At 45.9% G+C, this 144179-nt stretch overlaps 4 protein-coding genes and 1 pseudogene across 4 annotated transcripts in view; 1 reads left to right on the plus strand and 4 right to left on the minus strand.

Moving 5' to 3' along the window:
• Positions 1-19454: 19454 nt before the first annotated feature.
• Positions 19455-63930, minus strand: ap1g1 (adaptor related protein complex 1 subunit gamma 1). Its single transcript, XM_056278093.1, has 23 exons — positions 63773-63930; positions 45794-45997; positions 44620-44744; positions 44183-44324; positions 43491-43587; positions 40938-41014; positions 38608-38703; positions 38432-38512; positions 38240-38338; positions 37411-37466; positions 37192-37305; positions 34381-34521; positions 31737-31791; positions 31370-31492; positions 31139-31228; positions 30358-30482; positions 30088-30192; positions 29816-29957; positions 28444-28567; positions 27995-28099; positions 27230-27390; positions 21446-21544; positions 19455-21310 (listed from the first exon to the last, which is right to left on the minus strand). Exons 2-23 carry the CDS (start codon positions 45992-45994, stop codon positions 21209-21211), a joined length of 2460 nt encoding a protein of 819 aa, XP_056134068.1. The 5' UTR covers positions 45995-45997; positions 63773-63930; the 3' UTR covers positions 19455-21208.
• A 22-nt stretch (positions 63931-63952) lies between these two features.
• On the plus strand, positions 63953-105560 carry znf821 (zinc finger protein 821). The gene is made up of 7 exons (XM_056278095.1): positions 63953-64062; positions 94935-95066; positions 95211-95329; positions 97870-97968; positions 98906-99072; positions 103826-103854; positions 104143-105560. The coding sequence occupies exons 1-7, from the start codon at positions 64059-64061 to the stop codon at positions 104760-104762; spliced, it is 1170 nt and encodes a 389-aa protein (XP_056134070.1). The 5' UTR covers positions 63953-64058; the 3' UTR covers positions 104763-105560.
• Positions 105561-121694: 16134 nt separating this feature from the next.
• Positions 121695-126284, minus strand: atxn1l (ataxin 1-like). Its single transcript, XM_056278092.1, has 2 exons — positions 125163-126284; positions 121695-123116 (listed from the first exon to the last, which is right to left on the minus strand). The coding sequence occupies exons 1-2, from the start codon at positions 126219-126221 to the stop codon at positions 121695-121697; spliced, it is 2481 nt and encodes an 826-aa protein (XP_056134067.1). The 5' UTR covers positions 126222-126284.
• Positions 126285-133577: 7293 nt separating this feature from the next.
• Positions 133578-134319, minus strand: LOC130111559 (thyroid transcription factor 1-associated protein 26 homolog; annotated as a pseudogene).
• A 1587-nt stretch (positions 134320-135906) lies between these two features.
• mtmr10 (myotubularin related protein 10) overlaps positions 135907-144179 on the minus strand; it is a 51341-nt gene continuing 43068 nt past the window's right edge. Inside the window, exons 14-16 of the mRNA XM_056278094.1 lie at positions 144069-144179; positions 141952-142134; positions 135907-140553 (exon numbers count right to left, since the gene is read on the minus strand). The exon at positions 144069-144179 is cut by the window's right edge and continues 60 nt beyond it. Of these exons, the coding sequence (XP_056134069.1) occupies positions 139933-140553; positions 141952-142134; positions 144069-144179 (915 nt within the window). The 3' untranslated portion in view covers positions 135907-139932. The remainder of the gene's footprint in view (positions 140554-141951; positions 142135-144068) is intronic.

Genomic DNA, 144179 nt, shown 5'->3' on the forward strand with positions numbered 1-144179 from the left:
AGGGCATTCAGCTTCCCTCGACCAGCGAATGCACTGACAGTGTCGCAGCCTGTGAAGGCATATAAGCCAATTAGGCTGTCACAGATGCTGTCTCCAAGTGAACTTGCCGGTTTGGTGATGTCGACAAACCATGTGCGGTTCTGAGTCCCACACTTCTGGTAGATGGGACAGGTGATGTCCTTCTGGAAGCCAAGACAAAGCACCATGACATCAGTGTCCTCAGCTGTGATGATAACTGACTTTGAGCCCGCATTTGCTGCATGCAATGCATGCAGGAGCAGACGGGTGTCAGGTTCTTCATGTGTGGAGTGCAGTTCTGCTGCTTCCTCACACCCATCTTCTGTCAACTTGTAGCAGGTTTCCTCACAGGTCATGTACAACACTTTGCCATGCAGCATAGCTCTGTATCGTGGGAGTTTCCACTCTTCCACCAGAAACTTGATGAGACTGGTCTTGTTGGAGGAACTGCACAGAAATTTTCTCCACTGCTGGACGTGGTGTCCCCCTGCAAGATTCTTGTACTGGAGAGTGATGTCTCCACCCCGGTTCAGTCGTTCAGCATCTTTGATCGAAGTCTGGTGATAGACATCAAAAACAACATCAATCCTCCCCCTCTGTGCTCCCTCATGGAGGACCTGGGTCAAGGCTGACTCTGCCACCTGTGCAAAGGTTTTGTTGTTGCCATTCATTTTTTGGACCAGGCTCATCCCATCAATGATGGAAGTAGATGGGATTGGGATGTCTTCTGCAGGAGATACATTCTTTTCAAGCTCTCTGGCAAGTGCAGCCTTGTTTGTTTTTCGTAAGGACCCATCAGCATTTGCCAGTGCCCATGGTAGTGGGCCCAATGGGTAGGCAAGGACATCCTTCAGATTCACCTTTCTGCTTTCAGCCACCAGGATCATGTGACTGAAAAGGTTTCTATCTGCCTTCAGAACCACATCCTGTGCTTTCTTTCCATGAGCTTGTTTTGTACTGACATTGGAGAATGTTTTCAGACTTTGCTTGGTCATCTTGTCGTGGAATTTCACAGGTGGTGGGTCTGCATCTAACCTTGTTTGCTGGAATGCTTGGTAGGCCTCTTCTCCTTTCTCAAGAGCTCTCAAGAGATCTATGGTCACATCAGGTGGAGCCATGTTGCCAGTGGAGAGGCTAACCAAATCAATCTCATCAGGGGACATAGGATTGAGCCAGTTATTCTCCATAAGGTCCATGAGAGACTGGACATCTGCTTCATCTCTCTTGATCCTTGGACTCTGTAGATCTGGATGAGACCATTTGCACCTGCCTTGACCTGTCAGGTCTCTCAGCTGTCTGAGGTACATGCTTCTATACTCAGCTGTGAGATAATATTTGGTCACAGCTCCTGGCTTCAAGCTGAATCCCGTTGTCCCTCCAGCTGTTTGGGTGTCTTTGTTCACCGTTTCTTCTATAGCTTGGTCAACAGGGATTCGGCCAAAGGGATTGGTGGAGCCCAGTTGGACTGAGAAGCCTCCTTCCATGAATTCTGTGTACACATCTGGGTGTGTGATGGGCAGCTCAGACATCTGGGCGTAGTAGTAGGGGAGGTAGCGTGCATAATTCATCCTGTCATAAGCAAAGCACCATGGGATCATTGCTCGAATGCTAGCCAAGTGTAGCATCCAGTCTCCCTCTCTGGATGCTCGGATGAGCCCCAACAAGATTTCAACCATGTCCAAATAGGACATCCAGAAGTTCGAGAGGCTGCCGTTTCCACCTCTAAGGAACTCACGGTAGACTTCAAATAGATCCATGATGCGTGTACAAGAGCTGTTCTCGAGGACCTCCTTCAAAGCATGTTGTGAGACTTCTTTCCCAAGGCTGTCAATGGTCTTCAGTGTCTCATTCAGGTGAACCATGTCATTCCTGTGAGTTTCTTCCAACCAGGACAGGAAACCATTCAAGGTCAGTCGCATGAGAGCCTCATACAGGAGCTTGTGTAGTCGCACTGCCCTGTTGTACTTGCGGCCATCCATAACACCAGCAATTGAGCCTTCTGCAATCATGCCAGACTCAATGCAGAGGTCTTTGAGTCCAGCATCTTGGAAACGCTTTCCTATTATTGCCAGCAGTGTGCAGATGGTATGGAATACCCCAAGCCTAACGATGATATCATGGAACTTGTCATGGTGTTTCCATGTGATCTCGACAGCCTTCGCATACAGGGCTTGGTGAAAGACACAGAAAATCTTCCTCAGGCCTAAGCACTGCATGATGCTCAGTGACTGGTTAAGCACCTCGTTGACAGTAGACATTTGTGTCGCTGGAGCATTGATGGTAGGCAGATAGCCTATATTGTCGGGGATGACCGTCATCTCTCCTCGAGTCAGGATGTTGAAGCCTGTCCAGCTGCTGACTGACTGTTCTTCTTGTTGTGACACGCGTGCTAGGACCCAAAGAAGGTTTTTCTCTCTGGCAAGCTTAGTATTGGCTGCAGTATCGGCATCTGACTTTTTGCTTTGTGGTGGCCCTACCCGTTGTCCAGCATTGTAAGTTGCTAACATTGGTGGGGGTCCATCAATGCTTCTCTTCTTTGTTTTGGGAACAGTGGGCATGGGTTGGACAGGAAGTGGGTTGACTGGCTTTGCTTGCACAGCAATCCCATTGACTCTGTGAGATGTTCCCTCACCACTGACAGTTTCTTCAAGACGGTCGATATTGTCCCAGGCTAAAGTTGTGAATATGCCAGGATGGATGTTAGCTGGAAGGGCAATGCCACTCCCTGATGATGAGAGTTTCTGGAGACACAGGGCAGTGTTGATCTCTTCCATCTGTGAATAGGACACACTGTGACCAAGTCGGTTGAGGATGTTTATCAACTCTACATTTCCTGTCAACGTTTTGACACTGAATGGCAGAACAATGTGCTTGGAAGGCTTGGTATTTCCACATGTCACTGCATATACTATGTCATGGCCAAATGACTGCAGAAGGCACTGCACTCTCTGGGATGCATGATCAGGATCATTTGAGCCTGTGAGTAGAGAGTACAGGAAGATAATGAGCGACTCTGGAATGGTAGGACATTCTGCTTCTGGTTTGACTTCAGGCGGCCAGGTTTGAGGAACATCTTGACTTTTAATGTCTGCTCTCAATTTGATGGCTGCTTTGGCTATAACATCTTGTGCACTGACACTTTTCAGGGTCTGCAGCTCCCTTTTGAGAGACTGATTTTCTTTGGCAAGTTCCCTCATGGACAAGTTATCGGGATAGAGGAGGAATTTTCCTTTCTCATCAGGGAATATCTGCAAGGCTCCAGCAAACTCACTCTCCAGGTTTCGCCTTATGTGCTTCTTGGTTGATTCCTTGCCTTGGGCAATGCCTTGGGAGTTCATTGAAGCTACCAGTCTAGCAGAGAGATCAGTCATTGTCATCACTTGAGGATTGCCAAAAAGCTCCATCCTGATGAAGAGGAACAGCTCATTGTATGCCTTATTCACAGCAGCTTCATACTGGGCTGCAGCATCATCATCTTCATTGCTGGCAACCTCTCCTTTGGAAACCTCTTCTTTGGTGTAAAGTCTATAGCATGACCTGTGGTAGTGCCCTTCAGCTGCTACAAGGTCTCTACTCACAATGGCAAGGATTCTGCTGTCCCTTTTCTTTGTGGCTGCACTCCTGATCTTTGCATCAGCTCGCAGTTCTCGACACTGCACCAGTACTTCTCTCGTATTCTGTCTCTTGGAATATTTGCTGTTTTTCTGACAAAATATGCACTCTGCATCATAAGTCCTAGATGTACTTGGAGCATGTCGAGCTACTCTCTTAGATTGTTTCTCTTCAGCAGAGACACAACTTTTGTTTTCTTTTGCAAGGAGGCCATCAAGAATTTGCTTCATAGTGAAGATACTGCGACACTTTCTGTGGTAGTAGATTGCTGGAATCTGTCCCTCAGGAATGTCTTTTGCCAGTTTCAAAACTGGTGCATGATTTCGTATCTGAGCTGCCCTGAGCAGAGTTCTCCATGAGTCGACACTTTGTAGTGAAACCAGCTTATCTGTATCATCAGAACAGTGGATAATGCACTCCACCCGTGGGCGCTTTGGTATTGGGTAAAAACTTGCTTGTTCACCAGTGGCCATATTCAGTCAGTTTTCACCTGCCACATACAAACAAATACATGTAACTTAGGTGTATGAACACTACTAAAACAAAGTTTATTTTGCTTCACCAGCGTCATATTACCATTATTTATCTTACATAGCCACAAATAGAGACATTACCTAGTTGCTATGCAACAGCTGTATTTTGTCCACATGAGGCCGCTAAAATCAACACAAGATGAAAGTTCCTCGTAGCCACTTTAACTAATCATATTAACATATACATTAAAAGAACATGCTAACATTATGGGAAATTAGCTTACAATCTTCTCCAGAGTGAGACAAGAAGATAGATACCAGTTTCCTCTATATGTGTTTAGTAGAAAGCTATCTGGCTGCACGTTAGCCTAGCTTAGCACAATGAATGGAAGTACACAGTACTGGTTATCCTTGGTTGTTGGCCAACTAAGAACTGTCCCAGAGTTTAAGCTAGGCTAATCAGTACCAGGGGTGTTGAAATGCTATATTTGTAAAAATCTGGGCAAATACACAATCGTGAGAGGCACAGAAACAGGTTTCCTGAAAGAAAAATGAAATAGCTGCTCATTTGGAAAGGTTATCATGTATTATTTTACTTCTGTTAGTGTACCAAATAAAATGGCACCAGTGAAGTTGTGTCACCTTGGGTGATATCGATATCTGGTCTGACCCATGGACTAACTGGCTTTGGTCTAGTTAGTTTCTTAGTAATAATGCCCTTCTAATCTAAGGTTCACAATCACCTCACACAATGAAATAGTATGGGTATATTGTACATTTCCTGAATCTTTACAGTCCTGTGAGTATTCCAGTTTTTGTGTTTTGTGTCCCTGATATTCCTAGATGCCACAGGGCTAAAAGAAAGTATATAGTTTAGGCGAACATTGCAGAAAGATGTGTGTTATTGACGGGTTGAAGAGCTCAAGTGACCTCTATATTTGTGAGAAATATCCCCAACAGGGCTTGAATGAAAGCTAAGAAGGTCCCCTTTAAAATGATACCAAAGACAATATTATAGAACATTGAAAAATGTCCTGACCATGAGGCTAAACCAGGATATGCACCAGCGTCTAAAATGCAATTTAGTTTAGCGGGTGGTTAACTTCATGAGCTGATAACTGTGATACAGCTGCCACTCAGGAATGGTTATCATACCAAAATATCATCTACAGACATGGATCCTTTCAAAAATTATAAGTAAGTTTTGCCACCTTGAGTGTACCGAAATAGGAAATTTTGGGCTCTGGCCCATGGACTATAAGACGAAGTTCGGGCAGACTCGTTGCTGTAAGGCCGCTGGTGTGACCCCACTGAGGCGTGTGGGATAAAGCAGCAACGCTGTGGACGAAACCCCACATTTATGGGCGGGTCTTCAGTTAAGGGAGTTTTCCTGTCGCCAGGGAGGATTTCCCGGGAAACTTTAAAAACAATTAGTGTATTTGTTAGTTAGGTTGTGTTCGCTGTGAGAAAGGATGACGTCATAATACTTTTTCAGTTTGTTGAAAATTCAAATGAGCCAGAATGTCCCTGTTGTGGGCTTGTCCCCAACCCAGACTGTTTAACTTCCCTCTATAATAACGTCATGAAAATGGTTAAATTCATTAAAGCTTTACTTTGCATTTTCTCATAATAATTTAAAGACATATTTCACATCCATATGGTTTATATGTGTGCAGTTTACACATTTTTATAATTAAATATGGCTGTCCCTCATACATCTGTCATTACATCACCCCCAACACTTTACAGCCACGTTTTTTCACACAACAACAACGTGGTTGCCATGGAAACGAGACGAGTCAGAGGCGCGTGAGAAGTCATGGCAGAAGCGTGACTTTTTCATGTCACAAATGTGATATGAAGGTTTATACGTCATGATCTGACAAGATGGTTATTACACATGTAAGTCATGTGAAGGTTTATATGCCCTGATCTGACAGGATGGTTATAACACATGTAAGTCATGTGAAGATTTATATGTCCTGATCTGACAGGATGGTTATTACACATGTAATTCATGTGAAGGTTTATATGCCCTGATCTGACAGGATGGTTACATGTAAGTCATCTGAAGGTTTACAGGATGGTTATTACACATGTAAGTCATGTGAAGGTTTATATGTCCTGATCTGACAGGATGGTTATTACACATGTAAGTCATGTGAAGGTTTATATGCCCTGATCTGACAGGATGGTTATAACACATGTAAGTCATCTGAAGGTTTACAGGATGGTTATTACACATGTAAGTCATGTGAAGGTTTATATGTCCTGATCTGACAGGATGGTTATAACACATGTAACTCATGTGAAGGTTTATATGTCCTGATCTGACAGGATGGTTATAACACATGTAAGTCATGTGAAGGTTTATATGTCCTGATCTGACAGGATGGTTATAACACATGTAAGTCATGTGAAGGTTTATACGTCCTGATCTGACAGGATGGTTATAACACATGTAAGTCATCTGAAGGTATATATGTCCTGATCTGACAGGATGGTTATTACACATGTAAGTCATGTGAAGGTTTATATGCCCTGATCTGACAGGATGGTTATAACACATGTAAGTCATCTGAAGGTTTACAGGATGGTTATTACACATGTAAGTCATGTGAAGGTTTATATGTCCTGATCTGACAGGATGGTTATAACACATGTAAGTCATGTGAAGGTTTATATGTCCTGATCTGACAGGATGGTTATTACACATGTAAGTCATGTGAAGGTTTATATGCCCTGATCTGACAGGATGGTTATAACACATGTAAGTCATCTGAAGGTTTACAGGATGGTTATTACACATGTAAGTCATGTAAAGGTTTATATGTCCTGATCTGACAGGATGGTTATAACACATGTAAGTCATGTGAAGGTTTATATGTCCTGACCTGACAGGATGGTTATTACACATGTAAGTCATGTGAAGGTTTATATGTCCTGATCTGGCAGGATGGTTATAACGTATGTAAGTCATCTGAAGGTTTACAGGATGGTTATTACACATGTAAGTCATGTGAAGGTTTATATGTCCTGATCTGACAGGATGGTTATAACGTATGTAAGTCATCTGAAGGTTTACAGGATGGTTATTACACATGTAAGTCATGTGAAGGTTTATATGTCCTGATCTGACAGGATGGCTATTACACATGTAAGTCATGTGAAGGTTTATATGTCCTGACCTGACAGGATGGTTATAACACATGTAAGTCATGTGAAGGTTTATATGTCCTGATCTGACAGGATGGTTATAACACATGTAACTCATGTGAAGGTTTATATGTCCTGATCTGACAGGATGGTTATTACACATGTAACTCATGTGAAGGTTTATATGTCCTGATCTGACAGGATGGTTATTACACATGTAAGTCATGTGAAGGTTTATATGTCCTGATCTGACAGGATGGTTATTACACATGTAAGTCATGTGAAGGTTTATATGTCCTGACCTGACAGGATGGTTATAACACATGTAAGTCATGTGAAGGTTTATATGTCCTGATCTGACAGGATGGTTATAACACATGTAAGTCATCTGAAGGTTTACAGGATGGTTATTACACATGTAAGTCATGTGAAGGTTTATATGTCCTGATCTGACAGGATGGTTATTACACATGTAAGTCATGTGAAGGTTTATATGTCCTGATCTGACAGGATGGTTATTACACATGTAAGTCATGTGAAGGTTTATATGCCCTGATCTGACAGGATGGTTATAACACATGTAAGTCATCTGAAGGTTTACAGGATGGTTATTACACATGTAAGTCATGTGAAGGTTTATATGTCCTGATCTGACAGGATGGTTATTACACATGTAAGTCATGTGAAGGTTTATATGTCCTGATCTGACAGGATGGTTATAACACATGTAAGTCATGTGAAGGTTTATATGTCCTGACCTGACAGGATGGTTATTACACATGTAAGTCATGTGAAGGTTTATATGTCCTGATCTGACAGGATGGTTATTACACATGTAATTCATGTGAAGGTTTATATGTCCTGAACTGACAGGATGGTTATAACACATGTAAGTCATGTGAAGGTTTATATGTCCTGATCTGACAGGATGGTTATAACACATGTAACTCATGTGAAGGTTTACAGGATGGTTATTACACATGTAAGTCATGTGAAGGTTTATATGTCCTGATCTGACAGGATGGTTATAACACATGTAACTCATGTGAAGGTTTATATGTCCTGATCTGACAGGATGGTTATTACACCTGTAAGTCATGTGAAGGTTTATATGTCCTGATCTGACAGGATGGTTATTACACATGTAAGTCATGTGAAGGTTTATATGCCCTGATCTGACAGGATGGTTATAACACATGTAAGTCATCTGAAGGTTTATATGTCCTGATCTGACAGGATGGTTATTACACATGTAAGTCATCTGAAGGTTTACAGGATGGTTATTACACATGTAAGTCATGTGAAGGTTTATATGTCCTGATCTGACAGGATGGTTATAACACATGTAAGTCATGTGAAGGTTTACAGGATGGTTATTACACATGTAAGTCATGTGAAGGTTTATATGTCCTGATCTGACAGGATGGTTATTACACATGTAAGTCATGTGAAGGTTTATACGCCCTGATCTGACAGGATGGTTATTACACATGTAAGTCATGTGAAGGTTTATATGTCCTGATCTGACAGGATGGTTATTACACATGTAAGTCATGTGAAGGTTTATATGTCCTGATCTGACAGGAAGGTTATAACACATGTAAGTCATGTGAAGGTTTATATGTCCTGGTCTGACAGGATGGTTATTACACATGTAAGTCGTGTGAAGGTTTATATGTCCTGATCTGACAGGATGGTTATTACACATGTAAGTCGTGTGAAGGTTTATATGTCCTGACCTGACAGGATGGTTATAACACATGTAAGTCATGTGAAGGTTTACAGGATGGTTATTACACATGTAAGTCATGTGAAGGTTCATATGTCCTGATCTGACTTGATGGTTATTACAAGTCATCACCAAACACGTTACTAGCTGAGTATTTTAGTTCAGAAATAAGAAACTTCACTTTATTCACGTGTATTCATTCTACATTGTATGCTAGCTAACAAGTTAGCTTAGCAAGTCTAAGACTTGGCCAACTTTTTCTCCAAAAAGTGAAAATGGTCATGACCGTCTCGTGTCATCACATCACATTTCGCTGTTGCAACTCTGAAAACAGCATCATAACATCAGACTTGTTTCGTAGGACGATCAGAGCTGTGCTGAGATATCTGGTCCACACCACTTAACAGAGCTCTTGAAAAAAAAAAAGGGGGGGGGGAGAAACAGATTTTAAAGAAATTCATTTTTTCAAAATGTCAAAAGCCGAAAGTGCCCCAGAATTGGAGAATCACCGGTATGTTGTCAGTGTGAAAAGAAAGAGCTGCACAGGAATAGAAGACCCACAGTAGACTGCAGTACAGACTGCAGTACATACTACAGTACAGACTACAGTACACACTACAGTACACACTACAGAACAGACTGCGGTACAGACTGCGGTACAGACTGCAGTACAGACTGCAGTACAGACTGCAGTACAGACTGCAGTACACACTACAGTACAGACTGCGGTACAGACTGCGGTACAGACTGCAGTACAGACTGCAGTACAGACTACAGTACAGACTGCGGTACACACTACAGTACAGACTGCAGTACACACTACAGTACAGACTGCAGTACAGACTACAGTACAGACTGCATTACAGACTACAATACAGACTGCGGTACAGACTGTAGTACAGACTGCAGTACACACTACAGTACAGACTGCGGTACAGACTGCAGTACAGACTGCGGTACAGACTGCGGTACAGACTACAGTACAGACTGCGGTACACACTACAGTACAGACTGCAGTACACACTACAGTACAGACTGCAGTACAGACTGCGGTACAGACTGCGGTACAGACTGCAGTACAGACTGAGGTACACACTACAGTACAGACTGCGGTACAGACTGCAGTACAGACTGAGGTACACACTACAGTACACACTACAGTACACACTACAGTACAGACTGAGGTACACACTACAGTACAGACTGAGGTATAGACTGCGGTAGAGACTGCAGTACAGACTGCGGTACACACTACAGTACAGACTGCAGTACAGACTGCAGTACCGAATACAGTACAGACTACGGTAAAAATTGCAGTACAGACTGCAGTACACACTAGAGTACAGACTGCAGTACAGACTACAGTACACACTACAGTACAGACTGCAGTACAGACCGCAGTACCGACTACAGTACAGACTACGGTACAGACTGCAGTACAGACTGCAGTACACACTACAGTACAGACTGCAGTATAGACTACAATACAGACTGCGGTACAGACTGTAGTACAGACTGCAGTACACACTACAGTACAGACTGCAGTACAGACTACAGTACACACTACAGTACAGACTGCAGTACAGACTGCAGTACACACTACAGTACAGACTGCGGTACAGACTGCAGTACAGACTGCAGTACACACTACAGTACAGACTGCGGTACACACTACAGTACACACTACAGTACAGACTGCGGTACAGACTGCAGTACAGACTGCAGTACACACTACAGTACAGACTGCAGTACACACTACAATACAGACTACAGTACAGACTGCAGTACAGACTGAGGTACACACTACAGTACAGACTGCGGTACAGACTGCAGTACAGACTGAGGTACACACTACAGTACACACTACAGTACAGACTGCGGTACAGACTGCAGTACAGACTGCAGTACAGACTGCGGTACAGACTGCGGTACAGACTACAGTACAGACTGCAGTACACACTACAGTACAGACTGCAGTACAGACTGCGGTACACACTACAGTACAGACTGCAGTACAGACTACAGTACACACTACAGTACAGACTGCAGTACAGACTGCAGTACACACTACAGTACAGACTGCGGTACACACTACAGTACAGACTGCAGTACACACTACAGTACAGACTGCGGTACAGACTACAGTACAGACTGCGGTACAGACTACAGTACACACTACAGTACAGACTGCAGTACACACTACAATACAGACTACAGTACAGACTGCAGTAAAGACTGAGGTACACACTACAGTACAGACTGCGGTACAGACTGCAGTACAGACTGAGGTACACACTACAGTACACACTACAGTACAGACTGCGGTACAGACTGCAGTACAGACTGCAGTACAGACTGCAGTACACACTACAGTACAGACTGCGGTACACACTACAGTACAGACTGCAGTACAGACTGCGGTACACACTACAGTACAGACTGCGGTACAGACTGCGGTACAGACTACAGTACAGACTGCAGTACACACTACAGTACAGACTGCGGTACACACTACAGTACAGACTGCAGTACAGACTGCGGTACACACTACAGTACAGACTGCAGTACACACTACAGTACACACTACAGTACAGACTGCGGTACAGACTACAGTACAGACTGCGGTACAGACTACAGTACACACTACAGTACAGACTGCAGTACAGACTGCGGTACACACTACAGTACAGACTGCGGTACACACTACAGTACAGACTGCAGTACACACTACAGTACAGACTGCAGTACAGACTGCGGTACAGACTGCGGTACAGACTGCAGTACAGACTGAGGTACACACTACAGTACAGACTGCGGTACAGACTGCAGTACAGACTGAGGTACACACTACAGTACACACTACAGTACACACTACAGTACAGACTGAGGTACACACTACAGTACAGACTGAGGTATAGACTGCGGTAGAGACTGCAGTACAGACTGCGGTACACACTACAGTACAGACTGCAGTACCGAATACAGTACAGACTACGGTAAAAATTGCAGTACAGACTGCAGTACACACTAGAGTACAGACTGCAGTACAGACTACAGTACACACTACAGTACAGACTGCAGTACAGACCGCAGTACCGACTACAGTACAGACTACGGTACAGACTGCAGTACAGACTGCAGTACACACTACAGTACAGACTGCAGTATAGACTACAATACAGACTGCGGTACAGACTGCGGTACAGACTGCAGTACAGACTGAGGTACACACTACAGTACAGACTACGGTACAGACTGCAGTACAGACTGCAGTACACACTACAGTACAGACTGCAGTATAGACTACAATACAGACTGCGGTACAGACTGTAGTACAGACTGCAGTACACACTACAGTACAGACTGCAGTACAGACTACAGTACACACTACAGTACAGACTGCAGTACAGACTGCAGTACACACTACAGTACAGACTGCGGTACAGACTGCAGTACAGACTGCAGTACACACTACAGTACAGACTGCAGTACACACTACAATACAGACTACAGTACAGACTGCAGTACAGACTGAGGTACACACTACAGTACAGACTGCGGTACAGACTGCAGTACAGACTGAGGTACACACTACAGTACACACTACAGTACAGACTGCGGTACAGACTGCAGTACAGACTGCGGTACAGACTGCGGTACAGACTGCAGTACAGACTGCAGTACACACTACAGTACAGACTGAGGTACACACTACAGTACAGACTGCAGTACAGACTGCAGTACACACTACAGTACAGACTGAGGTACACACTACAGTACAGACTGCGGTACAGACTACGGTACAGACTGCAGTACAGACTACAGTACACACTACAGTACAGACTGCAGTACAGACCGCAGTACCGACTACAGTACAGACTGCAGTACAGACTGCAGTACACACTACAGTACAGACTGCAGTATAGACTACAATACAGACTGCGGTACAGACTGCAGTACAGACTGAGGTACACACTACAGTACAGACTACGGTACAGACTGCAGTACAGACTGCAGTACACACTACAGTACAGACTGCAGTATAGACTACAGTACAGACTGCGGTACAGACTGTAGTACAGACTGCAGTACACACTACAGTACAGACTGCAGTACAGACTACAGTACACACTACAGTACAGACTGCGGTACACACTACAGTACACACTACAGTACAGACTGCAGTACAGACTGCGGTACACACTACAGTACACACTACAGTACAGACTGCGGTACACACTACAGTACACACTACAGTACAGACTGCGGTACACACTACAGTACACACTACAGTACAGACTGCAGTACACACTACAGTACACACTACAGTACAGACTGCAGTACACACTACAGTACAGACTGCAGTACAGACTGCGGTACACACTACAGTACAGACTGCGGTACACACTACAGTACACACTACAGTACAGACTGCAGTACACACTACAGTACACACTACAGTACACACTACAGTACAGACTGCGGTACACACTGCGGTACACACTACAGTACAGACTGCAGTACACACTACAGTACACACTACAGTACAGACTGCAGTACAGACTGCAGTACACACTACAGTACAGACTGCAGTACAGACTGCAGTAACGTTGTCCATGTTCAGTAATGATGACAGCGGTGACGAGGAACGTTACCTCCTCACCTCCACCCGTTCTGGAAAAACCCAGCCACTTGATGTTATTTGGAACTTCAGGTGACGGGGATCTGCAGCCCGGGTCAGCCCTCGTAGACGTGGAGGTCAGCAGGGACTTCCTGTGGAGACCGTGAGGGTCTTCCCTCCCCGTCCCGTTCCTGTGGGCCGAACCGCCTCGTACCAACTTCGTTATTTCTAAGAATAATAATGTTAATCTATTAAATGATGTTTTAAGCCATGCTAGGTCTGCTGTCAAGCTAAGCAGGAGTCTAGCCCGTTAGGGAGAGAGGAGAGCGGAGGTGTGGAACATCTCCAGAGTCTAACGGAGAGAGACGTGAACGTGTTGTGTGGTTGTGTTGGAGAAGAAGAGTTTGTGGGGGGATTTGTAGAGGGGAGCACTTTTGTTGTGATTGGGTTAAACAGTATAGTGTGTTTCAGGCGGCAAGCTGGTGCAGTGGTTAGCCTGGGCCCTCACAGCAAGAAGGTGCTGGGTTCGAGCCCCGGGGTAGTCCAACCTTTGGGGGTCGACCCGGGTCGTCCTCTGTGTGGAGTTTGCATGTTCTCCCCGTGTCTGTGTGGGTTTCCTCCGGGGGCTCCGGTTTCCTCCCACAGTCCAGAGACATGGAGGTCAGGTGACTCGGCCGTACTACATTGAATGAATGTGTGTGTGTGTGTGTGTCTGTGTGTGTGTGTGTCGGCCCTACTTGACGGCCTGGTGGCCTGCCCAGGGTGTCTCCCCGCCTGCCGCCCAATGACTGCTGGGATAGGCTGCAGCATCCCCGCCACCCTGAGAGCAGGATAAGCGGTTTGGATGATGGATGGATGATGGATGGATGGATGGATGATGGATGATGGATGGCTGGTTGTCCTGTGTTGTTGTTTGTGTAATATGGATCTACCCAGTATGCGTCTGAATAAAGTAAGATTTGAACAATATCTGGAAAAGGGGTTTTAACTTGCTTTGGTTCCCTCCAGCAGTCATGGGGCGACACCCTGTCCAGGCCACCAGGCCACCAGGCCCGCCTACACACAGAAAAATAAAGGTAGCAAGAGGTTCTTTTATTTTTATGTTTTGTAGACCAAACAATGAAACAGATTCATCTAGAAAATAATCTGCAGATTAAAAGAAAATACGGGGGGGGGGGTGTAGCTGCAGCCGTAATGTCACGCTGTTACTGCGACCACGTACCTTCAGTAAAACTGAAGAACCTTTCGTACTTCCAAGAACCACATAAAATATGTGAAGAACCATCCCCCAACCAGAGAGGTTCTTCAGTTGGCGATGGTTCTTTGTAGAACCATAGAGGCTTTTGAAGAACCGTTTAAGAACCATTATTTTTCTGAGTGTGCCGCCCAAATGACTGCTGGGATATGATCCAGTACCCCCGCGACTCAGAGCAGGATGAGCGGTTTGGATAATGGCTGGATGGATGGATGGATGGGTGGATGGGTGGGTGGATAGATAGATGGATGTATGGATGGATGGGTGGGTGGATAGATGGATGGATGGATGGTTGGGTGGATGGTCGGATGGATGGATGGGTGGATGGATGGATGGATGGGTGGATGGATGGATGGGTGGATGGATGGGTAGGTGGCTAGATGGTTGGGTGGGTGGATGGATGGGTGGCTAGATGGATGGATGGGTAGGTGGCTAGATGGTTGGGTGGGTGGATGGATGGATGGTTGGATGGATGGGTGGCTAGATGGCTGGGTGGGTGGATGGATGGGTGGGTGGATGGATGGCTGGATGGTTGGATGGGTGGGTGGCTAGATGGATGGGTAGGTGGCTAGATGGTTGGGTGGGTGGATGGATGGATGGTTGGATGGATGGATGGATGGGTGGATGGATGGATGGATGGGTAGGTGGCTAGATGGTTGGGTGGGTGGATGGATGGATGGTTGGATGGGTGGATGGATGGATGGATGGGTGGATGGTTCCATCCATGCAGGGTTACTATAAAACACATTTATTTCCACAACAGAACTTCTGTTTCCCGGTTTTGCACCCAACCCCTTATGTGATCCAACACTACAGGAAGTCCTCCGTGAGCCGCGGCTCCCCCTTTACGATGAGCAGTTTGGGGGTCACAGCCGCCACGCGAAGGGGTTCCACCCGGCGAACCCGAGAAATCACCACAGCTGACCAGGGAAAGGTTTGGTTTTGACTTTTTATTTTATTCTCTTGATCATTTCCTCCAACCCAAAGACAAGAATACACAGCATAAGTCGAAAACACCCCCGTCAACTGTTTACAAGCGCTCGTGTCCGATCACGGGCACGAGTCGCGTGTTCGGCCTGACCCTCGCCCACGGCTCTGGTTCAGCTCCACGCGTCACACTTTACCGGACAAAACAAAAGAAGAAGAAGAAGAAAAAAAAAGGGGGGGGGTGAATTTCCTCCTCCCACCCCACGGGTCATGTTTTACAGTCAGCGTCTGAGGGGCACACACGCCTTCCACTTCCAGGTACAACAGATGCTTCTTTTTTATTCAATAGGAAAGATGAACGGTAGTGGCGAGTCAAATGCTCCTCCGAGCCCCTAACGCACCGGGCCCACCGGGCCCCACCGGGCCACACACACGGAACAAGAAAGAAAACATGAAGCTACACCACTGTTGTGCACTTTCATCCTTTCACCTTCCTGGAAGAGTAAAATAAAACAAAACAGCATTTCTTCCCACGAACCGACCAACTCCTAATTGTACATGTGGCGCGTCTCGAGTCTCGTCGTGGGTTCGCTGAGTTAAATTAACCTTTCTCGCATTAAAAAAAAGAAAAGAAAAGAAAAAAGAGAAGAGTATTAAGAGTAGAAATGACATTATTTACAGAGATTTCCACATGCAGCCCAGAAGCTGGGTTGAGATTGCAGCCAAAAACCAGGTCCAACCAGTTCAGAGGTCATGTCAACACACACACACCCACACACACACACGCACACACACACACGCACACGCACACACAGCTGGATATTTGTGTATTTGTATTTTTCTCCTTTTAAAGTTAGTGTCAAAATCACGTAGGTTCATTTTGTTATAAATCTAAAAAAAAAAAGCAACCGATCAACTGAAATGTGATTAATAAGGGTACACACTGGTATAATAAGGACAACACTAACAACTATCCATCGCCCCTCCCCATCCTGATAACCTTCCGTTTTCAACAGCGCCCCCCTGTGGATGTGCTCTGGCTGGACAGGCTGCATGCAGCTTGATCTCGTTTCAAGGACGGGAGCAGCAGTGCAGGGACAGAAGAGGGACGAGCCCCTCACAAGTCAATTACAGTCATGTAAGTGGCAGCGCAGAGAAGTGACGGTGGGGGCAAAGTCCTGGCTGACTTGACAAGTGGACCGGGGGGGGGGGGTAAATGGGTGGGGCGGGGGGGGGGCTGGGGGGGCTGGATAACTGATGAGTCTTAGCAGCTTACAGGTGGCGTTACATCAAACCAACCAGAGATCTGCACACCGGCCACACACACGATGGCGGCGAATTGGATCGGTTGTGCAGAGGTATCGGATCAGACCAAAGGGACGGCGGGACATGCAGATCGTCACATCCACCATGACGGCTCTCCGCCCGTCACTGCGCCGGTCCGACCCGACTCCCAACGACCGCAACGAAGCAGACGTTTCATCAACTCCTTCGCTGTGGCACGGGTAGTCGCCTCGTCTTTTCCCATTTCCAGTATCATAACCAGAAGAGGTGCTTTAGGGGTCAGGGTTATGACGCCGGGGGCATCCGGGTGGCGTGGTGGTCTACTCCGTTGCCTAGCAACACGGGGATGGCTGGTTCAAATCCCCGTGTTGCCTCCGGCTTGGTCGGGCGTCCCTACAGACACAACTGGCCGTGCATGCGGGTGGGAAGCCGGATGTGGGTGTGTGTCCTGGTTGCTGCACTAGCGCCTCCTCTGGTCAGTAGGAGCGCCTGTTTGGGGGGAGGGGGAACTGGGGGGAACAGCGTGATCTCCCCAGGTGCTACGTTCCCCTGGTGAAACTCCTCACCGTCGGGTGAAAAGAAGCGGCTCCACATGTATGGGAGGAGGCATGTGGTAGTCTGCAGCCCTCCCTGGACCGGCAGAGGGGGTGGAGCAGCGACCGGGACGGCTCGGAAGACTGGGGTAACTGGCCAAGTACAACTGGGGAGAAAAATGGGGGGGGGGGGGGTTATGATGCCAACATGAGCCAACACACACGGGACAGTAAACGACCCCCAGACGCAACACCGACGGGCTGTGAGCGATTCCCCTCCTGAGACACGATGTGTCCTGCAGGCAGGTCACCGCCATAAACCGGTCTACAGGTCAGACGGCATGAACCGGTTCAACGAGGACTCCGGCGAAGAGCGGCGGACTGCCAGAACCAGGCTCCATTAACAGCAGGGTCGAGACAAGTCGGCCCCAGAGCCGAAGGCCGGTTCCACCGTTTTAAGAACAGACTCCCAGCTCAGCCCACCACCTCGTGAAAAGGGAAATGGTCGACACACCAGCACCCATCACAAAGAATAGTAATAGTAAACGAAACGCAGCTCATTTGCATCCTTTCAGATTTCTTTTTTTAAATATATGTATACAATTATAGTCCCTAGCTAATCTGTAAGTCTTCACACGTTTGTTTCTTTTATTTCATTTGATCAGCTTTCGTTTGTTTTACAATTATATACAATGTACAGGCAGCAGATCATATATCCTTTACAATGAATGAGCGATGATACAGGGGAGTCATCTTCCAGAATATGATCTCGACTAGATCTATTTAGACAATATACATTGTGGATAATTGGAAGTTTTAGAAAATGGTTGGTATCTAAAAAAAGGATGAAAGATAGTACAAGAGACTAAATTGTAAAAGCCCTCAATATGTACAGAAAGAAAAGCCAATATAGCATTTTGTCAACAACAGAAAAAGTTAAACCGAACAAAATCATTTTTCTCCATATACACATACTGTAGCTCAAAAATATTTCCAAAGCTAAATAGTATCTCTGATTTGGTCACAAAAGTTAGATAGTGAAGCATAGTGAATATAAGTAGATAGCCTGATCGAACATCTGAAGATCTAAACACACAGACAGCACTGCTGGGCTGTTAAGCTCGGTTAAGCAATGAGATGCTGAACTCTACCGTACGTCTCCCGTACAGGCGCTCCCCTTGGTTGCGGTCCATGTCTCGACACAGCTGCTCGTCTCGCTGTGCCGCGGAGTCAACAGAAAGAGAAGGAACATCGTGAGGTATTGAGGTTAATGTCCCCGACGGCGTGGTCGGAATTCTGATTTGGAGAAAAGCGAGAGCCAGGAAGTGACACCACCACAGAACGAGCTACCCCCGCACCTCACTCAACTGATCCAGACTAACGAATGAACACAAACAAAGGAAACAAACAAGAAGCCCGTTTTTAAGCGAAGATTCGCCTCAGCGGACACGTTGGCATGCACGCCTTGATAAGGGTGACCCATCCAGGTCACGTCCAGCAGGAACCGCCCCGACTTTACTCTCGTCAGCTTGTCTGGGTTGCGTTTTTGATCAACTGGAAACAGACAAACTTACTTTTCAGAAGAGAGGAAAGTAAACCACATCACTGTGGTGTTTTGTAAGGACTCGTTTTTTTGACAGTGCTGTGGACACTCGGGGAAGTCGGGCGTGGTGGTGACCTGGTTCAGGAACTCCTATCGGGCTGTACATGCTCTAGAGCAGGGGTGGCTAACCATGTGCCATGGCGAGCCACGTGTATGCAGGATTTCATTCCAGCCCGACTCCACACCAGGTGGTTTCACTGATCAGCAACCCTTCAACCGGAGAGGAAGAATGTGTCAGTGAACCCACCTGGTGTGGAGTCGGGCTGGAATGAAAACCTGCACACATGGCTCTCCATGACACATGGTTAGCCACCGCTGCTCTAGAGTCGATATCTTCTGAGGCGAAAACTCGCTTTAAATCCATCTGACCCCTCTCCTTCAGATTCTCCCCGAAACCCAGGTCAACACACAATCAGACTCTTATAAACCCAGCTCATGAAGAACTGATTAATTCAGGGGCTGCTTATCTAGTCCTGTCAGAAAGGCACATCACTTTTGATATCAGGCATAAATATTTAAGTCAGAGAACTGCAGAAAAACAAAACATACTATTGCAAAAATAGTGCCAACAAGACGACTGTCTCCCTCAAAGACGGCCATGAAAAAGAAGACTCAAGGGAACGAAAGCATTCAGTGCATGTAACTACATTCATAACAGACTTCATTTAAATGTACGTGCATGGTGACTAAGTACAACTAAGTTAATTAAATAAACAGATTTAGTTCTCTAGATTGCAAGCTATACTGTGTGGATATCCTATGCTTGTTCGAATGTATCTGGATGCAGGAAAATACAGAGAGATCTCCGCGCCACCAGTAAGTCTATAAATACATCTGCCTATGAACCTGCAAAATTATTTCTGACCACAACTCGTGATCACCAGACAATGAGAAGCAATCAACCGTTGAATGGACATACAGGAGGTAAAAATAAAGCATGGTCTCAGAAAGCTTTGCGCTAAAATTGGAGCACATCCTCCTCAAGGTGGCCCCAGGTGGTCAGACTAGGCAATGCGGATGTGGATATTTTCCTATGACAAAACATGGACATCTTTCCTCCAATACAGTCAGAGTACAGACCGCTCCTGTCAGAACCAGGGAGGGCTGAGGCATGATCACACCAATGCTGACATGAGCGTCAGTACAAACCGATGTGATTCAAACCAACACCAAGGTCTGATGACTTAAACCACTCATGAGATGAAGGATCGAAAGAGGTTTCCTGCCAACTTCGTGACTTTGCAGCTGCTGCATCAAATGATTACAGAATCATCCATTAGGGTGAAGTATCTCAACATGAAACTAATCATAATAAAAGTATTGGAGCTAATTGCTAAAATACACACACAGAACCCATTTTTAAATTCATGTGCTGGCCACAAGCTGCAAATCTGAAATCTTGATTGGAAAGTATACATTTGACAGTTGCAGACGGACGCAGGGCGTTAAGTTTTTAGTTAGATGTCAGACTTGAAAAGAAAAAAACTTGAACAATAATTCAACAAAGAAACCTGAAAGAATAAAACCATGACTCCAAAGAAAACGACGTATTACACAAATGCTCATACAGTTCCTCTAAGATGTCTTCGGACGTGGAGCACAGCATGTTCAACCTGCGGTGTGTGTATGCGTGCATGTGTAGGTCATATGTGCTTTTTGTGGGTGTGGGTGTTGGTAGCAGGGGTGGGGAAGTTGTGGGACAAAGCAAACAGACCAAGGGTAAAATCAAGGAAGAAGAAAAAGGAGGGGAAAAAATGCCAAGTGGTTAAGCTGATGGATATGTGTTCAGATTTTTCTGGTGACGTCGATAGTCATTAGGGTCTTCTTAACATCTGATTGTTCTCCCCTGTGATTGGCCTTTTGCTGCTTTCCCATGCAACGCTAGGGCAGCGCTCTGCAGTGACGCCACGGGGGAGGGAGTCCGTTTGAAGAAAGAAGGGGGTGAGAGGTGAATCTTTTTCATAGTTCCCTTGGCAGGGCTTTTAATGAGAAGCCTGTCACTGCCACGACTGAGGGGGAAAGTTATTAACCTCAGCCAGGTCTTGCACAGGTGAGCCTTTGTGGGTGTAGGTCAGCTTGATCCTCATTCGTAGTTGTTGCTGAAATATCATGAGGGTGATCATGTTTATATGACAGTCAAGCAACAGAGAGTGTAAATGAAGCTACCTGCCCCGTGAGGCTAACTGCCTCTGAAAATAGACTTGCACGGTCAATCTGTAAATGATAAACGTTACCTTCTGCGGGTTGAGAACTCTGATGACCTGTGTGACGTTTCCCTGGTTGAGTGCTGGTACAATGTTACTGCTTGGGGAGAGGAGCTGCAGCTGGAACGTCTGAGAGAGAGAGAGAGAGAGAGAGAGAGAGAGAGAGAGTGGAGAGAGAGAGAGTGAGAGAGAGAGAGAGAGAGAGAGAGAGAGAGAGCAAGCAAGAGAGAAACAAACAGAGAGAGAGAGAGAGAGAGAGAGGCATATTAGATTAGTTGACATTTTAATGTTCTACATCGTGGAAGACCAGGTCATTGTAAAAGCAAAAACAGAAAAGGCAGTGGGTACTGAAGATAACTATAATGAATACAGAATACAGTGGGCTTCATATAAAACAACCATATTAATACAGAATTTCTATTTGCCTGGCAGAACTCCTGTTCATCTTTTATTCCCAGGTAGGCTTTGTACTCCACAAATCCTGATTAAGCCATTACCCAGAATGCTATGTGCAAGCGTCTTCTCTTTCCTCAGTGAATCAAGGCGGTGGGCTTCACTTGTGACATTTGTGGTGGCTATCAAGCAGGTTGTGCTTTGAACATACTGTAGTCCATCCATCCATTATCCCAACTGCTTATCCTGCTCTCAGGGTGGCAGGGATGCTGGAGCCTGTCCCAGCAGTCATTGGGCAGCAGGCGGGGAAACACCCTGGACAGGCTGCCAGGCCATCACAGGGCCCACACACACACATTCACACCTAGAGATAATTTAGTATGGTGATTCACCTGACCTACATGTCTTTGGACCAGTGTTTCTCAACCCAGTCCTCAAGGACCTCCTATCCTGCAGATTTTCATTGTAACCCTGCATAGGTAGCCCTGCTTGTACTTACTCGACCAATCATCTTGCAGCACTTAATTACGCACGGTGTGCAACATCTGACAAAATTCATTGCTCATTGGTTGAATAACTACAAACAGGTACCTATTCAGGGTTGCAAAGAAAATATGCAGGATAGGGGGTCCTTGAGGACTGGGTTGAGAAACACTGCTTTGGACTGTGGGAGGAAACCGGAGCCCCTGGAGGAAACCCACGCAGACATGGGGAGAACATGCAAACTCTTCACAGAGGACGAACCAGGACGACCCTCAAGGTTGGACTACGCCGGGGCTCGAATTCAGGTCCTTCTTCCTGTGAAGTGACCGCACTAACCACTGCGCCACCGTGCCACTGAAAATACTGTAGTGCTCTTTATAAATACTTCACCTATAAGCACAAGACTACAGGCACATTAACAGCGTAACTAAAACATCTGCTGCTTTTCCTCAAGACAACACACTCCAGCAGGCGTTTGGATGGGCGCCCCCAACACACGGCAACGCCAGAGGCCGGAGATATACTTGAGTTCGCGTACCTTGCGTCTGTTTGGAGCGTTGGTTGTGCACGCCCTGAGAAATTAACACTACACAAGATACAAGTGCAAGACACAACATGCACATGAACAGTAGGGGCAGTAGAGGGACAGTAGGCACGTCAGCAGAGAGAACAATGGTGAAAAGTGTTGAAGACAATTTTGAAGACAACAGACTCGCAATTACCGCCTAATCATATGACGTGCCATGGCCGCTGCAAGGTGACAAATACGCTTGTGAGCTCACTGGCGTGAGCTCAGTACCATTTTAGAAGTTAACGTGGAAACCTGCAAAACTAAATAGAAGCAGGTCTATTTTTATGTGTTTTTCTTATGGATCTAAATACTATATTTTTTTGTCCGTTCTGATTCTTTGTGTGTAATTACACTGGATTGAAGATTCGTTCCCTGAGAAACTTGTGTTGTGTTTGCAAAATGTATTGTTTGAAAAAATGTTTCTCAATAAAGTCAAAAAAAGAAAAGAAAAGAAAAAAAGTCAGACTGTAACGTCCATGCTTGGCAAAAAAAAGTGTAGGGACGTTGCAGTGCCGATGGTGTTTTGTAATTAATTTGAAATTTTTAATTAGTCATGTTGGGCTATACAAATAAAATTGACTTGACTTTTGTCTATTTTATAGCCTTAGTTCTCTGGTGTGCCCTCTAGCGGAATCATTCAGTAATACGCAAAGTACATACGCAAGTATGAGAAGAATTCTGTTCATGATGCAGCCGGCTGAGCACACGGACACCTGGTTAAGAATCGGGTATTTGTCCAGCCTTACTCAAAACTTGGAAATTACCCGAGTGATTTCAAATGTGCAATTTTATCACATGTCAAACCGCTCGATCTACAGACAGACAACGCTCTAAAAAAGTCTCTTTAACCGCTATTTAATACACCAGCACTGGAGCAAACTGATCTGAGGTGTAAAACCAGGTGACTCCCCTTTATAAGACTTAGAAAGCAGCAGCCAGCTGCACCAGCACAGCCTGAGTTTTATTTTTAGGGAGTTTTTCCTTATCTGATGTGAGGGTCTAAGGACAGGATGTTGTGTTGCTGTAAAGCCCCCCTGAGGCACATTTGTAATTTGTGATATTGGGCTATACAAATAAAACTGACTTGACATTTGCAGAAGCTAGTTTCAAACTAGCGCCACACAGAATTTCGGTTGCGCCACGATCACTTAAGAACTCGTGGTGTGTGACGCAATCCTTAAATCACAATATTGTTGAATTTAATGGTGTTTCTGTCAATTCAAGCCCATCAGCGCAACCACACAATTTAACAGGAGACAGCACTTCTGACATCTGCTGTACACAATGACACGTGCCTTCCGAGTCTGTCAAGTGTGTAATAATTACAGTATCATAGTATTTCCTCTTTTAACCGTTCACACCAGCCTGCTGACGGCTGCCCAACATGTTGACATGACTGTATGTCACTAGAGGAGTGTGTCTTACATGGCGACATGACTGTATGTCACTAGAGGAGTGTGTTTTATATGGTGACATGACTATGTCACTAGAGGAGTGTGTCTTACATGACATGACTGTATGTCACTAGAGGAGTGTGTCTTACATGATATGACTGTATGTCACTAGAGGAGTGTGTCTTACATGGTGACATGACTATGTCACTAGAGGAGTGTGTCTTACATGGTGACATGACTATGTCACTAGAGGAGTGTGTCTTACATGATATGACTGTATGTCACTAGAGGAGTGTGTCTTACATGATATGACTGTATGTCACTAGAGGAGTGTGTCTTACATGGTGACATGACTATGTCACTAGAGGAGTGTGTCTTACATGACATGACTGTATGTCACTAGAGGAGTGTGTCTTACATGGTGACATGACTATGTCACTAGAGGAGTGTGTCTTACATGACATGACTATATGTCACTAGAGGAGTGTGTCTTACATGACGACATGACTGTATGTCACTACAGGAGTGTGTCTTACATGACGACATGACTGTATGTCACTAGAGGAGTGTGTCTTACATGGTGACATGACTGTATGTCACTAGAGGAGCGTGTCTTACATGACATGACTATGTCACTAGAGGAGTGTGTCTTACATGACGACATGACTGTATGTCACTAGAGGAGTGTGTCTTACATGACATGACTGTATGTCACTAGAGGAGCGTGTCTTACATGGTGACATGACTGTATGTCACTAGAGGAGTGTGTCTTACACGACATGACTGTATGTCACTAGAGGAGTGTGCCTTACACGACATGACTGTATGTCACTAGAGGAGTGTGTCTTACATGACGACATGACTGTATGTCACTACAGGAGTGTGTCTTACATGGCGACATGACTGTATTTCATTAGAGTGTGTCTTACATGACATGACTGTATGTCACTAGAGGAGCGTGTCTTACATGGTGACATGACTGTATGTCACTAGAGGAGTGTGTCTTACATGGCGACATGACTGTATGTCACTAGAGGAGTGTGTCTTACATGGTGACATGACTATATGTCACTAGAGGAGCATGTCTTACATGGTGACATGACTGTATGTCACTAGAGGAGTGTGTCTTACATGGTGACATGACTATGTCACTAGAGGAGTGTGTCTTACATGGTGACATGACTATATGTCACTAGAGGAGCATGTCTTACATGGTGACATGACTGTATGTCACTAGAGGAGTGTGTCTTACACGACATGACTGTATGTCACTAGAGGAGTGTGTCTTACATGGTGACATGACTGTATGTCACTACAGGAGTGTGTCTTACATGGCGACATGACTGTATTTCATTAGAGTGTGTCTTACATGACATGACTGTATGTCACTAGAGGAGTGTGTCTTACATGGTGACATGACTGTATGTCACTGGAGGAGTATGTCTTACACGACATGACTGTATGTCACTAGAGGAGTGTGTCTTACACGACATGACTGTATGTCACTAGAGGAGTGTGTCTTACACGACATGACTGTATGTCACTAGAGGAGTGTGTCTTACACGACATGACTGTATGTCACTAGAGTGTGTCTTACATGACGACATGACTGTATGTCACTACAGGAGTGTGTCTTACATGGCGACATGACTGTATTTCATTAGAGTGTGTCTTACATGACATGACTGTATGTCACTAGAGGAGCGTGTCTTACATGGTGACATGACTGTATGTCACTGGAGGAGTATGTCTTACACGACATGACTGTATGTCACTAGAGGAGTGTGTCTTACATGGCGACATGACTGTATGTCACTAGAGGAGTGTGTCTTACATGGTGACATGACTATATGTCACTAGAGGAGCATGTCTTATATGATGACATGAATGTATGTCACTAGAGGAGTGTGTCTTACATGGTGACATGACTATATGTCACTAGAGGAGTGTCTTACATGACATGACTGTATGTCACTAGAGGAGTGTGTCTTACATGGTGACATGACTGTATGTCACTAGAGGAGTTTGTCTTACATGATATGACTGTATATCACTAGAGGAGTGTGTCTTACATGGTGACATGACTGTATATCATTAGAGTGTGTCTTACATGACATGACTGTATGTCACTAGAGGAGCGTGTCTTACATGGCGACATGACTGTATGTCACTAGAGGAGTGTGTCTTACATGGTGACATGACTATATGTCACTAGAGGAGCATGTCTTATATGATGACATGAATGTATGTCATTAGAGGAGTGTGTCTTACATGGTGACATGACTATATGTCACTAGAGGAGTGTCTTACATGACATGACTGTATGTCACTAGAGGAGTGTGTCTTACATGGTGACATGACTGTATGTCACTAGAGGAGTTTGTCTTACATGACATGACTGTATATCACTAGAGGAGTGTGTCTTACATGACATGACTGTATGTCACTAGAGGAGTGTGTCTTACATGGTGACATGACTGTATGTCACTAGAGGATTTGTCTTACATGACATGACTGTATATCACTAGAGGAGTGTCTGTGAATGTTCTCATTCATCCAGGTCATGGTTATCCAAAGGAATTGAATCAAGTGCAACTGGACTTGGTATATATCCGTGAAGACGTTTCGCCTCTCATCTAAGAGGCTTCCTCAGTTCGTCCCTTTCTGACTAGACGAAGCTAGTCTGACTGGCTGGTGATGAGACTCAGAATTTATCCTCTTGGAATCGCTGTCAAGAGCTATAGATGTCCATGGCTCTTTGTGTCCCGATGTTTACCAACGCCCGTCGCTAACAGAGCCATAGAAATGAGTGGCTCTTTTGTGTACCGATGTTTGGCTGCGCCCGTCGTTATCGGAGCTATTGATATACGTGGCTCTCCTGTGCTCCGATGTCCAGCTCGGAGCACTGAACAATATTTTACATGTGAATGTCTGACATTTTCAAATAGAAAAAACAAGATTGCTGCTGCTTACCTTTGGTACTGCAGCCTGGAAAACAAAGTCAGTCATGTCTGCCTCAGTGGAGTTGGAGGCGTGGATGGTGATGACTGCGATGTTTGGATTGGGGTTGGCTCTCTCAAACGTAAACTCTATCTTCAGGCCATTCTTGTTGTACGCAGTCATTGGTGGAATACCTACAGAAAACGAGATGAGTCCACAGGTGAAAATCCCTCACAAAGTCTCTACACAATACAAAATACTACCTACACGAGAAACATTCACTTCAGAAGATGCAGAGCAGTAATCCCAGAATGCACAGCATTAAGACCAAGACTGCTACTAATAATTATTTTCATTTCAATTAATCCATCATTTTCCATTCATCAATGAAATCATTTAGTCCATAAAATGTAAAAGATAATGACAAACGTCCATTACAAGTTCCCAAAAGCCAAATTGACGTCTTAAAACTGATCAGTCTGACCAGCAGCAAAACAAAAACAAAAAACAAAACCTTATGTATTCATCTTATATTGATATGAATCAGAAAGACCAGAAAATCTTAGCATTTGTGAAGCTGTAACCAGAAAATGTTTGGTATTCTTTCTTGATAAATGATTGAAAGAGTTGATTACCAAAATTATAATTACTTAATTTTCTGTCAACCAACATCGTATTTCAGCAATAGTTAAGACCACTAAGACCGTGCATGTGGAGTGATAACGCTGAAGGAACGGCTGGCCAGGGGAACTTCAGGGCATCTGTAGGAGCTCCACAAATACAGAATGTGAGCCTCACCTGCAGCTGAAATGTCATTAAACAGGGGCGGTGAGGAAAGGCCATCCAGGAGGAACGGGGGCTGGGAGGTGGGCACAGAGGGGGCAGGGGCAGGGGCAGGGCCACCTGAGGAAGGAAGAGCAACACACCGGGGTTCAAAAGAGCACAAGGAGACACTCCTACACACAGCTACAAACTACCATTATGACAAGTGATGCTTTGTGATGTATGACTGACACTAGGGGTAAAAGGAGTAAATGAGGCTGTTCAACACAAAAGAATAGAGAATTTATGTGGAAGCTAAGTCACATTCAGTGATTAAAGGACAATGGTTTAGTCACTGATGGAGAACATCAGTTTATCCAGATGTTTTCTGCTTGGTGTGTCTGAGAGACAGAAGTGTAAAGAGATGGAAGGAAAGAGTCTTATCTGCTCAGAAGAGAAGGACTAAGAGAGAGCTAAGTGCCTACCACTCAGAGAAAGGTCCCCCAAGAGGTCTAGCAGCTCTCCACCAGCTGAGGCTGGCTTGGTAGGCAGGGTGGTCTGGATAACTGGCACATCATTACCGCCCAGCAGGTCTAACAAATCATTAGCCTGGAAAACAAAGTCATACCACACAACAGTTACAGACATCACAATGAAGTAATTAAGCCGCAATGACCCAGGAATCTTAAAACATTGTCATTCTTTTTTTCCCCCTCCGATACATGTGGAGTTGCAAGTCGCTTCTTTTCACCTGACAGTGAGGAGTTTCGCCAGGGGGACGTAGCACGTGAGAGGATCACGCTAATCCCCCCAGTCTCCCCCCCCCCCCCCGGAACAGGCGCTCCAACTGACCAGAGGAGATCCTAGTGCAGCAACCAGCACACATACCCACATCTAGCTTCCCACCCGCAGACACGGCCAATTGTGTCTGTAGGGACGCCCTACAGAACCGGAGGTAACACGGGGATTTGAACTGTGGATCCTCGTGTTGGTAGGCAACGGAATAGACCACCACGCCGGCCATCATTCTTGTCTTTTTAACAAAATGTTTGTACATATACCATATGGTTAGAAAGTAAGTGGTACTATTGTTATATTAAAAAACTCAATCCTCACTGAATCCCAGTTTACAGAGCAAATGTTTTCCCAGGCCGGCTAATATATGTATATATATGTATGTGTGTATATATATGTATGTGTGTGTGTGTATATATATATATATATATATACATATACATATATATACACACATACACACACATACCCCCCCCCTTTTCTCCCCAATTGTACCTGTCCAATTACCTCACTCTTCCGAGCTGTCCCAGTTGCTGCTCCACCCCCTCTGCTGACCCAGGGAGGGGTGGAGACTACCACATGCCGCCTCCGATACACGTGGAGTCACCAGGCGCTTCTTTTCACCTGACAGTGAGGAGTTTCGCCAGGGGGACGTAGCACGTGAGAGGATCATGCTATTCCCCCCAGTTCCCTCTCCCCTCAAACAGGCGCCCCGACCCACCAGAGGAGTTGCTAGTGCTGCGACCAGGACACGTACCCATATCCGGCTTCCCACCCCCAGACACAGCCAATTGTGTCTGTAGAGACGCCCGACCAAGCGGGAGGTAACACGGGGATTCAAACCGGGATCCCTGCGTTGGTAAGCAACGGAATAGACTGCTACGCTACCCAGATGCCCCCGGCTAATATTTTTGATGGACAAACATCAAAAACATGACTTTGATTATCATCATTTGAAAATGAACCAATTATCAGAATACATCTTGATGCTGATTAAACTACTCCTCATTAGAACTTAAAGTACATTCATATTGTTTTAAGGTAGTCTAGAACAGCAATCACCTGATTGGCTGGCTGAGTGACTGAGGGTGGATGTTTTGTATCCAGAACCGAGGGCTCTGTCTCCCCATTGGTCTGGACAATCTCTGTAGGGCCATTGGAAGCAGTCTTCTCCATGATGGGCATTCGCTCTAGTAAAGCTGGCCTACAGGAGGTGAAAGAGAGATGAGGCCAGAGACAAAAAGGAAAACATCACCTTTTTCTTTTCAGTCTAGACAAATGTGGCTGTGATGGTTTGTGATTGGAATCTCTGACAGAGAACAATGCTCCTTCACCTCATGTGGTCATATTTCTTGAAAAGTGCGTTGTATTCCACAGCTCTCTGCTGTAGCTCCACATCGATGCTGCTTCCATATATTGACACCACCTTCTTGATCCGGCTGAACACGAATAAATAAACGTTAATGTAAACAGTTTTCCTGCTGTTTATCTCTGTAAAGTTATGATGGACAGAGCTTGATGACTTGTGATTCTATCCAGAGGCTAAAGCACCTTCACAGGTGTATTTCTAAAGTGAAAGACAGTTCTAAAACCCGATTACTAACTTGACACTGCTGAAGCGAGTGGATAGCTTCATGATGGCAGTGAGGGTGTATCCCCGGGTTACAGGGGTGGACAGGTTGGACACCAGAAGTCCTTCCAACACATCTAGGACCTCATCCTCTGTAACCTGGAGTAATGTGGTAAAACAAAAACTTAATCAATCGCTGATGACCTGGGGATATTACCAGCAGAGTTGGGTTCAAGAAGTGGCTGAGAAAATATGTAATACAGAAAAAGGTTGTTTTAGATTGGGTTTATTTTTATTTTTTTATCTCTGTTTACTGTATTCTGTCATGAGTTATGCCAGCTTTATTTTAATTAAAAAATTTTCCTCATTCACAGGAATTGTTTTTGTCTAATCAGGTATGATGGATGTAGAGAATTTCATGTAGTGCTCAAAGCTGTTTGATAAGTTTAGTTTTGTGTGATGTTTCTGGTTATTGCTGTTATATTGATATATGTTATGTTTTTGCTTGTTGACTTTTAAATTAACTATTGCACTGTTAGACCCCAGGAAGAATAGTCGCTGCTGAGGCGGTGATTAATGGGGATCTGAACTAAAGAATAAAAGAATATGAGTGAGTGTGTGTGCAATGATTCCAGGACACTTAAAGGATATCAATGGTGGTTAGGGGCAGGCCATACAGTTTGTGAACTTTATGCCCCATAAGCAGTACGGATTTTTTTTTTTTTTTTGGTTCGGAAAATCTGTTGACGGTAAGCAACTACAAGTAAGTATGGGAAGTATTATCATGGGTGTTTGAGGCGCGCCGGGCTGGGTACCTGGATGGGCTCCTCCTCTTCACACTGCCCAGATACCAACAGGTCTCCATACTCTCCTATACACCAAGAGGCCACCTGCACCAGCGGTTGCTGAAGAAGACAAAAATAAAAAAAGCCCACTTTTGATGTATTGCTCAACTTGGAGAGACACACAACCCAATCCATGAAGGTATATATACATCCCATTTCATTCATACAGGGGGCACAGAGCTGAAGTCTAACTGCACTAACCTGGGAGATGTCATCAAGCAGGGCTTTGTAAAGTCTCTGAACTGTATAAGCGTGCATTTCCACACTGTTGGTGATGAGCTGGATGAGGTTAGGAACAGAGTCATCTCGCACGTAGCTCCCAGCCTGTATGAATGAGTAGAAATTTCACTGAGACAGTGTAAAGTAAAATGTATCCTTAAATTTTTATGAGTAGTTTTGCATTAGAGCTAACACAGAGCTCAGTGAGGGAGATGGTTGTCAGAGCAGATGACATCATCTGCCACTTTGCAAAAGCTCTCAACTCAGATATCACTGTCTGGGAACAAAATCTAACTGACAATCAAACACAGCAGAGGTAATGAATGTGTTGTCGTAGTTGTATACATACTGTTGTGAGGACTCTCATAATGGTGTCTATATGCCATCTTTTTGAAGGGGCATACCTGGAACACAAGAGTACATTTTGCGTAAGCACTGGGTCACTTAAGAATGACAGTTGCATATAAGGCATATAAACCCTATAATGTGTCTGCATTGATAGCACATTTTTATCATCATACAGCACTTCAACATTTGCCATCTAGCTGCTGTGAGGTAGCATAAACTACTACTACTTTCAGCTCCTCCTATTAGGGGTCGCCACAGCAGATCATCCGTTTCCATTTCTTCCTGTCCTCTGCATCTTCCTCTGTCACACCAGCCACCTGCATGTCCTCTCTCACCACACCCATAAACCTCCTCTTTGGCCTTCCTCTTCTCCTCTTCCCTGGCAGCTCCATATTCAGCATCCTTCTCCCAATTTACCCAGCATCTCTCCTCCACACATGTCCAAACCATCTCAATCTTGCCTCTCTTGCTTTGTCTCCAAACCGTCCAACCTGAGCTGTCCCTCTAATATACTCGTTTCTTTTATAAATTTATTTCTGATTTTTCCCTTTTTCTCCCAATTTAGTGGCCAATCGATCCCTATTTTAATTCAAACACCCACCCTCGTACTGCGTGCATTCGCCAACTGCATCTCTCCGGCCGGCAGTCTCGAAGGAGACGCCTCGCCACTTTCGTGACAAGGCGACTCCAGGCCGAACCACTGTTTTTTCCGACACACCCAGAGACGCATTCATGTGACGAACATAAGCCGACTCCGCCCTCCTCCCGAAGACAGCGTTACCAATATTGCTGCTTCATCGAGTCCGGCCATAGTCGGATCTGACGAGACCAGGGCGCGAACCCCGGTCCCCAGTGGGCAACTGCATCGACACAAAGCCGATGCTTAGACCGCTACACCACCACGGACTTAATATACTCGTTCCTAATCCTGTCCTTCTTGGTCACTCCCAATGAAAATCTTATTATCTTCAACTCTGCCACCTCCAGCTCTGCCTTCTGTCTTTTCGTCAGTGCCACTGTCTCCAAACCATATAACATAGCTGGTCTCACAACCATCTTGTAAACCTTCCCTTTAACTCTTGCTGGTACCCTTCTGTCACAAATCACTCCTGACTCTCTTCTCCACCCACTCCACCCTGCCTGCACTCTCTTCTGCACTCCCTGTTACTTTCGACAGTTGACCCGAAGTATTTAAACTCATACGCCTTTGTCACCTCTACTCCTTACATCCTCACCATTCCACTGTCCTCCCTCTCATTCACACATAGGTATTCTGTCTTGCTCCTACTGACTTTCATTCCTCTTCTCTCCAGTGCATACCTCCACCTCTCCAGGCTCTCCTCAACCTGCACCCTACTTTCGCTACAGACCACAATGTCATCCGCAAACATCATAGTCCATGGAGACTCCTGCCTGATCTTGTCCGTCAACCTGTCCATCACCATTGCAAACAAGAAAGGGCTCAGAGCCGATCCTTGATGTAATCCCACCTCCACCTTGAACCCATCTGTCATTCCAACCGCACATCTCACATTCTCACACTTCCCTCATACATATCCCGCACCACTCCTATATATGTCTGTGAATGTTCTCATTCATCCAGGTCATAGTTAGCCAAAGGAATTGAATCAAGTGCAACTGGACTTAGTTATATACCCGTGAAGACGTTTCGTCTCTCATCCAAGAGGCTTCATCAGTTCGTGCCTTTCTGACTAGACCAAGCTAGTCTGACTGGCTGGTGATGAAACTCAAGATATTTAGCCTCTTTGGAGTCGTTATCAGAGCTATTGATGTCAATGGTTCTTTTGTGTTCTGATGTTTAGCCACGACAGTCGTTATCAGAGCTATTGATGTCAATGGCTCTTTTGTGTTCCGATGTTTAGCAACGACAGTCGTTGGAGGTGTTAGTTTCGACTTCGTTAGTGCTCCATTCAGTGGTCATGAGTCGTTGGAGCCATTAGTGACTGACTGTTGTTCTTGGAGGCTAAGCTTTTGAGTCTCCTGGGTAGAGATGAAAGGACGGCATTGTAAGTGGGAGATAGGTGGTGTCGCAGACCTCCCCCTCTGTTGAGGGATGGTTTTTCCAGTTTCGCATAGATGGCTTCCTTCACCCCTCTTTCAAACCATCTATCTTCCCTGTCCAAAATGTGTACGTTGCTGTCCTCGGAAGGAGTGTGTCTTCTCCTTTAGGTGTAGATAGACTGCTGAGTCTTGTCCTGAGGAGTTTGGCCTTCGGTGTTGGGCCATTCGTTTGTGTAGTGGTTGTTTGGTTTCTCCTATGTATAGGTCATCTCCTATGTATAGCTCATTGCATTGTACAACATATGCTGTACAATGCAATGAGGATTGCACTGACCTATAGCCCTGGTGGTGTCTGCTGTGACCACACATTAGGTCTCCAACTTCACATAAACCCATGCATGCTGAAAAGGTTTACTGTTGCTTAACAGCTTCCATAATGCATTAGCCCTATCATAACTAACATTAAAGACAAAAAGTCGACAGTTTTTCTTCTACTGATCTTGCACATGCAATCTAGTTCCAACCAGTTAAATGAATTGTGGTGGATGTGATATGGAACCAGTGCAGTGCCACCTAACACCAGCATCCAAATGAGTAGCGAACACAATGTAATTGCTGCTCACTTCTCTGCAGCTAGGAAGACTCCTGACGCACAGTCTGCTTTGAATTCTGGGTCACAGGAATCCAAGAAGTAGAGCAATTCCTTCATCATGCCTCGGATGTTGTTGCCATTCACCAGGGCGAAACTCAGCTCCATTGCACGCCTGCACACCAGATACACAGGGAGAGAATAGTATGAGGCTGGTTAGACCTGGTATTAACGTACGTCTTGAGTGATCTGATCACAAGTGGACAGTTCTAAGTACGTCAGTTCACACCGGGCATTAGAATACGTCTCCACATGCGTTTCAAGTGACCACTTGTGATCGGATCTCACTTCCCCGCTCTGTATCCAAACAAACACATACATCACTGTGGTAGGGGTGTTTGGTTTAGCCTTGGATGCAAGCAGACAGAGGGAGTGTGGCTCGTGGGAGAGCAGCGCACTGTCCCGTACAAGTGAATGAATGAAAGACAGTATCAAATATTCACATTATAAATATTAACATTATCACAATGGCATGGACACAGCAAATGCATATCACATCACATAGAGACAAATAATCCGATGAGGAAAATTAACTGAGTGAATTAGGAGCGTCAGGCTCCAATTATTTTCCTTCTTTCCTTTTGTGCTCAAAATACACAGCAAAAGTTTAAACTCATTCTTAAAACTTGTTATGGAGGAAAATGTAAATGTCCGAATACTCGAGTTTGCAATTCTCAACCTGAACCCTGTCAGGCTCGACCCAATCACGTTAGTACAGGCTCAGATTATTTAATTATTCCAGCAGGTTTGAGAGGGTCGGGTACTGTGCTGCGGTGGAGAAATGAACTAGAACCTCAAGTTGAACTTGAATGTACAAGTGGGCAGGGCTCTTCCACAGTTGTGGGTCTGATGTGTGTTACAGACAAGGATAAAATGTAAAAAAAAAACTAAACCTAGAGGGTCTTGATGCATACTCAATAATCCAGGTAAGAAAATCAAAGAAGGTTGAATCAGTTCATCTGGACACAACGTTTATTGACAGATACAGTTCATCACTCAACTAAATGACCTCTTCAGTCCAAACTGACTGCAGGTATCCCCACCCCCTATAAACAATACAGTTGCGCAAGTTCTCAGTTGCTTTCAAACCCCAAAACACGCTGCGCTAGAAGTTGGTCCACCCCAAGGATCGGGTCCCCCAGCACAAACAGAGCAATATAGTGTATGCTGTTAAGTGCCAAGAGAATTGCCGTGACTTATACATTGGGGAAACTAAACAGACGCTGGCCAAGAGGATGGCACAACACAGGAGAGCTAACACGTCAGGCCAGGACTCCACAGTCTACACCATCTACAGGCCAGTGGCCACTCTTTCAAGGATGAGGATGTGCACATCCTTGATAGGGAGGAACACTGGTTTGAACAGGGAGTCAAAAAGGCCATCTATGTGAAGGGCCCAGACACACCAAACCGACTAGCAGTGACGATGGCCGACTGTTGCGTCGCCTCACCTCGCCTGCTGTCTAGGCCAAAAAGTAGCACTTGAACACACCACAAAGACTACAGCCAACAGTAGTCCGCGGTGGTGTAGCGGTCTAAGCATCGGCTTTGTGTCGATGCAGTTGCTCACTGGGGATCGGGATTCGCGCCCCGCTCTCGTCAGATCCGACTATGGCCGGACTCGATGAAGCAGCAATAATTGGCAACGCTGTCTTCGGGAGGGGGGCAGAGTTGGCTTGTGTTCGTCACATGAATGCGTCTCTGTGTGTGTCGGATAAAGCAGTGGTTTGGCCTGGATTCGCCTTGTCATGAAAGTGGCGAGGCGTCTCCTTCGAGACTGCCGGCCGGAGAGATGCAGTTGGCGAACGCATGCAGTACGAGGGTGGGTGTTTGAATTAAAATAGGGATCGATTGGTCACTAAATTGGGAGAAAAAGGGAAAATCAGAAATAACAATAATAATAGAAAAAAAAAAGACGACAGCCAACTAGCATGTACGTTCTGCACTGATTCGCTAAGATGAACAGCCAATCAGAGTGATTTCTCTCACCGATGGGCTCTGCCGATTCAACATGCTGAATCAGCCGAAAAGCTGCCAACAGGGGTCAGACAAGTGCCAACGGTGCGGGACACACCGCAAAAACAAGGGTCACAGACGCTCACCGATGGCCCGACATTAGCCGACGGCTGACTGTTGGCCTGGTGTGTCAGGGCCCTAAGAGGGAACGACCATCCCTGAACTGGGGGGACCCTAAGAGTACATCTGTCGCCATCTTACAATGTTGTGATTGCAAACATTCCCAAATCCTCGGTGAATTGTACACATGGCCATTGAAACTCTAGTTAATGGTCACACCCATATTTGCATATGAAACTGGTTGTTGGTTTCAGTCATTATGCAACTGTATTGTTTATAAGGGTGGGGACACCTGCAGTCAGTGTAGACTGAAGTGGTCACTAAGTTGAGTGATGAAACGTATCCGTCAATAAACGTTGTCCAGATGAACGGATTCAACCTTCTTTGATAAACCCAGAGGGGGCTTTGGTGAATGCGCAGAGGACATCAGTTGACTAGGTGGTCCTTCAATGTGGCCTGGGACACATCTACATTTATACTTCAAATACGATGTGGACAAATGAGTCACCTCCGAATGTGGCCTGAGCAATCGGATCTCAAGATGCATTGAGTCCATTCACACTTGTACTTAAGAGCTGTCGACCTGTGATTGGATCACCCAAGACGCATGTTAATGCCAGGTATGAACAACCTCTAAGAGACAACAAGCCTAACCAAGCAGGGCTGTTAAAACACATCAGTGCAGCAGAAAGTCGATTCAGTTGTTCACCTTTTGATGGACACATCCAGATCTTTTAAACAATCCACAATGGTGCTGCGATGCCTCTGCACTGCATTGTGATCTGTCTGTACAGTCTTTAGTAGAGATGTCAGTGCCACATATCTGAAACCAGGGAGACACAAAATGTAACAATGATTAAATGAGGTTGATCTTCAGCGTTCTGAGGGGATCATAATGCGTGGAGGACCAAATAAATGAGTCACCTACCTAATATTTTTGTCGTTGTTTAGAAGGAAACGACCTAGTATGTTAATAGCCAACACCTAAAGGAGAGAAGCAGCATTTTATGAATAGGGAGGGTAACCTAAATTGATAAAATGAAACAGTCTGTCATTAGCCGTGTTTCCATTAATTGTCAAGCGAATTTTAAGCAAACTACTGAAATGCTGCAAGAAAGAAAATGCGAATTAGGCGCGTTTCCATCAACTGGTTTAGAGCAAATAAACTAGGCTATGTAAAGCGTAGTTTCGTCAGAAGTTGGCGGTAAAGGCTATGTTACGCATGGCTGTAATAAACAGAGTAGAAGAATTAGAGATTGCGAACCGGGAACAAAACCAGTCGCCGTGGCCATCTACAAGAGAAAATGGAACGAGGTCTTCAGGAAATTGCTTCAATTGGGCAAGCTGCAATTGTTCTTTCGTATCAGCTAGTTTTGACAATGTTTCATGCTCGGAGATGAAGACAAAGAAATGTAATGATTCTAATGCATGCAGCAAGAGCCATACAACAATACTGACAGTGGAAGCAGCTGATCAGTCGTGTTAGTTAAATGATCGCTATGTCAGAACTTATTTGGCAAAGGTGTTTTTATCACCCATTTAGTGCGGTAGCTCTTTTTCAAAGACAAAACCCACATCAAATGAGTGTATTAACTTTTTTTGCAAAACTGAGGAAGTTTTTCTTCTCTCCAAATTTTGCCATTTCCATAAACTTTTTCTAATGAGATATCTCAAAATGCACATAAAATACATTATGGAAACACTGCTATTGAGCTAAGCTTAACCTAAAAACAGAAAACTAATTGAGAGTCGCTCACCCTCAATCCACTTTCGGATTTGATGTCCATTATGGTAAGTACAGTTTCATAAAGAATTGCATTGCCTACGTTTTTACTTGTTTCTGTGTTGGTTGCAACCTAAAAAAGAAAACAGGAAAACAACTGTTTAGTCTAATGTGTCAAATGGAAACACCCCTCAGACCATTACAGTGTCATCCTTTTAATAATCACCTGTGCAAGAATGTCATTCATGGCTTCACTCGAGTCATCGTCACTCCTGCCCAGAATTCTCAGTAGTCTCAATATCCGCACCTGACAGGTTGAGGATGAAATGACAGCTTGTCATTCTAGAGCTCTGGAAGTCATTTGGATGGATTGTCTTGGTAGTGAATAGTCTTCAGTCTCACCTGCAGGAAGGGATCACTAATGCCAGACACATCATGCTCGGGAGAGTATCCAGACATGATTAAGTTCTTCAGGATTCTCACCAACTGGGGAACAAGCTAAAAAAAAAGACCAACAACAGAAGAGAAGACGAGAGGTGTGAAAAAATCAATTATGTGTCTCAACCTCTGAGGAGTTCTTCTGGTTCTTTTTCAACCTTTACTGAACGCTGAAACTAATTTGAAACTCTTGTTTTCAATGACAACCAGGCAAATGCATCTTATGAACAAGAAGGTGGGGATTTAGGTTACGGTCGTTGGTAAATGGCAAAATATAGCTAGAGATCACTACCTTAACACTTTATAATAACTACACACTACAAAGCGTTACTTAAGTATTAGTAACTACTGAATTCATGATTTGTAAAGCAAGTCATGCACCGATGGTTAGTGAGCGTGTTAACAGATGTTTACAAAGACTTATTAATACTGCAATTCGTGATTAATTCAGGTAGTTACTAGTAGTTAAGTAATTTGTAAGAGCTACTCTAAAGTGAGGACTATCTATGCCTTGCAAAGCATTTACACATGAGACTGAAAGGCCAGCAGTACCTTGAGACTCACAAAAGTCTAAAGGATCAAAAGATCCTTTAGAAAGTGTAAGTACGTGATTAACAAACTATTTACATGTACATTTGTGCATGAATTAATCATGAATTGCAGTGTTAATAAGTAAGTATTTATAAAACATCTATTAAAACACTCACTAATCATTGGTGCATGTCTTGTTTTACAAATGATGAATTCTGTGGTTACTAATACTTACTAGTGCTTCATAGTGTGTAGTTATTATAGAGTGTTACCCCTTAATAATATGCAAAAAAGATGGCTGATGATTAAGCATTGTACACATTGTATATTTCACTTTCAGTGTATGTAATCTAGACTTTAACTGTATCAGAACATTAGATTAGTATGTTTGATCTTGGCATACATGTCAAACTGCTTTCTGTTATGTCAATACCTCTGTAAAAGACTTTAAAAAGAAACAGATTATCTATCTATCCATCTATCTATCTATCTATCTATATATATATATATATATATATATGGGTTTGGCGTTTGGTCAACTTGTCATTAACTATGGATATAATATCCAGACTGGAGTTTTCCTGGCCTTTTCTTTTCTCTTGCTCTCAAAACAGTCAAATCTAGGATTGCCTCTCTTTATAATGAGGGATCTTTAACCTAATGTCATTTTAATCTCTAAATATATTTTAGAAAAGTTAACACTTTGTTCGATATTCTTTTTATTTCTTTCCCTTTAGTTTCAACAATCCACTAGCTAGGTTTGCTGGATGCGTGTGAGTATAGGGTCCGGATAGATCGCTGCTTTCTAACAGTTTAACGGTCATTAACATAACACACAGGATAGTGACAGTGACAGATACAGCCTACATTATTTGTGCCTGGTGACAACACCTGGGTTGATCAACTGAAAACAGACCCACCACATTGTTTTAACACAACAGTGATCGAATGAGTAACATATTAGACTAACATGACACCTTTACAATAGTGAGAAATGCATCTGACAAACAAACCAAAAGAATCGTAATCATAAAGAACACTGACAGAGTAATGATCACTGTACAAGTCAAAATAAGAATAAAAAAGTCAAAAGAAAAATAAAGCAACACAGGAGGTGACGTTACTGAACACAAGTTTGGTTACAGCGAAGGTGACTGTGAGAGGTGATACTAGTTACAACATGCACCAGCTATGGAATCAGAATGTGCTCTTACCTTCTCATTCTAACACAATGCAGGAATTGTAACAAAGACAAATGACAGAAAAAATATGAGGTAGATGTTAAGGAGGGGAAACTGGAATTCATTCACTTTCAGAGAGCTTTAAAAAAATGTTGAGATCATGACCATGAAAGGGTGGGGTTCCTGGAACTGTACTGTCACAGCTAGGAGAGAAGGGCTACGGTAACTTTGATACAGGAGAGAGACAGCGGAGGGAGATACAGACTCAGACACAGCTTGACTGTACAGCAATCCTTATGACACCGCAGTGCAAGCTTTAAGAGGTAGAGAACACGTCGGTCTATCTTAGCTGTACCCTGTATAGGAATTATAAACACACACAGAGCGCGCGAGCCAGCGAGCAAGCGAGTGAGAGAGAGAGACAGAGAGAGAGACAAAAAGAGAGAGCAAGCGTGAGACAGGATGAAATAAAGCAAGAGAGAAAACAAGTAAGAGACCAACAGAGACAGTCTGTGAAGTGACCTTAAGACAGGTTTAAATCAACTACCTGTATTCTTACAAAAATATCATATTTATTGTTACCTTTCTGAAGTGGGACAGCATGTCAGGACTTCTTTCGCACATTTCAGTGAGGAGGACAACCGATGTGTGGAGAACACCTGTGGGGGTGGGGGGTGGGATCCAGTTAATCTGCCATCATTTCTAGTGAGAAACATACTCATAAGGTGACTTGTCTGTTAAGACTTCACAAAAAGACAAACTGGGGACACTGCCTTGGTTTACAGGACAGCATGGTTACCACCCCTGTGGGCAGAATGTGTGCATCTGAAGTCGCCTCCCGCTGTGCGGTCTTATTTGCCTTCTCTCACTTTCCACTCAGTCTTAACTCTACTGAATGAAAAAGCTGATAAAATATTCAAAATGGTTCAGCACTTCATTGCTCTTCAGGCACAAAGGAACATATTTTGCAGTCTAAGGTGGTTCGATCAAATCACTTAAAAAAAAAAGAATCAAAAGCGTCATTATAAAAGATCCAATATTAGCCTGACAGGTGCAGACTAACAGTGGGTGGATGTCACCACACTTCTGACAACAAACCAGACGTTTATGTTTGAACATAAAAAAAAAAAAAAACAGTACAATTGGCGTCTGGGTAGTGTAGCGGTCTATTCTGTTGCCTACCAACATGGGGATCGCTGGTTTGAATCCCCGTGTTATCTCTGGCTTGGTCGGGTGTCCCTACAGACACGATTGGCCGTGTCTGCGGGTGGGAAGCCGGATGTGGGTATGTGTCCTGGTCACTGCACTAGCGCCTCCTCTGGTGGGTTGGGGCGCCTGTTTGGGGGGGAGGGGCACCTGGGGAGATTAGCGTGATCCTCCCACGCGCTACGTCCCCCTGGCGAAACGCCTCACTGTCAGGTGTAAAGAAGCGGCTGGTGACTCCACATGTATCGGAGGAAACGTGGTAGTCTGCAGCCCTCCCCGGATCAGGAGAGGGAGTGGAGCAGCGACGGGACGGCTCGGAAGAGAGGGGTAATTGGCCAAGTACAATTGATAATTGGGGAGAATGGGGGGGGGGGATAAAAAAAATAAACAAACCAACAAACAAAAAAACAGTAAACTCTGGTGAAACGTAGGGGCTACTGGGGTACTGTCTAAAGAAAGGTGAGGCAGCTTACATTTACTGAGTGACAAGCAGAAACTTTAAATCTGGTTTCTTTACAAATTGAGCAGGAACTGTGATGCAGAGAGATCATAAGAATGATGCATGCATTGGCTATGACCATTGACACACCCATCCATCCATCCATCCATTATCCAAGCCGCTTATCCCAACCGGGTCGCGGGATGCTGGAGCCTATCCCAGCAGTCATTGGGCAGCAGGTGGGGCGACACTCTGGACAGGCTGCCAGACCATCACCACTGATACAATGACTACTAATGTTCATGAACTCTCCAGAGTCCTCTCTCTCTCTCTCTTTCTCTCTCTCTCTCTCTCACACACACACACACACACACACACACACACACACACACAATCACACACGCACAAACTAAAACTTGTTGTGTGAACTTGTGGTTTTGGAGGAAATGCTAAAATCATTTGACATGAAGCCCTTGGTGATGTGAAAAGCTATTGACTGGGAGAGGATCAGCTGACCCAGCTACTTACTGGAGCACTTCTGGCATCTGGACACTGCTTGGCATCCTGCTCATCATATTCTTCATACATTTTATAATTCCTCTATAAGTCTGTTATCCTCTTTCAATGTTGTATTGTGTAAACACAACATCCATTGCACGTTGTCTGTCTTGAGAGAGAGATCCCTCTTCTGTTGCACTCCCTGAGCTTTCTTCCCTGTTTTTTCTCCCTGTTAAAGGGGTTTTTCCGGAGTTGTTCCTTATCCGATGCGAGGGTCTAAGGACAATTTGTAATTCGTGATATTGGGCTGTACAAATAAAATTGACTTGACTTCTGGGGAACTAAAATATCATATTTCTACATTATTTTCACCTCAGGAATCCCAACAGCTGGGTGTAACAAAACAGGACAACCATTCCGCCGTTTAAAAATCAGACGTGTTTTCATGCCAGTGTTACTCTGCCAACTAATCAAATCTCTTTGGAAATCAGCAAGAAGACTAAATACCTTGTTAATTTACAATGAAACAGATGGTGTTGGTATCTGCTAGTGTATGTTTTACAGAAAAAGATGCATTTAGCTTCATACATATACAAAAACCACAGATGCTCATTTCAACAACAGCTGTATAATGATGTAGAGAAAAATGCATGTTCGACATGCAGCTTTTTCATTCCAAACTACTTTAAAATTGATATGAGCCCTGTCCTATCTGAAGCAGTGTAACTATTCATTTTGACTGGGGGGCAGTTTATTTCCACAGTGTCAAAGTACTCCTGTAACCTGTCACATAGCCACCCATTGTAGGGAACACAGAATTCCCAAATATTACGACAGGCCCATTAATTCCAGTCTCCTCAGTAAAGGACGTCTAAAAAACAGACTGAAGACTAACTGGCCCGCTGTTTGGCACAAGAGCCGGGGGCTGAGGTGACAAGGATGCAGTTGTCAAAAACCAACAACTCCCATCCTGATGGATCACTTCGACTTACCGTGGTTCTTCTCGCTCAGCAGGTTTTTTGTGGCTGGGAGGAACATTTCCATAAGTTCTGGAACCTTCCTGATAACATGTACTGCACACAACGCCGCCTGTCAACAAACATTCAAATTTAATCTAAACAATCAATGAACGTTGTGGCCCTGTAGCATTTTTCCACTCTGGAACATCAGTGTCATTCTATTTAGCACACACATCTACAGGTCTTCATGAATAGTCAACCAGACAATGGCTGCACCAGGTATGACCCAAAGATATATTTGGATATGAGAAGAATTTGCTCCCATTTTCAAATACTTTGTTGGAAAGTCAAAAGTTCATTACTTGGAGCAAAATGAATCATCATCTATTGAGATAAAGGCTGCAGAATTCCTGTGTGTTCTGGTTTAGCTCAATAAATACAGCATGAAGTACCACAGCCAGGGTCCGTCCGTCCATCCAGCTATCCATTATCCAAACCGCTTATCCTGCTCTCAGGTTGAGTTTTTAAACAAGTGTATTAACAATTTCCTAATTCAAGAATGGACTATGTAAAGATCATACAGGCAACATGTTACATACATATGCACTACAAATTTCAAGGGAACTCTTTTTCAGAACTAAACTTGACCAGTTTTATCAGTGAAAGGAAAACAAAACCTCTTATCTTTGATAACTTAGCTAGGATATAGAAAGGGGGAGGCTTACCTTTTTCCTCAGATAGGAGTTAGATGTTTTAAGTAGCTTCTCCACCTCTCCAGCCAGGTCGCGACACATCTCTGAAGAACCCATGCACCCCAAAGTGCACAACGCCAGGCCCTGGACGTATTGTGTACTGTGATTCAGATCACTGTGGGACAAGAAGGAGACATCAGTGAGCCAGAGAGATTCAGGGATGCGTGTGAAGAAATTTTTTAAAAAGGGATTTGCAGAGTATGTAGAAAAGACAGCCACTTTGAAAGATTATGACAAAAAAATGTAGCCGATACAGATTTTGAGGTTGTGTCCACATCACCATCATCTCTCACATTTCTCTCATCTTTACAATCCCAATCAACTCTTCCAGCTCCTGCGTGGTAAACAAGCAGCCGTCTCCGACAGCAGAATGTGCAGTAAGTTTCAACGTGGTTCTGGCTTTTACTTACTTCTTGATGCAATTTGTCATGAGTAGATGGACATCCTGCCTTTCGTCCAACAGCAGCATGGCTCCTAAGTAACCTATCCGCTTGTCAGTGAACTTCTGGGACGCAATCAACTTCAGGCACTCCAGCTAAAAAATTTAAAAAAGTTAATGGTTTGTAATACTGGCAACTTCAAAACCAGGGAACCTTAAAAGGTATAACGAGTAGGATTTGTTGGTTGCGGTTTGTAAACACAACATTCAAAGTTCGCCCCTCGTTCCCGGCTTAAAGACACCAGAAACATATGCTCCTTGACTGCAGTTGCCAGAACACATCTCAGTGTACAGGCCAACTCCACGTCGCTCATCATTCCCATCCTCTCCTTCAGTGCTCGCCAGTGAGCGAAAGCCAACCCCAGATTCACTCTTGTTTTGGAATGAGCAGTGTCCCCTTTGCATTTTGCCTCGCTATATTTGCATCTTTTCGGCACTGTGACCGCCACTGTCATAGCTTCCTCTTGGATGCGTTCTTACAATCTCAATCTGGTCGCTACATTTTTTTTAAACCCCCCCCCCCTTTTCTCCCCAGTTGTATCCGGCTAATTATCTCACTCTTCCAAGCCTCCCCGGTCGCTGCTCCACCCCCTCTGCCGATCTGGGGAGGGCTGCAGACTACCACATGCCTCCTCCGATATTTTTCACCTGACGATGAGGAGTTTCGCCAGGGGGACGTAGCGCGTGGGAGGATGTTGCTATTTCAGGCGCCCCGACCGACCAGAGGAGGTGCTAGTGCAGCGACGACACATACCCACATCCGGCTTTCCACCCACAGACATCGCCAATTGTGTCTGTAGGGACGCCCGACCAAGCCAGAGGCAACACGGCGATTCGAACCAGGATCCCCGTGTTGGTAGGCAACGGAATAGCCTGGTATGCTACCTGGACGCCCCTGGTCGCTACATTTTTATAGCACCCCGCTGCCCAAAAGGTTAATGACCAGAAACGTCCCGTACACAGCAAAATAAGAAAAAGAAGAAAACGCAGGCAGAGAACAGGGTCTCTACAGATACAGACACTACCACACACGTCTAGTGGGTCATAAGTGATGACTGAGAGGGGTTAATTTTGTATGAGTCCATATACCGATTTAGGAAAATCCTACTCATTCTACCTGTAAAAATAGAGCAAGAAAGACCAACCTGGCCAAAGTGTGCTGGGTAGCCCAACATGTGCATGTAGAGCAGCTTTGCCACATTTCTACAGCGGTATGTGTTGTCTTCCTCTCTGAAGGATGAACGTATGGCAGCACACTCTTTCTGGATCATCTCACGCTCCTCTGCCTGGGTCCGAGCTGTCCGGATGGTCCGGATCAGCTCCCGAAGTCTGATCGGAGCTGGCATTCTCTGCAAAACATGGAAGAGAGCGATGAAACATTTACAAAGGAAGGACGCTGTTTAGGAGCCACAACCTTTCTTGTGGTCCTGAACAACAGCTTGCAGGAGAGTTGTCAAAATACAATTCCTACACTAAAAAAGAAAAGTAATCAATAAATAATTCCTAAATATATTTGAAGTTTTTTTATATAACAGCAAAAAGTAAGAAGAGAAATATGATAACAGCAACATGAACAGACCCTGCTATATGTGGCAGAAATGTAGTCAGACTGCAAATGAAACTGTTCACATTAAACACAAACATTAGCTTAAATGCAGGTGTAAATTCCAGGAGTAAACCTTGAACCTGTAAATACTAACATTTAACAAGACGCTTTTTGAAAACACTATAAACCAATGTCAGGCTTAAGGAGGTTAATAACGCCCAGGATGGAAATATTTGAATCAATTACAGCTGTAGTAAATAAATGCACGAGAGTGAGGGGATACCAGGATGTGAAATTCCATTCCCTTGCAGCGAAGCGGTAAGGCTTCGAACCAGTGGAGGATTATTAAATATTCATGCAGAGTAGAGGAATGGTGGTGAGAATAAGTTCGTTGGTGTTTACATGAAGCAAGAGAAGGTAAATAAATAATCATATAAGTTTACCGTTTCCAACAACAGAGACAAATTCAATGAGTCACATACTGCTCTTTTGAACAGGTTTGCCAGCAGAGATAGCAGTATAGGTAGAAATGAATTTTTATGATCAAATACACTGGAGGCTCATGATCCGTTGTAATTTCCATTCTAGTGTGACAACTGTGGACATTACTATACATATTAAACTACAAAAAACAGACAGTGTTGATTGTTTTGGATCTCCTTATAGACTGGTCAGGAGTTATTATTATACGGTCTTCTTTGGGTTAATAGACTGCATTCAAATACATTCTAAACTCAAAAGATAATACCCACCATCACCTCACTTTCCATCCATCGCTGCTGTTATTTTCAATACATTTTATGATTAAACGTATAAAAAAAAAAGTATTACGATGTTACAATTTCATTTTGCAGATGCTTTTATCCAAAGCGACATCTGAGAGTTAATACAACACAAGCAAGGATCTAGTCAGGAGGCAACAACGCCAGCAAGTGCCAAAAAACTAGGCTCAAGTCCGATAAGACATGGGTGTCAAACAGGCAGTGCACAAAGGCAACGCATAGAAGCGACCCCCCCCCGCCCCCAAATGTTTATTATTTTTATTAAAGAAATAAAGAAACAGGCGAATTAAAAATTGTTTCTCCATCTTACTCAAAATGCTTTGAATCAGGGGCGTCCAGGTAGCGTAGCAGTCTATTCTGTTGCCTACCAACATGGGGATTGCTGGTTCAAATCCCAGTGTTACCTCCGGCTTGGTCGGGCGTCCCCACAGACACAATTGGTTGTGTCTGCAGGTGGGAAGCCGGATGTGGGTATGTGTCCTGGTCGCTGCACTAGCACCTCCTCTGGTGGGTCGGGGCGCCTGTTCGGGAGGAGAGGGGGAACTGGGGGGAATAGTATGATCCTCCCACGTGCTAGGTCCCCCCGGCGAAACTCCTCACTGTCAGGTCAAAAGAAGCGGCGGTGACTCCACATGTATCGAAGGAGGCATGTGGTAGTCTGCAGCCCTCCCTGGATCGGCAGAGGGGGTGGAGCAGCAACTGGCAAGGTTCGGAAAAGTGGGGTAATTGGCCAAGTACATTGGGGAGAAAAAGGGGGAGGGGGGAAATGCTTTGAATCAACAAGAGGATACTACTGGTGAGTCCTAATCGGAGATGCTTTATGCCTGTTACCTGAAAACATGCAGCATATTATCAAACTTCATGCTATTACTTGCTGAGTAAGGGTACAGTCATACATACACGAAATCCACATTGGCGAATATTAGCCTCCCGCCCACTTCCACTCGATTCAAGCAAAGAAGCAAATAAAACATTCGCTACTGGCGGTGAAAGAAATGTGCATCTTCACTTCGCATGGAGTTCAACTATAGTGAACTTTGACCGGCAAATCCGCAGCCTCAACCAATAGCAAAGAAGTGTGTGTGGTTGACCACACTTGGCTGTAATTGGCTGTAGTTTTCTTAGTGAGCCAGGATAGAGGACACTTTGATTGTTGCCATGTCGAACCAGCCGTTATTTTATGAAATTGCCCATGAAAACTACATACTGCCCCACAAGACTCACTGCCTTGCTGGCAGTGAGTCAGAATATAGAGGCACTGAACATAAATAAATGGAAAATTTAATAATCTCAACAAGTCATATTTCGCGGTACACAAATATAACTTACACCAATGTTCTTCCTCCATACTTGTCCATAAAACTATGATAACATGTACAAGTGAGACAATTAAGTGAAAACATTTGTCTTTCTCTGGACTTCAGCGTACATTTTCCTGTCGCAAAACCAACAACTGTCATGTGTGACTGACAACCACAACCACTCAAACGGACTACAAACCAGCAAACTGATTTCCGTGTGCGTCTCATCCCACATTCAGCATGACAAGACACGAATCTCGCCTCGGCAGGTGATGGTCATTCGCCTGCATTCGCACATGTGTTGCCGTAGCCTAAAGTTGTGTCATACATCTATCTGCCACAAGGCTAAGGTGGCCACGAGTAAAGAGAAAGGGAAACAGACTTGGCTGGAACAGAGACCCTCCTAGACAGAAGTTGCCTTTCTTTAATTTGGAACAGGCAAGAAATGACAAGTCTCAGGATGCAACCAACTCATGGAAGACACTGATCTGTCCAAACATATGCTTTGAAGAAATGCTACATTAAAAATGCCAGGCAGCACGGTGGCCCAGTGGTTAGCACTGTTGCCTCACAAAAAGAAGGTCCTGGGTTCGAACCCCAGGCTGTCCCTGGTCCTTTCTGTGTGGAGTTTGCATGTTTTTCCCGTGTTTGCGTGGGCTTCCTCCAGGTGTGCTGGTTTCTTTCCACCATTAAAAAGACACGTGTTGATTTTATTTGTATAGCCCAATATCACAAATAACAAATTTGCCTCAGGGGGCTTTAAAGCAACTCAACATCCTGTCCTTAGACCCTCGCATCGGATAAGGAACAACTCCCTAAAAGACCCTTTAACAGGGAGAAAAAATAGGAAGAAACCTCAGAGCAACAGAGGAGGGATCTCTCTCCCAAGACGGACAACGTGCAATGATGTTGTGTTTACTAGTCACAAACACATGACTTACACTTGTCCATCTTGGGAGCTTGAGCAAGATTCTGAATTCATCATTAAATGCCACCTGAAGCTTCTTCATGTTTGCTTTACTACTATACTAACTGCACCACAAGTGGAACGTATGGAGTAGGTTTTACAGTAGGCTCTAAAAAGGGCTGTTTTAACATCATCTGTACACAAAGGATATTTGCGTGCCAGTATATTGGCTTGTGTATACAGTTTACAACACAGCTGCTGGAGGAATCAGGAACACTTTTTCATTTCATTTCATGCACTAGCGTACATGAAACTAAACAGAATACCATTTCGCCCAGCCTACAACAGTGCAACACACAGACAAAAACACATAACCAAAAACTACAACACATATATCCAAACTACAACAAAAATCCCTACAAAAAACTGCACATCATCGTCGTCACATAGATCATTCCCGATGATGTGACTAGAGTTGAGACCAAGCCGATCCAATATCGGTATCGGGGGCCGATACTAATTCACTCATCGGATATCAGACTGACATTATCGATCCACCACTGATCCAGATTCCATAGTCTGATGTTTTTATGAATTATAAATATGTAATAATGCAATTGTAAGCCCATAGCCAAAATGGTATATGCAAGTTCAGGTAGTATGAAGTGTTTTAAGTGCGGGGACATGGGACATATGTATGTGCTTTGCTTGCCCGCACTGAGAGCGGGAATTGGAGAACGAGGGTGGGTGAAACGCCACAAAACGTAAACCTGGAGTCTCCTAAGCTCTCTCTTTTCCCAGGGCCTTCTTGCTACTGTAAGGCGACCGTGCTAACCACGCCGCCACCGTGCTGCCCATTTAAAATCTTCCATCTCTTTATACAGGTTATTGTCACAATTTGAGCTGATGCTTGGAGACTAAAAAATTCGAACACCAGACAGTACACATGGGTAAAGGTTTCAGGGTACAGGGTCAGTGCTGCCAGGCTAGACAGGCTGTATATCACCAGACACCATAACACCAGGTTAGTCAACAGCAACATATTTCCAGTTGGTTTTACAGAGCACCACTTACTCAATGTTGTTTTATGTCTTTCACCAACAAATAATATAAATCTTTCTGGCATTTTAACATGAAATTAACACAGAATAGATCTTTTAGTAAATACACACATATTTTGGGCAATTTGGAGAGGAAAAAAATGATAGTTTGACTCTTTAAGTCAATTAACACATTAAAGGAGTTGCCATAGCAATTTGCACTCCTAGACCTGTGAAGGCGTAGGAGTGCAATTTGCACTCTCACACCTGCATGTGAGGCCTACTCCAACTACAGTTCAAATAAATTGCTTTGGAATACATTTAAATTTAATGCATTTTTGTATATTTTTTGCTCTTTTAATAAGAAGTTCTGTGTGGTTTAATACAGCCTCATGTAACCTTACACAATACAACGACGATGACGACAACAATGACAATGATAATAATAATATTCAAGAAAGCTCTGGTATCGGTATCGGATTTGAAAAAAAGTGGATCAGTGCATCTCTAAATGTGACCCAATGTCTTACTTTACCACATTTAGCATTTGATCTGCTATTAAGGATAAAGAAAATTTTTGCTTCTGATCCTCCTTGGTTTTAGCAATCATAACACTCTTTTTAGAGTTAAATTTAATGTCACACTGCACACCATAACTTGAGCAGACTCTGAGAAGTTGCTGTAAGCCAGCACTATAAGGAGACAGAACAACTAAGCCATCAGAGTACATCAGATGGGCAATAAGATTATCTCCCACCATACAACCAACTTTTTAGAAAGATCATCCATATACAGATTGAAGAGAACAGGTGACAGTATTCCACCTTGCCGACCCCCATTAGTCACTAGAAAGGGTGCAGATATACTCTTACCCCATATAGCTTGCATAGTTTGATGCAAATACCAAAAGTGCAAGATCCCTATCAAATATGGACGGAACCCTCATTCTTGTAGTTTAAAAAAACGTTCTTGTAGTGTAAAAAAAACATTTACCATGATTAATTCAGTCAAAAGGTTTGGACGCATCCAGGAAACACACAAAAATTGTAGTGTTATGTCTTCTATATTTATGGAATTGTAAAATTATGCAGTAGTGATTTTGGCGTCGTTTTATAAATTACCAAAGAGAAATCATTTTGGACAGTCTGCTTGGTGCACTCCTGCATGGGAATAAATCGGTCGTATTGATTGAGTTTTCTGAATAATTATTATCTTCATTTTTTTTTAACGTATAGCCCACCAACCAACCAAAGTCACAGAGAAGAAGACGAACAGTTAGAACCTCTCCTTTTTTTTTGAAGGGGGGGGGGGTTTCCCCCCTTTTACTCCCCAATTGTACCTGTCCAATTACACCACTCTTCCGAGCTGTCCTGGTTGCCGCTCCACTTCCTCTGCCGATCCAGGGAGGGCTGCAAACTACCACATGCCTCCTCCGATACATGTGGCGTCACCAGCCGCTTCTTTTCACCTGACAGTGAGGAGTTTCACCAGGGGGGCGTAGCACATGAGAGGATCACACCACTAGAGGAGGTGCTAGTGCAGCGACCAGGACACACACCCACATCCGGCTTCCCACCCGCAGACACGACCAATTGTGTCTGTAAGGATGCCCGACCAAGCAAGAGGTTAACACGGGGATTCGATCCGGCGATCACTGTGTTGGTAGGCAAGGGAATAGACTGCCACGCTACCCGGACACCAGACACTGTCCCTTAATGACCCCACCTGAGCAGCGACTTCCACAACTAGAGATGTTGGCTTTCACATGGAAATGATAATGCTGTAACCAGACGCGCCAGATGGTTTGTTACACATAACCATCTGAGAAGTCATCCTTGGAAACTTTGGAAAAGGGCAGGCACTTTCAAAAAATAATTGGCAGGTGATTGGATAAACCATCTGTCTATCAAATGTCTATCATGGACTAACGTCAACCAATCAGATCAAATCAAATTCTTGTCTAAACCCGTCGGGAAAAGAGCGAAAAGATCTTTTCCATCGAGAAAAGCGCGGGCACTTTCTCTTTGTCTCTCTCACCCCCTTATTAATCCCAATAAAAAGGTAATAGAAAATATAACCTTTTTGATATTAATGTTTTAAGAGATTTCTTTTTCGCCGAATAAAAGCCTGTCAGATTATTTCGACTTGACTGCCACACATTACGCTGGGATCAGACTATATGAATTCAACCTGACTTTGACACAATTTAGTCGTTGCTGACAAATTTCCAGTGTCAGGTCCGATTATGAACGTGGGGAAAGATGACTGGGCGTCTTTACCCTATGTAGTGGAAGATAATCGAAGAACAGTGATGTGGCATCTGGGACAGCCCATGACACCCCGTCGAAAATTCTAGCATATCTGCCTAGTCTGAGAACTCCTACGACATATTCCTTGACATTGACAATACGATGACCATTAGGATGAACAAGTGCTCTCTGGTGCACATACGTAAAACATGGCAAAGAGAAAGAGGGATGCTGCTGTAAGGTGGAACAACAAAACCGAGAGAAGGTTCGTTGAGCAGTGGCAACCATACCCCTTCAGGCCTTTTAACGTTTCCTCGAAGGAGTACCATAACAATCAAAAAAAGTAAAGGTTGATGAGAAATAGCAGAGGCACTTCAGCGACCCGGTGAGTAGCTGGTTAAGCTATGCTGGGTTATCATCACTAGCCACTATTGCGGCTAGTGCTACTGGGGAATTGTTTTTTCTTTCCTTTCCTTTTCTTTTCGGAAGACAAGACTGCCAGCATCACACATAGCGCTTCTGTAGCCATGACTGACAATTTCTTGGCCATCCTCCCTGACAACCTATGAACTCACACACAATCGCGAAAGGCCCTACACGATGATTGGTCAGGGGTCATACTTGATGTGTGGCCAGTCTCCCAGCCAAGACGCAGCAAGAATTTATGGCACTATGCATGCCGAATCTGACATGGTGACCATCGTGAAGGACAAAAATATTGTGCAGTCCAGCACTGTTGCCTCACAGAAAGAAGGTCCTGGGTTCGAACACCAGGCTGTCACAGGTCCTTTTTGTGTGGAGTTTGCATGTTCTCCCAGTGTCTGCATGGGTTTCTGCCGGGTGCTCCGGTTTCCTCCCACCATCAAAGACGTGTATGTTAGGGTTAATAATCCTGTCTGTAGCCCTGACCAAGGCAACAGGAAAGAAGAACTAGAGATGGTCCCTGGGTGCTGTACTGCGGCTGCCCACTGCTTCTAGCTACACAGCTACGATGGGTTAAATGCAGAGGATGAATTTCTCCACATGGATTAATAAAGTACAGCTTAATCTTAGTCTGAACCCAGCAATAGTTTACTTTGGTTGCTAAGCAACTGGTAAGCGATGCATATACTAGTGGTTAAACTGCTTTTCTCATTCTGACACAGGCACATTAAACTGCACCTTCATCTCATTAGGGCCTTCTGGGAACTCGGGATATGATGAAAGATCAAGTTATTAGGCTATAAGTGGGGACACTCCTTAATGAGGAAAGTGTTGTCAATAGTACCAGTTTACCATCTCTTGCTCCCGTCTTTTACGTGTATATATATATATATATATATACACACACACACACACACACATATGCATATAATAGTTCACCTATTAGCATACTGCAGCAGTGTGGTCGTTGAATTAGTAGAGGCAGAGTGGTCAAGTAATGCATGAAAACTGCAGGTAACAGTGAACATGGCAACCACTCCTAGATTACCACAATTACTGTGTAAACGGTATATATATCATCTTGACTTTAGGTCTTGAATGTGTTAAGCAAACCACATTCATAGTGACATCACATGTTTACTTTTGACTTTGATCACAGAAATGCAATTACAGAGAGACAGAGAGAGAGAGAGAGAGAGAGAGAGAGAGAGAGAGAGAGAGAGAGAGAGAGAGAGAGAGAGAGAGAGAGAGAGAGAGAGAGAGAGAGAGAGAGAGAGAGAGAGAGAGAGAGAGAGAGACAGAGAGAGAGAGAGAAATAGACACTGCAGTCCAGAATGCTCACAATTGCAACCTAGCGGTTGCTGGTGTGCACTGTAGTTAGTGCTGGATAAGGAAGTTCTCCCCAAGTCTCGCTTTTATTTGGCTCAATTACCGCACGGCCTTTACCGCCGAGCCAAATGAGCCAAATGAATGGAGTGACAGCTGTGATATCATTAGATAATTAATACTGACGCATCGGGGTTGGGGGGTTACGTCACAACACGCCAATTAAATCTAGTATGGACAATTTAAGGTTTAGTGTCAAACGTAACATCTCGCATTTGGGAATATTATGGGTTTTACCTGGTTTGTAGTAGTAGTATATCTATTCATTTTTATTAAATAATTCATTGTCTGTTAAGCATTTTTTTTAAATTATTATTGATGTTAGAATTTCATTTGGATTACAGATTTTGAATAATCGTCTTGAGCATGGCTCAGCGTCTGACAGAGCTTTGAAATAATCACATCTTTAAACTTTCTGCAAGCAATACAGTTAAAGTTACACGAATAAACATTTATAAATGAGAGTAAACATTTTATTTAAAATATTTAAACATTAAAAAAAATCTATTTAATAGCAATGTCTCCTCTATTCAAACAACGGCTCCCTTTTAAAAGTCCGTGTGTATGTGCTTGGTGCGACAATATCAAAGCACCATGTTCTGTTAAAGATGATCTTCTTACTAATATTATGATCCAGATCACATCTATAACCTTAACTACTCCTATGGAGCACAAATCAAAGTTTTGGTGAGCATGCATATAGAGAACGGAGACGCGGGGTGTCAGATTCATGGTAAAGAGATGGCAAACCGGTCTATAATTAAGGATTTCATATTCACTCATCACTTGTGCTGATTAACGGGACTCAGCAAGCGGACATGCCGCTCCACCAGAAACATCTCTAAATGCACAGTAGGATGCAGACCCTAGAGAGTAATTTTATAACATCTTAGTTCTGATAGTAAGTTAGTTAAAATCGCCTTAGTATTGGCATAGAAAAAACCAATGGTCGATCACCCCTTCAATCGTTGATATACGATCTGATCGCTGATCGGCACAAGCATTTTACTGTTGTGGTTGCTGGAGGTGGAGCTAGTTTCAAATACTTTATATACAGTTATTGATATACAGTTAAGACTATAAATCAGTATAAAACAGCTGTCAGCACATGTCCTGATTCCTTGCAAGAAACAGAGAAATTTTCTTTTTCCACTGCAGCACAACTGACCCATTCCAGTAATAGTTATGACCAATGAGCCATTGTTGGATGTTTACATTTTTCAAAATAAAGGAACAAACTATTATTTTCTACCTTTCTATTTTTCCTCTGCTTTACTGAAATTGCACTGAACTGTGACCCCAAAACCGAATTAACCGAACCATGAATTTTGTGTACCGCTACACCCCTTGTAGTGTCTACTCATGGTGCCATGGAGGAGCATGTGCATGCCGATTTTCTTTTCAACCCAACATTGCACCAGCTGATTTCATTAGCTACGTTTACACTAGGGGTGTAAGAAAATATGGATACACTCGAGTAACGCGATATTATCATTTGTGATACTGTATCGATTCTCAAAACCACTATATCTATTTTAATTGTTTACATGTAAAGGTTTGTGACAAACATTTTGTGTTGTGTAACCCCCATGACCGTTAGATAAGTGTTGTAATCTATCTTCAGCCATTTGACTCTTCCACTCCAACCCAACAACGTAAACTGAGACAGGAAGTAGCATAAGCACAAAAAAACACAGGCCTATGAACCCGCAAGATATCGCCTTTCTTACGGTATCACAATATATCACGATATATTGAATCGTAACCTCTGTATTGTGATACGTATCGTATCGCCAGATACTCGCCAATACACAGCCCTAGTTTACATGGAGCCTAATATTCGGATTATAATCAGTTTAAAAGCCCAAACAGAATAAAAATGCTCCATATAAACACCTCAATCAGAACAAACAGGCCCAAACAGATTGAAATGTCAACTGGTTCCAGGGGGGTACCTTAAACCTTTTCATAGACTGATCAAAAGAAAAATTGTACCATGTAAACAATTTCACCTGATTATTTTCTGGCAGCATTCTTTCTGCGCATGCCCTCTGTCTTGATGTAAATGCGGGGACGTACTTTTCTTCACTTCCAAAAAATAGCAGCTTCCAAACTGAACTGGACCTCTGCTGAGTTTGTTTTTGTTACAAACTCTTAAAGAACTGTACCTACTGTGCTGAACAGATGACAGAAATCCATCTTCAGGCAGCTGATCAAACGCGTGCCAAAGAGATACTGCTGAATGGGTTGGTGCTGAAAGGTAGCTGTTGAGGAATCAGGAACACTTTGTCATTTCACCTCATGTACTTGCACACATGCAGTGAAACGAAATGCCGTTTCCCCCAGCCCACAGCAGTGCAACATACAGACAAAAACACATTCAAGAACTACAAGAACACACATATCACATATATATCTAAAAAAAAAAAAAAAAAAAAAATCACTGTCCAAGGGAACAAACGCCAGCCAGGATGACTGTCAGAACCGTCGGTCTGCATGGGCTAACAGTTAGCCTAGTCTGCCCCCATTACGCATCCTGTCAGACCACCCTCCGTGTTTCCTCCTCGGTCGCAGCTCCAGGCAGGGGCCGTGGTCCCTGTGGCAACCGGATGAAGCAGACCAAGCCCTCCCAGCTGATCCAGCGCCAGCTCTCCTAGCCAGACACCTTTGACACACCTCCCCGCACTCCACACGATGACATCAAAAACACCAGTTAACGCCAGGTGAGGCTGCCGCCAGACCGCCCTCAGTGTTATCGGAACTGCCGGTCTGCATAGGCTAGCATTTAGCTTAGCCTGTTCCGCTTCCGCGTCCTGTCAGACCAACCTTGGTGTTACCTCCTCGGGTGTAGCTCCGGGCAAGGCCGCGGTCCCTGGGCCCACAGCGCAGCAGAACAAGCTCTTGCAGCTGATCCAGCGCCAGCTCTCCCGGCCAACAAACAAAGACAAAAATTTAGACACAGATGTGGACAAAGACACTGCATCGACAGTACTGGGTGAGGCTGCCGCAAATGAGAATTTGCGCCGCCATTTTCCCACATGGTACTGGGTGAGGCCGCTGCGAACATGAATTTGCGCCGCCATCTTCCCACGCTGGAAGTCGAAGTCAGGGCTGATTGTAATTTCTGTTTTACCCCAAAAGGATGAGAGAGCATCGATTCTCTCCCCCTCAGGAGGACAAATGCATGATGTTTTCATCACTTTTGTGCATGTCACACAGATGTTCCAATTAAATGCCTCAGCGCATGTAAACATCAGACTGTATTAGTAGATCACATCCCATGTGAACAGATGCTGCGTCCCGTGGGCCTAAGAACCACAGCCTTGCCCGGAGCAGCACCCGAGAAGGACGCACCGTGGGTGGTCTGACAGGACACGGAAGCGGGGCAAGCTAAGCTAACTGCTAGCCCATGCAGACCGGCAGTTCCAACAGTCACCCTGGTTGGCGTTCATTACCCAGACAGCGGAATTTTTGGACTGTGTTGCACTGAACTTTTTTTTTGTTGCTTTGTTTTCTGTTTTTTGGTGTTTTTGGAAATTTGGATGTTTTTATCTTTTGTGTTGCACTGCTGTGGGCTGGGTGAAACGAAATTTAATTTCTTTTGTGTCAAGTACATGATAGAAATGACAATAAATTGTTCTTGATTCTTGACCCAAAATCTTCAATCAGAATGAAAAAAGCATGCACGCATCCACAGCTATTATTGATTAATCATCCCCTTTCTGGTTGAAAATGTGTTAATCAGCAATATCAGATGGTGTAGGACTGGGATGGAAAGAAAACCTGCACACCAATTAGGCCTCCATGGTATATGATTTAACTCCACTGCATAACACAGTTTCTTTGGGGGAGAGAATCTATGCTCTCTCATTCTTTTGTGGTAAAACAGAAATTACAATCAACACTGAATTGCCTCCATCATAGGGGGGCATCAAAAACAAGAGTCCTCATATGGCGTGGCTGACACACGTGGGGTCCAGCACAGTAGACAAATAAAATGAGGCGAGTAGAAAGGCAACATGCCGGTGTTAAGACAACTTAACTCTGAGTAGACTACTGAGAAGCTGGGGCATGGTGTTCTACCACAGCCCTGCCACCAGAAGCTCTCTCACACACACAGACCACCATCACTTTCATATTGTGCTGCGCTCCACCTTTTTTTCCACCTTTTTCAAAATGTGAATGTGTGAAGATAGGCTAAAAACCAGCGTTTGCTTACTCATTAAAGCAACTTTAAATAGTATTTAGATACTGTAATAAATTATATCAACTGAATATATGTGTTACGTCCTGGAAGTACCAGCCTGTCATGTGCTGTGTGCATAATCAAGTGTATATATATCAAATATCAAATCAGACCTTCTCCGGGGAGACATTTTGCAGTTAAATTCTTGCCATTGCATGACCATCACAGACTAATTTATTTGCTTCAAAAAAGGCATTTAAGTTTTTCATCATTGTTCAAAACTTCCCCCAACAGTTCTGAGTGAACCGTTGTTTTTAGTACATGGAATGAAACTAAAATGGTGGGGTTGAACACACAGTAGGTAGATTATAATGACCACAGGTGAGGGTGGGGGGGGCAGACCCTGAGCTCATTCAACAGCTGGGCAGCACCAGCCTGAGCAGCGCTCAGCAATGTCAGCTTTACTCGACCTTACTCTGCAAAGACAAAAACAGCCCTGTTCTGCTGTATAGCCATGCTGCAGCTTTCAAGCTTTCTATACTTTCCCAAAACTTCCACAGCTACACTGTGTAGGTCAGCTGGTCAAATCGTATCTCCACAATCCTTTAGAAGTGGAGATAAACAAAACACACAGATGATGTTCTTGGTGGCCATGAAAGACCATTTCTTGTTCAAATTCTTAAAATTCAAGCCATTCCCCTTTTCCAAAATTATCAGGCAGAGTATGTTGCAGCCGCTGTGAGATTTGGAGAGCCAAAGCTGTGTGATTTGGGGAGCCAACCTAGAATGGCTTGGTGATCCTGACAACCAGAAGAAAGGGGGAAGGTGTCCATACCACATCTCCTTTTTCCACAGGGAGCAGTCTACTTGTGAGAGTAGTCAAAAGCATTGAACTAGAAATATTATCCAAACAAAACAGACTAAACTATGGGGTAAGCCTAACAATGGACCTATATAAGATTACTTAATACCATGAGGCCTTTTCTAATGATAATTCCAACAGTAGATATTAATATATCAGATGCTGTCATACTGGTGAGCAAATGGCTCCACCGCTTTATAGATAAAATATATCATCGGACTGCTTACAGAGGGGGAAAAAAACCCACATAAAACCACCATTTGAGAGAAACCTTTCCCTATACAATTTGCCAAGCCACTGTTTCCTTTGCCACTTGTTCCGTCAACGCTAAACAAAGCACTCAATGCGATATTTTAATCGAAAGATGATAACAGCAGATCACCCTATCCCTTTCATTGTAAACAGCTCTCCTCAGTGCTTGGCACTGAATTACTCTAAACAGCAGACTACAGCACACAGAATACAACAGGGATGAATTACCATCCAAAGAAATGTTACATACGCTGCTAACCTGTTGGTTTCTGTACATATTCAGATTCATTTGTACCGATTCTCCATGTGAAATTAAACATATCTATCTGAGCCGAGTGCATAAGCAAAGGACAGACGATGACTCATGTGACAAAACATTATGGCTTGTGTACGAATAAAAATGCTGTCTCAGTGTAGGCTATAATACTTCTTGAGAATATAATGGAGAAAGAGATGTGACAAGGCAAGAAATTTAAAAGCCAACTGCCAGTATTTACACAATCATCAGAGTTGACAACTGAGTCGATATGAATCTCATCTGAATTCAAAATGTCAGGTTTTCAGCTCCTTTACGCTCATGTACATCAGTGTCAAAGCAAATAATTCAACACAGCTTTGCTTTAGGAGTGCGTAAATTGAATACATATTTAAAAGGTCTCATATATTGTTTTTTACTGTGGAAAAATTCCATAAAACATATTCCCTATTCTGCACGATTTTAGACAGTCCATTCTTGAGTTAGGAAAATGGGGAAGAAACACAAACAACCTATGTCCAAGTTCTGATATTGACGACTATGACATTGATGCTGATGGGGAAGCTCACAAGATCATGTCAGACACTGTCATCATTTACAAAGACAATGACAATGTCCGTCTGCCATGATATTATGAGTAGGGTTGGGCATCGTTTGGATTTTAAGGATTCTGATTCTGAAGAAGATATGCATACATTCAACTCGCGTGACTATAGTTGCAGCTGTGAAGACTGATAGCCAGGTCCTGGTACTGAAACTAGTACCAGCGAAATCCGTTTAGGAATCGATAAGCAGAAACCAAAATTAAAATTTCTTAATGATTCCACTGGAATTGGAATTTTGGAACTGGTTCTCATTTCCCAATTTCCTCTCGGGGATGAATAAAGTATTTCTGATTCAGATTCCTAACCCTACTAACAACGTTGTTTTTTCAATGTGTAACAACTAGCACTTCTACAAAGTAAAACATGGCTGATTTAACGAGTTCAAACAAGAACACATGAGTCATAGGTGGAACTGCCAAGTTAGAATTCATTTAACTGACAACAGAACTGCTATAGGCTAACAATTTTTGTAACATCACATTTGTCAGAGGTTTAGCTTTTGAACAGTTGCTCATGATCATTGATTCCCTAAACTATCAAAGCTCCTTATCATAACATATCTGGATTCTGTTTTAAGGCAGCTTCCCCCTGTGCAAGTGCAAAATATTGGCACATAGGTAGGAATATATAAAAATATTTGGTATCAGTTAATCAACAGCTATTCAAAAATGATACAGCAAACTTTTACACCTTTAACCCTAATCAGCTTGCCACACACACTGTCTGTGCTTGAGTCAGAGCACTAGCTGAGACCCATCATCTCTATTTGCCCATTTCCTCGTAGCCTTCTCTACCTAGCTTCCGTACTTTCCAAAGCATTGAGAGACAAAATTGTGTTTTATCCACCGGGAACCTTAGACAAAGAGATGGTTGAATTGATGTGATCGCTCCTCATATAAAAGTTGGAGCAAGATTACTTAAAAAAAACACTTAATACTAGGTCATTAACATATTGTTTTACTACAATAACTACCTAAACTCGTGTTAAAACTATAGGATTTGAAACAGGAAATGTTGCATTCCCACTTTGTGCAAATGACACCTGACCCGATGTTTTGACAGGAAAGTCAAAGTCGTGCACATCTGGCATTACAACAGCAGCACAAGGTGAACTGATACAAGCCAACAGAGATATATAGAAAGAAAGTGAAGTTATTGATCATACGGGCGAGGGTTGTTTTGAGCCCTAACAGTAAATACACATACAACAGAAACAGAATCCCCGTTAACATAATTACATCATAGTGGTGACATGATACAGGCACCAGTGGCCATTTCAGGTGAGGCACAGCACCTGAAAGTCAATTAGGAAGTGAGTAGCCGCATTTCCATTAATTGTCAAGTGAATTTTATGCGAGCTATTGAAATGTCCCAAAAAAAAAGCGAATTAAGCGTGTTTGCATCAACTGGTTTGGAGGGAATAAACTAGGCTATGCAAAGCGTAGTTTCGTCAGAAGTCGGCGGTATAGGCTACGTTAAGCATGGCTGTAATAAACAGAGTAGAAGTAGAAGTAGCGAACTGGAAACAAAACCAGTCGCCTTGGCCATCTACGAGAGAAAATGGAGAGGTCTTCAGGTATGTGTGTCAATTGAGAAAGTTGGGTAACACTTTAGTATGGGGAACGTAGTCACCATTAATTAGGTGCTTATTAGCATGCAAATTAGCAACATATTGGCTCTCAATTGGTCAATCTTACGTACTCATTAATGCCTTATTCTGCATGGCCTTATTATACAACCAGTAAGCCATTAACTATGAGTTTTCCCTCTATAACCTCAGAATTATTGCTTATTAGTAGTACCATCTCAATATGCTTTGTTTAGTATGGCCTTTATAAGGTGGTAGTACCACAAGAGTTATTCTCCCTTACTAACACTTAATGAATATGGTCTGTTCTTACATAACAACACACAAAACTACAAGTGTTCATAGTGTTAAATTACTGTAAATTAAGTTTTTGTTATTTAGAATATGTTCCCCATACTAAAGTGACATCTTGATCATTACTAATTCACTAGTAATTAAGTGTTTTTATGTTCCCCATACTAAAGTGTTACCGAAAGTTGTAAGTGTTCTTTCATATGTGCTGTTATTGGCCACGTTTCATGCTGTCCGGAGAAAAAGACAAAGAAATGGGCTTAATGGGAATACCTGGGAAGACACCGACAGCGGAAACAGCTGATCAGTCACGTGAGTCAAACGTTCACTACGTCAAAACTTATTGGGCAAAGGTGTTTCCATCTCCCACTTGGCGCACTGACTCTTTTCCGAAAAAAGGCAAAAAAACCCCACCTCAAGTGAGTGTAAAAACGTTCTTTGCGAAACTGGGGAGGTTTTGTTTTTACTTTTTTATTTGCCGTTTCCATAAATTGTTTCTAATGCGATACTTCAAAACGTGCATAAAAACACGTTCTGGCCAGAAGGCAACTGAGTGGGTTCGAGACCCATCACCGCCATGGCCGACGATACGGGGTTCCAGTCTAACCCGAACTGGACAGGGTACGGGGGTGCTAGAAAATTCGGTTTTGCTCTCCCCAAAACAGAACAGGGGTTGCAACCCCAGAGACGGAAGGATCCCTGACCCCCAGATGAGTTAGACGTGTATCCGCCGAGAACGCCTGCTTCGCCGGAGGATTTCATTTTGTCTGTCATCGCTTTTTGCCACCACCCTCTTCCCGTCGACGTGTTTTCTGTGAAAGGGCGCTTTGCTCAAAGCACAGGTGCTACTGAAATAAAGTTTGATTGAATGGTCAAGACATTGTTGCAGTCGAGGCCTCCTGGAAGCGTAAAAAAAACTGGCAAGCTAGCCAGAGTATGCTGGCGATACAAACGCTAGCCGAGCCTGTCACCCTCGGCTCGGCTCACTCAGAATGCCAACGGCGCAGAGGTAAACAGCGTTAGCTAAACCCAAGACCAGCGGAGACGAATTAAACCCAAATAACGTCTCGTCAGAATCCATTTTCACTCTAAACCGCTTCCCCTCTTTAGCTAGCCAAAACAAACGCGTACGGCTAACATTGGCGAGCTTCATACCTTTAGCCTAGCACATCGGCACAGTGCGCATACGGATAACGTTGGGTTAGCTTAGCACCTTAAGCCTAGCAGAGGGGGTAACGTTTGCTAGCTTTCCTCCATAGCCTGGTTGCTAGCTCTGCTAGCCGCGTTAGCATAGCCGCTGACGGACACTACCCCTGCGACTTTCCAGCGCACCGCCGCAGACATGGGCTGTCAGCGCGGAAGGACGCAGAAAAGCCCCGACGGTTACGACTGCGTTACGCTGTTCTGTGTACGCGTCTCGTCCGAGGCGTTGTTGCGGGATCATACTTACTGGCCGTAACGGTGCCGGAAAACAACCAGAATCTTCTCTGTTAGCAGCGGAGGGAGGAACGGACCAGACATTCAAAATGGCGGCCGCTCGAGCCTCAGCGCACCTACCTACCCCGCAGGCGGAGGGATACGGCTCGTCGCGCTGTGCAAGGAGGTTCGGTCGAAGAGGCGCGGACTCGCCTCCGTTGCGCAGCCGTAAGTTTGCGCTTCGCAAGAAACTCAAGACGATTTCTCCACGCAGACCTTCCCAACACCTGCGCCGGCTATGCTCTATTACACCGGACAACATGGGTAATGGCGGACTTATGTTTTATTGATGAGGGTGATGTTGTGCTGCTGTATAATTCGCTTCCCATCCGCCGTTGCGCGGCAGCTGCTGAGAAAGGGGGGCAGGTTAGGCCCTGGCTAATGGCAGCTAGGCTTGGCCGTCGCTGCCTACGCGAGTCTGATTTCGGCAGGGCGCCGCTATGGTTGAACGTTGTTTATCCCCCTCCCATCCCCATCCCACTTTATTTCACTGTAAACCGCCGCGGCTTCGAGTCTGCGCGAGCCGAGTTATATTTGATGAGGTGTCGTTTTTCCCTCGAGCTGCGGATGAATAATGGGTTTTTGCCCGTATCGACGGCGTATTGCGGCTTGTACGCCTCACGCGTGGCAGTCCGCGATGACGAAAGCGCGTCACGTTAGGACGTTCCCCGGGCGGCTCTCTGGCGCCATCTGGTGGCGCTCCTGTCACTACATGTTCCTTAGAGATGTGAGTAACCAGTATAACCAACAACAAAAAAATCAATAGAAACAGATTAACCCAAATACAAAATAACCACATATATATGTACGGTAAAAATAACTAATTAGGGTTATAAAAACCCTTTATAATATGGTACAATCTTTCCTTTGCTATTCTTCATACCATTTAGTGTTCAATAATGTTTCATTTCTATTCTGAATTAATATATTTTCTTTTTGACTGTGTACATCTCTGCATATACTTTTCAATCTGACGTGGCTGCCGTTCGTTTATACAATTAACCACACACAGACAAAACATTCGCAATTTGGTTGTTGCTCTGCAGGACGGATGCCATACAATAATTCACCACGGGATCACAATATGCTTTAAATCATCTTTACATCTAATATTTCACTTTTCTTTACGGTGTGTTTCATATTGCACGCAGCTGCGAGAATTCAGATGCTCGTTTGAGGCCAGCGTGCTCTTAACGCGCTGGTTGCTGATCTGGGATCTGTCTTGACTTCAAGTGAATGTGAATAGACGGAACAGAACACAATCATTTCCTTTTTTTGTTTTTTAATGAGAACGTCGTATGTGGCTGCCAGTTTGAAGCAGACGTGCTAATAAATTATGCAAATGTACTAATAAACAATTATACCTAAGTTATACTATACCAATACATTTTAATACTCCTACAATAATACTGCAACAATATACCTATTATACTATTACAGAATATACTTTACTATACTATAATATGCTAATATACTTTTACACTAAAACATTAAACTAATATGCTACACTACAAACATACTAATAGACTTCATTCATGCAATTACAGCCTACTTTTCAACTATCAATTATTATGTAGAATACACTTTACTAATATAGTTTTATACCTAAATACTACAGTAGTGTACTACACAACAAATACACTAATACTGAGTACTATGCTAATATAATTTTGTCATACTATTACAGCCTACTTTTCAACTATCAAATTACAATGTAGAATATACTTGGCTATGTAGTTTTATACCTAAATACTACACAACAAATACACTAATATTAAGTACTATAGTAATATACTTCATCCACACTGTTATACACTAGTACTACTATTAAATTACACTAATAAACTAATACTGTAACAGCTTGTGTTAGAGATGTGTGCTGTTGGATCAAAGCGACCCATTTGAAATGACAACTACTAACCATAAACTGTGTTGATATTAGTTAAATATTAGTAATAAGTGAGATAAGGATAAGACATATTGGGTGTTTTTAGATAAATATCACAGTTGTATGGCGATGAAATCCAAAGGTGGCTTGTGTCAACATGGCCGGTGAGCAACGCGCCCCGTTCTGACGTCAGTATGCTCGCGCTACTTGAGGGCAGAGGTGTGTTTCATTGTGTGGCGTCAGGCTGGAGTTCCATAGAGAACCATCTAGCTTTAGAGAACCATCTAGCTTTAGAGAGCCATCTAGCTTTAGAGAACCATCTAACTTTAGAGGAACTATCTAGCTTTAGAGAACCATCTAGCTTTAGAGAACCTTCTAGCTTCAGAGAACCATCTAGCTTCAGAGAACCATCTAGCTTTAGAGCGCCATCTAGCTTTAGAGAACCATCTACCTTCAGAGAACCGTCTAGCTCCAGAGAACCATCTAGCTTTAGAGAGCCATCTAGCTTTAGAGAACCATCTAGCTTTAGAGAGCCATCTAACTTTAGAGAACCATCTAGCTTTAGAGAACCATCTAGCTTTAGAGAACCTTCTAGCTTCAGAGAACCATCTAGCTTCAGAGAACCATCTAGCTTTAGAGAGCCATCTAGCTTTAGAGAACCATCTAGCTTCAGAGAACCATCTAGCTTTAGAGAACCATCTAGCTTTAGAGAGCCATCTGCTTTAGAGAGCCATCTAGCTTTAGAGAACATCTAGCTTTAGAGAGCCATCTAACTTTAGAGAACCATCTAGCTTTAGAGAACCATCTAACTTTAGAGAGCCATCTAGCTTTAGAGAGCCATCTAGCTTTAGAGAGCCATCTAACTTTAGAGAACCATCTAACTTTAGAGAACCATCTAGCTTTAGAGAACCATCTAACTTTAGAGAATCATCTATCTTTAGAGAACCATCTAGAGGGCTGTATAAATATGGCTCGGTTCCAGAACATGTGTAAGGGGAGACTAATTAGCCACTATGGAGTCGCCAGGTAACGGGGCGTTCGGCTGATGGTGAATTATTGTGTCTGGCTTTTTGATGCTTTTTTCCTTGCTCACGTTGCTGCAAGTGTTGGTTGTTGAGTAACTGACTGACTGACAGACCATCTGTTCTGCTGTCTGTGTGTGTGTGTGTGTGTGTGTGTTGTGTGTGTGTGTGCTGTCTGTCTGTCTGCCTGCCTGCCTGCCTGCCTGCCTGTCTGTCTGCCTGCCTGTCTGTCTGCCTGTCTGTCTGTCTGTCTGCCTGTCTGCCTGCCTGTCTGTCTGCCTGCATGTCTGTCTGCCTGCCTGCCTGCCTGTCTGTCTGCCTGTCTGCCTGCCTGCCTGCCTGCCTGCCTGTCTGTCTGCCTGCCTGCCTGCCTGTGTGAGGACGGGGCAGCAGAGTAAGACTTTCTTCTTTCTCCCTGCCGCTTCTCGGTCAGCTGGCTTGCGTCTGATCATGAATTGCTCGTCTCTCTCCGGAGCTGTGCGTTAATTACCGTGAGCGGGGTAAATAATAACGGGTGGATTAGTGAGCAGCACACGAGCACTAATAGATCACCAGGGCGGTCGTGGTGGTCCAGGTCTCCAGCCTGCACCGACGACTGGGAGCACTAGAACACAGGTTGGCACGTTGACTCCGCCGTCCCACAATCCCTTGCGCTGTGTGTTTTTTGCCCCCCCCCCCCTGTGCGGGATCAGCTGAGCTCTGTGCAGCGCTGCGGTGCGTCGGGATCGCGGCTCGGACTTGTCGAGTCCCGCATTTTACAGTACGCGGAGGACCGGAAGCTCGGCTGTTTCGCCACGGCAAGCATGTGACTGCTACTCGGGCCACTCGCCGCCAGTTCTGTGTTTCCCGTTTTGTGTTGTTTTTTTTTTTGTGTGTTTGAGTGATGTGAGGTCGGCCGGCGCTCCGCCGCTCTTCGAGCAACCCCGTTTGTTCCTCGCTCCATCCCGGACTCCGCTAGTCCGCAGTCCGGTCTGCGGCGCTCCTGCTTTTCATCTTTTCCGCGCTGGAAGAGGGACGCTCCTCGGTGGGACGGAGGAGGAGGGGAGTCGCGGCGGATCTGGGGAGATCGGAGAGTTGTCCTAGCCGGAGTGGACCGAATAATATGTCCCGGCGAAAACAGACCAACCCCTTCAAAGTTGACTGTAGGTATCCCAGGTAGTGTACCGGTGCCGTCTCAGGTGCCTTTCTTTTAAACCCGGGTTTCCGTCCGACGCGGTGCCAGCTGTAGAAACGTCCATTGTTGTCCCTGTAGTGGCCTAGGGAGAGCCCGCGTGTCCTCGGGTGGGGGGACGCAGCAGACCGGGATCAGTTTGACGCTCCGTCCCGACTGACCAGTGGTGGTCGGGACGATCAGTATGCGTGCCGTGGGGGTTGTTGAGCTGAAATATGCTGTTGGGAAAGGGACCGCGTGGCTTTCTGAAAATGTGCATGTTGTAATCAGTACGCGGGGGAGAAACGTGGCCACGCCACTGTGACAGGTTGGACACGTTTTGGCGGTCTGCTTGTAGCGTCAGTCTGCTTGCTGCCGGGGATGAAGCGCTGTAGCCTGACCAACCTGCGGGTCTAACAGCCTGAGGTCTACTTGATGTAGGGAGTGTGAAGCTAAATGGAAAACCTCAGCTTTGCTTGTTTTCCCCTGGCAAGTCTCAGAGGTACTGTATGGCATATTGACCCTTTTGTAGTATTTTGTTCCCCCCCCCCCCAGGAATATCAGCCCAAGTACACGGTTAAACTTCTGTTTTGTTGTTCACTGTTATCAGTCTGTAATGTACATTCTGGTTTGAATGAGAGTAAGCCGTCGCTGATCTTCAAAACTGCACAAACTTGCAGAGACACGCTGGTTTCCTGGCCATTTTTGATTTTTTGGATTTCATGTTATGGCAGTATGCCATAATCTCTGCCTGTCGTTTAGATTCTGAAGGCTCCCGGTGACATTTATTTTCCAGTACTTCGTCTGTATATGTCAGGATAGTCACTCTCGCCAGTGGTTAGAGGATGCCCTGGTTTTGTGGATTTTTTTCCCCCGCTGTGCGTGTACGTATATATTGTATAAATTTCAGAAAGCTGTTTATGCTACGTCTGCCCCAACGGAGCATTTTCGAATCTCAGTAAAGCGTGAGTCGTAAGACATTATCAACCGAGACAGACATTCCAACCCCTGCATGCTGTGGGTCTGGGTGGCATTCCTTTAGGTCGCCTCAAACGCATCAGATCGAGATTATAAATGAAAGCCGTGCTGCAGTTTTGATTGACAGGTGACACACGGCCAGAGAGGATGAGCAGTGGTCCTATGCAGGCTGAGCTAAGTGGGGTGTAAGATGTGCCTTTTCTACTTGGTTGATATTTTCACGATTGATTTTTGAGGCCAACGGCCCACAGCGTGGTTGGCGTCTCTGTATGTTGGGTTTTCTCGACAACCGCTCATCCAGACGACTTCACACTCGACGCCGAACTTCCTTGGGTCCTCAGCAATACACCCGCCCGCTGCAAAGTCGATCGGACGAACGGTTGTCAAGAAAACTGAAGGACAGACGTTGTAGTTGGATGTCCGGCGGCGCCCCTTTCCCGGATGAGCTGGTTGCATCTTGCTATCCTTGGCTATAGATGCGGTTTCTGGCTTTCCGAGGTAAGGTGTGTTTCGGTTGTTACGGGTCTTAAGGTGTCCCATATCTTTGCCGGTGTGAATGTGCAGTTTATCTTCTAAGTATCCTCCACCATCCTCAAACCTCCCCCGTCTCGTCGCAGCACGCCGTCCTTTACCAGACACCTCGGCCCACGAAAAGGGGTTTATGGTATAGTGTGTAATCTGTTGAAGTTGTTTATGGTGCAGCTCTGCCGTCTAAAGATAGTTGGTTTTAAATGCGGCATTGAAAAACATCTCTCACCTGCAGCCGTTGTAATCCCTGCACACTAATGAGATCAGCGGCTGTTCCGTAACACCGATGTTCAGCGGGTTCGAGCGGCAGAAGCCCCTCCGGAGGGCCCAGAAACACACTGATGAGATTTAAGTAGTGACAAATTCACCCTGGATTCTCAGAGTGACTGGAAAAAACCGCACGGTCCCTTTCAGCGGGGTTGGGTTACACCTGTGGGTTTTTGTAACTGTAGTTTCTGTTCTCTCGCTCTGCTTGACCTCGATTGTTTTACCTGGCTTCCTGGTGCGGTATGACATGCACGCATATGGCCGACTCCGCCAGACTGACAGACCAGACAGACAGACTGACAGACCAGACAGGCAGGGAGACAGTCTGACAAGCAGGCGGGCTGACACACATGCACACACACACACACACACACACACACACACACACACACACACACACACACACACACACACACACACACACACAGAGTGAGCTCCAGACAATAACACAATAGTGCCGTTTCTTTGTGTTCACGTCTAAAGCTTCTGTGCTGCTTTTTCCCTCCTCGTGTTTTCATGCCTCCTGAAGTTTGATGTCGAACCAAAAAGAAAAAAACAACAATGCACGGTCTGAGTCCGTCAGGGTTGGAGGTTGAAGTTAATTTACAATAGAAACAGAAAGACAATGTGGCTGTCTGTGTTGCAGCCTTTTGGTGAGTTTTATTTTATTTTATTTTTCTGGACGGTTGTTTTCTTCCACTTTTCTGAGACGCACACGTTTCCACACTGGGAAAAAACACCGGAAGTCTCCTTTTCTTTCAGATGAACACAACATTTCTGCAGCTACCAGTTTTTACTCTCATGCAACTGACGTTTTGTTCAGTGTTAAAAAAATATATATATAATTTTTTGTTTTTTGTTTTTTTGGTCTGTTGATGATTTTTGTCCTGTGCGTACACCCTGTACATGTGGTGTTACCCCCCAAAACCCTCAGAATAAGATTCATGATCCCGCCCCAAACTCTTCCTGTTCGTGACAGTTAAGATCGCGGTGAACTAAAGCCGGGCCTAACCCTCAACATTATCATTCATCGTCTTCTAGTGGTGTTGTACTGAGATGAGGTGTGGACATGTCATATGATGAGACACAACTCTGTCGACTATAAATGAGAATCTGTTGCCTAAAATGTCTCACAGAACGGCGTGTGAACTATATGAGGGGGTATTATTTGAAAACTAGTTTTTGGTCTGATACATTACTTTACATTGCCAAGCAGTTACACGTGATGAACCTCAAGGGTGTGCGGGTGGCGTAGCGGTCTATTCCATTACCTACCAACACGGGGATCGCTGGTTTGAATCCCCGTGTTACCTCCGGCTTGGTCGGGCGTCCCTACAGACACAATTTGGCCGTGTCTGCGGGTGGGAAGCTGGATGTGGGTATGTGTCCTGGTCGCTGCACTAGCGCCTCCTCTGGGAACTGGGGGGAATAGCGGGATCTTCCCACATGCTACTTCCCCCTGGTGAAACTCCTCACTGTCAGGTGAAAATAAGTGGCTGGTGACTCCACGTGTATCGGAGAAGGACATTGGTAGTCTGCAGCCCTCCCCGGATCGGCGGAGGGGGTGGAGCAGAGACCGGGACGGCACAGAAAAAGGGTAATTGGCCAAGTACAACTGGGGAGTAAAGGGGGGGGGGGAGGAGATGAACCTCAACAGGATTCTGAAACATCACATTTTTGAATAATATTAATATGAAGTAAGATCGCGGTACCAGCATGTTTACCCGGCAGTACTGTGCTGTGGTGCCGGGACTGAGTCCAAGTCAGACCGTCCAGACTGTTCATTCAGACAGGATTTGGTTGAGTGTTTGGTGAATTTCAGCAACTTCGTCGATTAGATGGCGCGAGAGAGGATCTGCGAGATAGAAGGTGGCTTCGTAAACCGAAGTAAGGGTTCGTCTCGCTCTCCGTCCCCCTAAAAAGGAAGAGTCCGACTGTCGGTGTGGCGACACGAGAACTGATTCACTGTCTCCGTTTCATCATTCCTGGCTTCCTGAACACCAACATGGCGTCTGGACGGAGATGTAGGAGAGGGGCCTCGGCACTTCCTTGAGATTCACACAGTGTTTTGTATGTGTGTGTGTGTGTGTGTGTGTGTGTGTGTGTGTGTGTGTGTGTGTGTTTCTGTCTGTCTGTGTGTCTGTCTGTGTTTCGGAGGGGACGGTGGTTGGGGGAGGGTTGAATTCAACAGGACCCCCATCGCTTGGTGTTTGAGTAGAGTTTTGGCATTCTCTCTTTTGTCTGTTTTGTTTTGCCCCCCCCCCCTCCCTCCTTCCCCTCTCTCCCTCGTCCATGTCTGTTGGCTGATGAGTTTGTCTCTTTGTCTGGATTCAGTCAGACACTGCGTCACCTCCTGCTTGTGCCTACAGACACACAGACTCGCAGATAACATCAGAGTGGCAGAGACTAGCGAGGAGGAGGAGAGAGAAAGAGACAGATGTACAGACAGAGCCCGGCGGAGGAGGGGGAGGGGATGGGTATCTCACTCATCAATCATTGGTTGTGTTGCTGTGAAGCCGGCCTGTTGTAGTAGTTCATAGTTCAACACCCTCCAACCGGCTCAACCAACGCTAATGAATGCCGGGATTCCTCGCAGGGAAAAAAAAAAGTGCCCAAACGGAGTGTGTTCACACATCGACTCCTCCTCCCAGGCAGGAAAACGCAGAATAACAACGCCAGTCGGTGTGTGTTTGACTGGGGGGGGGGGGGGGGTCCCAAGATTATAGCTTTTTCCCTGTGACATGGACTTTGTGTGTGTGTGTGTGTGTGTGCGTGTGAGAGAGAGAGTAGAGTGTGTATTACCATAGGATTGTAACAGAACTGTAATTACTTCTGTCAGTCTCCGGTAACTCGAGTCAGGATCTCTCTCTCTCTCTCTGCCTCTCTCTCTATCTCGCTCTATCATCTCGGATCTATTTAACTGGAGAGCAAGCGCAGGGGAGAGAGTAAAATTGCTTTCTAAACTGGCATTAATTTTAGTTCAGCAGAAGAGGGCTGCTCTTTTGTGGGGATGCCTGCCGAGCGTTAAACTGGTGAATCTGCTCGAGCGGCGACCGCCTCACTCATGTTTCATTTATGTCCTCAAGGCCCAACTGTGAAGTTTTTTTTTTTTTTTTTTAATATTTAAAAGTACTGCAACAGATCTGGGTACGGTGACGTGCAGAGGACTGCATTGAAAAGGGTTAAACGAGCTACATATGGGCTGCGTTGGTATGAGGCTGCGTCCTCCCCCTCCGAGCTGCTGGTATGGATATAGAAACAGTCACAGCTCCACACAAACGGGAAGGACAGAGGACGAGCCAGGCTGTTCGGTGTGTGGGTGGTACAGCGCAAGAGAGAAGTGCTATATGCCCTCCCTTGGGACTGCAGCATGGATGGAGATCTGTGCTAGCTTATAACGTGTCTGTGAGAAAATGGGGGTTGGGCTGTAAATTAAGTCAAACGTGTGTGCACGCCGGTCGGCGGGCTCGTCTCACCATTTGCTTTACTTGAGTAGCATTGTCCCCACCATGTTGGACGGGCCATGTGTAAGTCCATCACCCTCACGGTTCTGACGACGAGTCGATCCCTTAGGCATCTCGGCTAAATGGTTATGTACTTGAGATTCCATTTTGCAGATTAGTGTCGTTTATTAACATCTCGCCGTTTATTCACTCGTCGGCGTTAATACTGCCACCCGCCGTACGGCTCCCCATTGAATCAAACAGCAAAAAATGCTCGATATCTCCTTAAAGCGTCTTCGGTACGGGAAAAAGGAGCTCCTGGTTCAGCTGAATGCACTTGTGTTTAAAAATTCATACCCTCTTTTGGTATTCTATTATAGTAGACAGTTTCTATGTTGCTATGGAGATGAAACACTTGGACTACATGCACTGAATGTGTGGGGAAAAAAGACTTTCTATACATATGTTTAATAATTACAATGACAGAATTAACTGAGCTCTCATGTGATCCACACATCACATTCCACCTCCAATCTCACACGTTTAGCCTTTATAAAAGATCTTTATTTTGTTGCCTGACTGACTGAACCGCTTTTCTTTTAGATCTGCTCATGCTTGACCTTCGCAGCCTCTCCGTGCTTCTCCCAGCCGTTGTAAGGGTTTGATAGGAGGTTCATTAAAGTCAGAACTATTTCAGTGGTTCCTTCTGTTGACATGTGTTCCCCGAGTTGCACAAGTGTCATTGTGCAACTCGGTGAGTTTTGATTTAGGTCAGTGTAAATAAAATTTGACTTGATATTTAACGACATTTAAAATGTGATAAACAGGGTCTGGAGACAGTGGCACTGATGAAAAGACAGGAGGTGGAGGTGGCAGAGTTGAAGATGCTAAGATTTTCATTGGGAGTGATGAAGAAGGACAGGATTAGGAACGAGTATATTAGAGGGACAGCTCAGGTTGGACGGTTTGGAGACAAAACAAGAGAGACAAGATTGAGATGGTTTGGATGTGTGGAGGAGAGATGCTGGGTATATTGGGAGAAAGATGCTGAATATGGAGCTGCCAGGTAAGAGGAGAAGAGGAAGGCCAAAGAGGAGGTTTATGGATGTGGTGAGAGAGGACATGCAGGTGGCTGTTGTGACAGAGGAAGATGCAGAGGACAGGAAGAGATGGAAACAGATGATCCGCTGTGGCAACCCCTAACAGGAACAGCTGAAAGTGGTAGTAGTAGTAGTAGTAGTAGTAGTAGTGTCCGGGTAGCGTAGTGGTCTATTCCATTGCCTACCAACATGGGGATTGCTGGTTTGAATCCCCGTGTCCGTGTTACCTCTGGCTTGGTCGGGTGTCCCTACAGACACAATTAGCCGTGTCTGCAAGTGGGAAGCCCGATGTGGGTATGTGTCCTGGTCGCTGCACTAGTGCCTCCTCTGGTCGGTCGGGGCACCTGTTCGGGGGAGGTGGGGGGACTGGTGGGGGAATAGCGTGATCCTCCCACGCACTATGTCCCCCTGGTGAAACTCCTCACTGTCAGGTGAAAAGAAGCGGCTGGCAACTCCACATGTATTGGAGAAAGCATGTGGTAGTCTGCAGAGTCTGCAGCCCTCCCTGGATCGGCAGAGGGGGTGGAGCAGCGACCGGGACGGCTCGGAAGAGTGGGGTAATTGGCCGGACACAATTGGGGAGAAAAAGAGGGGAAACCCCCCCCCCAAAAAAAAGTGATAATCAGTCAGAGGTTATGTTTCTGCTGTCGCATCTCAATAGTACAGGAATTATTAGCCTGATAACAATCTTAACATTCAGCCTAAGTGAGAATTTAACAGCAACATGCTGACAAAATGCCAGTTGAACATTTTATGTGCTGATTGTTTGAAAGAAGGATAGGTGAGCTGGGTCTCTTGTTATTTGTTTACCCATAGCACCTCCATCGTTTCACTGAAAGAATGGGTACATGCTATCATTTTGACGAAATGCCATCCATTTCTTTTGCTTTCACATTGCTCCATATAGAAAGCATCCTGTTCTGTATCTGGGAAATGTCTGAAGGCTTTTGTAATCTATGATATGTTGCAGTAAACCTCCCCGTGGATTGAACCTGTTAATTGTTAAAATGGGTCAGTTACGAAGTCGATCTTTTATGCGGATTGACAAAACCATACTGGATCGGTCAAGGCCCGGGTTAACAACCACCACCATCGGTCAGGTGCTGTGCCCTCACAGGGTGCCGATGGAAACTATCAAATCCGCTGTGGTGACCCCTGGGAAACAGGAAACAAGCCGAAAGAAGAAGATGAAGTCGATCAGCTTTGGAAATAAAAGGGGAGAACTGAATGAGAGTTTCTAATCTGCTTCCTTCATGATTCCTTTACAGAGGTGTTCAAATGCTCCGAATGCATCAAATTCCAAAATCTCTTCATGACTATTTATGTCCTCTTCGTACTACAGCTTCCCATTTTGGGGTTGTTTAAAGCTGGGGCAGGCAACTTTGGAGAAACCAGCAAGAGTAAGCAAGATTTTGAAAGTATCCAACCGAAACGATCCAAACCCCTCCCTTCAGGCCTCCCTCCAAAGCCACTCCCCGAAAACACATGAACACGCACTGCCTTACTACTGCTGGAGGACAAGTCAGTCCACAAGAGAGCGTTGGGGAGCAGGATCGTTTTCATCCCTAGCCATCTTTTCAGGCCCTTCAACTCCTTCAGTTCTCGCCATCGTTGAAAAGTCATACCGATGTTGACTCTGGTTTGACCACTTGCTTTAGCCAACCTTTGTGGTCGTAGCCTTTTCTACTCCTGTCTTTCTTTTCTTGCTTTGTTTAGCGGCGCAAGCTGTCATAGGTATAGTTCCAACTGGAAATTTTGGCTGTACTTTCTCTGCCATTCTTGTGCGACTAGCTCGCTAGCCTTGTGGATATCTCTGGTCATGTGCAATGAGTGCACGGGCACAGTGCGCAGGTAGGTATGTGCGCAGGTAGGTATGTAGACAAGTAGGTAGGCCATCCAGTCATTTCATGGAGACTGAATGAAATGATTGGACAGGCTTATTACAGGCCTGCGATAGCCACAGATACTGGATTTTTTTTTCTTTGTCAGAGCATTTTTTATTGATTTGCTACCGGGATGTAAAGACAATTTCAACAAATATATAAAAAAAATGCTTCGACAATAAATTGCCTACCCTAGCTTTAACCAAGGCCACATATTTAGGCTAAAATCCGCAGCGTTATGTCTTAATAATTCCTTTTATACTATTTTAAGTGTCACTGTATTAATTTCAGGAGGTTGTCATAGGGTTCAACGTTAATGTGGGTCAGAAATCTACTTGCCCTAAGTCAATTTTTACTTGCCCCTATACAAATTATTTAAGTCATTAGCGGTTATCAAATAACAAAAAAGAATAGAGTTAACTGTCATGTTTAATTTTCATTTAAGTAAGTGAAACATAACAAGGACACAGTGTGTCACAGATGCGTAGCAACAAACATTCTTGATTATCGAAAATGGTATCCATCCCTCCGTCCTTCTCCCCAGAGATGGTCTCATTAACTGCAAGTGATTGAGCGAGTGAGCTCAACTGTGTGTGAGTGAGTGAGTGAAAGAACAGGCTATAGCAGATGCGTCACATATAAAAACCTAATGACTTCATACGAATAGAAATCTTAATTACACCGACGTGCTCTCTGCCCTGCTGACAGCCATCTTTGTATAACACGTGCCGCATCGAAATTGGCAACTGCTGGCCCCTCAGTGCTCATGTATAGCAGCTTCCACAATATTTCAACTGAAAGGTTGCTCCACCAATCTGTTTTAATGCGCTTCATGGCACTGAAGCCACGCTGACAGGCAGCGGTGGATAGTGGGAGCACGAGGATCAGCTCAACCACCATCAGCAGATTGGGGAAGCTCTGCAGCCTACCAGGATCTGTTAAACAGTCTGTCCTTACCTTGCTTTGTTGGACCTGAGGCAGCGCTTTGATCAACACCTGTGCTTGGCTACTCCTGGTGCCTTGCCTGACCTGTCACAGCCCTCCCTATCCAGTATGTCAGCAAACTGGTCCGTGGTGACACGGCGATGGTCTGCTCTGTCTCATTTATAAAACAGTACGTAGGATCCTTACTAAAAGTGTACATGCACACAAAAGCCGAAAATGGCGTGCGCCATGGAGTTTATGTACAGGTGCGCACATTCTCCCGTCAAGTTTGTTTTTATAGATCACAAATTTTGCGTGGGAAGTGGCATACGCCTCTTTAAGGCTCCATTTTGTGCATACGCAACAGTTATAAATGAGACCCCAGGTCTGCCGCCTCTGTGGGCCACTCCCTTGGGTCCAACAAACTCGCAGCTGCCTGAAGAATCTTGTCACTCTCCAGGTCCTTGAAACAGCTCCTCATGCTTTTGATGACTGCATCAAGGAGTTGGCTGTTCCATCTATCGACGTAAAATTTTATTTTAAATAGTTTGTTTTAAAGGCAGGGACAATATGCAATTAAAATGTCACGCAGTGAACATGATTGAGTAAGCCCTTTTATGAACAACAGGCTAATTGAACTAAATCAACAAATGCTCTTATTTTGCCTTTTTCCATTTGCTACCTGTCAAATCTATCCCTGCTCTCCTGGCTAAAGCTCTGGAGCTGCACTGCATGGAACTGGCCCTCTGTGGAGTCCTGAAGAAAGCCTTCAAGGTTCTCTCCAGCTGCTGAGTGCGTGCTTGTGAGCATGATTAGTACAGTCTCAAAGGCCTGTAAAGCCTTGGGGTGTGTAACATTGTCCTCCTGAACTGTTAGACTTAGACTGCAAATAATAACTACTACTACTACTAATTTTGGCTGCTCCCGTTAGGGGTCGTCACAGCGGGTCATCTGTTTCCATCTCTTCCTGTCCTCTGCATCTTCTTCTGTCACACCAGCCACTTGCATGTCCTCCCTCACCACATCCATAAACCTCCTCTTTGGCCTTCCTCTTTTCCGCTCTCCTGGCAGCTCCATTTCAACATAATAACAATGTCAGTAATACTAAACACCAAACTATACTGATCACTCAAAACAATACAGAGGAAAACAACTAACCAGCTCAAAACTTTTAGGATATCCTGTACCAGAGCCTGTACCAGGGTCTCAAGAGCTCTCTCCATATGCGGGAGCCACCTTGCCCCCCCCCCCCCCCCAGATTGGTCGGCTTCCAGCTCTTATGCTGGAGGACCCCACTTAGCACTTTGAGCTGTCTCCAGGCTTTGGGCGAATAGTGGTACTGTATGTAGAGGCCTTTGAGGAGCTCAGTCACCCATATGAACAGAAGGACAAATTAGTATAGGCAATAAAAAATTACTGGGTTAGACATAAATGAATTTCAAATTAATTCATGCAGTACCTGTCAAGTCAAACTATACAAATTAATAGAGTAGAAATAAAGAAAGAAATGACAAGAATCCAGTAACAAACAGAATATTGAGAGAACAAACCAGACGGAACCAATCTGCCCTCATACTCCCCAGAGCATAAGAAGCATCAGATAGGAGGGACAGCGGCCCGGAAGTGAGGAAGTGCCGCACTAAAGGAAAAAAAAAAGATCGCTCTCACTGTAACAGTATTGTAATACATTACGAAATCGAGAGAGGAAGCCGGTAAGATGTTGAACGGATCATTTGAGGGACTTTCTCTGGCGAAGATAACTGCTGCTGCCAAACCAGTTTGGGTTTGCGTTGGTTTTATGCCACAGAGGTCAGCAGCTCATTTACGTGTGGTTTGATTAACTCTTTAATGTTCATGGGTGCAAGTTAGTTTGTCTGTTTTTCTTTAATCCAAGTAAATTGGCTGTAAATCCATTTGCAAATCTGATTATTCTTGTCAAGCAGACGTACGGGGAATGGAGATGATAAAAAGAAAAAGCGGTGGGTATTGCCTTTACTTGCATTTGATGTACGAAAGTGTATAATTATGTGAAATAAGGCACAGATGCTTAATGTTTGTTTTCTTGCAATAATTACAAATGTTTTTTTTGTCCATTTACATTTATGTGCAATAGCATATTTGTACATATTTTTTTTTCTATTCAAAGGTTTTTCACCTTATGGCTTTTGGCTAACAGCAAATGACTAATGACTGATGGATCAGACCAAACTGCCTAACCTGCCAAAATAAAAGGAGGGGGGGAAAACAAAGGAAGAGCTTTTTGGTTATTGAGTAGAATCGAGTTAAATACCTTCGGGTAGATGCATCAGTCTCTTTCAAGTGGGGAAGCTGCACATATTCTTAAAACATATAACTTGATGCGCCTCCCGACCATCACTGAGGCTCCATCGAATCCAAAGCCAAGTAACTTCTGCCTCCACTATGGGAGGCCAACTTTCTGAAATACTGTTTACAGAGTGACCAGTTAAAGAGAGACTGACATGCCCTTTCTGAACACATTTTTTTAACATTGGGAGTTTGAATCATAACCAAAAATAGATGTGGTTTTATGAATTCAAAGCTATTGGCTACTGTCTTCCTGGGTGGGTGGGGCTCGGTACTGCTCGTCACTTGTTATTTACAAAAAATGTCGGCAAGCGAGAGGGAGATCCCTGCGAGGATTACAGTTTCGAGGAGGAGGATTTGGTGATACAAATAACTGTTAGATAGATAGATGGCGTTACGTTGTAGCAAGATCGATAATAAAGTCTCAGCAAAATAGCACAAACTCGAGCCAAGTAGTTAGCAGGAGGGGGAGAAAGAACGGCTTCTCCGTGGTTTTATAGCATCTCGCTACGGACACACCCTATATGCAAATTGACTGGTGTCTATGTATCCACTGACACAATTTGTCATTGGACACCATCTATAGTCAATCAAAGATCTCTCTCGAGTGGCTGCAGAAGCCACTGAATTTCTCCGTGGTCACATTCCAACTCGGAACATAGCCTATCAATAGGAATTTTCAGATTTTGATGTCAGTGTCCCTTTAATTATTTACCGTTTTTTAACCAGCGTCAAACATCTATTTATGAAACACAACACAATTTCATCAACAAATGTTTCTTCAAATGAGTTTAAAGTTAACTTACCAGAATCAACAGCTGCACAGTGTCCGACAGCAATGGCATGGTGGAGTTCTTCTACTGCCAAGAACACATTCTTTGGCTTTCCATCCTTCAGGATCCTGACATAAACTCCCTCAAGGTCACGGATGCTCACATCAGTTGCGGAGTCTGCCAGGACACTGAGGAACTTGGCAGCTCTTGGGTCCTCCGAGAATGGTTCCGAAAGGTAGTCAGATATGACCATGGCAAACCTCAAGAGAGACAAATGGTATGCTTTCATGAAACCTAACAGAATTCCTGGTATGTCACTCACAACATTTAATCAAAATTCATTCAGCCACCTTTGTTGTTAAATCATAGCCGCACAACATTTATAGAATAGTACAGAAGTTGAGCAGATGTAAGCCCCCCCACCCACCCACGCACATACATAAACCTTCACAATTTTCTATGGACAAAATCAACTTTTTCTGTGTTTTAATAATTTTTGTGAGTGCTGTGGTGTTGTTGTACACTTACTGGCTTAATCTGATTTATCAGAGAAGACACTCGGACACGTTCATGTGTGTGCAGCAGTGGACAACTTTATTGTTTGTCAGACCTGCGAAAACCCGAACTGTGTGCAGCATGCGCTGACTTGCATTCAAAAACTGAAAACTCACTTCACGTGACAGCTCCCCTCCAAAATGAAGGATTTCCCATTTTAATTCCCAGAACTACAAGTCTTAAATCATAAATTCCATTCGAAACTTTCCTGGGTTTTTTCCCCCAAAATAAAATAGACATGTGAGTCAAAGTCTGTATGAAGGCAATAATCAACTGTTACTAATACAAACAACAATGGATTTGGTGAGGGAAGACATGCAGGTGGCTGGTGTGACAGGAAGATGCAGAAGACAGGAAGAAATGGAAATGGATGATCTGTGGCGACCCCGAACGGGAGCAGCCAAAAATAGTAGTAGTAGTAATATAAACAGTCTAACTAAAGGAGAGTGGGTAGACTACCACAGCCCAATGATAGAGAGGAGGCAGGGATGATTCTGCCCTATATGCCGTCCATCTCACCACATCCGCTCCTTGTGACAACAGAACCTCCAGGACCTGGTGTTGGGTGGCTGCTGACAGGTTGTGTAGTGAGTGTCTCTGGATGTACTGACTCACGCGGGACCACCAGTGTTTCTGCAGGAGTTTCTTTTTCACCAACTGGATGTTCCTGCGGTTCCTTCGCGGTGTGTCACCTCGTCCTGTTTGTAGTGTGAACGACCGTGGCGCCGTTTCCTCTTGCTGCACAACTGCTGTCTTCGCCCATGTTTCCTCTCCATCAATCTTGAGATGAACTTGGTCACCATATGTGAGAGGAGGGAGTGGCTTTCCTGAGTACTTGCGGTTGTAAAACCTCTCATAGGACTGCTTGGCTTGCTTGTCATTTAGCCGCACTTTCTCCAGGTCAGGCCAGGCAGGTCTTTGATTTACGTTGAGGGTTGGCAGGATTGTATGTAGGCACCACCCCATCATAAGCTTAGCAGGGCTCTCCCGTGTAGGCTCTATTGGTGTTGAGCGGTAGCTCAGGACTGCTAGGTGGGGGTCATCCTGCATGAGAATAGCCTTGGCTGTCTTCACAGCGTGTTCAGCCATGCCGTTTGACTGGGGGAAGTGAGGGCTGTAAGTGACATGTTGAAAATCAAACTCTGCAGCAAACCTCTTGGAACAGTTCCACAGAGAACTGTGGTTCATTGTCCGTCCAGAGTTCTTCAGGTATTCTGCAACAGATGAAGGTGCTTTTTACCTTTCCAATTACCGTCTCACAATTTTTCTTTGGCAAATTCAGAATTTCCAGCCATCTTGAGAAGTAATCTAGTATGATTAAGTATGTTCGGCCTTTGTACTCAGAGAGATCGGCTGTGATTTTTCTGCCATGGCAGCTCCAGCAGTGCTGTAGTAAGTAAGGGCTCCCTGTGCTGGCTGGGTCGGTTGATTACATTACATTACATTACATTACAGTCATTTAGCCGACGCCTTTATCCAAAGCGACTTACAATAAGTGCATTTAACATAGGAAATCAGGAGAACTACTAGTCATCAGAGGTCATAAATGCATCTAAATAAGCATCTAAGAGCAAAACCAGTGCTAAAGTAAAAGTTCAAGAAAGAGATGTTTTTTTTAATGAGTGAGTACAATAAGTGCGAAAAACAAGTAACGGGGTAGTAGTTCGTGAAGAGGTGAGTTTTCGACCTTTGCCGAAAGATTGGCAGCGACTCCGCTGTCCTGACATCAGTGGGGAGTTCAATCCACCACTGTGGGGCCAGGACAGAAAAGAGCCGTGACCGGTCAATCGGCAGCAAGGGCCTCTGAGCGACGGGGCAACCAGGCGTCCCGAGGCAACAGAGTGAAGTGGTCGGGCGGGGGTGTAGGGCTTGACCATGGCCTGGAGATAGGAAGGAGCTGTTCCTTACACTGCCCTGTAGGCTAGCACCACAGTCTTAAACTGGATGCGAGCAGCTACTGGGAGTCAGTGTAGGGACATGAAAGGGGGAGTTGTGTGGGAGAACTTAAGGCGGTTGAACACCAGACGAGCTGCAGCTTTCTGAACAAGCTCCAGAGGTCTGATGGCCAACGCCGGGGCGCCAGCAAGGAGGGAGTTGCCGTAGTCCAGCCGGGAGATGACCAGAGCCTGGATGAGCACCTGTGCCATCTCGTCAGTGAGGAATGGGCAAATCCTCCTGATGTTATAGAGGAGAAATCTGCAGGAGCGAACAACCAATGCAACGTTTTCAGCAAACGAAAGTTGCTCATCCAGGATCACACCCAAATTCCTCACAGTCCGAGATGGTGTCACCATGGTGTTGTCAATGGTGATGGCCAGGTCTCGGTCTGGGCAACCTTTCCCCGGGAGGAACATCAGCTCTGTCTTGTCCAGATTGCGCTTCAGGTGGTGTGTCGCCATCCACTCCGAGATGTCAGTCAAGCACGTAGCAATGCGTGTCTCTACTTGTGTGTCAGAGGGAGGAAAGGACAAGATCAGCTGGGTGTCATTGGCATAACAATGGTAAGAGAAGTCATGCGAGCGAATAACAGAACCCAGGGATGTCGTGTACAGAGAGAAGAGGAGAGGACCCAGAACTGAACCCTGTGGAACGCCTGTAGTCAGTCTGCGAGGCTCAGACACAGATCCCCTCCATGTCACCTGGTAGGAGTGACCCGTTGCAAACATTGAGAATGCAGAGCCTGTGACACCCAGCCCCTCGAGGGTAGAGAGGAGGATCTGGTGGTTCACTGTGTCGAACGCAGCTGACAGGTCCAGGAGTATCAGGACAGAGGAGAGAGAGTTTGCTCTCGCAGAGTGTAGTGATTCTGCCACTGCAAGGAGGGGCTGTCTCTGTCGAGTGACCCTCCCTGAACCCAAACTGGTTGGGGTCCAGGAGGTTGTTCTGGTGGAGGTACAAAGAAAGTTGGTTAAAGACAGCACGTTCGAAAGTTTTGGATAGAAAGGATGGAAGTGAAACTGGTCTGTAGTTTTTGACATCAGAGGGGTTAAGTGATGGTTTCTTGAGGGGGGGGTGACTCTAGCAGTCTTGAAGGCAGATGGAAAGCATCCTGCCTGGAGGGAGGGGTTGATGAGGTGGGTTAGATAAGGAAGGAGTTCAGGTGCTGTAGACTGAAGAAGAGGGGAGGGGACCGGGTCAAGGGAGCATGCAAGATCGATGGTTGATGTTAGTGTCGACATGACTGTATGAGTTCTCTCACGTCATTGCCAATGCCTGGCCACAGATGGCACTGTCGTAGTGCTGTCTACATTTTGTCAGCCCCTGGTGACCCTGGTGGATCTTCTGGATCATGTCGTCACGCATGCTGCATGGGACAACAATCTGGTTGCCGCGTCTTAGGACTCCATTCAGTGCTCTGCGCTCATGAAAGTATGGTCTGGCTGACATGGCTATGCTTTTAATGTGATCAGGCCAGCCGTTCTTTATGTAGCTAAGGACACACTGCAGCTCACTGTCCATTTCTGCAGCTCACTGTCCATTTCTGTCTGTTCTTTGATCTTTTCCAGGACCGGCCTCCTTACTCCCACGCTGCCCTCTATAGCGTTCACATATGCCTGGACCTCCTTTTCCAGGCCATCCGGTTCTGTGCTCTGTAATGGGTGCTGGGACAATGCGTCGGCGGCGATGAGATTCTTCCGGGGACATACACAGCCACAGGGTTAAACTTCATCAGTCTGATGAGGAGGCGCTGGCAGCAGAGGGATGTCATGTCCAGGTCTTTTGAATTGATCAATGTGACCAAAGGCTTGTGGTCTGTGAAGTGCTTGTATGACTCTAGGCCACACAGATACTGATAGAAACGTTCTGACGCTCACACACCTGCCAGACATTCTTTCTCAATATGGGCGTATCTTCATTCTGCATCAGTTAGGGTACGGGAACAGAATGCCACAGGCTTCAATATTCCATCATGCTCCTGCATCAGTAGGCCTGCAAGGCCGCAGCTGCTCGGCTGAGCGCTAACGACTGTGGGTCTCCGGGGTCAAAGTAGGCCAAAGCTGGTGCTGAGAGTATCAGTGATTTTACCTCAGTGAAGGCCTTTTCTTGGTGAGGACCCCAAATCCCCTCTCGGTCCGATTTCAGCAGGTCATTCATCAGCTGGAGACGGGTGGACAAGTTTGACAGGTAGCGACCTATATAGTTCACCATCCCCAGGAACTGTCGTAGTTCCGCAATGTTCTTAGGGGCACTCATCTGTGATAGCAGCAACTCTCTCAGGGCTTGGCCTAATGCCATCTTTGTTTACCACTTGCCCTAAAAAGTCCAGTTCAGATTGAGACAGCTTGCATTTCTCTTTATTGAGCTTGAGGCCAGATTCTCTGATGGGCTCCATCACTCTCCTGAGTCTCATGTCATGTTATAGTTTTGTTTCTCCAAAAACTAAGATGTCATCCATGTATACTATTACGCTGTTATGCCCTTGTAGTAGCTCTGACATTTTCCTTTGGAATATTTCAGGTGCTGAAGTAATGCCAAATGGCAGCCGTTTGAAGCAATATCATCCCAGTGGGGTGATAAACATTGTTAGTAGGGCGCAGTTTTCCTCCAAGGGGATCTGCCAGAATCTGCTGAGCATCCAGGCTTGAGAAGACTGTGCTCCCAGCTAGCTAGGGGAGCAGGTCGTCAATGGTAGGCAACATAAACTTTTCTCGCTCCACACATTCCTTCAGCCTCTTCAAATTGACACATATTCTGATTTTATTGTTTTTCTTTATGACTGGAACCATGGGTGCACACCATTGCGTTGATTGTGTAACCTTTTCTAAGATTATAATGATACCTTTTATTTGTGGGTGCCTTTCAGAGCACTCAAGGACACCCTACAGAACATAGTTAAAAAAACAAGCAGCACTATGTCAGACAGCATAAAATCAAAACAAAGCAGGGTAGACAATAAAAGGTTAATACAACAGATAAGTATAAAATAATCATCTGCACAAAACGCTGTCTGTCTGGAGTCAGTGATGCCCACTGACTCCATTAATTTCAATTCTTCCTCCACTTTCGGTAGTAGTGGAACAGGGACACGTCATGGTGTGGCTACATTGTAGGGTTCGGCTCCCTCTTTCAGCACAATCTTCACGGGATCTCCCTTTAATGTGCCCATGTCACAGAACATATTAACTTCGTCCAGACGCTTCATCAGACCCAACTTGGTAGCTACAGCCCGGCCAAGCAGGTTTTCTCCACATGAATTGACTACAACTACTCTAAAATAGCAATCACGCAGCTTGTTCTACACCTCAGCTTTAATTTTGGCCATAAACTACCCTCTAGTGGCCACTGTGTCGCCTGGGCTTCCAAGTGGTCTCTTCACAGGTTTAAGCTAGGGCTTTTTGACTAGGCTATCAAAAGTAGCTTCTCAGATTACTGATGTATCAGCCCCCGAGTCAATTTTAAATGTCACTGGGGTATTTGCGGGGTCGATCAATATGGTTTTTTTCCAGGGCCGATACGGTACCTATTATTGGTAAGTTACGGAGGCCGATAGCCGATATTTTGGCCGATATTCAGTTGCAGTAAATGTAAAAAAAATTTGTGCCAAAATTTACAGCAACACAAACCCCAACACAAGGCTGCCATTAAATTAACATGTTTGATTGAATTTTATGTAAAACAAAATATTTGAGAAAAAATAAAGTGCATGATGTTCAAGGCACTAGATAACTATCTGAGTGGAATTCTTTTTTGATTAGAAATAAATAACTTCCAAAACACGAAAATGGAATGAATCAAACAGCATGAACAGCAGGAAGTAAACTTTGATCAAACTAAATAATTATAATATTAAAATAACTCCACATAATTTGGTTAAAGTGCTCCCAGCAGGCTTTGACTGAACTGAATGGAAAAATGTACATTAGTGTTATTATTTTCCCTTTCTCTTATCTTTAAAGAAATAGTTAGGGTTTTTTTTGAAGTGGGGTTATATGAGGTACTTATCGACAGTTAGTGTATTACCTGCAGTAGATGGTAGTCTGTGCACTCCCAGTTTGGAGATTCAGCAGGAGTAGCCGGCACAGAAGTTGAGGAATGGGACAAAACGCATTTTAGCCAGAAAAGGCTCACCTGTTCATTCATTCATTCATTATTCAAACCACTCGTCCTGCTCAGGGTCACAGGGATGCTGGAGTCTATCCCAGCAGTCACTGGGCGGCAGGTCGGGAGACACCCTGGACAGGCCGCCAGGCCATCACAGGGCCCACACAAAATACACACCTTGGGACAATTTAGTACGGCCGATTTACCTGACCTACATGTTTTTGGACTGTGGGAGGAAACCGGAGCACCCGCTCAAACCCAGGATCTTCTTGCAAGTGAAATGTTTGTGGCTGCAGGAGTCAACACCTTTCAGGCTCTTCTAAGAAAGCTAATTTATAAATTTATTTGCCGGCTCGATGACTCTGATAATGTAATCAACAGTTTAACTCATATAAGATTCAGTGCCACACGCTACCAATCCCGGCAGTGGGACCACTGGTATAGCTGCCTTCTTATAAGACACTGATTTGTTCCATTTATGTTATTGTGTTTACCCTTTGTGTTGTCTGGGGTTTGTCTTTTACCTATTTGTCTTTGTCTGTTATGGACCCTGAGTCTGCAATAAAGTTTTGCATTGAATTGAATTGAATATGAGGCGACCGCGCTAACCCCTGCGCCACCGTGCCACCACCGTGCCACGGTGGTTAGCGGCTCACCTAAAGAAATGAAATCCGTTTAAGTGTACGCTATGTTTTGATCAGTTCCGCCGCTTTATCTTGCCGTCTGACGGCCCAATGGGCCGCAGAATGTCCGTTTTCCTTCGCATAAGTGCGCCTAGTATGCAGCGCACGTTGTTATGCCGTGGATCAGCAGAAATCAGATGGACGTTCTGCGGTTGAGAGAATGTAGTTCCACGTGAAAGGGCCGTCCAACACTGACAATAACTCTGTATGTAACTAAAGTATCACGCATTAGCTTTTAGCCTCGCTGCATCTGAAGGTTAAGCACAGCGGTGGAAACTGTTCTGTGTTGTTGAGTTAATGTCGGACCGACGTTATGCTTTTTGTTGTGTTCAGTAATCTAGTTACCCTATATTACATTGAGTTCGATACCGCCAACCGCTAGAGGGCGCTGTATTCTTAGGTCACTAGTAACAGTAGGTTAGGTTGACTCTTTGAATGTTGTTGTGAGTTGCTGCTGAGAACCTGTCGGAGTATGTTGGAAGCTAGCGGTCTAAGATATACTTCGTGTGGTTATTCTACCAAAGAATATAACACTTGTTGGTGTGTGTGTGGGAGGGGAGGGCGGGAAAGACGAAAAAGCCAACGTTACGGATATTACAACGAACTAGTTCATGTTCACGTTTATTATTTCGAATCTTACACTGGGTTCATGTTCATTTCTTTTATTTTTTAAAAATGAGCTGCTGATCTTTAAGAGCGTCCTCTTACCCACACATCCTCAGCCTGCAGTCGTTGCCGCAAGTGCGTAAGTAACGATCACTGCGTTTACATGCGCAGTTTAGTCGAGCTCCGGTTACAGCCCGTGTAACTGCACTACTGTAGTTGTCCCAGGATACAAGAACCGGGGGAGAATGGATTTATTGACGGAAGTATGTCCAACTCCCGTACGGTAGGTGGCGATATGCCCCCTTTCAGCTGGTTGTTATTGGATGAAAGACCGCCGCGGGAACTACGGGTCATGCGCAGAACGCCTAGGCCAGTTCGGGGCCGACTGAAGCGTACACATGCCGGAGTAAATCCATCCCCAGCCGCATCATGCGTTATAACGTCCGACTTAGAGAAATTCGATTTAGTACGATTTCAGTCGGACTACCACGTTTACATCTATTTTAAAAGTCCAGTTTTAGTCGGACTAACACAATGAATCCACTTTTTCTAACGTCATGTAAACAGTCAAAATGTGTCCCTAATAGGATTTCGGCGTTACCAGCCGACCTCGACGTCTGGGATCACCGATGTTGTATACGACATCAAAATATGTTGTACACGATGCCACGAATCAGAATCAGAAATACTTTTTATCACTGCCTCCAGGAAATATACGACACCGTGGTTCCTCCGTTACTGGCATCTTAACTGCATTCAACGCCGCAGTCATCAAATCCACCGTCGAACAAATACACGACAATGTACAGAATAAGCACGCCGTCATATCACACACAAGCCGTAGAAACCCGACTACAAACATAAAACACGCCAATAGACACGACCGAGAGGGAACGAGTCCGCTTGAACAAACACAACATCTTCAGACGGGCGACGCAACCCCACCTTTCCGTTTCGTCTTGGAGGAAATTGCAACGACTAAATGTGTCCCTGTACAACTCCCGCGGAGTCTTAATACAAAACGAACCAGCATTCGTGGAAATAAACTACATAAAACTACACGTGTAACCGGTTATTTTCTTGGCCGGTGCGGGATTCGATACGGGGTGTACTGCACCACAAGGCCACATCACTAACCGCTCGGCTAAAGGGTCAGACCCGTTAGCTAGGGGCTAACGTGTCTTATTAGTAGTTTACACATGCAAACTAAGCACACTTACTTTTCCTGTCTCCGTCTTCTGACTACCTTCGCCGGAAGTTACAGGGGAACCGAATTTATTTGGGATCCAGGGCCGAAGTTCGCTGGCGCTGTCCGTCACTGCCTGGTGCTAGCTGGCTAGCTAAACTCCGGAGTACAACCCAACACAGTTCAATAGTTCACTTCGTCTGAAAATGGAGAAGACACCGTCTTCTCTCTCTGGAAACACGTTTAATCCTTCCTCACAGCTGCACAAAACGTTGACATGGGTCCAATATATCACAGTTCTTAGTGATAATATTTCCTTTCACTTGCGCGGAGCTCCCAATACCGTTCGCGCCACACAACAACTACAACTTCCTCATTCCCCCCTCCCTACCAACCAATCAGAGTCCAGCCCAGATCTTGCTCTTAAAGCGGTAAACCCTTATTTACCAACACTACCGCGCTTAATGGCCGCCGCTCTTCCGGCGCGTCCATACGCAACGCTGACAGCAACACTCAGACATTCTTTCTCTGTGTAACTAAAATGTCACACGCTCGTTTTCTTCTTTCAGCCTAGTTAAATTTGAGGGTTAAGCGCAGTAGTGGAAATTGTGTTCTCCGTTTGAATTGACAAGCTGTTGTGGAGTTCGTGTCGGACCGACGTTATGCTCTTTGGTGGGTGGGTGGGTGTGGGTGAGGGGGCGGAGAAACTACCGTTACGCATGCTTCTCTTACCGACCGAGTGGGTTGTATGGCATCTGGCATGCGCCTCTTACCTTAGAAAAGTGGTCTGACTCCTCGATGCTTCTCTTGTGTGTTTGTGTTGTTGGAGTGAGTGTCGTCCTGTGCTTCGGGAGAGCGAAGGCTGCGTCGGAAATGCGCATGTCGGCGCAGCGGACTTTTTTTTTAATTTAATCAGCGGGCCGATAAAAATATGCCGATAACGATAATGTGAAAAAATATTGTAACGTGCATGGATAAGTAGACACGCTGGCCGCTGGCTCGCGGGTGTGACCCTTTAGTCTAGCGGTTAGCGATGTCTCCTGCGGTGCGGGCGATACTACGGGTTCGCTTCCCGGCCGCGGCAGTTCCTGTGGTTGCGTTGTCCCCCGAATTCGCTACAATATCTAAGCTAATAATCGGCCATACCGATAATCGGTCGATCCCTGGTACAGTGTGGTATGCCATGGCGGCTCATCCTCAGTGATGACTGCATCCAAATTTGTCTGATTCTCTATGAGTGACCCCAAAAAGACTGACTCCTCAGCACTTTCACTGTAATTTTCTGTTATCTCCCGCACACTCTTTGTGTAACATACTACAGCAAAGTGTCCTATTTTCTTGCATTTGTTGCATTTCACTTTTCCTTTTGCTGGACATTGGTCTGGATTACTGTGGTCTCGGTTTACGTCTTCCACATTTTCCTTTTATTTTCTCTTGTGTTTGTATGCTTTTTCTTATTTTAACTTACCTGATCAGCTTTTAATGTTGCTTCTAAGCTTTTTAACAGACAGAATCCAGCAGGTTTTAGTTAATGGAGTTATGTCCAATGTCCTGGTCTCGAACATGGGCTCACTGCAGGGTTGTGTTCTTTCCCCCCCTGATTTTTATTTTGTATACAGACAGCTGCAGGTCTTCTAAAGAGGGTAGCTACCTGGTGAAATTCTCTGACCATACCGCACTATTGTCTTCTTCAGGGCTCAGAGTCAGATCACGGTTGTGCCCTACCTGCCTTTGTTGATTGGTGCGATGATAACTTCCTTGACCTTAATGTGTCATAAACTAAGGAATTTATCATTGATTTTAGGAGAAACAGTGATAAACCAAAAGCTAGCACTATACATGGTGAGGATGTTCAAATTGTTGACACTTATAAGTACTTGGGAACTGTGTTCAACTCCCAACTCAAGTTCGATGTGAACACAGATTCGATTGTCAAGCGTGGACAACAAAGAATTCACTTACTGCGGAAGCTGAATTCCTTTAATGTCTGTAACACCATCTTGTGTATTTTCTATCAGTCATTTAATGAAAGTCGTTTAACTTTTTCCTGTATTTGTTGGTTTAATGGGTTGTCTGTGAAGGACAGGAATACCCCAAACAGTATCGTTACGGTCTGCTCCAAGATCAGAGTCCAACAGAGACTTGTGCTCTCTCTGGGAGAAACGTGTGGCCCAGAAAGCAAAAGGAATTATTAGCCAATCTGACCACGTCCTGTCCAGTTAATTCACTGTAATGCCCTCGGGCCTGCGCTATATAGCTCCCCCTAGGAAAACAAATTGCTAATTCTAAGCCCTTCAGTCCTTCTGCTATCAGGCTGTTAAATGCCAAGCGTAGTCATTTTAGATGAACGCTTTATTTTCATTGCACTCTGTTATTTGCTCCCAACTGCCACTACCCATTACCTTAAGTACAAATTCAGTAGTTACACAGTCAGTAAAAATCTGGGCCCAGTTCAGAAAACATTTTGGTTCGCATAGGCCCGCTACTCATGCTCCAGTTTTTAATATTTGTACATTTGGACTTTAATTGACAGACAGACAAACAGTGGCATTATGACCATTGATGATCTTTACAGTAATGGTATATTCATGTCTTTTGCTGAACTCTCCACTCAGTTTGGCCTACCCAGTTCCCACGTTTCATTTGTTTCAAATCAGGCATTTTGTACAAAGACAGTTCCCTCACTTCCACAATCGCCCCCTTAGTCACCACTGGATACCTTTTTAAATCTGGATCCACAGCAGAAACGCCTCATCTCTACTATTTATGGCCCATTTGACTCACTAAACTCAGGCCTTCTTGCCCAAACAAAAAACTCCTTGGAGACAGACCTAGGTAGTGGGCCACTCATCCTCAATTTGTGCCAGGCGTGGCCAGCTACAATTAAAGCTTCTGCACTGAATCCATTGTACCAATGCTAGGTTAGCAAAGATGTACCCCAACGTCAGTGACATTTGTAATAGGTGTTAACACTCACCCACTAAGTTTTGGTCCTGTCCCAGGCTACTAGACTACTGGACAAAAATATTTGAAACTCTGTGGGATGCTTACAACATGGTCATTGATCCTTACCCACTTACAGCAATATTTCGCATTCCACCCAAAGTAAACGTTCCCTTAAAATTGCAAAAGGTCCTGGCTTTCACAACTTTATTGGCCCGTCGTCTCATCCTTTTAAAGTGGAAACATATTTTACCTCTCACTTATGACCATGGATTAAAGAGGTTCTACTATGTACCAAGCTTGAAGAAATCAGATTCTACCTGAAAGGCTCCCCGAGATCCTTTAATAAAACATGGCGACCCTTTTTGGACAATATCATTTGACAGTTCTCCCTGACCCTCAGGATTGCTGAGCTCCCTCCGTTTTCCTCTCCCCTTCCCCCATCCTCTCCTTTCTTAATTTTTTTTCTATTCTATTTTCTATTTCGTTTATATATTCTACATGTATGTATATGGGTATATATATATATATATATATATATATATATATATATATATATATATATATGGGTTTTCATGGGGCAAAACTCACAGGCACATTTACTATTTGTTCTGTTTGTCTTATAAACCTGTGGAAAAAAATGCAGTAAAAGGATTTAAAAGCATAAAACCCTGGCAGCTGTGGTGCTCAGTTTAGCAGGTGCCTGGCGTGCCTCAGCCGTCGTGTTTCGTACAGCGCTGGCAAGGCCCCGGAGGAGGGGTTGGCGTTGCCGTGCCTTTGAAAAACGACCCCGTTTTATCCACCTTGCTCTCAAACTTCCGGCATACTTACAGTGCAGTACATAGCTGGAGTTCCGCCCACATGCTCAAATGCAACCCAACTAAACTCGCTTTTCCGGCATTATTGAAATCCTCTCATAAAGCGTGTCTGCGTCCGCCGCCATTTTCTCGTGAGTGACGGGTCTGGCAGCCACGCGTCACATGACTGGCTTACTCTTCTCCGACGCCTCCAAGGGGCGGGGCTATACTGTGCCAGAGAACGAGGACATCATTTATGGTACAACGGTGATAAAAAAATTATTGAAACTTCTTTTTTAAAGGGACGTGGGATTTTACTCGCCCAGGCAATCGGGCAGTCCATATTGTTGAACCACGTTATTACATCTTGATTTCAAGTTAACTGACAGCCGAGACGGTTGAGCAACACATACTAAGATTATTTCAGTGTTGGAGATGCTTAGCATTAAGGAAAACAGTTACACGAACAAAACTTTTAAAAGTAGAAAAAGAAGAAAATCTGAATACGAAAAAAAGTCAATTAAAAATTAGCCTGGTTTCTAAGTCTCTATGCATGCTCAATAATCCAGGTAAGAAACTCACAGAAAGGTGAATCAGTTCATCTGGATACAATTATTTACAGATAGATTAGTGAGTGACCTCTTCAATCTCCACTGACTGCAGGTATCCCACCCTTATAAACAACACAGTGGCATAACGACCCAAACCAACCATTGGCTTCATATGCAAATTGCCATGACCATTAACTAGAGTTTCAATTGCCATGTGTACTATTCACAGACGATTGGAGAATAGTTGCAATCACATCATTGTAGGATGGTGACAGATGTACTCTTAGCCCCCCCCTCCCCTCGGTTCAGGGATGGTCCTTCCCTCTTCACATAGATGGCCTCTTTGACCCCCCGTTCAGACCAGCGTTCCTCCCTATCAAGGATGTGCACATCCTCATCCTTGAAAGAGTGGCCACTGGTCTGTAGATGGTGTAGACTGTGCAGATGGTGCAGACTGTGGAGGCCTGGCCTGACGGGTTAGTACTCCTGTGTTGTGCCATTCTCCCTGCCAGCGTCTGTTTAGTTTCCCCAATGTATAAATCACGGCAATCCTCCCGGCACTTAACAGCGTACACTATATTGCTCTGTTTGTGCCAGAGGACCCAACCCTTGCACCAATTTCTGGCGCTGTGTATTTTGGGATTGAGACACATGTTCTCCAAACACTGCGTCTCAGTTGCTTTCAAACCCCAAAACAGAAACAGAGCAATATAGTGTACGCTGTTAAGTGCCGGGAGGATTGCCGTCACTTGTACATCAGGGAAACCAAACAGACGCTGGCCAAGAGGATGGCACAACACAGAAGAGCTGACTCGTCAGGCCAGGACTCCACAGTCTACACCATCTACAGGCCAGTGGCCACTCTTTCAAGGATGAGGATGTGCACATCCTTGATAGGGAGGAACGCTTGTTTGAACTGGGATTCAAAGAGGTCATCTATGTGAAGAGGGAACAACCATCCCCGAACCATGGGGGGGGGGGGGCTAAGAGTACTTCTGTCGCCATCTGTGTTTGCAACTATTCCCCAATCCTCTGTCAACAGTACACATGGTCATTGAAACTCTAGTTAATGGTCATGGCAATTTGCATATGAAACTGAAAATTTGGTTTCAGTTGTTATGCCACTATATTGTTTATAAGGGTGGGGGTACCTGCAGTCAGTTGAGACTGAAGAGGTCACTTAAACGAGTGATGAAACGTCTCTCTCAATAAACGTTGTGTCCAGATGAACTGATTAAATTTTCTGTGATATCCTGGTTTCTGTGTCTTTTGAAATGTCCACACACGTCACATGTAAGTACTAATGGGGTGGTTGACATGCTTCGGTAGACTGTGTTTCTGTTTTAATCTTTTATTAACGCCAGACTTACAGCCTATCCTCCTCCCCATGTGTTTTTTACTTGTTTCAAAAACCAATGCTTATCTCTTCTTTACTAATGCTAATCTCTTCTATGATGAAGTCTAAACTGTCTGCTGCTGTCTATTTCCACAGGGCCATTCCACAGTTCAGCCATTGCGGGCCTCCAGCACACCATTAACATGGACGGCAGGGACGAATTCAATGAGGACAGCGAGTGCCACAGCCATAACTCCCAGGAATTCCCGGAGCAGGATAGTGTCTCAGGTACAGGACAGAGGGTTGGGGATCTGGGAGGAACTGGATTCCGTGGGAGGACATCCTCGGACTGAGGGGCGTTAGTGAGAGTAAGCCCGGCTCTGTGTTTTGTCGTCTTGTTATTCATTGATAGGGCTGTGTTTGCCTCCATAGAAGACAGTGATAGTGACCTTGACCGCCGTGGAGACGACTCTTCCTCCAACGCCTCAGCGGACGACCACATGACCACCAAGAGAACACAGTGCCGCTTACAAGGAGCGGGAGTCAAGGAGGTGAGCACTGCTGGGATGCAGTGGACTAGTTAAACTGATTAAATTGGGGGGGGGGGGTTCTGAACCAATAAAAGCTGTTTCAGTTCACTGGCGTGCACCGGTTCAGATGTATCCATTGTGCATGGTAGTTTGTAGGTTAACAGTGGCTTCCTCACCTAGCTTGCTTAGATCCATCTCTTTATGTCCAGACTCTGTGACCCATTGTAATTAAATCATCCCTTAGCATCTCGAAAAACCATTTTACTTTATCTTAGGTTGCGTGTCACTGCATAACAAAAGTCTGGTTGAAGTCACTGAAGTAGGCAGGTATTAGGAGTCACCACACACTGATCCATTCACATCTAAGAAGCTCCTGGATGTGGTATTGTGTGTACATCAGGTATTTAAAAGCATCGAGACAGATCACTGCATCAGAATATAAGATCCGAAAAATATTTGAAGACATGAGTCCACCTGTATTCAGCAAAGCTAAGCCGTCCAGGGAAGAAACCCAAACAGGCCTCAGTAGATCAGATATGTGTTCCCCTCGCACCTTCTGTTGGAAAATAAAGCATATTTCAGCTTTGTGTGACTACCACCAGAGACGCTGCATTGTCAGCGCGAGTGACTCAGCAGGGCCTGTGCTGCTTCCCACACTCATCCATCGCCTCACCAGTTGTAGAAATGCCTCAACCAGCAGCATAAGGAGACAGGAGTGACTCTACCAAAGTATGACAAGACACAACAAGAACACAATCTGATGTTCATGTATCACTTGTTTGTCATGAATATGGCGTTTTGGCAGCACTGAGTGAATACTGAGTGACTGCGTTTACATGCACAGTTAAGTCGAGCTACGGTTAGAGCTCGATTAGGACATGTAACTGGACTACTGTCGTTGTCCCAGTATACAAGAACTGGGGGAGAATTGATTTATTGACGGAAGCATGTCCGACCCCGGTACGGTAGGTGGCGATATGCCCCCTTTCAGCTGGTTGTGGTTGCTATTGGACCTTCCTCCGGTTGTTTTCTTTGCGTTGTAGCAGGCCTGTTTGAGCTGCTTCCACCGAACACGGATTTGCTCGGGGGTCCTTTTAAATCCCGCTTCGTCCAACTTTTCCGCCACTTTCCTAAATAGTTCACCATTCCGCGTTCTCCCTCCATCCATGTACTTCAGGATATTCACCTCCTTCAGCTGACACAACATGACGTTTGTCTCCTCGTCTGTCCAGAAATGCGTGGTTCTCGCTCTAGCACTCGCCATGTTGATACTGTTGATACTAGCTGTTCCACCACTTCCGGTTGAAAGACCGCCGCGGGAACTATGGCTCATGCGCAGAACGCCTAGGCCAGTTCGGGGGCCGTCGGACTAACACGTTGACATGTGTTTTAAAAGTGCACTAACACAATAAATCCACTTTTCTAACATCATGTAACCGTACTGAGTAGTGTTTAGTGTTTTGCTGGGACCAGAACAACGGATGAGCTTCCGCTGTTCACACTGGGACATTTAGGTATTTATATTTACTTTCGCTCATTTAGTAGCCATGCCTATAGTTACCGAACCAACGCCAGGCAGGCGTGCGTGTCAAGCTGAGAGCATCCGGGGCATCAAGAGGCGGGGAATAAGGAACTCAAAGGACAAAGTAGACTGACGCCGCCACAAGTCAGGACACAGGTGAACTCTGCTGTCGTGTATGAGCAGAAAAGGGGCTCAACGGTAGACGACAGTAGCAATGGCGTTGAAATACGGGGGCTGATAGTATTTATCCATGTTTGAATGTATTCGACCACATTTTGATGTGGTAAAAGTTGACATACAGGGCGTCCGGGTGGCGTAGCGGTCTATTCTGTTGCCTACCAACACGGGGGATCACCGGTTCGAATCCCCATGTTACCTCCGGCTTGGTCAGGCATCCCTAGACGTGCGGGTGGGTATATGTTCTGGTCGCTGCACTAGCGCCTCCTCTGGTCGGTCGGCGCGCCTGTTCGGGGGGTGGGGGGACTGGGGGGAATAGCGTGATCCTCCCACGTTTTACGTTCCCTTGGTGACCCCCTGACTGCCAGGTGAAAAGAAGCAGCTGGCGAGTCCACGTGTATGGGAGGAGGCATGTGGTAGCCTGCAGCCCTCCCCGGATCGGTAGAGGGGGTGGAGCAGCAACCGGGACGGCTCAGAAGAGTGGGGTAATTGGCTGGGTGCAATTGGGGAAAAAAGGGAGGGAAATTGTAAAAAAAAAAAAAAGTTGCCATACAACACAGTCTGAGTAAAATCACATAAGTGACGTTGTGTATCCAGAGCTGTTGAATGTCAAAGTCAGACGCCTTCCTTACACTTCCTTTCACCTGGAAGTCTTCAAGGAGTTCGCAGCAATGTTGGAAACACAACACAGCAAGATATAAACATGGAGAAGAATCATACCCCATGTTTTTCCTAATAGAAGACATTTCTTAACACCGGAACAGAGACCAAAGCCTGACGAGGTGTGATGGGGCGTGTAGGTAGAGTCTGCGTGCTGTGCGATTGTGTGTTAAAATCCATTCTGATGCTGCATGTTCTTCAGGAGAGTGACGACGGGACGGACAGAAGCAACAACTTTGTTTGTCCTCTCTGCACGCTGGAGTTCAGCAGCCCAGAGAAGCTCATCTCTCATGTCTACCAGGTGAGGACGGCGTCTTCTGCCCGGCCAGCTGGAGCGGCTGTCCTTTAAACCAGTGATGATGGGTAACCACCTGTACAGGCGGACCGAGCGGGGACATTATGATCCAATAAACTGCTTAGTTTGTCACATAACAGCACCTTACGAGTGGGGTTGAAGGTTTGACATCCTTCTCTGGCTAAGAAAGTAGAACACCCGGATCATGAATGACAGATTGTATAACTGTAAAGGACACAGCTTCTGTTGCCTACCAACACGGGGATCGTTGGTTCGAATCCCCGTATTACCTCTGGCTTGGTCGGGTGTCCCTACAGACACAATTGGCCATGTCTGTCTGTGGGTGGGAAGCCGGATGTGGGTATGTCTCCAGGTCGCTGCACTAACACCTCCTCTGGTCGGTCAGGGCGCCTGTTTAGCGGGGAGGGGGGACTGGGGGGAATAGCGTGAACCTCCCACGCGCTACGTCCCTATGGGGAAACTCCTCACTGTCAGGTGAAAAGAAGCGGCTGGCGACTCCACATGTATGGGAGGAGGCATGTGGTAGTCTGCAGCCCTCCCGGATCGGCAGAGGGGGTGGAGCAGTGACTGGGACGGCTCGGAAGAGTGGGGCAATTGGCTCGGTACAATTGAAAGTTGGGGAGAAAAAGAGGGAAAAATCAAAATAATAATAACAATAATTAATTAAAATGTTACATTGATCATGGATAATAAATAGACTACGGTATTATTAAAACATTTATGTTCATGTAGACATATCACTGTTCGACTCTCCATTGTGCTTTCACTGAAGTCCCATGTTGCAAAATTCGCCGTCCTCCTCTTCCTCATCTCTGGCGTTAATGACACCACAACGCTCTCATTGAAGAGTGTGTTTCTGTACTGATGCTGTGATGCTGTGGCCGTTAACTTTTTCATCGTCTCTCCTCCTCGTTTTGAACAGCACACGACCATCATGAGCAGCACCAAGAGCTACGTGTGCCCGGTGTGTGGGCGAGCGCTCAGCTCCCCTGGCTCTCTGGGACGCCATCTTCTCATCCACTCCGAGGACCGCCTGTCCAACTGTGCCGTCTGTGGCACGCACTTCACCGACACCAACAACTTCAACAGGTCTGGGCTATGCCTCTCTGCAGTCAGCCAGAGGACTTTTCTGTCTTTTCAAGGGCTACGACGCTAGTCTCTGTGTGTGTCTGTGCGACATTAAGTCTTACGGGAACAAGAAACGAACTCACCCATTCACCCCTGCTGGTAATGACTAGTTATGCGGTGCTTTAAGAATAGCATAATGCTCTACTTACCTTACAAACAACGTATTGTACGTACTCGACTGACTATACAAGCACTGTGTGTGTGCACACAGCAACCACAACATCCATAATAACAAGCTAACGCAACCAGGAAATAGCGTTAAGGTACCCCCTTGAAGGACTAACCAGAAGTTCTCCACACAGCCAACATGTTGCAGTACTCACAGAAAGGTGAATCAGTTCATCTGGACATCATCTGGAGAAAAGTTTCATCACTTATCCAAGTGACCTCGTCAGTCTCAACTGGCTGCAGGTATCCCCCAACCGTATACACAGCACCACTGCATCACGACCAAAACCAATGGTCGCTTTCATATGCAAATAGGCGTGACCACCCACTAGAGTTTTAGTGGCCCTGTGTACTATTCACAGAGGATTGTGGGGTAGCTGCAATCACAGCATTGTAAGATGGTGACAGATGTACTCTTGGCCCCCCCCCCCTTCGGTTCAGCGATGGTCATTCCCTCTTCACATAGATGGCCTCTTTGACTCGCCAGTTCAAACCAGCGTTCCTTCCTATCAAGGATGTGCACCTCCTCATCCTTGAAAGAGTGGCCACTGGCCTGTAGATGGCGTAGCCTGTGTAGATGGTGTAGACTGTGGAGATGGTGTAGACCCTGTGTAGATGGTGTAGCCTGTGTAGAAGGTGTAGGCTGTGGAGATGGTGTAGCCTGTGTAGATGGTGTAGCCTGTGTAGTCCTGGTCTGACATGTTAGCTCTCCTGTGTTGTGCCATCCTCTTGGCCAGCGTCTGTTTGGTTTCCCCGATGTACAAGTCACGACAATCCTCCTGCCACTTAACTGCTACACTATATTGCTCTGTTTGTGCCGGGGGACCTGATCCTCGGGGTGGACCACCTTCTGGTGCAGTGTGTTTTGGGGTTTGAAATCAGCTGAGATGCAGTGTTTGGAAAATACGTGTCTCAACTGTTCCGCCACTCCCGCCACATACAGAATCACCACTGGTTTACTCTTAGAAAGCTGTTGACCTTCTCCTCTCTTCGATTGGCTGGTGCACTGTTTGGGGTCTTCCTGGCTTCAACAAACGCCCAGTTAGGATAACCACACTTAACCAGGGCCTGTTTAATGTGGGGTTTCTCCCCTTCCCCGGCCGCTGTGTCGGTGGGGACGTTGTCAGCTCGGTGGTCCAGCGTCCTGATGACTCCTAGTTTGTTCTCCAGTGGATGATGAGAGTCAAACCTTAAGTACTGATCAGTATGTGTTGGTTTATGGTAAACATCAATAATCACATGTCCCCCATCACCAACGGTGATTTCACAGTGTAAGAAGACTACCCTGTCATGTTCCCCATCCTCCCTGGTGAACTTGATGTGGTGTCCACAGAGTTTGACCCGTGTTGAGACTGAAGGGGTCACTTGGGTGAGTGATGAGACGTTTCTCCCACTAAACGTTGTGTGCAGATGAACTGATTCACCGTTCTGTGACGTTCTTACCTGGATTACCGAGCGTGCATGAAGACATGTTGTGATATTAACTTCATTATCAGAATTTGTGGGAATTTGCTTCCAGCTACAACTGATCTTTCCACGTCACTTCTGCCTGTTGTCCTCAAATGCCTAAATCACAAAAAAACCCACTATTCCTTGTTTACAACTGGTCAGCTCACAAAAAATCAAAACACAATACATTTAATATCATGTCAGCTCTTTAAAGAGTCCATAGTGTACTAATTCTGATTTTAATGTACTCACACACACACACACACACACACACACACACACACACACACACACACACATTCACACCTAGGGACAATTCAGTACGACCGATTCACCTGACCTACATGTCTTTGGACTGTGGGAGGAAACCCACGCAGACACGGGGAAAACATGCAAACTCCACACAGAGGACGACCCCCAAGGTTGGACTACCCCGGGGCTCGAACCCAGGACCTTCTTGGCATGCTAACCACTGCGCCACCATGTTGCCAACAGTAACAATTAGATACAAAAATTAAAATAAACTAAATACTAAAACATTTTCGCACTGAAGAAAATAGCGTCTTCTCAACATGGCGATACACACTAACCAAACCTTCCCGGTGTCCTGCCAAGGTCCGTATCCCCTGATTAGAAGTGCGCCCCTGGCCGAAACCTAAGCTAATTTTTTCGCTATTTACTGAACCAAACATACGTATGCCCTACACCAAAGCGTTCAGTGCCCCCTGCTGACTCTAGAAATGCCAAGTGTGAAACAAAGTGTGATGCCTACTTTGGACGCCAGGAAGTGCACCCCTGGCCTGCTCCCAGGGTCGTAGCGTCAGAAGTAGAGGTCAGATTTCTTCGACTCTTGAACCATTTGATTCAACAGAAAACACGGAACATTTGTGATGATAAGGTGTATGTTTGTTTCAAATAGTGGGATCTAACACAGAAATAAAGAGTCACTTGCTAGCCGAAGCGTCTTTCTCTACAAGCCCTTTATGGGTGTCTTGGTTCCCACATTTTTAAGCAAACGGTGGCGGCACGGTGGCACAGTGGTTAGCGCTGTCGCCTCACAGCAAGAGGGTTCTGGGTTCGAACCTCGGGGTTGTCCAACCTTGGGGGTCATCAGGGCCGGATGATGACGTTAATGGGCCCTAGGCCTCACCTCCGTTTTGGCCCCCCACACCCCACCAACATGAAAAGTAAATGCAATATAACAGACAGCTGGCGAATACAGACGGAGCATGCACAGAGCGCAATAACATAATTAATTAATTATAGGCTAGTTAAATAAGTATCATTCATTATAATTAAATAAGCAATAAATAAGTATTCAATAGGCTACAGTTAATACCACGTAATGCCCAGTAGGTTGCTTGTGTGAGGAAATAATAGGCTCCTGAGTGCTGCACTCTTGATTTAATACGTCCAATAGAGGGCGACAGCTTGGGAAAGGAAGTATGAAAGTTATTTCTTTTTATGGCATAATAATTATTCCTCATTGATAGACATATATTTATTTGGTGTGTAAGTGTCATAGCAATTGTTGATGCATTAAAAAATGCTACTAATAAAATAATAATTTTAAAATATATTTCCCCCCTTCCCCCATAATTTTGGGCCCCCTCGGAAATTTGGCCCCTGGGCCTCGTCGGCCTATGCGGAGAGCCGGCCCTGGAAGTCATCCCAGATCGTCCTCTGTGTGGAGTTTGCATGTTCTCCCCGTGTCTGCAATGGGGTTTCTCCCCCACCATCTAAAAGACATGCATGTTAGGGTTAATACTCCTGTCTGTGCCCCTGACCGAGGCCTGGCAAGAAGAACAGGAGTTGGTCCCCGGGTGCTGCACGGCAGCTGCCCACTGCTCCTAGCTACACGGCTAGGATGGGTTAAATGCAGAGAAAGAATTGCCCCACAAGGAGTAATAAAAGTAATAAAAAAGTAAAAAAGCTGTTATACACCAGAAATGTTCAGCGTTTTCTGCTGAATCGAGTGTTACCAGGGACGAAGCAATCTGACCTCTGCTTGTGACGCTACAACCCTCGGAGCGGCCAGGGGTACACTCCCTGTCGGGGGATACGTACCTTTTTGCACGACACCGGCTTCTTCTGCTCTCCAAAGCTTTGCTTGAGGCTTCCCACCTCTGGTCTACCTAGCTTTGCTCGAGGGCGGGCCAAAGTAGCCGGTAGGCGGGCGTTGTGAAGCCATGCTACATAGTGATGTAGATAAGTAACAGAAGAAAATGCTGGACTACAAACGAGGCGTTTCAGGTAGTTAAGGAGCTGTGTTTTCTGTCGGAGAGAATGACTTCCTTTGGCGTGGACTTTGGGCTTTGTAACTCTGCAGACATTTGACCTCCCAGCTATACAACACACTAAAGGAAAGGGAAAAATCCAAAACGTGTCGTATGGGCTCTTTAAAACAGCTGATCTTTTCATTTTGCCAGACTTTTTTTCTTGCCCATTTTGTAAAACACTATCTTACTTCCAAAGCTTAAAAGTGCCATGAAAAAAAAAAATCTTACACATGTACCTAGTTTATATATTTTCAACATATCTGCACTTAATTTACATTTATTTTAAACATTGGTGTAGAAATTCACAGAAAGTAAGGTTTATTGTGTTTATGAGGGTAAGGTTTTCCACTTCCTGACAAATACATTATTTTATAAGTTGTTCTGGGCTTGTGAGCACACAATAACAAAAATGTCCAGTGAATGAACGAGATGGAGAGAAAACGAGCGATCTTGTACAGCTGAACTGAAACTAGCCAATCAGCATATCGATGCCCACATTCTCCAAAAAATGCATGGCCGTGATTGGTTGTCAGTCAAATCAATCTCCCCCCCTTCACTAAATCCCACTCGACAGTTCGAGTGCCATTTCATGGGAACTTTAAAGACACCCAGATAAAATGAAATTACACGGAACGTTTTAACAGTGAAAGGTTTTAACCTGCTGCTCTGGTTCAGTACAAACGATGAGGACACACAGAGTTTGGTTTATGAATAAGTTAGTTTGCATGAGGGGTGTTAGTCACCATCAGAAGTCCTGGAGGCTTATTAGGGAGGATGTGTACCTTGTGTAAATTATCTCCTGTCATTTCTTCACATAGGGAAAAGCTCAAAGAGCTCCTCAACACGAGCAACATGGAGATCAACCGGGACTCCTGTTCCATGTCACAATCGCTGTCTAGCAGCCCCATGACAACCGCAGCCCACCGTTCCTGCCAAGTGGCGGGCCCCAGCCCCGCTCCATGTCAGCTAGCTCACCAGTGCCAAGGCCCAGTTCCTATTTCTAGCCAGTGTCACGGCGCCAGACCATGTCACGGCCAGGCTCCGGGCTCTGGAGCCTGTGCTGGCCCCGGCGGCTGTACGGGTGCCGATCAGGGAACCTCCTTCCCCTCTCTACCAGACAGCCTCCTCTCCGGAGGCCCGTCGCTCCCTTCCATCCCAGACAGCCTGACCTCCTCTTCCTCCTCTTCCAGCCTGCCTCCCATCCCAGACATCCTGAGCCCAATGCCGGTGTACCCCGCCGGGGTCTTACTGGTGTGTAACAGCTGTGTGGCCTACCAGCAGCTCATGGGCTCCCAGTCTCCCATGAGGAAGTGGGCCCTGCGGAGGAAGAACGAGCCGCTGGAGGCCCGCATGCAGCGGCTCGAGCGCGAGCGCACGGCGAAGAAGACTAAACGCGCATGCGAGACAGATGAGGAACGGGAGATGAGGCGGCTGCGGGACCGTGAGGCCAAGCGGATGCAAAGGTTGCAAGAGACGGAGGAGCAGCGCGCTCGCCGGCTGCAGCGGGACAGGGAGGCCATGCGACTGAAGAGGGCCAACGAGACACCCGAGAAGCGGCAGGCCCGGCTGATCAGGGAGCGGGAGGCCAAGAGGATCAAACGACGGCTGGAGAAGATTGACCCGTCTCTGAGGACGCAGATAGAGCATGACCCCGCTGCCATGGCTGCCCTGACCGCAGACATGAGCCTCTTTCAGTTCCCCTGCCCCATGCCTGTCCCCTCCATCGACAACAGCTTGTTCATGAAGCTGCCCTAGTTCAGACGTGGCTGTGCCAGGCGCCAAACAAACTCGTGACGCCACTACAGACTCTCGCACTCCGCCAATCACGACACCACGGTCACAGAGAATCACTCCCTGCTGGTTTACCTGCAGCTTCCTCTGTGTCAGCAACCAGATACACAAACTGCTTTGTTAAATAGAATTAAAAAAAAAAAACTCAATTTAATTTATTACAGTGTAAAGGAACTTCAAAACAGGGTTGAGAATGTTCCATCTCGTGTGGATGGCGATTTAAAAAGCATGTTGTAAAGAGATTTATCTGTTCGTAGGTGGGCTCGTAGAATGAGCACAGCTCATGTCAGTAGGAGCAGTTACACACTTCCATTGAGGAGAATCTTCTTTTTTTTTTTTTTTTTTGCACATGGGCCTTCAGCGATGGGAGCAGGGACTTGTAGCCGTAGCCCCCCTCCTTTGTGGTCCACTCCACCAGCCCGGTGGTTTCGGGTTTACCGGTAGCTACACCTCTCTTTTCTAGCTGCCATTTAGGGTCTCCATGTTGAATCCCACATACACCCAAACAACTACCTCAGCCGGGGCCGAGGTCGGGCCCTCTGTCCTCTGTGGCTTAACTGCGTTCCGACTCCAAGCTTCCAAAGCTCTTCATGTACTGTACACTACTAAAAGAAGATGCGGGTTGTTTTCCATGGTTTGTTTTTGCATTCATCGCTCAGACACTTTTTTAATAGGATCAAAATATTGATGGGGAACATTTGACGAACCAACACATTTCCTTATCAGACCACAAAGTGAATGTTTTGTCCTGTTGAACCACCCCCCCCCAATTTAGCAACATTCCCTTGCATCTCGTTATTTGTACAACTAAATAACATACTGCCTCTTAAATTATATTCTCTTTTTGCCAATATCTGAAGCTATGATTTCCTTGTCTCTTAATACACTCCATAAGCTTTGCCAAATGGTTATGCCATCATATATGATCTGTTGCAGAATATTTCCATGGTTCATGAAAACCCACTCTGTGCTGCTGTTACTGTACTGTATAATATATTGGTTACCTCTTATGTATATATTTGGGACTCGAGACTTTCGGGAACATTGTATAGAAAAAAAACCCCAACAATGTTCCATTAAGTGGACAAAATTTCATGGTTATTAATATTTTCTGTACTCTGATGGCCAGAATTTGTCATATGAACTCAATCCTGCCTGCAAAGAACTGTTCCTCGTTTTGAATATACATCGAGAGATCCTGAAATACTGCATATAGTAGAGGGTCCTACACAAACTGCGTCCAGCTGTTCTTTCAATCTGTAGCGCTCAAAACGCGTCGTGGTGATTGTTCAACCGAGACTGCAGAACCTCCAGAACAGAGTACAGAAGTGGGCGGAAATGGGCCTTGATTCCCGGAAGAGACCGATCTAATCCATTTCTCCCCATACATGGCAGGCCGTTCATGCGTTTCCAACAGTTGGAGTGTTGTGAAACCCTCCCGGTTGAATCGTCGGTACAAACAATTAGCAAGTGCGTTGGGGAAAAACATATCTATTTTCGTGAAAGAAAAGTCAAAGATTCAAGACTGCGTAATAACTATAGGAGACAAGTCAACTACGAATCCCAGTGTGCATTACGTTTAAGAAACATCCAATCACAGAGCTTAAAATTCTGTTGCCTTCGCTGGTGAAGCTTTGTAGCTAGCTAAACTCTTCGGATAGAATTATTAGGCAGTAATCCCCCCCCACCCCCTTTTCTGCCCAATTGTATCCGGCCAAACCCCACTCTTCCGAGCCGTCCCGGTCTCTGCTCCACCCCCTCTGCCGACCCGGGCAGGGCTGCAGACTATCACATGCCTCCTCCCATACATGTGGCGTCACCAGCAGCTTCTTTTCACCTGGCAGTGAGGAGTTTCACCAGGGGGGGTGTAGCACGTGGAAGGATCACGATATTCTCCCCAGTTCCCCCTCCGAGCAGGCGCCCCGACCGGCCAAAGGAGGCGCTAGTGCAGCGACCAGGACACATACTCACATCCGGCTCCCCACCTGCAGCCGCCGGTAACAAGGGGATTCGAACCGGCGATCCCCATGTTGGCAGGCAACGGAATAGACCGCCACGCTACCCGGACGCCCTAGGCAGTCATTTTGATCAACTCGACAACAACACTTCCTCTTCCGACTGCTCCCGTTAGGGGTCGCCACAGCGGATCTCAACAACAATACTATGGCGTATTATTTTCCACTGACCTATGATAAGATGTGGGTTGATGACGTCATTATAGAACGCCCGCTACAGTTGAAGCCACCGCGACGCCTTCATGTTGTCTGGCGCACCAAACAGTTGAGAGACTACACTTAAAACATTTTTTTTGAAAAGGGTGCAGCAAAACTATACACAGGTGATAGCAACATTACAAGAATTTATGTGTTTACGGTAGTATTGTAACCGGTTATCTTCTTGCTCGGTGCGGGATTCAATACCGAGTGTACTGCACCACAAGGCGACATCACGAACCGCTCGGCTAAAGCGTCAGACCCGTTAGCTAAGGGCTAACGTGTCTTATTAGTAGTTTACAATATTTTTAACGTTAATGGTTAACTGCATGTTTTGAGATCTAGATTAATAATGTAAACTACTAATAAGACACGTTAGCCCCTAGCTAACGGGTCTGACCCTTTAGCCGAGCGGTTAGTGATGTCGCCTTGTGGCGCAGTACATCCCGTATCGAATCCCATACCGGGCAAGAAAATAACCGCTTACAATAATATCAATGGCACTCTGGGTGCTCAGCACGCCCAAAGCTCTGATCCTAGAATCGCCCCTGCCAGAGTTTATTCTAGATCAGGGATTATTTTGTTCCCGCCGCTTTTCTTCCAGAACCAGGCTTCGCAGAAGGAGCGGCGACTTCTCCGTAGTAACGACCGCTGACGCTCATGGGCTACTGTAGTTTTTGACATATCAGACTGAAAACCGTGATCTCGGAAACGTAACTCAAACTTTACAGCCGTGTACTCACCCGGGGGACTCCCGCGTCTCCGTGTTTGCGGTCATCGTCAAAAGTAAAAATGTCCGTCGGGCGGATAAAAAGGGCGGGAAACTCTTCGGGGAACCAGCGGCTCCGCCCACTTCTTAACCTCACGAGGGAAACGCGTCCCCCTCACCGCCGCGTGGTCTTGGATCCGGTGACGTGTTTCTGACGCTCAGCGTAAATGTGTCGTCGGGGGAAACTTGATGTCTTTTTTGGTCGCGTCTCTGCTTCTTACTTGGATCTTTGGTTTTCGTTTGTAAATCCTGCGGTTGTCTGACGCCTCTCCGGAGGTCACGGGATAGGCGTGGTGAGTTGTTAAGCACTGGGGGCGAACTTCAAGAAACCATTTGCCCCCTCTGGGCGACAGATTCTGTGGATCAATATATTGTAAACTACTAATAAGACCCGTTAGCTAGGCCCGTTAGCCCCTAGCTAGCGAGTCTGACCCTTTAGCCGAGCGGTTAGCGATGTCGCCTTGCGGTGCAGTACACCCCGCATCGAATCCCGCACCGGGCAAGAAAATAACCGCTTACAGTATATATTCGTTGACCTCATTCCAACACATATGCAATATGATGTGAATATATTTTTCGGTGAGAATGTTTTAAGGGTTTTGTTTAAGGGTTATAAAAACAGCAGAAACTGGAGATGTTCAGAATTGGCTGTTTCCTTCGTGTAATTTCCTGCCTGTTAAGGTTACCTCTTCTTTTTCATTATTTAACGTCTTCAGATGCAAATATTTACATTGTCATAATCGTGACCAGTTTCTTAAATATTCCTGGAGAATATGGGAGACAGGGACTAGGACCGGATCCGTTTGAGTCACTCCTCGACAAGAACCAATTTAATCGCTCTTTGCAACAGCAAGCTCAACAAAGGAATCAATCTTCTTCTTCTTTTTTTCTTCTTTTCTTTCTTTTGTCCTCATCGTTTTAAAAGCTTGTCTAGGAGTGCTTCAAACTTCTATGCAACAGAGGTATTTATTATTCCAAGGGAAATTTGGACACTTTCCACTGAAGCTATGCAGAACGGGATTTTAATTTAAATGGACTTCAACATAGTTTAGCAACTCAGGCAATTTTACTCAGTGAGGCCTCCGAGCCTGAATACAGCAGCCTGGTCCATGTAAAACAAGTCTTTAATAGACCGATCAATGTGATGTGGTCATCTGTCGCAAGGTTTTAGTTTGAAATGGTTTCAACAAGATTTGTCTTCAAAGATGCTGTTTTGTGGATCTCTTATTAGTCCAGCACATGCAAGCAACCCTGTTCTGTTTTCTCACTCATGACACACCGAGAGCAGATCAGAGATGGAGATAAAAGCCATCAGGTGTCTGTTACTGAGGTCTGGTCCATCAACTAAAACTCAGAGTATGAATACTGGGTATTCTCACACGTTTCTTCAGGATTCAGTGCTGATGTTGCTGTGAGGAATACTACCGCCACAGAAGATCGCGGCGTCTGTGTGCTGACACCATTGAATTCTATTGAAGTGTTGTTAGCCCTGCTGGGCTCTGTGTCAGGATGAGCATTGCATGTCATGAAACTGCATTTGTCCTAGAATGGTTTGATATGAGCTTATGTTCCACTGTTATTGCCTGCCTGTTTAGTTCAAAGAGAATAATTTTTTTCCCAAAAATGTTTAAACTTTGGCCTTCTATCAAGTCTATCAGGATTTTCCCAAATGTCCGTGTTTACAAAGCAGATTTACTCTGAAAAAATAAGGCCAGAAACATGAGGTGAACAGATGAAAATGGGAACATTTATGCTGTTATCAAATGCTTACTTACTAAATGGAGATGGCACTTTGGGTGAGGCCATCCTGTTGTTGGATTATCAAATGTACAGATCATAATGAAACCTGGAATAGAATGTGGAAAATAAATATTGACTTTAGTAAAACTCACAGTATTCATCTCTGCTGTCTTCTCTCAGACTAACTAAAAGCACCAGGCAGAAGATGGCAACGTGTTCTTTCTCAAAGACCTGCGCCCACAAAGTGATGCTTGACCTTTGAACCTCTGTCTTTGCATTTGTTGTTTTAACATCTCTGCTGGGTCTTCTCTATTTATACTCTTTTTTGATTTATGGTCTTAAAGTCGCACTCTGGGATTGTTGTGCAATGAAAAGTGCTTTATTAATGAAATGCATTATTGAAGCACCCACACAGTGGGATCCAACCAAAACCAACATGGACTGGTATAAGATGGATTAAGATTTGTTGTCAGATATATTTAGTTTTCTTTATGTCCAATAGTCCTTATAAAGCTGTTGTATACTCTGGACAATCGTGTCTTTTTGTGGATCCTGTCTTACCAAAGTCATAGTTATACAATGAGTCACTGATAGTCCCAAAAGCTGTAATAACAGGAACTATCTTGATACTTTGACTATCTCCTGTCAGCTTCTAAACCAACTACTTGCCTACTTGACCCTTTACCAGCAAAACGTTTTAAAGAAATCTGGCCTTTCCTGGGACCTATAATGCCTATAATCTGAAAGAACATATTGTGTCTGCTATGTTACACAGAAATTATCTGACGTTAAATGAGGTGTACCTCAGGGCTCAGATCTTGGCCTTCCACTTGCCTCTGTTTATATTTCACCTCTTGGCCAAATTATGCGCAGTCATGGAATAATTGTCCATTGCTGTGCTCATGGTACTCAGCTGTATGTGCCTATAAGGGCTGATGATCATACTCAAATGACTAAAGGCCTGCTTGGCTGCTGTGAAAAAATTGGATGTCACTAAATGTCCTTTTAAATTTGGATAAAACTGAGATGCTGGTCATTGGCCCTACTAGAAACAGACACCAATTTGATCAAGTAACAATTGACAACTCTGTGATTTCACAGTGTGGCAGCCCAAAATCTTGGTGTTACGTTTAATCCCAGCCTTTCCTTTAATAAGCACATTAAAGAAATAACCAAGACTGCCCTTTTTCACTTACATAACATAGCTAAAATTCGGTCTTTCCTGTCCATGGCTGACGCAGACTCTAATACATGCATTTGTTTCATCCAGACTTGATTACTGTACTGCTCTATTTTCAGGTCTGCCACATGCCAGTACTAAAAGTCTTCAGATGGTTCAGAATGCTGCAGCTAGATTCCTACTACTACTACTTTCAGCTGCTCCTGGTAGGGGTCGCCACACCGGATCATCCGTTTCCATTTCTTCCTGTCCTCTGCATCTTCATCTGTCACACCAGCCACCTCTGCGTGTCCTCTCTCACCACATCCGTAAACTTCTTCTTTGGCCTTCCTCTTCTCCTCTTCCCTGGCAGCCCCATATTCACCATCCTTCTCCCAATATACCCAGCATCTCTCCTCCACACATGTCCAACCCATCTCCATCTTGTCTCTCTTGCTTTGTCTCCAAACCGTCCAACCTGAGCTGTCCCTCTAATATACTCGTTCCTAATCCTGTCCTTCTTCGTCACTCCCGATGAAAATCTTAGCATCTTCAACTCTGCCACCTGCAGCTCCGCCTCCTGTGTTTTCGTCAGTGCTGTTGTCTCCAAACCATATACAGTGGTGCTTGAAAGTTTATGAACCCTTTAGAATTTTCTATATTCCTCCATAAATATGACCTAAAACATCATCAGATTTTCACACAAGTCCTAAAAGTAGATGAAGAGAAACCACTTAGCAACTAAAGGCTTCTCTCACATTGGTTTATGTTAATGTTCATGAATCCACCATCGGGAGAACACTGAACAATGGTGTGCATGGCAGGGTTGCAAGGAGAAAGCCACTGCTCTCCAAAAAGAACATTGCTGCCCATCCCCAGTTTGCTGAAGATCACGTGGACAAGCCAGAAGGCTACTGGAAAAATGTTTTGTGGACAGATGAGACCAAAATAGAACTTTTTGGTTTAAACGAGAAGCGTTATGTTTGGAGAAAGGAAAACACTGCATTCAAGCATAGGAACCTTATCCCATCTGTGAAACATGGTGGTGGTAGTATCGTGGTTTGGGCCTGTTTTGCTGCATCTGGGTCAGGACGGCTTGCCGTTATTGATGGAACAATCAATTCTGAATTATACCTGCGACTTCTTAAGGAAAATGCCAGGACATCTGTCCGTGAACTGAATCTCAAGAGAACGTGGGTCATACAGCTAGACAACGACCCTAAGCACACAAGTCGTGCTACCGAAGAATGGTTGAAGAAGAATAAAGTTAATGTTTTGGAATGGCCAAGTCAAAGTCCTGACCTTAATCCAATTGAAATGTTGTGGAAGGACCTGAAGCAAGCAGTTCATGTGAGGAAACCAGCCAACATCCCAAAGTTGAAGCTGTTCTGTATGGAGGAATGGGCTGAAATTCCCCCAAGCCGATGTGCAGGACTGATCAACAGTTACCAGAAACGTTTAGTTGCAGTTATTCCTGCACGGAGGGGCGGGGGGTCCACACCAGATACTGAACACAAAGGTTCACATACTTTTGCCACTCACAGATACGTAATATTGGATCATTTTCCTCAATAAATAAATGACTAGGTATAAAATGTTTGTCTCATTTGTTTAAGTGGTTTCTCTTCATCTACTTTTAGGACTTGTGTGAAAATCTGATGATGTTTCAGGTCATATTTATGCAGAAATATAGAAAATTCTAAAGGGTTCACAAGCTTTCAAGCACCACTGTAACATAGCTGGTCTCACAACCATCTTGTGACCCTTCCCTTTAACTTTTTAAGATTTAACTTTAGGATTCTAGCTGCAGCTAGTATCCTAAAACGAGAAAATCTGACCATATTACACCAATTCTTGCTCTCCTATCCATGTTAGATCAGACTTCAAGGTGCTTCTGTTGACTCATAAAATCCTAAATGGGCTGGCCCCATCATACCTGTCTGATCTCCTTAAACCGTACATTCCATCTCGGGCTCTCCGCTCTCAAAATACAGGGCTCCTGTGTGTACCCAAAGTTAAAAAGAAGTCAGCTGGTGGCAGCAGGGCCTTTTCCTATTGGGCCCAGTTCTTGTGGAATAACCTGCCTGCTGCCATCAGTCTGTTGAGTCCTTTAAATATAAACTGAAGACAACCAGTTGCCTTTAAATTGAGTATTTCATAACCTGTACTGCTTGGCAGGTTGATTTCTGTCTCAGTGAATTTACCATGTGTAGTCTGTTCTCCTGTCAGGTCTACATGGTGATGGTGGACGCATGGCTCACGTCCTGGGCTGTTCCGGTGGCATCTGGACACTGCTTGGCATCCTCCTCATCATATTCTTCATATATCTTATAATTGTGTTATCCTCTTTCAATGTTGTATTCTGTAAATTGTGTAAACACAACATCCATTGCACATCTGTCCATCTTGGGAGAGAGAGCCCTCCTCTGTTGCTCTCTCTGAGGTTTCTTCCTATTTTTTCTCCCTGTTAAAGGGTTGTTTTAGGGAGTTGTTCCTTACCCAGTGTGAGGGTCTAAGGACAGGATGTTGTGTTGCTGTAAAGCCCACTGAGCAAATTTGTAATTTGAGATATTGGGCTACACAAATAAATGCGTGAATGAGAGGGGGGACAGTGGAATGGTGAGGATGCAAGGAGTAGAGGTGATGAAGGTGTATGAGTTTAAATACTTGGGGTTAACTGTCCAAAGTAACGGGGTGTGCAGAAGAGAGGTGAAGAAGAGAGTGCAGGCAGGGTGGAGTGGGTGGAGAAGAGTGTCAGGAGTGATGTGTGACAGAAGGGTACCAGCAAGAGTTAAAGGGAAGGTTTACAAGATGGTTGTGAGACCAGCTATGTTGTATGGTTTGGAGACAGTAGCACTGATGAAAAGACAGGAGGTGGAGCTGGAGGTGGCAGAGATGAAGATGATAAGATTTTCACTGGGAGTGATGAAGAAGGACAGGATTAGGAACGAGTATATTAGAGGGACAGCTCAGGTTGGACGGTTTGGAGACAAAGCAAGAGAGACAAGATTGAGATGGTGTGGACATGTGTGGAGGAGAGATGCTGGGAATATTGGGAGAAGGATGCTGAATATGGAGCTGCCAGGGAAGAGGAGAAGAGGAAGGCCAAAGAGGAGGTTGATGGAGGTGGTGAGGGAGGACATGCAGGTGGCTGGTGTGACAGAGGAAGATGCAGAAGACAGGAAGAGATGGAAATGGATGAGCTGCTGTGGTGCCCCCTAATGGGAGCAGCTGAAAGTAGTAGTAGTAGTGATAGTAGTAGTAGTAGTAGTAAGGCTATACAAATAAAATTGATTTGACATGACCTGCCTCCATTGAGCAGGATATTTTCTACTTAAGACAACTGAAACTAAACACTGAACTCAGTCTGGATGCCGCCAAAGAAACACACAACCCATGTAGGATAATAGTTCATATTTATATATATATATATTTATATATTATATTGTGTTTACTTAACAAACATGATAAATGCAATGTCTCCAAGAAGTTAGCTGTAACAATAAAAATACAATATCTTTGTGTCTTTAAAGTACATAAAATTAAAATGGCGAAAAAAAAACAGCCCTAAGTAGTTCACAGAGGTACAAATATACAGTACAAATCTATTTTATTCAAAAAGGGTACAAATAAAAATGCAACAAAATAGAGTTATTAATGCTTTGTTAAGTTCAGGTAGGTGTGGGGTATTCTAAGGGAGCACTTTAGGTAGACAACTCTAAGGCTTCTGATAAAGAATCAATACGTATTGGTACAGCCATACAATATTAAAACTCACTATACAAAGTTCATACAACCTGGATTATACTTGAGGATTGAATGTTACATATACATCATTGCATATATTTTGCAGATTTAGGTGTAAAGAAAATGCTGTTTCTCTTTCGTAGTTTTTTGTTTTTTTGTTTTGTTTACTAGTTATACGTCACATACAAAGCAGTGTCATCTAGTGCCAAAAAAGTACAAGTCAACTCCGTAACTACACAACAACTTGCTTTATTAAAACTTTAAACCGTTCCCGTTCTCCTGATTTGATGAGGCGTCAGTCATACCGGACCCGTCCTGAATTCACCTTTGCAGTTCGGTACGAGTCAAACAGCAGGGACACGTTTATACAGGGATCCAAAAAAAGCTTCTTTCCAAAGTCACAACACAACAAAGGGACAAAGCGTAACAGGATATTCAATTAAAACCGCCGCTGGTTTGAGTCGACGACCACTTTCACCAGAGGTCCAAACGGGAAAAAACCCAAGTGAATGCCGAGAAGAGAACCGGGGGCCCGAAGTAAAACCTCCAATGATTAGGGAGGAAAAGGAAATCACAAAAAACCACCCGAATTCACTAGGGGCGAAAAAAAGTGTGTGTGTACTTGTTTGTCTGTCCTCATGGGGACCCAACGTCCTCATGAGGATGGTTGAAGTCTGGACCATCTACCTCGTGGGGACGTGTTTACTTGGTCCCCATGAGGACAGGGTTGTTGCTGGGCTAGGGCTCAGGTTACTGTTAGGCTCAGGTTGGGTATAAAAGTTAGGCATTAGAACTAGGCTCGGGGTTAAGGTTAGGGTTAAATTGGGGTTGTTTTGGGCGTCCGGGCAGCGTGGTGGTCTATTCCATTGCCTACCAACACAGGGATCGCCGGTTCGAATCCCCGTGTTACCGCTGGCTTGGCCGGGCGTCCCTACAGACACGATTGGCCGTGTCTGTGGGTAGGAAGCCGGATGTGAGAGTGTGTCCCGGGGCCTCGTTCATCAATCGTTCGTAAGTACAAATTTGTTCTTACACACCCACAGAATTGTTTAGCCCTCCTCCAAATTGTCTGACAGGTAGCAGCGAAGCCTCATGGTTACCTGTAATTCCTTCCCCCTAACATCTGTTGTCTACCTGTTGCAACGAGCCATCACCCAGGCCTGCAAAGACATCAGTGTTAACCAGCTGGTGTCTGGATTCAGGGGTGGGCCAGGTTCTACACTGGTCTGTCAGACAAACCCCAGGGCTAAAAAATCCCACGGCTGTCTAAGTGCAAATTTGTACGTATGAGCGATTGATGAATGAGGCCCCAGGTCGCTGCACTAGCGCCTCCTCTGGTCGGTCGGGGGCCTGTTCGGGGCAGGGGGAACAGGGGGCAATAGCGTGATCCTCCCACACGCTACGTCCCCCTGGCGAAACTCCCGTCAGGTGAAAAGAAGCGGCAGGCGACTCCACATGTATGGGAGGAGGCACGTGGTAGTCTGCAGCCCTCTCTGGATGGGCAGAGGGGGTGGAGCAGCGACCGGGACGGCTCGGGAGAGTGGGGTGATTGGCCGGATACAATTGGAGAGGGGGGGGGGGGCCAAGAAATAATAAAAATAAAAAATTGGTTGTTTTTGGATTTTGTGTGCATGTGTGTGTGTGTGTGTGTGTGGATGGGTTTAGAGCTATGCTCCATCACAGATCCTCCTGACATCATCGTGTTAAAAGTGCAAAACCAGTTTCCATTCACTTTCATACAATAAAAAACAAAAACAAAAACAAACTAGAAACGGTCACACGTCCAGCGCAGGCCTCAGACAGGCCTGTCCTGGACGTGTCTGAGGAGGATCAGACTGAGTGGGTCATGCAGGTTAGAAGAGAAACACAACGGAGTCCTGGGCTGTCTGAGGAGCTCAAAGCTTTCTGGGTCGCCCGACGAGACCTGCAGACTTCCCCACACGGAGGAAGTCTGCACCTCCAGGTGAACTTCTGTGTCTGGACAAGACGAAGCGAGACCAGAGGGTAGAGAGGAACCCCAGGCCTGTGCAGAAGTACTACTCCGTTAACATATGGTACAAAGCAGGTCTTAAGGCAATATCAACAAGCATCGTCATGGCGAACTATACAAAAAATAGGAAATATATCTACAAAAGACAAGCACACAACTTTTGTTCTTGGTTTGTCTGATTTTGTGTGCTTTACATTTTGAAATACTTCCATTTACCACCAGCTGATTTGGAAACACTGTAAAAAGGAGGGCGTTCAGTGCAATTATTCGTGACAAACAGACTGAGTGGCGACTAAAACCTGGGAAGGACCGGTCACCACGGTGGCAATGAAGGTACAATCCGTAATGCCACGGCTACGTGGACCACCGACAACAAGAGACAGGACACGGCTCACAGGTCGACACCGTGGACTTCCTACATGGAGGCAAACCGAAAGACTCGGAAGGAACTGAAAGCTGCACAGCCCCGGCTGGTTTTCTCACCCGCAAGTTATAAAGCGAACGTTTACGAAGTCCGACCAAAACCATGCTGGTAGACTGCCGCCGTGCACGTGACCTGCAGCGGTACCTCTAATATGGGGACGTCACCGCCGCGGGGCAGGGAGGGAGGCTCCTGGTGGCAGAAGATGGCCTCGTCAGGAAAACGTCCGGACAATGAAAGGGGTAAGAAGCGCTCCTGTCGTATGGCCGGTGTGAGCTGTGGACAGTCGTGTAAAAGCAGGACTCCAGTCCAGCAACAAAGACAACAAAAAGACTGGCCGGGCCTCCCTACACACACAACTGACTGCGTCTGCGGGTGGGAAGCCAGATGTGGGTGTGTGTCCTGGTCGCTGCACTAGCGCCTCCTCTGGTCGGTCGGGGCACCTGTTCAGGGTGGGGGGGAATAGCGTGATCCTCCCATGCGTTACGTCCCCCTGGTGAAACTCCTTACTGTCAGGTGAAAGGAAGCGGCTGGTGACTCCACAGGTATGGGAGGAGGCATGTGGTAGTCTGCAGCCCTCCTCCCCGGATCGGCAGAGGGGGCGGAGCAGAGACCGGGATGGTTCGGAAGAGTGGGGTGATTGGCCGGGTACAATTGGGGAGAAAAAGGTGGGGGGGGAATCCCCCCCCAAGACTGATTGATTTGTTCCTTCCCTACGTGGGAGGTTTCTTACTGGTGCCAACAGCTGGTGTGATGTGTGATGGGAATGGAAACCAGCACGGCCGGCTCGCCAGGGCACACCGTCACCCACCGCTGTCCCGGATCCCGGTTTAAACCTACACGTCTAACCTGCCACGCAGACCCAGCAACACCTCACAAGCGTATGAAGGTTTTTACATCACATGACTTGACTCCGACATGGCAACGCTGGACTGTAGGTACGAGTGAACCAGATGCTGGATTTAGACCGCTGGTGACAGAAAAAAAAGACCACTCGGCAGAACACGCAAACAAAGCGAAAGAGAAAACAACACCGATTAAGAGACCGATTCAGGCACCCAGGGGAAGGGCGCAGAAACCAAAAGCCCGAACCAGAAAGCGGACGACGAATGAATCGGCCAACTTGGATACAAGCCTGAGCTGTACCTGTGCAGCTCCGTTTGCACCATGAAGGGAACAATACTCCACAGTTGACTGCGTAGTATATACAAGACTACGTGAAATGTGTTCAGATATTTTGTGTTACTAAATTGCTTATAGCCGAAAACTCAAAATGTGTGTCCTACTGAGTGACACAATGAACTGAGAGCTCTTCACGGCACGGCGTCCTGCCTGAGTCACATCTGTCTGGTGACTTTCTGAATGGCAACGGACCACAGTACACATTCTGAAGCATTTTAAAAGGTGCCGTGTGTAATTATACTCAACTCTTGACCTCCGTTGTTCAGTGATGAGAATCCACCCATCCATCCATTATCCAAGCCGCTTATCCCAGGTGGGGTCGCAGGATGCTGGAGCCAATCCCAGCAGTCATTGGGCGGCAGGTGGGGAGACACCCTGGACAGGCCGCCAGTACCAAATAAAAGTGAGCATGACAAACTAATTCAGTGAGAGTAGTAGTGGACACCCAGCACAGTTACTGACACCGCCATCCTCAAGCAAACTCGGCCGACATCGTTTCTCGCCATCTCTGCATAGTTTATCGAGGTCTTTCTGGGGGGGGGGGGGGGCACCAAACAACAACCAGAACTCAGGCGTCCGGGTGGCATAGTGGTCTATTCTGTTGCCTACCAACATGGGGGTCGCCGGTTCGAATCCCCGTGTTACCTCCGGCTTGGTCGGCCGCCCCTACAGACACAATTAGCTGTGTCTGCAGCTGGGAAGCGGGATGTGGGTATGTGTCCTGGTTGCTGTACTAGCGCCTCCTCTGGTTGGTCGGAGCGCCTGTTCAGGGCGGAGGGGGAACTGGGGGGAATAGCGTGATCCTCCCACGTGCTACGTCCCCCTGGTGAAACTCCTCACTGTCAGGTGAAAAGAAGCGGCTGGTGACTCCACATGTATCGGAGGAGGCATGTGGTAGTCTGCAGCCCTCCCTGGATCAGCAGAGGGGGCGGAGCAGAGACCGGGACGGCTCGGAAGAGCGGGGTGATTGGCCAAGTACAACCGGGGATGCTGGAGCCTCTCCCGGCAGTCATTGGGCGGCAGGCGGGGAGACAGCCAGGACAGGCTGCCAGGCCATCACAGGGCACAATACCAAAATGTCAGAGAAGTGGAACCGTACCTGCGGGAGGGGACAGGTATGTATGAACTCAAACCGACTCGACATCTAAAAATGATATTCTGGTTTGGACTTCAGCCCATGAAAAGACAGCGGCTGTCATCTCGCCGTTGTGCAGATACACAACGAGGGTCGGGACCGAGAGATAAACAAGTTGACAGCTCTACCGGGAAAGACGAGGCACTTTGCTCAGACAAAGAAACCACAAACATGCAAACAATCCACGCATTTGCATCCGAGCAACTAACATGACACAAGCGACACTCAAGTAAAAGCACACTGCAGACAGAACGGAGGTGGCCAACATTTTGCCAGAGGAAAGGTTACACGTGAGAGACAGTACGTAACGCTACGGGAGGAAAAACTAGCTGGAATTGTACAATTTAACACTTGGTAAGAGGAATGTCTCGGTGCGGAATGCCTTCTCGTGATACACATCTGGATGATTCTGCGTCTGGTCTAATTGCACTTGACTGTAAATTTCCCCCGTTCTGAAGTTGCTCGGCAGCAACACGAAGAGGAAGGGGAAGGAAACTGCAGCATTCGCCTTGGCTAATTTGTAAACAGTGTTAAATATGCAAGTCAGTTTTTCTCCCATCTGCCGACAAACGGGAAACGCCTCAACGACACTTCGAACACATTCCCTTCATTCACAACAAAACTATGCTACCTGTGATTCCCATTAAAAAGGTCAGTGTGAAATCAGCGAGTTTACTTTTCAATGTGCAATAAAAGACAACCTTAAGATCCACCGGGTAAAACCTTAGACTAAATAAAAAAGACCTACAGTGCACATTAAAACAAGAGACACAAAACAGATCAAAAAAAACATCACGTTCACAACTTAATTAGTCAAGCCTCTCTTGGAGATGCACTTGAACAATAGATTAGGGAGAAAAGGAACATTAGGAACACCGTCAGTGAGATGGAAAACCCACGTGTAGGAGGCCCTTCGATCTACCACCACATTCTTGGTTTTCTTGAGGAATTTGTCAAAGGCAAAAAAAAAACAAAAAAAAAAACACGACAACTAAGATAGTGCACCACCGTTTGGAAAAGTAGGAAAGTTTTCAGGTCAGGGTTAGAAGAGCATTCTTACATCAGAAACACACCCGATATAAAACACAACACACAAGGAGAGACCCCTCAAAAGCTGTGTGTGTGTTTGTGTGTGTTTTTGTGAGTATGGGTATACGTGTGTGAGTGTGTGTGTGTGTGTGTGTGCTCTAAAAAGAACTATTGCTTTGATTTGGTAATGAAGCAAAGGAATCGGGAGCGGAGGACCAGGACGATGCCGTCTTGCCGATGCACATGCACGTTCTGGCCGGCTGCTTCCCACAAGTCTTTCTTCCTGGGAAACCTGAAGCCTGATGGCGAGTGGATTTCCATTCAGTTACACAGGGTTTCCTCTTTTTTTGGGCTAACATGATCAACAGCCGGAGGTGTGGGAGAGTATGGCTCTCGGATTTGTTCCCACACGCAACTTTGGTAACAACCAGACAGCTCCTCCACTTTGACTCTTTTAAAATTACAATGGAAAAACTACAGAGTCTGGCCTGGAGAGCTCTGAGGTATCGCGAGGAGGAGGAGGAGGAGGAGGAGGAGGAGGAGGAGGAGGGAGGAAGGATGTTGCTGTGGTGGATACAAGAATGCACTCTGATCTTTTAAAGAGGAAAAAAGCAAACAGACATGACTCTGACCTGTGGCATTCCCACCTCCAGGCGTAATCGTTCACATGGAGAGGAAGCAGGCCGGCGTGACAGCTCCCGATGAAAACCGGCATTTTTCTTCCGAGGGGGTGATTAATTCCTGAATTAACAGACTGACTGATTGATCGTTGCGTTGATTGTAAGACTTTGTGAGAAATCCTGGCCTGAGAGACGAATCCAATCTCTGCAGACCGGCCCTCCGAAGCAGGAGAGCGGGGAGAGGAGCGAGGAGCTCTGCTGATTGTTGAGGATTTTAGACTGGTCACAAACAACAGTTAGCATCAACATCACAAGAGGGGAAAGGCTTGCGAGGGAGAGGGGATCATGGGAAATGGGGTGAAGTCGTGGTGGTGGTTGGGGGATGATTCATATCTGACTGCAGGGATTTCATGGATACATCGCAGCCTGCAGAGTTCAAAGCATCACTGTGCTACAAACCCATTCTCTGTAGTCCCGGTTCTTCCCAGAAGACGGTGTGTGGGAAAGGGAAGCGAGGGTGGTCTTAACGCGAATGTGGGTCTGACGGAATGGAAGTGAGGGAGAGAAGTGCAGGTTATATGGACTATGGTAGGCTACATGCTCTCGATTCAGCTGCTTTTTTCCTTCTCCCTGTCGATTCTAAGCAGGCTGGGAGAGACCGGACACGTTTCTGACCGACTGAACCCGCGGAGCGACAGCCAGATGGAACCAGCACCACACTCCAGAGAGTTTTCATTTAGACAAAGACGGTGGTTTCTTGTAAAGTGTGCAAAATCTCAAACATTCTGAGGCTACATTCTCACTCTTTTTTTCCCACCCGCCTTCTCCTCCTCCTCTCACACTCGTTCCTCTTTTGGCTTGTCTCTTCAATAGTTTCTACCAACACTGATGCTACTTCCCTGCATTAGAGCGCCCCTCAATGGACAGTTTGACCTCCTGGGGAATGAATGAGGGCCGCGTGGGGCCAGACGCAGCCATCTTAGAGCGCGGCCCTTCGTCTCCCTTCATGGCATACCTCTGGAGGCCAGGGGCTGACCAGCGCCTCTGAGAAGCAACCACCATGGGCTGCATGGCCGGTGCCCCCAAACAAGTGGAGCCCTCTGTGTGCAAATAGTAACTGCTCTGGCTCCTGGTGTGCTCTGCTGAGGTCCTATTTGGTCTGGTGGGAAACTCAGTCTGCCCCACCACCCCCACCTGCACGGCCTCCTCCTTGTCCCCCTCTTTCTCTCGTTCCCTCTCTCTTTCTCTGGGAACGCGTTCTATCCTGAAGTGGGGCGGAGGCCTCGGCTGGTGAGGAGCAGGGGGCCCCATGGGTTGGTGGCTGGGCCCAGATGTGGAGTTGGCCTTAGTGGAAGTGGTGGCCTGGCTCTGCTGCTGTGGGAGGTGCTGCTGCTGCTGGGGTTGTTTCTGCTGGAGCTGCTGCTGTAAGGTGACAGACACACACACGTCTCCCACCTGCAGGTGATGGCAGGACAAGCCGTAGAGCTGGGCTGTCCGCTCCGGGCTGCAGGACGACCAGCCTTGGCCGAAAACAAAGAAGGGATGCTCTGGGGGAACATCGATGGTCACTTTGCTCTGCTGCTCGCCCACAGTGAAGTGAAGAGCCACAAGGCCTGATCTCTGCTGGCTGGCGCGGATGTCCACCACCATGCTGGAGTCGATCTTCAGCCCTCCGCTCACCTCAGCGCTCCGTACAAAATCCTGAGTCTGCAGGTCCTCGACACGCTTCAGCTCCCCCGTGGCCAGCTGGATAATAGCCCCCTTCATGAAGTGGGACGGGTTGCAGGAAGTAGGTGGAGACGCAAGAGTTGGAGCTAAGGCCTGGGTCAGAGCTGCTGTGACTGGAACAGCATGCTGCTGCTGAGCTGTGGCTAGTTCCACCACTGCCCGGTCAGGGAGGCACACTCTGGCTGGGGGATCAGAGACTTTGACGTTAGGAACCAAGGAGGCTACGGTGGAGCAGGATGAGGAGTCGTTAGCCTGGCCTGCATAGTGTTCCTGTGGTGGCTGGGTTTGTGACTGCTGCTGAGAGTGGTACTCCAGGGGAATGAGAACCGGTTGCCCATTGGCCAGCATCACGGCATGGCCTGGTGGCCCTGTTTCCTGCTGAAGAGAGGTCAGCCGGGGGTCACCATAAGCCACGGGCTGGGCTGTGTATGCAGTCCGGCCAGAAATCCCTCCCATGTTCTCCCCATGAGCTTCTCTGCCTCTCTGAGAAACGTGAGAGAGGTTTAAAGGAGCGAAGGAAACCTCTTTACGGCCGACACCACCACCCTGGACAGGAGGGGCCAGGCGACCGACCACCTGCTGGACCTGGAGGTGATAAAAGGGGTTAGAGGCAGTCCAGGGGAGATTTATATACAACTGTTTTATGTTAATTTTATGTTTTTCATGACAGAAATAGCAAAAGTTAGCAGTCCGTGTCTTGTAAATCGATCACAACAGACTCAACAACTATAAGCAGGTATGGTGTGAATTATCTGGTTGGTTTCATTTCCACGTTCATCAAGCAGGCCCAAGGCTGATGAACTGGCACCACTACTTTCATCGTTCTACGGAATGTCAGCTGTCAAACTTTTAAAGACATCTCTATATCCTTTGCAGAGATCAACACACTAAAAAAGGACACATGACCATTAAGAACAGTTTTAAACAGTATATAATACAACATACTAGCACTACAGACAAGCCTTTTAAGTTAGAGGCAGAACGATGCCACAACACAGCGAGCATTTTTGATTACAACACCGCCGCTAGCAAGTTTGCTCGACCCAACAGAAGACAGCCGAGTTATAGTGACGGGAATTCCGGCTCTACTTAGTGAGCCAGATCACTTGGCTCAGCTCAGCAGTAAGAGCCAAATGATATATGATAAATGATGTGTGATAAATAATGTAAAAACCTATTTACGAGGAACCATGTTTTGTATGTTGGTGACAGGCACAACATTCAAGTCCCACCATGCTTGGCTCTTAATGTTATTACCAAAGTGAGACACTTCTGGGTTGTATTTAACAAACACGTTATAGGATCATCCTATTATTCTGTCTTGTATTAATGTACATAAATAAATAAATAAATAAATAAAAGAAGTTGGCTTGAGAGGAGCCAGCTCACAGAGCCGATTCGCTTGCGATGAACACATCAATACTAAAAAGTAAGTCATAAGTTCATTTCACGTTATCTTGAGAAGTTATCTTCAATTGACAGGAGTCTAAATTAAAAAGTGAAAACCAATCAACATTGAAAAATTTCAAGACCTCCCCTAAAAGTGATTATTAAATAAGCACAAAGGTGCTCAACCCACCAGTACGCCATATAACACCATATAAGCTACCTGCCCACCACATAAGATAAGAATAGTGGGTTTCAGTAGCTGTGTTTCCATAATGTATTTAATGCGTATTTTGCAGTATCGCATTACAAAAGGAAATGGCAAAATAAAAAACAAAAACTTAATTTCGCAAAAAAGTTTTTACGCTCACTTGAGGTGCTTTTTGCCTTTTTCGAAAAAGAGTTAATGGGCTAAATGGGAGATGGAAACATCTCATCTCATCTCATCTTCAGCCACTTCTCCGGGGTCGGGCCACGGTGGCAGCAAGCTCAGTAGGGCACTCCAGACATCCCTCTCCCCAGCAACGCCCTCCTGGGGGATCCCAGGCCAGATTGGACATGTAGTCCCTCCAGCGAGTTCTGGGTCTACTCCGGGGTCTCCTCCCAGTTGGACGTGCCGGAAAACCTCCAAAGGAAGGCGGCCAGGAGGCATCCTGATCAGAGGCCCGAACCACCTCAACTGGTAGTGAACATTTAACTCACATGACTGATCAGCTGTTTCCACCGCTGGCATCTATCCCGATATTCCCATAACGCGCATTTCTTTGTCTTCATCTCCAGAAACATGGCCAATAATAGCGCGGACATGAAAGAACAATTACAATTTCTCAACTGAAACAAATTCCTGAAGACCTCTCTCCATTGTCTCTTGAAGATGGCCAAGGCGACTGGTTTTGTTCCCAGTTCGCAACCTCTACTTCTTCTACTCTGTTTATTACAGCCAGGCGTAATGTAGCCTATACCACCAACTTCTGATGAAACTGCGCTTTGCGTAGCTTAGTTTATTAGCTCCTAACCAGTTGATGGAAAGACACCCAATTCATTTTTTTTTTGCGACATTTCAAACATTCACTTAAAATTCACTTGACAATTAATGGAAACACGGCTACTGAGACACTTGCTGTGATCACAAATCAACTGTGAGACTGACTGATTGCTTAACAATCGCCACACCTAAATGAACAATAAAGGACGTGGGATGAAATATGAAAACGTAAGAAGTGGAAGGAGAGCATGGTGTTTTACCTCTAGGTCACTGTCTGGGGTGCTACGATGGCCAGGGGAACTTCTCTCCTCCAGCCGGCGGCTCCTCAGATTCCTGTCCTGGGCATGTTCCAGTGCTGCAGAGCTGGGTGCCGGCTGCAGGAGCCGAGCATTTCTGGTAGTATAGACAGAGTCCAGGAAGACCTCCCGTGAAGCTTGCTCCCGATCCCCTCCGTTCAGCTCTGCATCGTTCTCCTGCTGGGTGCCGTGGGCTTCCCTGGAGTTAGAAGCGGCCCTGGCAGCCTGAGGCTGATAGTAGACGGGCATCCCTCTGGGGCTGAGCTCTGCGGTGGGCAGGACCCCCACTGTGCTCAGGTGCTGCTGAGCCGTCTGCTCCGACGACAGCATCAGCGGGACCCCGCTGGGTGCCGTGACTTTGGCAAAGGCATGGGCAGTGACCTGGGCCTGGGGCGGAGGGGAAACGACTCCCTCCTGTATGACAGATGGGTAGGGGACGAGATGGGGGACTGTGTGGGGCTGAGGGATGGTGCCGGAGGGAGAGATTAAAGAGCTGGGGACGAAGCCCGTGGGCAGAGCATAAGGTACTGCGTATGGGGAGCTGACCAACTGCAGGGAGGAGTGAGGGATTTGGGCGTAGCCCAGAGGAGGGTAAGGAATGCCTGGATGCTGTAAAAGGGGAGAGTGTACAGTATACGCTGGAGAAATGTGGCTTAACACTGGGTGGAGAGTAGTTGGTGAGTAGGTGCCGGAGGGCACAGCCACTTTGTAGAGCATGCTGTACTGGTCAACAGGGACGGCTGGTATGCCATCGGCCCCCTCCACCCCATAATGAGGACCTGGCTGAGCTCGAAGCCACTCTCCAGACGTGACCCCTCCTTGACAGTCACTACTGGCTGCAGTGCTCTGACAGGAGGAAACTTCATCCCCTCCACTACCACCACCCACTCCTCCACTGCCCCCCCCTACTGCTCCCCCAACTCCACCTGCTGCTGCACCTCCCGCCACACTACTGGCACTGACCAGGAGGTCCCTCTTCTTTGGAGGCAGGCTCTCCTGGTTGCGCTCCTGAGCAGGCTTCATGGCAATCTTCTGGAAGAGTGAGTAGCTTTACTGTACTGCACAGGAGGTGAAATTTGCAAGCCAGCCAGTCAGCACAGGAACCAGTTCTGAAATCACCTGGCTGACCTCCACCAGCTCACCTGCAGAAAGGTGGAATAATATGATGAGAGAAGACAGAGATCGAAAGAGGGGAGTGCAAGAGCTTAAGATAGGTAATGAGCAACTTAACAGCATTTAGCCAAAACACTTTTGGAAGGATTAAGAGTTCAGAAATTTGTTTGTGACCTGCCTATTGCTTCAAAACAAAGTATCAGAAATGCAGATGCCTTCTTGACACACTGACACATCTTATTCATTTGTGTTTGTGACAAAGTGTCTGTCCTCCTGCCAAAATGGTTCCATTAAATCACACTTCCTGTTCATATTAGTGCCAATTGCATGCCTTCTTTCCCACGTGATGTAAGAGCAGCATGGTGTTTATTTTCATGTGCATGTACCACCTGGACTATACACTGGGCAGCATCGGTTAACAAACCATTCTGACTGCTACCAAGTTGATGATGCCAAAACATCCACATCTAGCTGTAATCAAGCAAATGAGCCACATTGTCACATTCATCCAAAAAAGGAAAGATATACGAAGTGATTGAGTAAGTTCATGGCCCACCATCGCCACAGCTATTGTTTGAGGGTCCTGCCTTCAAGTCATGCCTAAACAGAATTGGATAAAGAGTCTCAGCACATGGGTTTGATTCCACACACCTAAAAATAAAAAGACTTTGCAACCCAAAGGTGGCAGGATCAAAAAACACCAGATGAGAAAGACATCTACCAAATGTTTTCATATTCTGTTTTCTTTCTTTCTTGTTATCTTCTCCTTTCAGCTTGTTCCCTGTTTCTCAGGGTTTTCATCGGTACCCTGTGAGGGCACAGCACCAATGGCGGCCGTTGTTAACCTGGGTCTCGACCGATCCGGTATGGTCTTGTCAATCCGTACACCGATTTGGCAAAAAATTTTACATTGGCTGCCCTTCCTGACACAACCACTAACCCTATGGATGGTGGCACAGGTAAAGCACTGGATGCCACCCCAGTATTCACGTACTTGCACCTATGCCTTTCGCCATATTGTCTTGTTTTTAGCAAAAAGTCAGTGGTTACTGATCATCTAGTCTGTCTACTCATGAACTTGTGCACGTCTACCCCCTCCTGGAAGAAGGATCTCTCCTTTGCCACACATTAAGTTTTTATTCTGTGGAGGTTTTCCTCGACTGAATCGAGGGCCAGCAGGATCTCATACATAGTCCTGTGCTCTACTGTATCTGCCGTCGGCTGCACTGCGGTCGTAAATACCTCTGGGACTGAAAGGCCGAACACATGAGCGAGGCTAAACAAATCAAACACTGATGTAAGTCGTCGTTCAAGATGTTCCTATTTCAGCTAAAGAGGGAGGAGGGTGAAGGCAACGTTACTGTCAGCCAGCCACGGATGCCCAGATCGGCTGGCCGTGGCTGCTGAATGACTACGACAAACAATCAATCAATCAATCAATCAAAATGTATCGATAGCAAAAAATGCAACACAACACGCTTTACACGAGCTGAAAATTCGCAGACGAGAAAGGTCACGACGAAATAAGACCGACTAGATAAAATGAACACAAAACACTGTGGAGAAGGTATTGATAGACGATGATAAAATACACGAATCACAACAGAGCGGACTAAACCGGGACAGGGAGGACGCGTACTGGACCAGCAGCCGGCGGGCGGGTAGTAATGAGCGGATCCCCCCGGAGGGAGGTGATTTATCCCCGGACTCCCATCACAGCGGGCTCCGTCTCGCTAGCGACGTTAGCTCGCACACACATCGCTACAGCGGCTAGCAGCTAGCTAAGATGCGCCGCCTGTCCCGGCGGCGATCGTCTGTGACAATTCCCCGGGGCTTAACGCGTCTCCGCGGCCGCTTGTTCTGCGAACGTACCTCCCGGTGTCATGGCGAACACACCGTGCCGTAGAAAGGAGTCGATGCGGAGGAGAAGATCGGCGAAAGCGGGGGGGTTGAGCGGCGGAGCCCCGACTGGAGGCCAGCGGACGACGACGTAGCGGCGCTTGCTGATGACGTCACTGGACGGCTGGAACTTCCTGGCTTGACTCGCGTCTTGCGTTCTTTTCTTTTTTTTTTGTTTGTTTCTTAAAAATCTGTTTCCGTTCTCGTCCTCTGTTTGGCGTCGCTCCCTCCATTTCATTGAGTTTTCCCGATTTGTTTTCTCCTGGCCTTAAAACCCCCGTTTTTATCAGTGTGCGCTTTCTCTCTGTTCTCAGGTAGGCCTAGTCATTCAACGTTGTTTTGATTGGCGTCAGTCTTTCGTTATTCTTTCACGTCTTGTTCCCCCTTTTTCCTCAAGTCAAGTCGATTTTATTTGTACGGCCCGGTATCCCAAATTACAAACGGGCCTCAGGGGGCTTTACAGCAGCACGGCATCATGTCCTTGGACCCTCACACCGGATAAGGAACACCTCCCTAAATAAAAACCTTTAACAGGGAGGAAAAATGGGAAGACCCCTCATGGGCAGCAATGGTAGGAAGACCCCTCATGGGGAGCAACGGTAGGAAGATGGGGAGCAACGGTAGGAAGACCCCTCATGGGCAGCATCGGTAGGAAGACCCCTCATGGGGAGCAACGGTAGGAAGATGGGGAGCAACGGTAGGAAGACCCCTCAGGGAGGGCAGCAGAGGAGGGTCTCTCTCCCAAGACGCACAACGTGCAATGGATGCAAGGCCTTACTAAGGTTTAATTGTACTGTTTATTGATTGTGTCTGTTCCCCATCCCACCCTTTTTATATTTTTAAGTGCACTGCATAATGTACATTTTATTGAACATTACAGTCGAATAATCAGTGCAGTGAGTCAGGCTGGGGGCGCATGGCAGAAATATCAATCAAATCAAATCTTTATTCTGACACATAGGCGGGTCCATATCAACAAGCAAAGTACAACAACACAAAAAATATAGCTGCTGAAAACAGCAGCTCACAAGTCCTCCGTGATTAAAAGCTACGCAGACATTTGTTCCAGTGTTTCCAGAAGCAAGAGGAGCACCTTGCGTCACTTTGCGTAGTAGGCCCAGTTAACAGCCTTCTAATTACATTCTTGGGATCAATTAATCGACACACAAATTAGTACACAGAATTCCTCAACGCAGCATGAGAAGTGGGAAGATGATTAGTCACAACCACGTGACTTGCACTTGTCCATCTTGGAAGCTTGAGCCAGGTTCTGAATGCATCATTGTACGCTACCTGCAGCTCTTTCGTTGCACCACAAGTGGGCAGTATAGAGCGGGGTACAGGAGGCCCTAAAATCACCTTTACACATATGACATTTGCGTGCCGGCATACTGGCTTGTGCATACAGTTGGCATGATGTGACTGTATAAAACATAATAAACTCTTCATGACGCAATCTGTTGGCTCGGAAAACCTCATGGCCTTGCTTTGAAAAGTACACAGACTCAAAATGCGCATCTGCTTTAAGTCGATATATAGATCTTAACAGTTGCAGGCTGTAAACGTTTCAATTACCAAAGCCTAGGCGGTAGGGGGCGCTGTTAACTCACCTACATGCAATCAATAAGGTCAACTGCGACATTTCAGGATTCTGTTGATTTTCACCTTTATAGTTTCATCCTGTTATTTTCCAGCTGCACACATTTTGTTTTGTTGTTGTTGTTTTTACAGAGTAATTATAGAACACAAAAATAGAACATGGGGGGTGTTTTTCCATTTGAGATAAAAGAAAGAAAGAAAGAAAGAAAAAGTACAAGAACCATACTTACATAAACAAATTTAAACAAACGAAGGACGTTTTGGGGAAATACACAATTTCCACTTCTCCAAAATTCCCTCAAGCGTCACAGAGAAGGTAATTCTGTCATCACAAAAATGTCATAAATGATATCATACCAGTCTGACGACATCATACCGGTCCCCTATAGATGACATCATACCAGTCCTCTATAGATGACATCATACCAGTCCAACGACATCATACCGGTCCCCTATAGATGACATCATACCAGTCCTCTATAGATGACATCATACCAGTCCGACGACATCATACCAGTCCGACGACATCATACCGGTCCCCTATAGATGACATCATACCAGTCTTCTATAGATGACATCATACCAGTCCGACGACATCATACCGGTCCCCTATAGATGACATCATACCAGTCCGACGACATCATACCGGTCCTCTATAGATGACATCATACCAGTCCGACGACATCATACCAGTCCTCTATAGATGACATCTTACCTGTCCTCTATAGATGACATCATACCAGTCCGATGACATCATACCGGTCCCCTATGGATGACATCATACCAGTCCGACGACATCATACCGGTCCCCTATAGATGACATCATACCAGTCCGACGACATCATACCGGTCCCCTATAGATGACATCATACCAGTCCTCTGTAGATGACATCATACCGGTCCCCTATAGATGACACCATACCGGTCTTCTATAGATGACATCATACCAGTCCTCTATAGATGACATCATACCAGTCCAACGACATCATACCGGTCCCCTATAGATGACATCATACAAGTCCCCTATAGATGACATCATACCAGTCCGACAACATCATACCGGTCCCCTATAGATGACATCATACCAGTCCTCTATAGATGACATCATACCGGTCCCCTATAGATGACATCATACAGGTCCTCTATAGATGACATCATACCGGTCCTCTATAGATGACATCATACCAGTCCTCTATAGATGACATACCAGTCCGACGACATCATACCGGTCCCCTATAGATGACATCATACCAGTCCGACGACATCATACCGGTCCCCTATAGATGACATCATACCAGTCCCCTATAGATGACATCATACCAGTCCGACGACATCATACCAGTCCTCTATAGATGACATCATACCGGTCCTCTATAGATGACATCATACCCGTCCGACGACATCATACCAGTCCTCTATAGATGACATCATACCGGTCCTCTATAGATGACATCATACCAGTCCGACGACATCATACAGGTCCTCTATAGATGACATCATACCGGTCCTCTATAGATGACATCATACCGGTCCTCTATAGATGACATCATACCAGTCCTCTATAGATGACATCATACCAGTCCGACGACATCATACAGGTCCTCTATAGTTGACATCATACCGGTCCTCTATAGATGACATCATACCAGTCATCTATAGATGACATCATACCGGTCCTTTATAGATGACATCATACCAGTCCTCTATAGATGACATCATACCGGTCCTCTATAGATGACATCATACCAGTCATCTATAGATGACATCATACCGGTCCTCTATAGATGACATCATACCAGTTGTCTATAGATGACATCATACCGGTCCTCTATAGATGACATCATACCAGTCGTCTATAAATGACATCATACCGGTCCTCTATAGATGACATCATACCTGTCCTCCATAGATGACATCCTCTATAGATGACATCATGCCGGCCCTCTACAGATGACATCATACCAGTCCTCTATAGATGACATCATACCGGTCCTCTACAGATGACATCATACTGGTCCTCTATAGATGACATCATACCAGTCCTCTATAGATGGGCTGTCTGGCTTAAGCCACTTCTTTGTAGTTGCTTTTCTGGCAGCTACACTCGATAGTCCTAATAAGTAATTTGTAGTAATGTCTGTGGGAGTTGCATGTAATAGACCAAAGAGGAGTTCATCCCAATTAAAAGTAATTTTTGTCCCAAATAGAGTCACTAATTCTACATAAATCTTACGCCAAAGGGCATTTACTGTTGGGCAGGCCCAAAACAAGTGGTAGTGGTTGGCTTCCTGGGAGCAGCTGGAAGAGCCCGAGTGGCGAGACGTCTGAACGGCTCGTCTCAGCTTTATGTCCCTTTCACACATCTGCTGTCAAACTTCAGTGTGAGGCCTCTGAGGGGAAACTCAGCACTGACACGTTGTGGAAAGGGGAGCAGGTGAGAGGGTAAGAGCCTGAGTGGTGAGACGTCTGAACAGGTGTGATGAAGTATCTACCCAGACTCTTCCAGAACAAACAGCCACATGCATTCTGAAGGTGAAATCCCACCTGACAAACATGAAGAGCGCTTTATAGCCTTTACCACGTGTCACAAAGGATTGTGTGTGTGTGTGTGTGTGTATATATATATATATATAGGCAGTGGTGCGCACCTCATCAAAGAAGGAAATCACAAGTGCACACATTAACGTCGTGCGGCACAGGACTTAACTTGTTTTCTAGTTCAGCAGTTACCATAATAAACAGGTGTGTAGCTGACCCTGCCAAAATGAAGGCGAGTTCCACTCTCTTGCCTCTCCCCGTTACTCTACATCTGGTACACTAATGACCGTCGCTATAGCAACCACACCAATAGACACATACTCACATTTGCGGATGATATGGTGATCTTCTTGAAGAGCGGGAGGGACAACACGGCCCTGTGGTCGATGATTTTGAGTCTTGGTGTGAGGACTCCTTTCTCCACTTAAATGTGTCTCAAACCAAAGACACGATGATCCTCTTTAGAAAGACTCCGAGTCCTGGTCCTGTGCCGACCAGCATTAAAGGTGCTGACATCGAGCTTGTGGACGGCCACAGACATCTGGGGGTTGTTCTCCGCAACAAGTTGTGCTTTGAAACTCACGTTGCTTCCACGCCAAAGAAGGTCCAACAAAGACTGTTTGTCCTGGGGAAAACGTGGACATGTAATGTCTCCTCCCGGATGATGACTCTCTTTTAGACAAGTTTTGTTGAAACAGTCTTAATGTACTGACTGTGTTGTGGCTTGGTTTGGTCATGTGACCCCGGCCAACAAAATAAGGCTTGACAGACTCATCAAATGGGCTAGTAAGATGTCAGGGAGAAGTCAAGCCCAGCTTACTGACCTTATAACAGGAAGTTGTTCAGAAAGGCTACTTCCCTTCTGGAGTTCCAAGGCCACCCCCTTCGGCCAGAGTTTGAGCGGTTACCCTCAGGTGGTGGGTTGGGGATGCCCTGCGTTAGGACTACGAGATACAGGGCTTCCTTTGCCCCCACTGCCATCCAGTTGTTAAATGGCACATGGTATTCGTCTGTTGTCTGCAGGTCGCTTGTTTCCTTGGTCTGTATGTTTGAACTCCTTTGGTTCTCCTTGTCCACTATGTCCTGCTGTCAATTCTGCCTTGTGTTTGTATGTTTTGTTTCTGTGTGAGAGTTTTATTATACTGGCTGCAAACTGATTTCCCCGTAAGGGACAATAAAGACACTTAGACTTTGACTTTCTCTTTTTCTACTAATTGTCCAACGTCAGGATCATTTTCCAGTTCCTTGGATCTTCTGACGTAGGCACTCCACCCACAGGGTCCAGGTTGGGCTGTCTTTTCTCGGGTCTTTTTTACTCAAAATTTGGAACAGCGCCCTCTTTTTTTCTGTCTGTACTCCTTATGGCCTCCTCTCTCTGCTGCTTGTTCTTCAGGTATTCCTCTTTCTTCCTTCTGCGTTTTTCTCCGACCCTCTCAAATTCTCCTCTCTCGTCTTCTGGTGGGATGTCTTCCTCATCAGTCTTCCCTTCACGCGGTTGCTCATGGGGAGGTTTTCTGTCACTTGGGGGGCTGCTAGTTCAGGCCTCACGGTGTCAGACTGCTCAGCCACGGCAGTAACCGAGGGTGCAGAAGACTGGTCTGCGCTACCAGCGCTTACAGATACGAGTTTCGACGTCACCTCCATTCTGCATTTATTTCGTTTCTGTTTATTTATCTTGGGAGTCTCGTTTCTCGGCCTCAGCCAAGTAGAGATGTTGGAGGTGCTCCGGGTAGTCCTCCTCGTACAGCGTGTTGGACTGAGGCCTCTTCGTTCTCTCCTTCCGCAGCAGTTTGTTGTGCTCATCTTGGATCTTCTGCTTTCTCTTGTATGCAAATCCCTGACCTTCTTGAACGCTGCCATCAGACCCGCTGTGCTCGGGGATCCGTTTCCTTTTCCTATTGACCCCTGCTCGCTTCCTGTTCGATGCCTCCCGTGCATCGCTTTTCTCCTTCACATTGCCTTTATTCTTCATTTTCTGCTTTACATGTGCCATTTGACTCAGGTATGGAAAAGTGAGATGTTTACAAACCATCCATGCCGCCTCGGCCTCGCGGCACAGGAGGCACCAGAAGTGGCGACAGGGCTGAAAGTGACGTCATCAATAACGCCATCTGATCCCACACAATCGCTTGTTATACAGCATCGCAGTACAAATCCAAAGTTATCAAGCGGCAGGGGTTAAATTGGGATTTATTATTTGGGGGGGGGGCGACTGTTGTTTCAGGGTTGCCGTGGGTACATGTGTGTGCGAATAGAATACAAAATCTGATTGGTACCATCTGACAAACTGTAAATAAAACACAACGAGGTGAGACAACCCTCTGCTCTGAACACTCAAATGCTAATCAAAGTCATTCTGGACACTGTTGGCAGTGCACAACCCAGATAGCAAAACTGCTGTGGCCCGGACCCGTCCCACACCCGACACTTCATCCGGCCCACATACCGCGTGGAATGATGGCACTTGGGCGGTCCGCTTCTGTTTGCCAAATCTGGGCCAGAACCAAGCCATAGCAATGCCACATGTGCCACATGATATTTGGGCCATATTCACCATTTACCACACGGGCCACTTCAGGGTCACATCCAGATTACATGTTGCCGAGAGCGCCGCATCTTTGCCAAAACGGCCCACATCTGATTTCGCATATTTGGGCCATATTTGTTATTATACATGTGGGCCATGGCATGGTGGGGCAGTGGTTAGTGTGGTCGCCTCACAGCATGAAGGTCCTGGGTTCGAAACCCGGGGTAGTCCAACCTTGGAGGTCATCCCGGGTCGTCCTCTGTGTGGAGTTTGCATGTTCTCCCCGTGTCTGTGTGGGTTTCCTCCGGGGGCTCCGGTTTCCTCCCACAGTCCAAAGACATGTAGGTCAGGTGAACCGGCCGTACTAAATTGTCCCTAGGTGTGAATGAATGTGTGTGTGTGTTTGTATGTGGGCCCTGTGTGATGGCCTGGCGGCCTGTCCAGGGTGTCTCTCTGCCTGCTGCCCAATGACTGCTGGGATAGGCTCCAGCATCCCTGCAACCCTGAGAGCAGGATAATGGATTCGGATGGATGCACATGTGGGCCACTTCAGGCTCACATCCATTTTGTCAGGGCCAGAAGAAGGCCATCAGTGCCGCATGGGAAGGAGCAAGGAGCAAGTTGAGGTGGTTCGGGAATCTGATTAGGATGCCTCCTCGGCGCCTTCCTTTGGAGGTTTCTGGGCGAGAGGAGGAGACCCCGGGGTAGACTGAGAACTCGCTGGAGTGAATCTGGCCTGGGAACACCTTGGGATCCCCCAGGAGGAGCTGGAGGGCGTTGCTGGATGTCTGGAGTGTCCTACTTAGCTTGCTGCCACTGCGACCCGACCCCGGAGAAGCGGCTGATGATGAATAGCTGCATCTCTTCTCATTGAGCAGGAATCTTACTTCAACTCCTCCTCAGAAACCGACAGTTTGCTGTAGTGGGTGAATCGTGCTTTAAAAATGGGTTTACCGTTTAAAGACATTCAGACAAACGATCATGTCAGACAACACTTCATTTTAATAAAGAGAGACGTACAATGAATGGTCATCAGCCAATATCATTTTATTTCCCCTTCCTGTTAGAACAGTCAGTCAGCTTCACTGCTGTAGCTTCACATACAGCTCCAACCGTGGAAATGCTCAGAGGGGAACGGGTCGACAATACAGTTTGAAACCCAACTCCACAAAAAAGGCACAGAGACGTGTATTTTAGTTTATATATTTCTGTTTTCAAACTCAGTTGCATACGTGAATCTTTACATTTGCTGTTGCTCAATATCGAACTGTGCCAACTGAAAAACACAGTCGTCATACGATCACAGCAGGGCCCAACATCATTAGTTAGTGGTAACGACGACATATAAATAGTATTTCATAAAATACAAACTAGATGCAAGGGTTAAACGTTATTCAGTACCATTATTTAAACGCTAAGTAAATTGGAAAAAAAAATCAAAAATAATTCAAGCACAAAATTTATATTTGCAAAAAATATGGAAAAGAAGCAGCGTGAGACAGATCTCGTCTTCTTCCACGCTGTCAAACACAGAAACTAGTCATGGGCGATTAGCCGCCCGCTGCTCTGAATATCAAACATCTTAATTAGTCCAACACCTCTTTATCAGTGAGTCTATGTTAGCGATGAGACGGGGAACCAGCCCGTCCAGTGGTCCTTTCTCTGGTAATGGTGACTGGAGGGTCCAGTAATAATAACTGTTGGATGACCGAATGCCTTCCCCGACAACTGAACACGCCATAAAGTGCTCGTTTAACTTCAACTGCCCCCTTTTCTTTCTGTGGTACTTGGCCAATTACCCCACTCTTCCGAGCCGTCCCGGTCTCTGCTCCACCCCCTCTGGCGATCCGGGGAGGGCTGCAGACTACCACATGCCTCCTCCCATACATGTGGAGTCACCAGCCGCTTCTTTTCACCTGACAGTGAGGAGTTTCACCAGGGGGACGTAGCGCATGGGAGGATCACGCTATTCCCCCCAGTTCCCCCTCCCCCCCCGAACAGGCGCCCAAACCGACCAGAGGTGGCGCTAGTGCAGCGACCGGGACACATACCCACATCCGGCTTCCCACCCGCAGACACCGCCAATCGTGTCTGTAGGGACGCCCGACCAAGCCGGGGGTAACACGGGGGGGATTTGTACTGGCGAGCCCCGTGTTGGTAGGCAACGGAATGGACCGCCACGCCACCCGGACGCCCTTCAACTTCAATTCTGATAAAATGTATACTGGCTGAGTGATGGCCGTGTCCCTCTGTCGGGCCCTTCCCTTTCAGTTACTCAGTGACGTAGTTAACCGTTACACAGTAGATTCTCTGCGGGGCCTTACCAGAAGGCCCCGACTCGTGAACCCGCGTCCAACGCCACAACATCTACCACAGATCCCACTCTCCAGAGCTCCATTTTGTCCCTCAAAGTGTCATCTGCATTCTGTTATACTAGAAATATAGGCCCTTCTCTCTAATGAAAAAATAGATTTCAACCGATAAAACCAATAATCTTAAGACCCTGAAATCAGACTATTTGCCACTCGCAGAGGGAAACCCCGGTGAAACCCCGGCGAAACCCCGGTGAAACCCTGCAGAGACGGGGCACTTTGAGCAAATAGCAGTTTAGTTTGTGCAAAAACAACCGAAACACCGCCGCCACGTTCAACCACGCCGGGATCGAACCTGCCATGCGGGACGTCTCCGTCGTGCCGCTTAATGCTTATCAATGCTGTTTTCTGTTACCCACCCCAAGTTACTCCCCCCAGAGGACTCACAAAACCCACCTGACACGGGTGAGCTCGAATTAACGCAAGAACAATTAAAAGCTTCGTTGATGTTTCAGGGAAAACAAGAATTGTCTTTATTTTTTTGCCCCCCCCCCCCCTTTTTTTTTTCTCACCAGTTGTATCTGGCCAATTACCCCGCTCTTCCGAGCCGTCTCGGTCGCTGCTCCACCCCCTCTACCGATCCGGGGAGGGCTGCAGACTACCACATGCCTCCTCCCATACACGTGGAGTCGCTGGCCGCTTCTTTTCACCTGACAGTGAGGAGTTTCACCAGGGGGACGTAGCGCGTGGGAGGATCACGATATTCCCCCTCCCTCCCAAACAGGCACCCTGACCGACCAGAGGAGGTGCTAGCTAGTGCAGCGACCAGGACACATACCCACATCCGACTTCCCACCCAAAGACACAGCCAATTGTGTCTGTAGGGACCCCCGACCAAGCCGGGGGTAACACGGGGAATTGAACTGGCGATCCCCGTGTTGGTAGGCAACAGAGTAGACCGCCACGCCACCCGGACGCCGAAAACAAGTATTTTCTAATGTGAAGCGTCAGTGGGTGGACAGTACTACTTGGAGTCGGTGATGGTTAATGAAGGTAAGGAAGAGCTAGAAGAAACCGTCAGGCCACAGGAAACCTCGCGTCCCACTGTGGACGGTCCCAACCAATGACCAGCAGAGACTGGTGGACCGAGCATCAGTGAGAAAAAGAACGAATAATGTTGAAACCTTTAAGAAGGCAACAAAAAATCCAACCAGGAAAGCGTTTTTTTGGACCAAACAGAGGTGACGCTCTGATTATAACACAGAAAACGTTTACAGAAAAGAACAAATCAGAATTTATCGAACTTTCAATCTTGTGACGTGCAGACCGATGTATCCCGGTACGCCACGTTAACACGTTCCCTGTCGCTCGTGACCACTACACTGGTGGTGGTTTGGATGACGGATGGATGGGTGGATAACGCTAACAGCTGAGCGGAGACGCGACTGCACCTCGCTGGTCTGTTCTGCAGGCTGTGAGGAGTTGCCTGAAGGACAGTTTCCAACAGGACACGCTCGGAGTCCGTTTATCTGACTTGTCCACTGGTTACTGGTGGGGACGGGTTTCCACCACACACTCTTTTGCACAGGTGGCGTAGCAAAGCAAAGCACAAAGTACGACCATTTTTGTTAATTCTGAAGAATTTATATTTAACAAAGAAGATGGAAGAAAAAACCTGGAGAGCTTTTTGGGGCAAGAACCACTCTCCATGCCTCGGTGTACCAGGACAGGACTAAAGGATCCAACCCTTTAGTTGACCGGTTAACGTAGTCACCCGTGGTGTGGGTTCCCGGGCTGTTCCCCGAATTCACCACACTGGTGTCAGAAGTGGGATGGTGAGACCGCGAGGCCATCGGAAGTGCGTGTGCCCAGAGGCGTGAGGCAGCTGGTATGCTGAAGCGCAGGGACGCGCTTCCCGACGGAGGGAGGGTAGTGTAACATGCGCAGATAAATAGACTCGCTAGCCCTTGGCTAACGGGTCGGACCCTTTAGTGGACTGGTTAATGTTGTCGCCTGTGATGTGGGAGATCCGGGTTCGCGTCCCGGCTGCGGCGGTTCCCGGCTGCCCCGCTACTTCACTACATTGGTATACACCGAGACCTGTACAGTGGTTCTTGGAACCAATTAGGAGGTGGTGATGAAGTCATTACCAGAAAGACGTGTGGTTTGTAGTCCTGTCAGCACATTACCATGTCAGTACCTTTAAAAAGGACTGGACACGGCCACACATGCACACACACACACACACACACGCACATAAGTTTAGACTCTAGCTTCTTCTAGCTATAGCTACTAGCCCTTCCCCGTCAGGATAAAGCCAGGACTTTTCCCAGGCTCAGCTTAACCACCACGGTAAACCCAGACCACCAGTAGTCTTACTGTACGAGTTCAAAAGATACAGGACGATAAATGAGAAGAAGAAGACTCAAGTCCCACGCCAGAGGTGCAACCTTTGTAGCAGCGCTGGGGTCATTTAAGGCCCCCTAGCCAACACCATGCCTGGAACTCTGAAACACTTTAAACCCCAAAACAACACAGAAAGGCTCAACGCTAATGCAGAATATTTTGCTTTCTGTAAAAAATAAACCCGAGAATCAGAAATCTCAATCTTCCATTTTGGTTTCAAAATAAATAATAAACAAATTTGGGGGAAGAATCACTTTCCAATCTGCAAACAGAAAACAGGAGTGATAAGCACAACGAAAACCTCTCTTGGACACAGAAATGTCCTTCACGCCACACGGCCTCATAGAGTCTCGCTAGCCAGAGTCTCTGTAGAAAGCCAGATCTTGGCCCCGTTAAGAAATTTGCTGATGGGAGTACCGAATGAACTGCGGCGGCACAGGTTTCCAACTGGAGTGAAAGGAAAGGACGAGCAAAGGTATTCGGGGGTCGTGGGGGGTTCACGTGGGGAACCGGCTTTAAAATACATCTTGCTTGGCTCCGAAGGAGGCCCGCCGGGGCTGGGGAGTGGCGTGCCGGCCGGAGTGGGCCCCTTGTACTGACGAAGACGGCTCTGCAGCGTCTCGATTTCGTCGGCCAGCTGGGAGAGCTTGTGGTAAGCGGTGACGGGGCCTCCTCCAGGGATGCACGATTCAGGGACCCAGCGTAAAAAGTAAAGCTTCCAAACAGTCAGGTGGGAGGGCAGGAGCAGCGGGAGGAGGAGCCCCTGCTGGTCGGCAGGTCGGGAGAACCAGTCCCTGAAGAAGCGCTCAGACGGACTCTCTACTTCCTCTCGCAGCTGGAGGAAGTCGGGCTTCAGCTGCGCCATGAGGGAGTTCCGCCGGCTCAGCGTACCTTGAGTTGGGGTAAGTCCGTTCCGCAGCTCCGCCGGCATTCCTCGCAGTGTGGAGCTATGGGATTTATGCTGGAGGGGGTTCAGAGAGTCCGATGGTTAGATACACGACACTGGCTACGGCACCTGATAAGCCTTCAGACCTGACTGAGGACCAGTGGTTTACATTTACCTACAGCCCTTCCCCATCAGGTTGAGTTTTCTAGCATTTCAATGTGTCCCCCCACCTCACATCCACGTGTTAAACTGGAGCATGAACACTGCATCCAGACCTCACACAAGAAGAAAAGCAACACAAGTGTAGATGTGCTGGGGCCGTTTCTGGAAATGGGCTGTTCTGGTACTAAGATAAAAAACCACTGACTTGATTTACAGTAAATTCTAAAAATGGGAAAATATAGTATTTGTACAGAAACATATTTTTATTCGGATTTCCCCCCTTTTTCTCCCCAATTGTACTTGGCCAATTACCCCACAGCCGTCCCGGTCTCTGCTCCACCCCCTCTGCCGATCCGGGGAGGGCTGCAGACTACCACATGCCTCCTCCCATACATGTGGAGTCACCAGCCGCTTCTTTTCAACTGACAGTGAGGAGTTTCACCAGGGGGACGTAGCGCATGGGAGGATCACGCTATTCCCCCCAGTTCCCCCTCCCCCCTGAACAGGTGCCCTGACCGACCAGAGGGGGTGCTAGTGCAGCGACCAGGACACATCCGGCTCCCCACCCACATACACGGCCAACTGTCTGTAGCCGGAGGTAACACGGGGATTCAAGCCGGCGATCCCCATGTTGGTAGGCAACGGGGAACGCCCAGAAACATGTTTGATGTTTTGGCTTCGTACATTGGTTTTTCAAAGTCTATAAAAAAATTTTTTTTCAAAATTCCCCAATAATTTTGCCTTAGAGGAAAAACTGGATGAAGTTTTAACATCTGCTATTCATATTCATATTATTCATACTCATATTCATGTTCATTATATCATATTACTCATTCATATTCATATTATTCATATTAATATTTATATTATTCATATTTATATTCATATTATTCATGTTCATATACATATTTATAGTGCATTACTACAAATAATAGCCCCAAACTAAGTACTGAACCCACATGAGGATCCAGCGTCATGCAGTGAGACTAGATGTGATGAGGGTAACCAGAGTCTTCTGACGACACACTTTCGGACTTCTACATGTCTGTAGACTTAAGCCTGGACCACAGAAGTAAAAATGCTGCTTTACGTGAACACAACGCTAATCTGTAAAGCGACATCGTGGAGCACACCAGATGTCCTGTAGTTGGATTACCATTACCTGATCAACGCTCTTAAACACATGGTCTTCTAAAGAATACTGATAATATGAAGCCAGAACCAGAAAGTGTGCTGCCGTCTCAGTTCTGGTGAGTTTCTACAAGTACCGTGTGAGAGGAAACGCGTCATCCTGACCGCTCGTACACTGACCTTTGTGCGTCTGAAGGACTTCACCGCTCCGTTCTGGACGCAGGTGGCTCCCTTGCCGACATACATGGGGTTGTTGAACAGAGCTTGGTCTCTCAGGGAGAACTGCTGCGACCACTCCCACACAGGAGGGAAGCGCAGCACCTCCTCCTCCCCCACAGCGATTCTCTTGCTCTTCGCAAATTCCTGTAAAGATCAACATGTTGTTTTTGCCCTGTTCAGCAGGGCGGCACTGTGTTTCTGCACCCGTGTGTTTCTGCACCTGTGAGCTTCTCCGAGTGAGTACTCGCTGGTACTCGCTGCTTTCCAGCCGCTAAAAGTGACTCGAGAGCGACATCTGCCTGGCAGAAGGCTGTGGTATAAATACTGCCGTCCACAATACAACACTGCTGAATTTACAAGGCTCAGCATTTTCGGTTTTTATTTTTCAAAGGCATCCAGCATGCCAAATTTCACCACAAGAGGACACTGTTACGTAATAACCTCACACGAACAGGAACAACTTTTGGATCCGTGGAAACATAAAATCCGGGTGAAAATCCGTTTAAACCGATCTGCTCCTTTTAAAACATCTGGGTATTTTTCAGTGAAAATTGGTAAAAAATGAAAACGCTGAGCCTTGTGAATTTAACACAGACTGGAGAGTCCGACATCCTCAGGCACGAACAGTCCTTATCTGCTCCTGCCGATGACTGTCCCCCTTCTGACCTACCATCACCGTTATGACAGCAGGGTTGTTCCTGCACCTACATCCATCATATGCACTGACCTCCCCCACCCTTTTTCTCCCCAATTGTACCCGTCCAATCACCCCACTCTTCCGAGCCGTCCCGGCCGCTGCTCCACCCCCTCTGCTGATCCGGGGAGGGCTGCAGACTAGAACATGCCTCCTCCCATACATTTTTTTTAATTTTTTTATTTTGAGATACTTTATTGATCCCCGTAGGGAAATTAGGCTCTGCATGTAAGCCATCCTAGCTGTGTAGCTAGCAGCAGTGGGCAGCCGCCGTGCAGCACCCGGGGACCAACTCCAGTTCTTCATGCCAGGCCTCGGTCAGGGGCACAGACAGGAGTATTAACTCTAACAGGCATGTCTTTATTTTATAGTGGGGGAAACCGGAGCACCCGGAGAAACCCCACCGCAGACATGAGGAAACATGCAAACTCCACACAGAGGACGACCTGGGATGACCCCCAAGGTTGGACTACCCCAGGGTTTGAACCCAGGACCTTCTTGCTGTGAGGCGACAGCGCTAACCACTGCACCACCCAATACATGTGGAGTCGCCAGCTGCTTCTTTTCACCTGACAGTGAGGAGTTTCACCAGGGGGACGTAGTGCGTGGGAGAATCACGCTATTCCCCCCAGTTCCCCTTCTCCCCTGAAGAGGCGCCATGACCAACCAGAGGAGGCGCTAGTGCAGTGACCAGGACACATACCCACATTCAGCTTCCCACCCGCAGACACGGCCAATTGTGTCTGTAGGGATGCCCGACCAAGTCGGAGGCAACATTGGGATTCGAACCAGTGATCCTCATGTTGGTAGGCAACGGAACAGACCGCTACGCTACCCGGACGCCAATTTTAGCCTTTCCGATGTCGGCCCTTCCCATCACTGTGAAGCAGAATTCACCAAGCGATGGATCTTCAACCACACACGGGGGAGTTGGATGAAACCGTCCTGAGCCAGGCTGGTTTTACCCAGCTGATGGCGTTGTGGCGGCAGTAATCCCACTCTAACAGCAGATTTAGTGCGACCGTCAATCAAACAACGTCTAGTCGACAGCTCAAACCAGTTTGGTGGTGTGAGTACCGTGTTAAGTCTCAGAGCTTTTTACGGCACAATTTTCCTTCAAGAAGGATAAACACATTTTCTAGTGGTCCTATCGGGGGCACGGTCTGCTCATTGTTGCTTTTGTTTATGTTTTCTGTCTCAGATTTCTCTGTTTTTTTCTTTATTTTCATTAAAATGTCTGATCAGTGGGGCATTTTCCCTCCAAACATTCGATTCCTGTTCACGCTCACAAGCAGAGGAAATGTTCTCTGGTGCTTGTCCTTCACAAACAAACACAACAGGCTGAACTGTGTGTGTGTGGTGTGTGTGTGTGTGTGTGTCTCACCAGTAAGTGCTCGGCATGCTGCTGGGGACAGTTAAAGAGAAAGGTACTGAAGACAGGGACCCACATGCTGTCACTCAGGACTACCAGGTAGGTTTCGGTGAACTCAAACGC

This window comes from Lampris incognitus, chromosome 4, assembly GCF_029633865.1.
Source record: "Lampris incognitus isolate fLamInc1 chromosome 4, fLamInc1.hap2, whole genome shotgun sequence".
NCBI classification, from domain to species: domain Eukaryota; kingdom Metazoa; phylum Chordata; class Actinopteri; order Lampriformes; family Lampridae; genus Lampris; species Lampris incognitus.

Bases quoted from the DNA above. Each gene is read 5' to 3' on its own strand.
- ap1g1 (XM_056278093.1), bottom strand. From the start codon at position 45,994: ATGCCAGCTCCGATCAGACTTCGGGAGCTGATCCGGACCATCCGGACA. The intron at 44,745-45,793 runs GTTGGTCTTTCT...TAAATTTTTTAG, and splicing joins ACCCAGCACACTTTGGCCAG to CTGGAGTGCCTGAAGTTGAT. The intron at 37,306-37,410 runs GTAGGTGACTCA...CCCTGGTTTCAG, and splicing joins AACAACGACAAAAATATTAG to ATATGTGGCACTGACATCTC.
- znf821 (XM_056278095.1), top strand. The intron at 99,073-103,825 runs GTCTGGGCTATG...TTCTTCACATAG, and splicing joins GACACCAACAACTTCAACAG to GGAAAAGCTCAAAGAGCTCC. The intron at 103,855-104,142 runs GCAACATGGAGA...TCCTCTCCGGAG, and splicing joins CAAAGAGCTCCTCAACACGA to GCCCGTCGCTCCCTTCCATC.
- atxn1l (XM_056278092.1), bottom strand. From the start codon at position 126,221: ATGAAGCCTGCTCAGGAGCGCAACCAGGAGAGCCTGCCTCCAAAGAAG. The intron at 123,117-125,162 runs GTAAAACACCAT...TATCACCTCCAG, and splicing joins CCCCAGACAGTGACCTAGAG to GTCCAGCAGGTGGTCGGTCG.